This window comes from Polyodon spathula, chromosome 3 (genome assembly GCF_017654505.1).
Source record: "Polyodon spathula isolate WHYD16114869_AA chromosome 3, ASM1765450v1, whole genome shotgun sequence".
In the NCBI taxonomy this organism is placed as follows: Eukaryota; Metazoa; Chordata; class Actinopteri; order Acipenseriformes; family Polyodontidae; genus Polyodon; species Polyodon spathula.
The window spans coordinates 44235449-44379627 of NC_054536.1; the positions used below are offsets into that span (position 1 = coordinate 44235449).

General features: G+C 39.4%; 2 protein-coding genes across 5 annotated transcripts in view; one reads left to right on the forward strand and one right to left on the reverse strand.

The window, feature by feature from the left end:
• The first annotated feature begins 23202 nt into the window (after positions 1 to 23202).
• LOC121313119 (genetic suppressor element 1-like) lies at positions 23203 to 111055 on the forward strand. Of its 4 annotated transcripts, none has more exons than XM_041245302.1 (14): positions 23203 to 23331; positions 62300 to 62503; positions 64433 to 64620; positions 69134 to 69273; positions 69885 to 70070; positions 90915 to 91094; positions 94651 to 94997; positions 97351 to 97615; positions 98572 to 99158; positions 101359 to 101471; positions 101999 to 102245; positions 108964 to 109149; positions 109846 to 109949; positions 110516 to 111055. In XM_041245302.1, the coding sequence occupies exons 1-14, from the start codon at positions 23253 to 23255 to the stop codon at positions 110597 to 110599; spliced, it is 2910 nt and encodes a 969-aa protein (XP_041101236.1). In that variant the 5' UTR covers positions 23203 to 23252; the 3' UTR covers positions 110600 to 111055. The 4 variants fall into 4 exon arrangements, with proteins under 4 accessions (XP_041101236.1, XP_041101238.1, XP_041101237.1 ...); XM_041245304.1 differs by having other exon boundaries at positions 98575 to 99158; XM_041245303.1 differs by having other exon boundaries at positions 90918 to 91094.
• Positions 111056 to 131282: 20227 nt separating this feature from the next.
• LOC121313121 (zinc transporter ZIP6-like) overlaps positions 131283 to 144179 on the reverse strand; it is a 59266-nt gene continuing 46369 nt past the window's right edge. Inside the window, exons 8-11 of the mRNA XM_041245306.1 lie at positions 142418 to 142798; positions 137536 to 137616; positions 136138 to 136328; positions 131283 to 131919 (exon numbers count right to left, since the gene is read on the reverse strand). Of these exons, the coding sequence (XP_041101240.1) occupies positions 131767 to 131919; positions 136138 to 136328; positions 137536 to 137616; positions 142418 to 142798 (806 nt within the window). The 3' untranslated portion in view covers positions 131283 to 131766. The remainder of the gene's footprint in view (positions 131920 to 136137; positions 136329 to 137535; positions 137617 to 142417; positions 142799 to 144179) is intronic.

The following is a 144179-nucleotide window of genomic DNA, read 5'->3' on the forward strand; positions in this document are numbered from 1 at the left end:
TTGTTTTTGTTTGAGTGTGTTCTGGCAAAGGTGAGGTAGCGTTCAAAGGAGGAAAGAGAGCGAGCGAGGAGCCAGAGAAAAATTTAAAAAGTTATAGGTTCCGTAAACCTTTTGTGCTCTGTGAGCAAGTGTCTTTTTTGTTTAAATATTTATTTTATTTTTGTTTAATAAAAACAACGCTGCAAGCGTCTTTTGCCTGCAGCACCTGTTGTTGTTCTGGCATCTTGCCTGACATCACTACTCGGCCATATCCTGTCACAAGCGCCTTTACCTTTGACTAAGAAAGAACCTACGCAATAGTTTGTTGTCAGATTGTAGTTTGGAAGAATGGCTGTAGCATTTGCTCTATTCCTGTTCCAAAGAACTCTGGCAAGGATTTCAACAAGTAGGAGAAGTCTTTGCCACGCTACTGCCATACTGAGTGAACAATAAGGATTTAGAACATTTTACATATGTATATGGTTATTTTTAAACTTTGAGATCATTTGAAAAACTTTGATTTTGGTTAATAAAATGCGAACGTTGCCACATCTTACGAACATGTACTTCATAATGTAGCCTAATATTTAAGCTTTTTTTTTGTTTGCTTGTTTTAAATAATATTTTAAATAATAAGATATCTATTTTACTTTAAATCCAATAGGTAATATGTGTTGCTTTTTATTCAGTATCACTGCGAAACGGCTAAAGGTTCTACACTAATTTATTAATCACTGCAAAAACTTATAATGGAAATGATAAAAGTGTGCAGGCTTCACAGTGTTTCTTTTCCCTGTGAAGAGGACACTGTTTGTTGCACGCAGCTGGATCAGTTTTAGGGTCTCTTCCTCTGTCCCTGTATTTTGTAAAATAATATAAAAATCATTTTGAAATATATTGCTCGCTTATATAATCTCCTAGTTTGTAGTTACCTATCTAGTTAATTAATTAAGTTATTTATAGATAATTAATTCCAGCAATCAATATGTACTTCAAAGATTTTTCATTATACTTTCTAATCATATATTTAAATTGTGATCATAGATTTTAAAAAGATACATTTTATTAGCTAAGTGTCTCAGTAGAACATGCATTTCACAATTAATTTGCTTGTTAAACAACTTAACAATATCTATAATTTCCTGACTGAAGGCATTTGAATGGTTTATTTTCCAGGTATTGCATGAAAGAGAAGGGTTGCTGCATGATTGGGAATGACTGCAAGCTGTCTGTTTTTGCCGAGTACTGCCTTCAATAAACTGTCTATTTGAGAACCCCAGGATTCCCAGTGTCTGTCAGTTCTTGTGTGATGCAGGAGAGAGGGAGGAGCAGGTGCAGAGTAACAGAGGGAAACTAAAAAAATAACAGAATGCAGAGCCTGGGTTCGGGTTGAAACAAGATTGAGCCAGCTACACAAATCCACTGTTTATCAGAGTCGGTGCTATAGTAACCTTAGTGAATCTAAAAATATATCACAGGAAATACCTACTCAAACAATAATATATTATTCATAACATTAACTGACATTTTCGTTTAATTTTCTCAGGGTGCTTATAACTAGTCTGAAATACTGCTGCTATTCTAAAACCTATTCACCCTAAAAGACAAAACAAAGACATGAGTACTACATGCAGCAGAAAGAGGAAAAGGATAAATGTGCACCAACAATAAATCACCAAAAAAAAAAAAAAGCAGCCCAATCACAGAAAGTACAATAACACATCGGGATCTGGGGCAAAACCGACAACCGCTACAGCAGTGCTATCATGTTCCAGTCACTCACACACAGCAGGATAAACCAAAGCACACTGAGCAGTACTATCATTATCCAGTCAATCACACACAGCAGCAGGGTGAGCATTACCATGCGCCACAGGCCAAACCTGTACAACAAGAAGAACATGCCGTTGGGACCTACAGGCAAAACAACACTGCAATTATATACCATTGTTTCACAAACAGACAGGTGGCATTACTGTGAACGAGAACACAAAACAAAGCAGGAGAAAGCACGACTCCCAAGAGCCATAAAAAATGAAATTACAACAGCACACCCATTAAGCTCCTATGTTTCAAAAACAACAGCAAGCAGACTTGTATCTCTATAACCCAGAGGTAAAGCAAAAAGAACAGCAGCACAAAGGTCACCATGAGAATGAAGAGCTAAAGCAACGACAACAGTGGGAATGTTACCTTAAGAATCCAGGACCAAAACAACAACAACAGCTAGAACACTACATCAGGATCCATACCCTCAAAGATAACAACAGCAAGAACAGTCACCCAGAGCAAAAGCGACAACAGCAGTGCGAACATTACCATGACAACACAGAGCCAAGGCGACAACAGAAGCAGGTCATTTACCATGACAACCCAAAGACAAAGTGACAACAGTAGCGTGAAAGTTACTGTGACAACCCAGAGCCAAAGCAACAACAACAACGTTACAGTGATGACTGAGAGCGGAAAAAAAAAAAAAAAAAAAAAAAACATGGCAAAACAAATATATGCCACATACCTTACATGCAACTACTAAAAAAAAAATGTAGCATCAGAACCCACAGAGAAAGAACACCTCATGCAAGGCACATTAAGCTGACAACATTTTCCTTGAGGGAGATATCAGAAGACAAAGCCACAACATTTACTACAGGGTTAAACAAATAACTAACACATACAGAAAGAGAGTTGGAAGGCACTGTCTCCAAAAACAGCAGTACACCACACAATTTGTGAAGAACTTGAAAGACAGGAGTCCTTCTGCAAAACTCAAAACAGCAACATATCTTGTTGAACATTCCAAGTTTCTCTGAAAATGCATACAAGCTTAGTTTAAGAAATGTGTTGCATTACAACACAACATACATGCAAGAACTAAAATAACTATACAGGATAATGTTTCCCAAATGACAAACATGATATGTGGCACAAGTCAAGACACGTTAAACACTGAGGCCTACTTTTGGGAAGCAATGTATAACGCCATTCTTCTATCATTCATACTTATTAATGAAAAAGGACAAGGCCAGACAATACAAGAGTGATGAAGAAGGGCAACAAAAGCAAAAACAAAGAGAAGATCTGTTGAATTGACTCCAACACTTACCTTATTCCTTGTGTATTGAACATCCTTCAAAGCATCGTTTCAACAGACTGAAAACATGCACATGGATTTATGGACAAATCTGATGAATGTGCTAATGAGGCCTTTCATACATTTAACAAAGCTGGCCATCACATTACCTGCTACATGTCTAGGAGCACTTGTAAGTCATCATTTCACTATCTCCAAACACTTGGCTGCCATTTTCCTCATATAAGAAAACTTGTTAAACACTAGGAGTTTTTGTTTCCTCAGAAATGTCTTCATCTAGACAATGTGGGGAAGCTGTAAAAACAGGCCAACAGATATATTGTGAAAAGTGTTTAATTTAAATCATGGGAAAAGATGTATAAACTGTACAATGCATTAGTAAGACCTCATCTTGAATATTGTGTTCTGTTCTGGTCACCTCACTACAAAAAGGATATTTGTGCTCTAGAAAGAGTGCAAAGAAGAGTGACCAGAATTATTCCAGGTTTAAAATGCATGTCATATGCAGACAGGCTAAAAGAATTGAATCTATTCAGTTCTAAACAAAGAAGACTATGCGGCGACCTAATTCAAACATTCTAAATTCTAAAAGGTATTGACAATGTTGACCCAAGGGACTTTTTCGACCTGAAAAAAGAAACAAGGACCAGGGATCACAAATGGAGATTAGACAAAGGGGCATTCAGAACAGAAAATAGGAGGCACTTTTTTACACAGAGAATCGTGAGGATTTGGAACCAACTCCCCAGTAATATTGTTGAAGCTGACACCCTGGCATCCTTCAAGAAGCTGCTTGATGAGATTCTGAGATCAATGAGCTACTAACAACCAAGCCAGCAAGATGGGCCAAATGGCCTCCTCCCATTTGTAAACTTTCATGTGCTGGGGTGGGAAACCGCCCCCCCAAGCCTTGAAGCATTTAAACCCCCCCAAAAAAATCTAAGAGTATCTCAGCAGCCAGTACCACCCTGCTCATGGAATGTGCTGCAGCTTTCCTGCAGGTCCCCTGGATGCCAACATCGTCTTCCGGATGCAAATGCTGCCTCCCTTCCCCCAGAGGTTCCAGGCCTTCCCAGATTTTTTGGAGGAGGTAAGCTCCTCCTGGGACCACCCGGCCTCGGGATCCAGTGTGCTAAAGCAGGCCACACCGCTCGCCTACTTAGAAGGCGTGGAAAAGCTTGGCCTGGCAGAATTCCCCCCAGTAGACTCCACCATCGCAGCCCTGGTAAAGGCCCCACCGGTGGATGGTCTCATTACCCGGCATGCCCGAACCTGTCATGCATATTTACGTTGTATATCTAGGGTTTATGTCACAACTGTGTCCTCGCCAATTACCATTAAAGAAAATACCCATTATAGCTTATAATGTAATTATTAACCTTAATAAACACATTACCTCAATAAGAACTAGCGATTCTGGCTTAATTATCCCTAGATTCATGATGGAAAGAGATTAACAATTATTATTATGTTGTTAAAGTATTTCAAATCAATCATAAATGTGTATTTTTTATAAGACAAATATAAACCTAATCCAAATTAATACATTTATTCATATTCTCAAAGGAAGAAGAATAAAGGTTAGGCTTCATAGTTAAAAACACATTTGCATAAAGAAGAAACAAAAGCATTCAAGGAAAAGTAATGCATTGTTAAATGTTCATAATAAATCCTTGATATGCTCTCATAAAGTTCTGCATTAGTGAAGCAATCTTAATAGTTCATAATGCATTGTTTGGTTGAGTCACGCATTAAGTACGTATGTACAATATTCCAGCATCTACTGTAATTGAATAGACGCACATTATGTATCAATATCATGGCTTCAGTTCAGTTGTAAACACACAATATAAGCTTGATACTTATTCTGTTGGTGCGATGTTTGAAACACAGTCTTCTTAACACAGACGTTTTCTCTCTGCAGAAGTTAGGTGTGCACAGTGCAGTATCTCTGAAGTCTGTACTGTAGGTAAAAACTTTAATTGTTCCAGAGGCAGACCATCTTCTCCAGGACAGCTTTGAAGATTACAGCATTGCATCTTCATTGAAGAACTTCAGAGTTTGATGAGTTGAGAACGATGAGATGTTTAGAAGAAAGACCAAATCCAGTGAGAAGAGCAGAGAGAGCCCAGAGAGTAGAGAGTCGAGTGAGAGAGTGAAAATCCATGATTTGAGTTTAAATAACACAATGTATAGGGGTTCCCTTGTACTGAAAATAAGTCTTTGTCGGTCCTTACATTAGTTTACAGTATTTGATAGAGAGTTGCATGTCACACAAAAAGGGTGTGTTGGAAATGGAATGTATCCACCTATTTTGTTATCAAAGGATTTTACCTTTATCATTTAAACCTATTCAGTATAACTTTCATTGGATAAGCATACAAATTTCAGTTTCATTCTCTATACAAACTTACAATTACAAGCATATAAAACACATCATAATACAATCAAAGGATAACATTTAAAAATAGTTATTAGTTTATAATATTCATTTAAAAGACAATAAACACTTCAGATTTATTGGGAAACTTACATAAAATAACTATTAAACTTGTGTCCACATAATTGTGTCCATAATTAAAATGATTCTTAAAGCATATAAACTAACTTTAACACAAAAATGGAACAACTGCATCGTCACTATAGCTTACTTGATAAGTTTTATGACACCTTAGGAGATTAAACAATCAGATAGCATTTGGAAGGTGAGCTTCAAAGAGTGCCTTATCTAATCAGCTTTAAAGTAACAACCCATTCCCCACAGCATGACACACAGACAAGAGTCTGAATTAAACATCTGGAAAATACTCAAATTCAAATTATTTTAACCATGAATTTCCTTGACAACCCCCCAGTGGAGGGTGACGGAGACACATTTAAAGTAAGCATATGCAGCAGAAGCGCAGGCAACTCGCTTGGCTAATATAGCGAATGTGCTTACTGCGTATTTGGATGGTGTACTGCGTGAGGCCCCGCTCCCTGAGCCTGTGGCCATGGAGCTGAACTTCCTGTCCAGCACAGTGCTGCAAGTCTCCAGTCTCCAAGGACAAGTCCTTGGCTGGAGCCTGGCTAGCTTAGTGGTGGCTCGTAGACAGCTATGGCTGTCTCAAGCCAGGGTCCCTGATGTGGATAAGGCTGTGCTGCTTGATGTGCCTATATCCCCAGGTCTTATGTTTGAGCTAGCTGTGGAGGAGATTTTGCAACGATCCCACCGGGAATGCAAGGCACCCCGCCAAGTGGCCGCATTACTCCCTCCCCGTGCTTCTGCATGGGGTAGGTCGAGCCGCTGGTGAGCTCCCTAGACTCGAACTGTCACACGAACAGTCCCAGTCTCCACAGCTCTGCTGGGTGACCTAAGGCATCGCCTTCAGGGCACATCAGCATGTAACTGAGCCCGGCTGGCAGGCAGAGGGAATGCAGGTCATGGTCTGTCCACAAACCAGCATCAGAGGAGACATGCTCAGGGCCAGTGCCCTAAATACTCGCTCCAATCTGCCCAGCTCCATCCTCGGCAGCCCGAGCAGGGCCCCTGAAGGTTGGCGGCCTCAGACCACCTTTTCGGCCCAACAGCTGCAGTACTGGCGCGCTTGCACCTCAGACACTTGGATGTTTGTCACCGTGCAAAATGGCTATGGGCTTCAGTTTCGCTTGGAACCGCCTCTCTTTTGAGGTATCACAAATTTTTTCGTGACAGAACCTCTGCAAGCTTTGGTACTTCAGAATGAAGTGGCTGCCTTGCTGTGCAAGTGAGCCATTCATCTCTTAGACCCCATCTCCCACAGAGAGGGGTACTACTCGAGATACTTTCTGGTACCCAAGAAAGACGGTATGTCAACCACCAGGGAGGCCTATGGTCCCTGGAGTTGCATTGCATAGCTTTCAAGCTGTTGATATTGGCTCAGAGGAATCTGCTGTGCCTACGGGCGACGCACATTCCTGGAGCGGTGAACTGGGCAGTGGGCCTCCTCTACAGGAACGGCCCACATCCGTCAGAGTGGTGACTCCATCCTCAGATGGTGAAGTGCATTTGGGAACGGTTTGAGAAGGCGCTTCGGCAGAGATGACACATTGCCCCCTGTGGTACTCCCTCCACAGTTTAGGCGGTCCAATCGGCGTAGATGCCCTAGCGCACAAATGGCCCGAAGTGTTTTTTGTATGGTTTCCCGTCTATACCGCTGTGCCCGGCTTTTCTTGAGAAAGTCCGGTTAGAGAACAGTCAGTGGCCCAGGAGAATATGATTTTCGATCCTATGCCAGCTGTTGCATGGCCAGCCCTGGGAGATTCCACTTCGTTTGGATCTCCTCAGTCAGACGAAAGGCTCTCTTTGGCACCTGGAACCAGGCAGGTTAGAGTTATGGGTCTGCTGGCCCCTACAAGGGACCGCTGGTTAGCCCTAGGGCTATCAGATGCAGTTGTGGAAACGATGCAGAGTGCTAGGGCAGACTCCACGAGGTCTTTGTATACCTGCAAGTGGAAATATTTTCAAACTTGGTGTCTGGCTGGGAACCATGACCCCATTACTTGTCCTATGCCAGTCATTTTGCAGTTTCTGCAAGAACTGCTCGATGCTGGAAGACAGTCTTCCACCTTGAAGGTGTATTTAGCGGCTATCTCTGCTTGCCATGCTCCCATAGATTCTTTGTCTCCAGGTGTGCATTTTTTGGCTACCCATTTCCTTAAAGGACTGTTCTCCTCGATTGGAGCCTTAATATTGTACTAGAGGCTCTCACGAAGGCCCCCGTTTGAGCTCTTACGCTCCACAGAGCTGAAGTATCTGTCTATGAAGACAACCTTCCTCTTGGCTATCACCTCTACAAAGCAGATTAGTGACCTACAGGTGCTGTCTGTACACACCTCCTGAAGGCGTATTTGTGAAGATGGCAGTAGGGTGTCGCTGCGTACCAACCCCGCTTTCCTCCCACAGCCTTCCACATCAACCAATCTGTGAAACTGGAGTCTTCTCCATTTACCCCCTCCATTTACTTCTATGGAGGATGAGAGAGAGAGAGATTGAATTTCCTCTGCCCAGTACGGGCATTGAGATGCTACGTGCATAGGACAAGAGCTCTACATCAATCTGACCAACTCTTTGTCTGTCACGGGATATGGACCCTGGAGGTAGTTGTTGAATTCAGGGATGTGGCTGCACAACCTGAAGACATAGTCAACCATCTAAATAAAGACCAGCAGAAGGTGTTTCACCACATTGCCAACACTTTGCAATCACAAATTGAAACAAACATCCACATCCTCCACATGTTTGTGAGAGTCACTGGGGGCACAGATAAGAGTTTTCTCATTCAAAGTGTCACTACATGGGTGACACAAAAACTGGAAAAAGAAGTGGCTGCAGCACCGACTGGAATTGCAGCTTGTAATATCAATGGGATTCACAGACTACTAATGCTCCATTTGGAGCATGGAAAAACATCAATGTTTCATCACCTCTCTGATGAGGTGCGCCAATGCCTTTGTAAATACATGAGAGATGTGATGTTCTTCATTATTGATGAGGTATCTATGATTTTCAATGTCACCTTGTTGTATATCTATCTTCGCCTATGTGAGTTTTTCCAGACTCCCAACAAAGGCTATGGCTGGTTTGGAAAAATCAACATCTTAGTTTCGGGGGATTTGGTGCAGCATCCACATGTGCATGACAAACCAACTTTTGAGCCACTTACTCAAGAGGAATTGTACAAATTGACTGGCTCTACGGGACCTGTGGACCTGTGGAAATTGTTCATGTATGATGAACTCACAATTAATATGCGCCAGAAGAAGGACCGGGTTTATGCCAACCTGATTAATCATGCCAGACTAGGAGCCACCAACCAAACTGATCACATTTTGTTGACTAAATAACTGTACCAGTGAAGGGAGGAGATATTTACAGCTGCAAAAAATAAATTATCCAACACATGAAAGAATTAGATGACAAAGATGGAAGTTCAACCTGTATCATGCCTACAGTAGATACCTGTAACCAGATACAGACCGCTATGCTTGACAGTATGCCTGGGGAGGACATTGATCCATTGGCAAAGGGCACTATGGACTGGCTTCATTCCCTCAAGGAAAATGTGCTGAAAAAAATAAAAGCTTACAAGGCTGACTTCAGTCGTACAGCTAGACTGGAAACTAACATTCAAGTGAAAATAGACTAAGCTGATGCTTCGAAGGAATATCGATATTACTACTGGAGACCATCAATTTTAACAATGGACACATGCATACCACTGAATGCTTGAAGTCAAAGTTTGAAGTCATGGACAGGGCCTACATTGTTCGAGAACAGTTCCCAGTCATTGGTGCTCACCAAACACCATTCATAAATGCCAGGACATGACACTCAAAAGAGTGATGATGGACATTGGTAACTCAATTTTCTCCTGTGGCCAAAGTTTTCTAGCACTTTCCAGAGTTACTTCCTTAAGTGGAGTACTGTGACAGGGTCTTCCTCGGGTCACACGCGTGTGGGTAGCCGCTGTTCAAGCATACAGAGAGACAGAGGTGGTGTTGAAACGCCGGCACAGGCGCGCAGGATTTATTAACAACAAAAAGAAAGTGAAAGTAAAATAAAGGCGGTCATGTGACGTTACCAGCGATGGTAACTCACAGAGGACAAATACAGTAAACCGTACAAAAAGTGCAAAATAAAACACAATACCCCAAACTATAACTCAAAAGGTGCCGTGAAAACGGCAGGCCTTGCAGCAGCTAAACAATTAAATCAATTGTAACAATTAACACAAAATCATACAATCAAACCATAAACCCATTCCCACATATAAACCACACCAACACTAATTTACCACTGTGCAGGGCATACGCTTTGCCACATATCCTCCCGCTCAGAATGGAACCCATAGGGGTCCATTCGACAAAACAAAAAAAACACAAGGGTGGGTGGGAGGGAACATTAGAGCCAGGCGCAACCTCCATACCATCATACCAGACACCAGGCTCCAACGTTAGCATTGCTATAAACAATAAACATGCACACACATACAACCACTAACCACATACCAATAATTAACAACAATACACCCAAAATTATTACCCCCTAAACCCAGTGTCCCTTCACGGGGCTCCTCTCCAGAGGGTTGACCCGCCTCCTTCTGTGACGATCCCCCACAAACGACAGGTCCTCCTTCGCTGACGCTCGGCAGGCAGTTCCTCCCGCTGGCGTCCGGGCAGGCATTCTCTCCTCCTCCCTCGCCAGCTTCCAGGACCGGAACTCCTCCTTCTGCAGCTCTCGGGAACGGACCCTCCTCGGCCTCTCTGGCGTTCGGGCGGGATGTCTCGGCTCCTTCCCAGTGCCTTTAAGGACAGCGGCTCCATCCCTCTCCTTCAGCAGCCCCTCAGGGTTACCTGCGGTCTGCCCTTGTCCCCCCCAAAAAATTTCAGGGGTTTGCTCCTCCTGTCTCTCTGTAGCCATCTAGCCTTGCTTCGGCAGGATGCAGCGGAATCCACTTCCGACACCATATGTGACAGGGTCTTCCTCGAGTCACGCGTGGGTCGCCGCTGTTCAAGCATACAGAGAGACAGAGGTTGGTGTTGAAACGCCGGCACAGGCGCGCAGGATTTATTAACAACAAAAAGAAAGTGAAAGTAAAATAAAGGCGGTCATGTGACGTTACCAGCGATGGTAACGCACAGAGGACAAATACAGTAAACCGTACAAAAAGTGCAAAATAAAACACAATACCCCAAACTATAACTCAAAAGGTGCCGTGAAAACGGCAGGCCTTGCAGCAGCTAAACAATTAAATCAATTAGTAACAATTAACACAAAAACATACAATAAACTAATTAAGTACCAAAACGTCACAAAATAAACCCATTCCCACATATAAACCACACCAACACTAATTTACCACTGTGCAGGGCATGCGAAAACGGTGTAGTACACATTATCAACTTTGACCGCATTTGAAACTCTAGAGTACAGCTGGCTGACAGGTCTTTACTGCCCTCTGTTGAGAAGTTTGAAACAAACCAACATGCACAAGGGATCCATGGTGAAAAATTGTTTATATTTTGTATGTCAAGCCATCATCAATGTTCAGGAACAACTGTACTTGAATGTCTAGACTTCAATAATGCCATAAAAATACACTTACAAAACATATTCCACTGAATGTCTAGATGCCAATAACCCCATAAGAATAAACTTAAAAATCATATTCCACTTAATATCTAGATGCCAATAACCTCATAAAAAGTTTAGAAATTCCAACTCTAGCTGATTTAGAACCAAGGAAAAGTTTATTTATTTGGCGGCTATCTTGGTGGCCATCTTGAATTCTGAGCTTCTGGCCAAGAATATGGCTTGGCAGCAAAGATTTTCGTAATCAGCAAGGTCAAATTACCATAAAAACACTTGTTGCCAGCTTGATAAATGATTTGCCTCTTGCATCACATTTTTTGAGAATGCTGCCTAGACTAATATTTAATGAATGTCACCTGCCTGTGATTTGCAGGCAGGTATATTAAGGGGCAGAAATATTCGTTCAGGGCAGTCTGCAGTCAGTGCGAAGGAAAGAGGCCGTCAGTAACAAAAAGGTACTGTGTGAAACATTTTGTGTGTTGTGTAAAATAGTGTTTTTAAAAATCGGTAAAAGGCTTAGCCGGTCGATTATAGTTAAAAACTTGAACAAAAGTATAGTTTAGCACTCCATGTGGGAGTTAGGTTTTGTTTTGTTTAGTTTTGTTTGTATAAATAAAAGTCTTAAACGCAAGTGCTATTGCAGTTCTGTGCAGGGTCTGCTGTGTGTGTGTATATATATATATATATATATATATATATATATATATATATATATATATATATATATATATATATATTCCATTATTCCATTTGCCTTATCAAGGCGACTTATGACCGTTGCAGGTCAAATACCCGTTTGGCTAATGAAATCCCTCTTACACAGCCTCAGCATATCTGTATGCAATGATTTACCAATATTTCATTATCATCATTTGGTTGACAGTTTACAAGGTGATTTACAAATAACATAGCACCTTAGGCTCCACACTGTCTTCTATCATTTATATTTCTTCACTGGTACCCTGCTCACCTACTTTGGTGTGGTATCGGTTCAAGTCTGGGTTCTTACATTGCAAGAGGTGAACCCTTCTCATCCCAGCCTCAGCATATGTGTATTCAGCTCTGTCTGGCCCATTACTCACACTCACGTATTTGGGTATGTTACCTGTTTATGCCTGGGTTCTCCATAAGCCCCCTTGGCCTTCAGACCTCTTTATATAAGGTAAACCTTTTATATCCCCTGCATCAGTGATGCTACAGGAATTATCCCCTCAAGACTCTGTATTGACATTTGGGAGAGAGTGACCTACTCACAATGTCAGCCTTGGCACATACCCATACTCTGTTCATGCGGCATCCTCCGGACAGTAGTCAGTGATGTCATCTGGACCAGACCCTGCAGGCAGAGAGTATCGCTGCTTGCCTGTGTTTACTCATAGAAAGGCATCCTTTAGATGTTTGCTTATCCTCTGCAGCAGTAGATGTTACATGTAGACTTGATGTATTTCTGGGAAGATGTGCTGGCTTATACCATGTAGCCTCAATGGGCCTCTACTGCCTTATACAAGGAGGAACCTTCAAGGCTTTCCTATCTGTCAGTGATGCTTAAGAAATCACGCATGGTGTCTTCGAGCAAGTCCTCATCTGGGCAGGAGTCAGTGATGTCATCTTGACGGGCGCTGAATGCAGAGAGTACAGTTTGTAGTGGTACCACTGTTTTCGAGTTACCTGATACCGTATATGTGAACAGAAAAAACCTTAATTCCTAAACATACTGGAAGTGAAAGCTAAACAGTTTAGGCAGAAAATCTTTTTTTTTTTCTTTTTTCTCTCGTGCTGTGCAGGGAAGCTTACTAAGTGCCTTCCACAGGGAAAGATGGCAGCGCCCTTCCCAGCACGTTGAAAAGCCGGTATAGCACGAGATAGTGCGCTTCATGAGAAAGTGCGGGCCCTGTACAGTCACGTGAGCAAACATGTCATTGAACAACAGAGTATGCATCCCTTTCATCAACGGAAAGGTGGAAACAAAATGTTAAATCAAAAGCCCTCAATAACATATTAAGTACTATAAATGTATTACATAGTAATTAATCCACTTTATTTTGATGCTATGCATATCCCAATATGACATAAGAAAAGGAAAATACAATATGGTACATGCCTGGAGCACAGCGAGTACACAACTTTCCACTGTTGATGTTTAATGATTATATTAGTGTGAAACTGATAATGCTTTGTTTTTGTGTAGATGTAGTACTTAATAGACTTCACTTCGAGTCAGTGTAAGTAACATTTATTTAAAACACATGTAAAGTGTGTATTATTATGAGTGTGAATGTTGTTTTTTGTAGTTATACTTTGGAAACATGAACATGTTTTGGATCGGATGTCATGAAGGAGGAGATGGACATTATTTATATTACACATGCCCATATCTGCATCTCTTCGTAACCTCTCCTCTTCTCACGTAAAAACTTCATAGCAACCTAACATTAGACTGCTAATGTAGTTTGCCTCATTGTTTGTATTTATTTCATACATGTTATGCTGTCATATGCTATTCAAATTGTATTATTATATTCTGCGGAGGTAGCGTTTGTAAGTTTATATTTGTGTTTCATCGATAAACAATCTCATCTTCATTGCCGGTGTGAGCGGCAGAGTGTGTGCGGCAATCGTGTAAGGACATCAGAAACACTGGCAGTTTCTGGTTTGTTCTGGGATGTTTCTGTGTTATGTGTTGTGTTATTTTATTAGATGCACAATGCCCAGAAAAAGCCAGATTATAGGTGTGCGCAATTGTAGTAAAAAAAAAAAAAAAAAAAGGTAGTGTGAGAAAGCCTTTTTGTGTGTTCTGTTTTTTTTCAAGGTGTGTTACAGGTAAACAGCTTAGCTGTCCTGAGTAAGTTAGGTTCCTGTGTGTAATAGTTAGTGCAAAAGAAAGAGCCAGGAGTTTGTTTTGTTTATTTTTGTTTGGGTTTATTAAAAGTGCGCCTAAGCGCAAGAAACATCAACTTATGTGTCCTGGGTCCTGATTTAAAGGGGCAACGAACCGTGAGAGAGCGCAGTCGTTTCACAATAGCTAGTTGTGTATTTTTCAAATGTTTAATTTTTCATTTGCTTTTATATGTCTGCCATTTCTCTCCGTAACCTTATTTTTCATTTTCTATTTTATTTTTCCTTCTTACACAATCAAGATGGTCATCATAGTAGCAATGTGTGCATGTGAATGTTTGTTTAATTTAAGTTAATATATGTTTTTATTTTAATATTATTAAATATAATTGGGAGAAGATGTATTTTATTTGATCTAAGTATATATTTTTTGTCTAGTATATATCCATTATAGAATTGTGGCAGTGTGGATGCTTCTGATCCTGGAATGGGTGTGTGATGAGATTGTCTTTTGGAGTTAATTTTGGGGATGTGAAGTTGCTGCTGTCTTGGGTTATTCATCTCATGCTCGATCATAGTCCCTTCTGTATATGTTACTTTATTTGTATGGTTTTCTTTTTCCGTTTTTTGTGCTTGTCCAGGGACTGCCAATCAAAATGAACTCATAGCTAAATCTGGGTGCAATACATATTATGACATGGCAAAAATGTTCAAAATTGTATGTATGACTCACTGTCAAATGCATAAATAAATAAATAAAATATTTTCAGCATTTGTGTTCGTTTGTTTTTTCATATGGAAGTTCTATGTTTTTGTTATATGCCTCTGCACCCCTTTGTGCCTTAAATATACAACTTCTATTTTTCAGCTGGCGAAGGGTTCAACTCGAAACAATTTCTGTGAATCATGTGTTTTGTTACATACCTTTCCCAACCATTTAAATATCTAGTACAGTTCCAACGGTTCTTGCTGCCTGGATGACTGAGGAGGAATATATTCTCTATCTTCAGTAAGGCCTTCACAAAATTGTACACTTCATTTAAATGTTAACACATTATCTATACATAATTTTACATATCTCAAATGCATTGTATGCAAATCTTTTACAAATATTAAAAATTACATTTGAAAATAATTCAAATTTGGAATATTGTTTACATGAACTAAAATTCCACAAAAAATAAATAGCTCAATATTCCATATATCTTATTTGGAGTCAGGAGATGAAACTAAGCAAAACATTTTGTCAAGGTCATTTTATAGTTCAACTTATCAAAATAATTGTTAAGGCTACATCATTTTTCTTAGTATTTTAGCAAAAGAATTCATAGTTCCTCAGGTCCTGTTCACGGATAACAGAGCGTGTGATCGCCATGGTAACTGTCACAGGGTAGATCATGACATTTAGCTATTCGGTGCAGGAAGAAGCATTCCTGAAAAAAAATATATATATATATATATATATATATATATATATATATATATATATATATATATATATATATATATATATATATACAGTGCCTATAGAAAGTCTACATCCCCTTTCAAAATTTTCACCTTTTGTTGCCTTATAGCCTGGAATTAAAATGCATTAAAATTGTTTTTTTTTTTTCATTTATCTACACATCCTACCCCACAACATCCAAGTGTAAAAAAATATTCTAGAAATATGTAGAAAATTAATTAAAAATAAAAACTGAAATAGCTTGGTTGGATAAGTGTCCACCCCTCTTGTAATAGCAATCCTAAATTAGCTCAGAGTACAGAGAAGTCCTTGAGGAAAACCTTGTGAGGGAAATTTATGTATTATAATATAATTTCATATTTTTCTTGTATGTGCTGAGTTCTTCATGCATTCTTTCTCTCATCTCCCCTCACCCAACTTAAAATGCAAGCTTCAAAAGAAACTGAGAAAGCAGTCTGCAGATCTGCTAGCCAGGGCCAGGAAGAAATGAACAAGATTGTGTTGATTAGATAAGAAGGTGTGTCTGTTTTTCTAAATGGTCAGACTCTGATAAAAAGGCTGTCTCCAACCCAGGTGCTAAAATGTTTATTGAAATTTATGAATAACTCTAAGTGGGTTAGAGAATGTCTTTGAATTAACTTTGCCAGTCAGCAAACCTTTAAAATGTTTAGATGCGTATACATAGTGTTCCTAAAACTTTCTAAATACAAGAGTGACATTAACATTTTGTTCATAAATTTCAAACTAACAATACCAAACACTATACACATTGTGAAGATTGTTGTATGTCAAATTGTATTTTGATAACTGTCGGTATGATATTAAGGATTGGAAATATTGGTTTTGTGCCTTACAATGACATTTGGCACATACATGGTTAAATCTGTAAAGAATAAGTTACAATTTAAAATGAACAAATAGTACTTTATAACCAAATATAATTTGTGTTACTCAGGCTCTGAGTAGCCATATGTAATAAGGTATGGAGTTATTCATCTTTTTGTGGGCAACATGAACATGAAGGTGTTATAGACAGGAAGGAGCACAGTGGAGTTATTAATAAAAGAGACTTTTCTTAAATTACCTTTTAAGAAGATATTTGATGGACAGCCTTATCCAAGACGTGGACAAGAATTACTTGAAGATCAAGGACACACCTTTTCTAAGGACAACTGCCAATGAGTTTACATTTTGGGTCAATCTCAAATGATTGGCTGGTGTCTCAGAACACCCATCTCATGCCAATTTTAAAAGACTGGAAATCAAATGATTTCTGGGTCTTGATTTTTCCATCCGTTCAGGATCTATTCTGGAGCTATTCTTTGAGGAATCATCTACACAACTGGAAGCTACAGAAGATGCCTTGTTGGAGAAAACTTTCTTCAACTTAAGAACTTTGATCTGCCTTGGAACTAAACTTTGAATTGAACTGCAATCAAAGACAATCTCTGAAGAGAATTAACTGCAAACCGTGGGATTTTAAAAGAAAAACTTCACACATTGTTTTTTGGAATCTAACAATTTGCAACAAAACTCCACGACTCTTAAATCAAGTTTTGCACATTTATGGACTCTTTTTACAGCTGGACTTGCAAAATTTTGAAACAAAAACCTTTCTTCAAGCGCCACAAGGGTAAATATATAATTATTAACCTATCAAGAGTTGCCTATAGCTATTAGATTTAGATTATCTATTATGTGTTGTCTTTGTTTATCCTTGTGTGCTGTATAATAAAACTAGTTAAAAATCATTATTTCTTAAATTGTTTGTGTTTTTTTTTTGTTTAGTACAAGGTGCTCTTTTATAAAGAGTAAGCATTCATGATTTAATCAATTAAAATTAAGCCAGAATTGTTGGAGTAATGTATTTCTGTAGTTTATAGCATAATTGGTGAACTATAGTGACTTCTTTAATAGTAATTTGTGAGGAAACCACATTGTGATATGACCTTAGATGTAAAAACATAAATATACATGACAGCCTGCTGCCCTCTTCAAGAAAACTGAAACTGGGACGGAAGTTCACCTTTCAGCATGACAACAACCCAGAGCACACAGCAAAAGCTACACTGGAGTGGCTAAGGAACAAAAATGTAAATGTCCTTGAGTGTCCCAGACCCTGACCTATATCCAATCGGAAATATGTGGCATAACTTAAAGATTCTTGTTCATCAACGCTCCCCAAGGAACGTGACAGAGCTTGAACAACTTTGTAAAGAAGAATGGTCAAATATTGCCAAATCTAGGTGTGCAAAGTTGGTGGAGACCTATCCCAACAGAGTTACAGCTGTAATTGCTGCCAAAGGTGCTTCCACCAAGTATTAACTCAGGGGGTGGAGACTTATCCAATTATGATCTCTCAATTTTGTATTTTTAATATATAATGTTTTTCTCAGTAAAATCTTTTTTACTCTTAACAGTGTGGAGTATGGTATGTAGATAAGTGGAAAAAAATCTTAATTTAAATGCATGAAACTCTGAGGCACTGACACAAGAACATGTGAAAAAAGTTAAAGGGGGTGTAGACTTTGTATAGGCACTGTATATATAAAAATAAAATAGTATGGAAAATCATTTAACGAGTATATTTCTTGCGAATAACCTGAAAATGTAGGGACCCCTGCAAATTAGGCTATGGCATCACGAAACGTCACAGGGAATTCCCTTTGACTAGCTAGAATTTGCAGTGGATGGAAAACCATTTTTTCGCCCTTATATGGCTACTATTTTTGTAGTAGTTTTATGGAGTAACTTATAAACACGCTCGACAAATGGATGGAAAGCGCACTAGTGAATTTTGCTTACATTTATTTTTCTTGATTTTGTTAATGTGCATTTTGATTAACAAGTTCCCTGTACTTAGTCGTTGAGACAGGAAGTGTCTCATGTGACAATTAAGCTTTTTAACGAAAAATGCATTCATTAACGACCTCAGACTCAATTTCAAAGCATTAATGGATTGATGTAATTAACACATTGCATTTGAAAATCACTTGCTACTAAAGTCCTTGTTACTGTACCATGAGTTTGATACAATAACACTGTTTTCTGAAAATCCTGCTCTTGGCTTCTTCTTGAATGTCTTTGGATGTTGACAGCTGTTCAGCAGCAGTCTTAGTTGCAGGCAGGTCTGTCTCAACTGGTGCTTCACTCTCCACCGGAGGCTCTGTCACTATTGTTTCCCTGGCCTTGTCCGCAACTACTGGTCCCTCTACTATTTTCGTCTTCTTCTGGATTCTTGGTTCTTCTTCTCTCCTTTGGTTTTCTCTGTTCTTTTGCAGGTTGGTTTGCACTGGGTCCTGTCACCCCCTACCTGGCTCTGACCGTTCTCATAATCTGATGCTCCCCGATTATTTCTGCTGCACTTAATGTTTCTTCTGCTCCTTCAATATCAGGTTCTTTATTTTTGGCAGCCTTGCCGAACTCAGAGGCATTCCTAGCACTGCCACACCAGGGTGTCAGCTTCAACAACATTACTGGGGAGTTGATTCCAGACCCTCACAATTCTCTGTGTAAAAAAGTGTCTCCTATTTTCTGTTCTGAATGCCCCTTTTTCTAAACTCCATTTGTGACCCCTGGTCCTTGTTTCTTTTTTCAGGCTGAAAAAGTCCCTTGGGTCGACACTGTCAATACCTTTTAGAATTTTGAATGCTTGAATCAGGTCGCCACGTAGTCTTCTTTGTTCAAGACTGAACAGATTCAATTCTTTTAGCCTGTCTGCATATGACATGCCTTTTAAGCCCGGAATAATTCTGGTCGCTCTTCTTTGCACTCTTTCTAGAGCAGCAATATCTTTTTTATAGCGAGGTGACCAGAACTGAACACAATATTCAAGATGAGGTCTTACTAGTGCATTGTACAGTTTTAACATTACTTCCCTTGATTTAAATTCAACACTTTTCACAATGTATCCGAGCATCTTGTTAGCCTTTTTTATAGCTTCCCCACATTGTCTAGATGAAGACATTTCTGAGTCAACAAAAACTCCTAGGTCTTTTTCATAGATTCCTTCTCCAATTTCAATATCTCCCATATGATATTTATAATGTACATTTTTATTTCCTGCGTGCAGTACCTTACACTTTTCTCTATTAAATGTCATTTGCCATGTGTCTGCCCAGTTCTGAATCTTGTCTAGATCATTTTGAATGACCTTTGCTGCTGCAACAGTGTTTGCCACTCCTCCTACTTTTGTGTCGTCTGCAAATTTAACAAGTTTGCTTACTATACCAGAATCTAAATCATTAATGTAGATTAGGAATAGCAGAGGACCTAATACTGATCCCTGTGGTACACCGCTGGTTACCACACTCCATTCTGAGGTTTTTCCTCTAATCAGTACTTTCTGTTTTCTACATGTTAACCACTCCCTAATCCATGTACATGTGTTTCCTTGAATCCCAACTGCGTTCAGTTTGAGAATTAATCTTTTGTGCGGGACTTTGTCAAAAGCTTTCTGGAAATCTAAATAAACCATGTCATATGCTTTGCAATTATCCATTATCGATGTTGCATCCTCAAAAAAAATCAAGCAAGTTAGTTAGACACGATCTCCCTTTCCTAAAACCATGTTGACTATCTCCCAGTACCCTGTTACCATATAGGTAATTTTCCATTTTGGATCTTATTATAGTTTCCATAAGTTTGCATATAATAGAAGTCAGGCTTACTGGTCTGTAGTTACCTGGTTCAGTTTTGTTTCCCTTTTTGTGGATCGGTATTACGTTTGCAATTTTCCAGTCTGTCGGTACCACCCCTGTGTCAAGAGACTGCTGCATGATCTTGGTTAGCGGTTTGTAAATTACTTCTTTCATTTCTTTGAGTACTACTGGGAGGATCTCATCCGGCCCAGGGGATTTGTTTATTTTAAGAGCTCCTAGTCCCTTTAACACTTCTGCCTCAGTTATGCTAAAGTTATTTAAAACTGGATAGGAACTGGATGACATGTGGGGCATGTTGTCAGTATCTTCCTTTGTAAAAACTTGTGAAAAGTAATCATTTAACATATTTGCTATTTTTTTTTTCTTCCTCTACGATTTTGCCATTTGTATCTCTTAAACATTTAATCTCCTCTTTGAATGTTCTCTTGCTGTTGTAATATTGGAAAAACATTTTGGAATTGGTTTTAGCTCCCTTAGCAATGTTCATTTCTATTTCTCTCTTGGCCTTTCTAACTTCCTTTTTGACTTGCGTTTGCAGTTCTGTGTACTCTTTCTGCGTACTTTCTTTTTGGTCCTTTTTTAATGCTCTGTAAAGTGCCTTTTTTCGCTGAATATTTTTTTAAATTGATCTATTAAACCATTTTGGCAATTTAGTTTTACATTTAGATTTGTCTACTTTAGGGATATAATTGTTTTGCGCCTCTAGTACTACATTTTTGAAGAACAACCATCCTTCTTCTGTGGGTGTTTTCTCTATTTTACTCCAATCTACTTCTGTTAGTCTCTGTTTCATACCTTCATAGTTTGCTTTTCTAAAATTGTAAACCTTAGCTTTAGTCTTTACTTTTGGGGATTTAAAAAACACTTCAAATGAGACCATGTTGTGGTCTGAGTTTGCCAGTGGTTCTCTGACCTCTGTTTTAGTTATTCTATCTTCGTTATTTGAAAAGACTAAATCAAGGCATGCCTCCCCTCTAGTGGGTGCCTTCACAAATTGTGTTAGGAAGCAGTCATTTGTCATTTCCACCATTTCTATTTCATCCTTCGTGCTACCCACCGGGTTTTCCCATTTTATTTGGGGGAAGTTGAAATCCCCCATTAGTATGGCTTCTCCTTTGCTACACACATTTCTAATGTCATTGTATAACAGATTATTTTGCTCACCATCTGAATCTGGCGGTCTATAGCATGCTCCTATTATTATGCCCTTTGAATTTTTGTCTGTTATTCTGACCCATATTGATTCGGTTTTATTTTCTTTGTCCAGGTTTAACAGCTGGGCTTCAAGACTGTTTCTTATGTATAGCGCTACCCCTCCTCCTCTTCTGTCCTGCCTGTCTTTCCTATACAGTGTATACCCACAAATATTATATTCGTCCCCATCACTCTCAGATAACCAAGTTTCTGTAACACCTATCACATCATAGTTACCTGTTAGTGCAGTAGCTTCAAGTTCTAGAATTTTGTTTCTGATACTTCTAGCATTTAGATAAATACATTTAATGGTTGTCTTACCTGAGTTGTTGTTCTTGTTTTGATGTGGTCTCCCTTCTGTTTTTTTGTTGATTTCTCCCCCCTTCCTTTCTTGTTTAAATGCTTCCGAACCTGCTCGAGGATCTTTTCTCCGAGTAGACTAGTTCCCTTGTTATTTAAATGCAGTCCATCCTGTCTATACAGATAGCCCTCATTGTAGAATGTGGTCCAATGATCAAGATAGGTGAAGCCTTCCTGTGTGCACCACGTCTTCAGCCATTCGTTTTGATTAATTATTTCCAGCTGTCCATATGGTCCTTTGCAAGGTGCGGGTAGTATACCAGAAAATACCACAGTTTTGGTTTTCTCTTTTAATTTCCTTCCTAGCTCTCTGAATTTGTTTTGCAGGGATTTTGGTCTGTCTCTTCCAATGTTGTTTGTACCGATGTGGACGACTACTACCGGGTCGTCTCCTGTTCGTTCTAGGAGCCTGTCCACGTTCTCAGTGATGTGCTTGACCGAGGCTCCCGGAAGGCAGCACACTGTTGTAGTAAGGGGGTCCAAACTGCGAATTGAACTTGCTGTGTTTCTCAATATGGAGTCCCCAACAATCATGACCTCCCTTCTTTTTGCTTTTTGGTCACCACTGTCAATAGGGTCCTGGATGTTGTGACCAATCTCCCCACATCTTCTGTACTTCAGCATCACACAGTCACTGGAAAGGCAGTCAATGGAGCCACACTTTCTGCACTGTTTTGGCTGCCATGGATAAAAACAATGTCCTCTGTCTGTTCCAATCATAAAAACATTAGGTAAGTGGTGCAGCACATACTCTTCACCCTCTTCCTTTCACAATCTCACCCGGAACTTCCAGCCTGCCATCCAAAACCCCTCAGTATCCAGCACTGGGTATGGTTCATTCAAAATATCGCCATCGTGTCTGCTTAGCCAGAAGACAATGTCATCAATGTCAACACCTTCATTTCGAAAAAAATACTGACACCATTCTAATCTCAGACTATCAGGGGTCATTGTAATGTTCTAGAAAGAACAGTATGTGAAAAAGAAATTTTTCTCTGACATGTTATAAGAAAATCTGTTTTGAGAACATTACTTAAAACATTGCAATAACATCTTGCATACATAAGTATGACTCTTTGATTCAAATGTAGTTTCCATAAATGTTCTGCATTTCCATTAAATACATAGGTCTCAAATGTGCAGTTTAAAAAAAAAAAAAAAAATGTTATACTGTTTTTGATTTTAAAACATGATCTGTGGTACTACTTTAGGTTAAATAATGTTCTCAGATTCTATGCATAATAATAATAATAAAAAAAGAAAATTGTGATCAAATTCTCATGGTTGTATAAAATGCACTCACATCCTTTAACACTGTTCAGTCTTTATTGAGTAACATTCATTTTGTTATTGTGATTGATATTTTTAGGGTTTGTTGTAGGGTTTTTTTCTATAGAGATTCGTGGTATTCTTTGACAAGCCAATCAGATACAGAAAACCCATTTCCTTATCTTAGTTCACTAAAACTAAAACTCATTCTACAAAGACATGTGTGATTGTGAGAGTAAGCGCACAATGCAGTCGTAGATCAACGTTTCATTTTCAACAATGACATCCAGTTTCACTGCTGAGTACCTCCAAATGAAGTTGAAAGATCTGAGGCAACATCTTCAGAGGACAGCAAGTGGTAAGTTTGATTAGAGTAGCTAATTTATTATCTGAAAGGTATGGTTTCATCCATACTACGAAATGTAATCTCTATATATATATATATATATATATATATATATATATATATATATATATATATATATATATATATATATATATACACACACACATATATATATATATATACTATATATATATATATCTATATATATATATAGTATATATTATCTAGCTCTACAGTTTGGCTACTAGAATTGCAGGTGATTACATTAAAATATATATATATATATATATATATATTATTATATAATATATATATATAATATACTTTTATATATATAATATATATCTCTAATATATATTTATTTGGAGGGCAAACTGGTCTTTGAAAGATCTTTGCTGCTAAACAACAGATGTTTAGTAAAATGATTGCAATTCAGCTACATATGTTGTTCTGCAGTGGAGTGTAATAATCTCATCATAACTATTCTGAAAAGTGTAGGTAGGTATGTTTTAAGTACACTGTGGACTGATGAACTGAAGTATAGTATAGTATTATTCCATGAGTGCTGTCAAAATGTTTGGCTTAGTCCCTTGGTTTGAGCTTTTTCTCTTATCGTTGCTTTAAAGAAAATGAAGGGGAAACTTTGTCTGAATGAAAACCTGGTCCTTTTAACAATACATATTCATAAATAAATCCACAATTTGAAACCATAGGTGAGGTTGGTGATGTCCAGAATACTAAACATAACATTTTCTTTGTAACTTGCACTATTATTAGATTTCACTAGAGTTTGACATTGTAAGTATATCCTTTCATTTCTGCTTTTATGGTTCGCTCTCAATTGTAGATATCATGTCTGAACAAGATGCCCTTCACAGCTCCACTTTCTGGCCTGTGGTTTAAGACTCAGGAAGCAGTCAAAGGATTTAAGCAATGGGGGTTGGGGGTGTGTGTTGTAAACCATTTTATCCCTCATGGCCTGAAACTTCCGTTTTATTCTGAAACCACAGAATAAGAGCGACCAAAGAGCTGTGTAAGATGCAGTAATTATTGTTGCATTTATTTAAGGGTGTAATCATGCTTTTTATGTTTGTCAGCATTTACCAGTGGTTCACCACAACCAATATCCAATTGCAGTATATTAAGATATATTTGTAAATGTAGTGAAAAAAATGTATAATAGCACAAATGATTCTTCTGAGGAAAGCAAAACATGTTCCACAATTCCTCTCGGCTTCACAGAATACATTATATTTAGAACTGCACCCCCATACTCCAGTAATTAAATAACTCCTTTTTTTTTTTTTTTTTTTTTTTAAAACAAAATTAGTTATTTCTTTCTCACTTGGAACATTAACAGCCTTTACATTCCTGTCACCCCCAAAACAAAAAATACATTTCACAGGCAGCTACGTAATCATTCAAATTAAGCGTTTTTATTTATTATAATATCCAGCAATTCAACTTGCAGGATTGTATTTACATTTCAAAGGAAACTTTTATCTAACCCAAATGCACCAAATGTTTTTGTTATACCTGAATTATTTAAAGTTTGAGAAACATATAATCCCAGAGATAAGCAATTCATAGTACAGCGGCACACTTGGAAAGTACCAAAGTAAACATTTAAAATCTGCTAACTGGTAGACAGTCATCTACTGTTGTTAATGACCACTATAAGTGTCCCATTTTACAAATGTTTTAACCAGTGTAACATCACTATTATTACAGATTTATTAAGATTTTCCACTGCTACTAAACTGACACTTAAAATGATATACCATGAGATTTATTTTTCATGCATAACTATAAAAAAAAAAAAAAAAAAGATCAAAAGTTCATCAAAATGGTCTTTCAGACACAATTTTTGCACAGCTCCTCTTTCTAATGCACACAGCAGCTTCTTGGGACCTATTCCTACATTGCATGTTGTTTATGTATTATCAAACAAATACAGAGGAAACACCACAGAATGTGGCCCACTTGAGGTGTAATAACACTGTTTCTTTATCTGTTTTGAAAAGTTGAACAACGATATGATAACTACAGACAGAAGGGGCACTGTGGTTGGAAACATTAAGTGGATGGGCCATTTTCACTGTTTACATAAAAATAAATAAATAAATAAATAAATAAAAACAGGCTGCTGAGGACCGCCAGCATCTAGTCCTGGTCCTTCTGGTGAAGGGAGAGGCAGCTCCTGCTCCTCTCCCTGATGGTGATGGAGGCAGAGGCAGATCCAGCTCCTCTCCTCGTGATGGTGGGGGAAGTGATACCAGCAGGCATTCATCCTCTGCTGGTGGGGGAAGTGATACCAGCAGGCATTCATCCTCTGCTGGTGGGGGAAGTGATACCAGCAGGTATTCATTGCTTACCTGCTGGTATCCTCTGTCCCTCCGTCTGGGCGCTGGACTCTCGTGGTCCCCCCGCCTGGGCGCTGGAGACACTGCTACCTGGGCTGCTGTTCTGTTTATAGCTGTATCCATGTAGCAGAAACCAACTCCACACCTTCCTCCAGGGAGTTTGGGGTGTGTTCCCTCTCATATGCCTCCCATCGCTCCTTGTCCATCAGCCACAGGACCTGGATGGTTATGGGCATGGACTGGGCCTCCAACCCAGCATTGTCTTGGATCCAGTCCCTCAGCCTGATGTCTTCTGGCATTTTTTTGTTTTTGTTTTTTTTGTTTTTTTAACAAGAAACTGTGGTTCCTGCTCTGGTCTGCGTCTAGGAGGAGCTGGTAATCCCACTATGACACCACGTGTCACAAAGATGGCTGTAGTGGGTGACATCAGACCAGAAACAGGAACCAGAAAATAAACAACAGAGAGGTGGAGCTGAACGATTGGTTTCGCTCAGCATTTAATGAATGACCAGAACAGTAAATAAAAACACAAACAAAAACACAGGACACGGCACTTTCGCCAAATTAAAGAGACAAACAAAACGGACTACAAAGACAAACACGGAGAGCTGATATTTTAACTATTTACTATTATTATTATTCTAACCTCCGTCTCCAATCCCATTCTCCACTCACCGAAAACACATCCCCGAGTGAGTGAAAACATGCTGCTTTTATGCAACTGTAGTGAGACTCTATTGCTAATCAATCATTCAATTGGAGTCGCGGTACAACTGCACGTGAATTGTCTTGTCTTGTCTTCAACCTTCCTCGATCCGAGGGTTGGTCGCATTATGTACAAATCTTTGCCACTGAACTCTGTCTTGAGCTTTCCTCGTCACTTCTTCAGTTGTAAGGCCCATCCACGTTCTAATATTGTCCATCCATGTTGTCCTTGGTTTCCCTCGTGTTCGTGAACCAGGTGTTGTACCTTGTAATATCTGTTTCTCCAAGCAGTCTCCTTCCTTCCATGTAATGTGACCATAGTAGACCAGTTTCCTTCTTTTGATGTTGTCCAGTATATTCCTCTGTACGCCCGCTCTGGCCAAAACCCATTCATTTGTTTTTCGGGCAACCCAAGAGACTCTTAAAATCTTCCTGAGTCCTTTCATTTCGAAAGCCTGTAATCTTTTCTCATCTTTCTTCTTGATGGTCCAACTTTCACAACTATATGTTACCACCGGCCATACTAAAGTCTTCAGTAGTCTGATCTTTGTTCCCAGAGAAATGTTGTGACTCTTACATATTTTATTTAGAGTTGTTTCAACACCTTGACCTTTAGCTAGTCTAGCTCTAATTTATTTTGTACATTCAGCATCCTCTGTAATGAGAGACCCAAGATAGGGAAAGGTGTCCACCTGTTCTAGTTTGGAACCTTGAATCAATATTCTGCATGGTGTTCCCCTTAGACTCATTACTTTGGTCTTTTCAACGTTTATCATGAGACTGTATTCAGTGCTGGCTTTGTCTAAACGATCAACCAATTCTTGTAATTCCATTTCTGAATTGGCCAATAGAATGATGGCATTGGCGTACCTGAGGTTTGAGACTCGACGGCCCCCAATCTGAATCCCTCCTGCAAAACCATCAAGTGCTTTACGCATAACCATTGCAGCTAGAATGTTGAATAAATAGGGTGACATGACACAGCCTTGCCTGACACCCTTTTTTACATGAAACCACTCTGATAGTGTTCCTGCTACCCAGATTCTATCTCTCTGCTTTCTATACAACTTCACCATTAAATTGATCAAGTGTGGAGGGTATCCCATATTCATCATGGTTATCCACAACTTGTCATGCAAGACCCAATCAAACGCCTTCTTGAAATCAATGACGCACATGAACAATGATTGTTGATGATCATTAAGCTTTTGCATCAAGACTCTGAGATTAGTGATTTGATCTCTTGTGCCTCTTCCTCGCTGGAATCAATTAATAAAGTGCAATTCCCCGTGCTCATATATTATTACTTTTTACTTGCACATGAAGTGCTGTGCAGTCCTCGTGCCTAAATACAAATATACATTTTAAACACTCGTGTTACACAGACTCGTTTATATCCTGTGTACCAATGACTATACACCAACATTAACACACAACATACAACACAAAATACACAGAGGGGCGGGGCACTTTGCCACAATTCCTATCAAAATTACATCTTGTTCAAGTTATGGTTAGTTGTTTAGATGCACCAAAAAGAACCAAAAAGTAACATACCTTATACACTAAATAACTACATAAATATGTAGGAAGACTGTATACATATATAGATTCAGAGGGACAGTAGTTCATTAAGCCAAGTTGTAATGGATAACTGCCTAGACTCTCTATACAGCAAGGATAGTTTACGTGTTTTCAGGGTATTGGTGCAGCAAAGTAAATCCTTTCCTGTGGTTGTGTTGAACATCCTTAAACCTAAAGCGCTCTTCAATAACATAAAAGTTAATATTACCTGTCATTTCGGTAATACGCTCAGCAACCGTGTTACGAGACATTAGAACATTAAAAAAACTTCAGGGCATAATACATTATAGCTGCTTTAAGCATGCACCTTTTAACAAAGTCACCACTTGAAAAAGGTTTGGCAGCACATGCAATTGCTTTGCTGACATCAGAAAACCCTTCGTTAAGACTCTATAGCTTCTTTCATTTCTACTAAACTTTGCTTTATCGCAGCGTGTCATAGTGATGTTGAACATTATAATTTTTCAGAACTGCAACCATTACACTGCAAATCAAACATATTACCTTGCCGTATTCAGTGAAAAAATTATCTGGCTAACGATTTTGGAATCTTCGGTGTTCCACCATTCACTTCTGTGATGTCTTGTCACAAAGACGGCCGGAGTGGGGGGCGTCTAAACAGAAACAGGAAAATAAACAGAGAGAGAGATGGATTTTGGTGGAGCTGAGCGAATGGCTTCGCTCAACATTTAATGAGTGAACAGAACAGGCAGAAAATAAACATTTGTAGCAAACAAAAAACACAGGACACGGCACATTCGCCAAAACAAGAGAGACAAACAAAACGGACTATCACTAAACAAAGAGTGAGCTTCTATTTAATGATTATTATTATTATTATTATTATTATTATAAGATAAATCCCGTTCTCCACTCACCGAACACACAACCCAGAGTGGGTGAAAACATGCAGCTTTTATGCAGCTGTATCGAGACTCGATTGCTAATCAATCATTCAATTAGAGTTGCGGTATAACTGCACATGAATTAATAAAGTGCAATTCCCTGTGCTCACATATTATTACTTTTTACTTGCAGTCCTCATGACAAAATACAAATATACATTTTAAACACTTGTGTTACACAGACCCGTTTATATCCCATGTACCAATGACTATACACCAACATTAACACACAACACGCAACATACATACACGGGGGGTGAGGGGGGGGGGGGGGGGGGTGTGGGGGGTGGGGGGGGGGGGTGGGGGGGGGGGGGGGGGGGGGGGGGGGGGGGGGGGGGGGGGGGGGGGGGGGGGGGGGGGGGGGGGGGGCTTTGTCACCCTGTGGCAGAGCACAGCTCTGCTCTTTAGAAATTGGCAGGGATGGGGTTAAATTCCCCTACCTGCCTTGGTTCATTGTGTTCAGGTGGCTGGGGTTGATTAGATGATTAGTTTAATTAACGATCAATTAGTGCCCAGCCACCTGACATAAAAGGAGGCCTCTGCTTTTCATTTAGGAGGAGGGAGCTGAGGAAGCAGGTTGGTGTTTTGGTGTTTGTGATTTTTGAATGTTTTGAATCCAGTGAAGGCATTGCCCAGCCTGGAAACCTTTATTTTTGTGAGTGTATTTTTGCTTTATTTGTGTTTAAATTGCTTTGTTTTGGCCCTTGTGCCCTTTCATTTTTGTGTTTATTTATAATAAAATAGTTATTTTTTTGAACTACAGACTGTCTCTGGGCCTTTATCCACTCGCCAGCCTGCCACACACCCATCTCCAACTACTTTTTTGATTTAAACATTTACACAAAGTAAAATAGTTTAAACAAGCCTTTGTTTCGCTATCTTAATCAAAAAATGTATTTGCTGTGCTGCTACATGCGGGTGTGAGGAAACAAATCCTGTGTGCCATTTGATTGGCTATTTTATTGCCTCTGTGGGCTGTGATTGGTGTAATGGGAATGTCACTCATACAATGCAGATTGCACATGTTGAATACATGTGTTATATTAAATAGGCGGGTTGTTTTAAAGAAGAATTCCAAAACTATACAGTACATCAATGCAATTTTATAAACTAATGAACACCTCTGCTTTAGAGTATTAACTATTTATTTTAAACTATGTCACTCAGGTTTAACTGCAACCTATTAAATGACCTGCAATTTACAAAGCTCACAGGGAATTATATTAAATTTCCCACACAGAGGACTGGTTTACAGGATGTGAAAGTGGGCTTCTACCCTGGTTTCTGGCTTCCCCAATGTGACGTGTGCTATTGATTGTACTTGCATAGCACTGTCACCCTAATCCATGGTGCCTGCTCTGCAAGGTGACAATGCCAACAGGGAAGAGAATTGAGGCTACGTCTTATCAATTAATATTTCTCAAGTAAGCAGAACAAAAAGAAAAATATGCCTTTGCACAACACGACTTTTAATGTATGTGCATTAAAGGAGAAAGGAATTTATTTATTTGTTTTACAACATTCAAGGAATACATGTTAAAATTTAAAGGCAATCAGTGCAGTTTCACTTTACGTTGCCTCTGCCCATCCCTGCTGAGCGCTGTGTCTGTGTCTGCGCTTTTGGTTAATGTAAGCCAAAGATGTGCCTGGTCTGCTGGGGCTTTTTATATAAAAGTGGTCACGTGAAGTCTCTAACATTATTCTGTGCATTCAATTGTTGCTCGCAGTAAATTTGCCAAATAGTGTGCACATAAATTAATGTGTTCTCTGTTAGTAAATAGGGCAGTAAATTTAGATTTATCGCGTATGTTAGGCTCACTACTTTATGTGCGTGCTAGCTCAAATTTTAGTGCCCTTTAGTAAATGAGGCCCTTAGTCTCTTAGTAGTTTAATCATTTTTCCTATCTAATATGTGAAGGTACAGCACTATTAAGAAGCCTCCTTCATGCTGGTCAACGTGTATTAAGAGCATTAGTAGGAGTGTCCCTTTCAAAGGAAATATTTAACTCCACATCTTAAATAAAGCAGGGTGGCACAGCATGTGGTAAAGAACATTTTACTTAGTAAATGATCATCTCTGAGACTCATGGGTGCGATATTCTGACTAACCTGGAGGAGAGATATTACTGTGTGTCAGGATATGGGTTATATCTAATATAATATATTATATATATAGATATATATAGATATATTATATATATAATATATATATATTGTATGGTATCTTTAGTACCTTGCAGATTTTCAAAAATAAGTGCATGATAAATTAAAAGATCAACGGCCAAAAAAAGTGCAACTGAAAAGTACCCATTTTACAAGTCCAAGCTGTGTTGGTTAAGGCTTGTTCAAAACTTAAAAACTACAGAAACTATATTTTAGTATTTTTATTTTAGTAAAAAAAGCACATCAGAAATGAAAATTGTGACAACAGCACAACAATAAGGGCTGTTGAACCCCCAGCACAACCCCTAAAAGAATCCACTTGCACTACTGACAACCTGAATAATTACTAATTATCACAAAAGTAGGGGTTTGGCTTTGCTATGGAGCCCACCTCAATGATTAAATGATGTTCCTCTCCTCTGCTGGCTTTCTTTTTCTAGTCACCAGTTGGACTAGCTACTGCCTTGTACATGTTATTGTAAACACCACATAGATTACCACCCTGCCAAGTTATACTTTCACAGTACTTTTTCTTTTTTTTTTAAATTTTTAACTTGTCATTATTTCTTCGTGGTCCTTTTCAAAACTGTAATTCAAGAGTAATTTAAATAATTATTATGCACTGTTTAAGGCTCCAACACAGACAAACCTGTGTTATTGTTAAACAAAATGCCCAGATCCGCCAACTTCATAAAACATCCACCTTTTTTGCACAAAAAACAACAGTGGATGAGGAAACTGGTCATTTTCCTTATTTGCAAAATTAGGTTTTTGCAAAAGGGAACTGAAGCAGATCTTCATTAATTTTAGTTCTCTGTTCCATGAACAACTTTTTTTTTTTTTGGGAGAAATTTACTGGAGTTATCCTCCTCTGCTGACCACCCATATACAGTAATGAGATTCTTTGTTAAATTCTGTGAGAATTAAAAGTAACACTGATAAATATGTTACACCAAACGTTGGTCAGCTTGACTTTGTTTTTGTTTACCTTACAATTGTCAAATCTCTGTTGATAACACAAAGCCAAGCCCCTGCAGATTATTAGCATGTCAGATCTGGAACAGCCTTTCAGCAATAATGACACATCTCAATAGGTATGCATTGGTCATGCTGCAAAATGAATACAACTTGTTCTACAAACTAAAATATTGGCCTTATTGACTGGTGTATATTTATCAAGTTATGCATTGCTTGTGGCCTAATTTGAATAAAACAAGAATTATCCATGTTAGTGCAAACAGTATTATGCTTGGTCAAAGAAAGCACATTGGTAAAGGACAGGAAAGAGGGCCCTGAAGGGTTGGGGGACAATTTCCCTCTTCAGTGCATGACTGAAAGAAATCATGTTTTTAAAATGACAATACATTATCACTGAAACATATGTTTCTTACAAAACTACACATTGTAGATTCGAGTAATGAATTGATGTGTATGGCATGGATAATATATGGAATTATTTTGGTAACTACATTCACTTTAACATTCTGTGCATTCTACTTTAACAGAAGTCAGACCTTTACTGTATGACTAGTTCATTTAGGTTGTTTGCATACTGTACATTATTTGCTTACCATTATATTACTCTACAAGCCTGGAGCAATATCAGGTTAAAAATGACTTTTTCTAGCAAATAATTGCATTTTGTTTCCACATAAGTTTATATTTTATTAATATGGGCAATTATTGTAGGAAACCTTAAACAACTCAGTGATACACTACTACACGTTTAATAAATGTATTTACAACTTTTTTTCAGTTTTTGCCATCGATGATGACTTGCTAAAAGATTTTATCAACTTCCTATATTTTCTAGCACTGGTGGCTTGCTTAATATCCCCCAGCCCCACCACTACCCCTCTACTCACTTAGAAAAAACTTAATATCAATAACAGCAACATACATGGAATGGCAGATTAATAAACACATATTCAGAGAAGAGGTTTCAAGTCTTATAGAACTGTTTTGTAAATCTCCTGTTCAACTATAACTTCCACACTCCACTGTACAGTATAGGCTACAGCTAGCAAAAACCTTTGGAATACTGTACCATTGGGATAATATTCTAACCCTAATGTATTACCCTAAATACCCTGGTAGACTGAAAAGAGGACCACAAAATTACTAGCAATGATCTCACAATGGATTTGTAATTAGAACAAATCATGTACATTTGTCTTCATCCAATACTAGCCATGGCACTCCAATGGAAACAGTTTGTAGTGGTTCTGACCATTATGATACCATTGGTGTGTCAAAATGTCTAAAAATGTCTATTGTTATACATTGCTCTTGCACAACCTTTGCCATCTAGTGCATTGCAGTGTTATTGGGCCCTTTTTAAATTTACCTCGACTCAACAATGTAAGGCTTTTTCTTGTCAGGTAACGACTCCAGGTTCAAAGATGTCAAAGATGCTGCCTGTTAAATTCTGTTCCTGAAAAGGGCTGGCTTATTCAACAGAAAATATTTTAGGGGACCGTTTACATCCTTCCTTTTATCAGTTAGTGTTGCAAGCTGTTTTAATGTCTTCACAGGCTCCTTCCTACATATTCAAGTTCCCCTTTAGAATGGAACCATTTCAAAATCTATTACATTTTTTCAAGCTTATATCAATCACAAAATTCTCCTCAGCATCTTTAAAATGTTTTAGGCATGCTTGCTGTATTGTAAAACCAGCATGATCACAGATGGGGTTCAACAGATATCAGAATGTCCTCTGAAATACCAGCAAAAAACAAATAAATGGATTCTGATGGTGAAACTATTTCCAACAGTTCATTTGAGTTCTCCAATAGCCTATAAAAATGCAGTAGGCTTACGATATATATAAAAACTATAATGTATCCATAATGCCTGTGAGTAAAAGCCACCATATGCCTAATGTTAGCAACTCTAAGCAATGTTGAGGTTAACTCATAGAATCAGATAAACAGGCACAACAAAGTCAGTTGTTAACTCTTGTAAAGTGGGACACTTACCTGTCTGAAAAGCTAATAATACTGTCAGCTTATTAAGAGTAGATACATGCTCTGAAAGGATATGCAATTAATTCCTTACATTTTTTCATTGAGTCATGAGAGGATATATTCATAAAAACAGGGTCGTTAAGGGTCGGACCTACAGGGCCCAGGGTCAGGGCCCTCAGAAACTAGAGGCCTGTCACAGAGACTGCCGAAGTGGGTGGCGTCAACCAGGAAGGAATGAAATACACAAAGACAGACGATGTGAAATGATGATGGCGCTTGCTTGCGCCGGTTTATTGTAAATAAAAGGTTTAAACACGAAAACAGAAACACGGCACTCTACGCCAAAATAAACAGACAAACAAAAACGGACTATACTTAAGAAAAATACGGTGAGCAGATCGACAAACAAACACGGTGAGTTAAATAAACAAGTATCGTGCTGGTCCCACCAGCACGCAATAGCAACTGAAATTGTAACTCTCCTACTCTCTCTCCCATTCTCCACTCACCGAACACCCAACCGCGAGTGGGTGAAAACATATTGTTTTTATGCAGCTGTACCAAGACTCGACTGCTAATCAATCATTCAATTGGAGTCTCGGTACAACTGCACGTGAATTAATAAAGTGCAATTCCCCGTGCTCACATATTATTACTTTTTACTTGCACGTGAAGTGCTGTGCAATCCTTGTGCCTAAATACAAATATACATTTTAAACACACAGACCCGTTTATATCCCGTGTACCAATGACTATACACTAACATTAAACACACAACATAACAGAAAATATACACAGGGGCGGGCATTTCATCACAGGGCCCCATAATTGTGATCTTACATATTTCATTTACAGAGCCTTAGAATGTATGTGTATCAAGTGTACATCACTGTAAGACCATTACATACTGTTCACAGTTTTTATCTAATAACACTTGGCATCCCCCTTCTTTGAAAATGGTTTCAGTGTTTTTGAAACGTAACTTGCCTGTTTTTACTGCAACGCCATGTGCATTAATGTACTACCACTGTACGCTTGCTCACACTCACGTTAAAGACGTATTTTAACTGCTGCTGATATGTTAATTGGTAAATCATGGATTTGGCTACCTACCATCGCTACTCAAGTGAGGGCGGTAACGGAAACAGAAAAAAGAAAAATGTTTAAAAGAAGCAGCTTTAGTACAACAAATTCCAAAAACTTAGCTTGTTTTACAAAAAAACAAAAAAAACAAACAAAAAAAAAAAAAAACCCCAGACAAGCCCCTACAAGACAGCTGTGAAGTGACTAAAAAAAAAAAAAAAAGATGAAGAGCAAGATGGTCCATCTGGAACTGATAAATTACAAGCAGAAGAAAAAAAATGTGGTAGAAATACCTCTTGCTACATTCGAAGCTGCTCAACAAAAGGTAAATTTATCTAGTCTGTGCCCAGGGCCCCGTGAGTTCTTAATCCGACTGTCCTAGATAATCAAATTTAGTTTAAAACTAACTAAAATCGTCCATATTGATATTAATAAAATAATTTGTGCAGACCGGCAACTGCCGCTATGGAATTTATGAATGGTATATATTTGTTCACAACCGAAATCTGTCTCCTTTTGATGAGATCATCTATAAACATTCGCTCAGTTCCGTTGTTAGCTGTTGGGAACATAAACAAATGGAATCTATGACAGCAGTAAGCATCATGTTAACAGCTTGCCTGTATGATACGTGATTTATATACTGTAGGATGCAAACATGTTCAGGTTATTTAAACTACCTTAATCATTGTCAATTTTCCTTTGCTTTGCAGGACATACACAATTCAATGAAAAACACTTGTAAATCAATTATTTAAATTATTATTTCAACTTAGGCAGTGTAAATTTGTGTTTTTATTGTATTTATTTATTGGGCAGAATTTGTTAAATACAGTCAGATAACTTTTTGACAATGTCGTTTTGATGCTGTCATCAGTTTAAACTCCACCACACCCAGCGTTCAATAACTCCAAGTTGTCGACAGCACTTTGCAGTGGTTCACTCTTATGAATAGCAGGCTGATGCTCAGGACAGATGAAAACTTTATGTTAATGAAGTAATTGTTAAGCTTTATTTCAATTCATTTAAAACAAGCCTTCATAGACAAAAATCATTGGGCTTAACGATGCATTTCAATTATCTTTTATGAATAGCAACTGTTGTTAACTAGGCGGCTATGGAGGAAATTCGATCATGTACTCCTGTTTTCTCATTTCGACATGCGTTAACCCGTTATGAATAGACCCCAAGGAGTCTGTCATGAGTACACAACTTTTTCGAAATACTTCAATAACTGTTTTACTTGCACATATTTTGTAGGTTGAGTATTCAGCCACAGCGTTACAAAAAAAGAAGAGTATACTGATATTAAGATGAGTGTAACTGAAAATAGAACTATGCTAGAGACCAGATAGGCCTGCACTTGTTTGCTCCCACACAAGACAGTACAAAGCCTCAAGACTATAACAGAAAATGGTTGCTTGTATTTTTGATGTGGCAATAGGGGTGTTAATGAATTGTTGAGAAACACAGTTGTGAAGGTCCAGAAATAGATTAATTGAGGTCAACATTCAGACCTAACCTAGTGGTTCAAGTTAAGGACTGGGGGCTGTTACCAAGCATTCAAACCTTACTATGTCATGACATAAAAAAAAAATTAAAAAAACGATATGAGAAATTAAAAGTAGACATACAGTAATAATGTCTATGTAATCACTCATTCATTCAGTGCAGTAAACCCCTAATTTTTATTACTAGTGTCCGAAAGCCTCTAGCTAATTCTGTATCAACTACAGTAAAGAGACAGTGGTTATAAACTATTGTTTACTTGTGTTTTTTGGTTTCATATATCATAGTAAAACTGTTCTCTGATAACGTATAATAATTCATTGATGTCTGTTTACTACTGTTCCATATTTTAGCCTTCTGTACATTTTTCTTCAGACGTTCATGGGGTTTCCATGCAAGTTTTTTTTTTTTAACTCGAGACATTTACACGAGAAAAATGTCTCATGTAAAATGCTTTTTTGGTTTCCATTCGCTCAATTTATTTTACCAGAGTAAACTGGGCTTTTCACCTGTTATCATGCAAATGAATGGGAAAGGTGGGGGTTGATGTGTAAATTAGCTATGCGTAAAGTACTTGTGCTGTTTTTGAAGATTACTAGTGAAATTTTGTGAAAATGTGGTTTCCATGCGCAGAGAACTGATACACGAGTGAATGTAGCTGCTGAAATAAAGCAAAATACCTTGTGTCTGGTTGGTTAATCATGTGTTTTACTGTTCTTGTCCAAATTGTTTTTCAAATGTCATTAGTAGTGAATACTGTTTTAAGTAATGTATCTTACGACTCATTAGGTATAAAATGAAACTGACCAACACGTACTGCAGATCACCATGGCTGAAAACCAGCAGAGACGTTATATACAAAAAAAAGAAAAAAGAAAAGGGTATTTTAGGTACTTAAAAAGGTTCAAATCTTATTTCTATGATACAAAGTTATTCAAAGGACGTCATATATATATATATATATATATATATATATATATATATATATATATATATATATATATATATATATATATATACACAGTGCCTACAAAGGTACCATGAAATGTTCCTGTCAGGACAACTGAGGAAATCAGCACTTTTTTTTTTTGAAGTAACAAAAACTCTTATTCACCGCTAAACATGAACTGCTTTTGATGTGTAATGGCTGCAGTATAGGATACTGACCTTAGATTTACAGTTTTGGTGTTGGGAGAGAATTATTCATTGTTTTATTAACAATAACATGATGACCAATCAGAGTGCAGTGTTCTGACAGGAACATCTGGTGGTACCTTTGTAAGGACAACTACGGGGCACGTCTTTAGTGTGTGTATGAGTGCGCGTGCATCTCGAGTGTTGGTGCATGTAGTGGGCGGGTCCCCCAGAGCCTATAAGTAGGAGGGGGGATAGCCATGATGGAGAGCGCATGTGCACTTGAATGGAGAAGTTCGGAGTGAAAGGTGAAAAGAGCACCCAACTGCGAAACAGTGAGATAACCCAGAGCGAGTGAAAGTGTTTTGAGAAAGAGAATAAGTTCGTTTTATATTTATTTTGGTGTGAAAACCGTCCCAAACAGGGATTCGCTGTTCATTTATTTAATTTTAGTTAACAATTATTTTGAATCCTATCTGGCGTCCCTGAATCTATTTTACCTCCATAGCACAAAACGTTACAATACGTTCATTTGCAATTTTATGGGTCAGTTCTGAGAGAACATCACCAACTTGTTGGATGGTGTTGCACTGTTTTGGGTGATCGAGCTGGCTCATGACATCCAGTTCACCAACTATATTTATTAACATGGAGGACAGACATCTTTGGACATAGCTGGGATCAAAAAAGGATGGAAATTAATTAAGTTCATTTAAGCAGCTCACTTGCTCTTTGTATTTAACTTCAGCATCGTTTTTACAGGAAGGGTATTCTCAAACAGCTGCTTTATTACTGTAGCCAAACCTGGGACCTCTCGCACTGAAGCATAGCGCCGATACCGCTGTACAAAACAGCCGGCTCCTTTGCAAGGAACGTATATCGGGCTTGTGCCTTTATATGTGATTATGTCAACTACCAGCCCTGCTGCTGCCTTCCCCTGTGCACGCTTCACTCTCCCCTGCCAGCCTCAAGTCTGCCCCGGACTTGCTCACCAGGCTAAAGTCTGACATGTGCATACTAGGGTACCTGCATCCCACTCTAACATCAATGTAGCGATCCCGGTTCCCGCAGGCAGGCGTATCACACAGGGTGAGGCAATCTACACACAGGTGGAGGGCGGGCGTGAACCCGGGACCTCTCACACTAAAGCATTGCGCCGATACCGCTGTACAAAAGAGCCAGCTCCTTTGCAAGGCGCGTATATCGGGCTTATGTGTTTGTATGGGATTACATCACATACCAGCCCTGCCATTATGGTCAACTACACCACTGCTAACCATAAAATCGCCCTTCAGTCACTACTTTCTGCCATCTTGGAATCCACAGTAACAACTGACCTGCTCCCTTGCAATATTTATAGTTAAGGATAAACACGCTCATTAACATTTACATGTGAAATGTGGGTTTTCATGAGAAACTGGGCATGGATTTTGCCATGGTGTTCCTCATTTACACGAGTAAATGAGATTTACCCTATCCCTGTCTTTGGCCATTTTTTTTTCAGCCACAAACCTGATTTACCAGTTTCTTTAAATTCCTCTGATTTGAGTCGTGTTGTATCTTTATTGCCCATGAAGCAAATTATTCTTATTTTTGTTATAAACAGTGTACACTTTCAAAAATCAGTTTCAGTTAAGATGCCAGATAATAGTGTTCAAAAAGAGGTCTAAAATAAAAAGAAAGCTTACCTGGATGATTGACTGAAATCATTTCAGTTACTGCTTTGTCTGAGCTACTCAAGCTCTGAACAGGTGGAGGGCTGTGTCTCAAAACAGTCATACAGTAATACCACAATTTAACTAAAAGCCATAGTGTTGCAGTCCTCCATGTACAATTTCCTATCTTTCTACAGTAGTATAATTCTTCCCTGTACAAATATTTTATAATTATTGTTGCAGTTGTATCTGCTGTAAAACAAGGTCAGATGTTACCATATATTTGGATAGAACTTGGCTTGACCACCCCGTCAATCTCGGAAAATTATGAACCGTTACCGTACGAGGGAATCACCTTTCAAGACATGGTTAAAATTCAAAAATGAAAGTTTATTACATAAAGTTTCAAATTAAGAGATAACGTCATCAATAACATATATTATAGATATATATATATATATAATATATATATATATATATATATATATATATATATATTCAGAAACATACACTGTACTATTTTATTTGTCACAGGTTTTTTATTATTATTTTAAAAGGAACAACGGCTATTTCTGAGAGGTGGAAGTAACAAAAAGTAAATAATATAATGCAAACTCATCTATTAACAACAACACAGCACACCTTAAATTGAAACTCAATTCACTCAAGGACAAAAAACAGCATACCTTAAACTGAACATAAATGTTCACTAGGTGCGGAAGATCTTTATTTGAGCTGTGTACTTTTTCTCCACAGTTTATTTAAATATATTTTATTTGAACCATGCAAGTACAAAGTGTCAGTCATTCCCCTCAGCCTCGTCCACTTCCATCGAGGAAATCGGGGCTTGCTCCTGCTGTCTGTTGGCACGTTCAGCCAATCACAGCTAACTTTAGTTGGAACCCAAAAGTGACACTCACCAGACGAGTTCTGGATGGGGGCTCCAAGCTTTACAGATGACTGGGATGAAGTTAGTTACTTAATGCATACGGCCCGCCCAGTATTTTCTAAAATTGTATTGTACTGTATCGTTTTGGAAACATTATTTAAAACAACCCGCCTCTATAATATAACATGTGCAGTCTGCATTATATGAGTGACTTCCCATTAAGCCAATCACAGCTTACAAAGGTAGTAAAATAGCCAATCAAATGGCACACAGGATCCGTTTCCTCATGCACATAGCACATATCATTTTGATTAGGGTAGTGAAGTCTTGTTTAAACTATTTATTTTACTTTGTGTCAAATTTAAAATCAGTAGTTGGAGTCACGGAAGTGAAAGGTGGAGGCGGAACACAGAAGATTCCAAACTCGTTAGCCAGATGATTATTTTTTCACTGAATAATTTTAAACACAATACCTCAATAAGAACTAGCAATTCTGGCATAATTATCCCTAGATTCATGATGAAAAGAGATTAACAGTTAATATTATGTAAGTATTTCAAATCAATCATAAATGTGTATTTGTTATAAGAAAAAAAGAAACCTAACAATCCAAATTATTATTACATTTATGCATATTCTCAAAGGAAAAAGAATAAAGGTTAGGCTTCATAGTTAAAAACATGTGTAAAGAAGAAACAAAATAAAACATTCAAGGAAAAGTAATGCATTGTTAAATGTTCATAATGAATCTGTGATGTGCTCTCTGGTCATAGAGTTCTACATTAGTGAAGCAGTCTTAATAGTTCATCATGCATTGTTCGGTTCAGTCATGCATTACATATACATATGCTAACTTCCAAGTGGCTAAGTACGCATGTACAATGTTCCAGCATCCAGTTGAATAGATGCACATTACGTATGGTGATAATTTCAATAGCATGGCTTCAGATCAGTTAAACACACAATATTTGTTTGATACTTATTCTGTTGTTGCAATATTTGAAACAAGGTCTTATTAACACAGTTGTCCTCTCTGTAGATGTTAGTTGTGCAGCAGCGCAGTGCACTACCTCTGTGAAGTGTGTAGGCAAAAGCTTTTGTCGTTCCGGAGGGAGCCCATCTTCTCCAGGACAGCTTTGAAGATTACATCACAGCGTTATGTTGCTTAAGAACTTCGGAGTTTGATGAGTTGAGAGCAATGAGAGAGTGAATCAGAGGGAGCAAATCCAGAGTGAAAGAAAATCCTTGTTTTGAGTTTAAATAACATGATGTTTAGGCATTCCCTTGTACTGTTAACAAGTTCTTGTCGGTTCTTCCATTGGTTAACAGTATTTGATAGATAGTTGCGTGTCACACAAAAAAGGTGTGTTAAAAATGGAATGTATTCACCTATTTCGTTATCAAAGGATTTTACATTCATCATTTAAATCTTCTAGTCAATATAACTTTAGTTACATTCATTAGAGAAGCATATACATTTCAATATCATTCTCTATACAAAATTACAATTACAAGCATATAAAACACATCATAATACAATCAAAGGATAATATTAAAAAAAATAGTTACTAATTTATAATATTAATTTAAAATGCAAGACAGCGAAGGTGCAAGTGATCAGGGCTTAAATAGAAAATAGGTACTAATTGACAGGAAACTGGAAGCCCCTTGCTGCACTCCCCCTGAACTATGCTGGCTAACATTACATTATGACTTACTGAGGTGAATACCATATCAATGCTTATATCAGTTCTAATATAGCGCTGACATGGTTGCTTCACACAGGAGTAAAAAGAATTTTACAGAAGGTCCCGATGTCCTGTAAAAAAAAATCTGAGGACCTCTGAGAAAATTATCTAGAATAAAAAGAAATGGACAGGTTGCATGGGACTTTCACCAATGTTGGTAAAAATTCAAAATACACCCGTTTATGTGGTTATTTTTAGTCCCCTGCGAATCAGGCTTTAATGCACATTGACAGACAACAGTCAGAGGGCATGTACAAAAATGCAAACATGCTGAATATCATTCTGCATCAAGTTAAAAACTTAAAACATGCTTTTATTGGTTGGAGGTTTTACTTATGGTATTTACCAGTATAGTTATGATGGAGCCGATGGGAAAAGTGAAAAAAAAAAAGTCTTCTGCAATTAGAAAATCTGTGGTGAACCATACTCTAACTGCGTCGTGTGTCTGAGTTCCTGTTAAGTGACGCTTTTGTGAACTTCGCAGAGTCTTCTGGGAATTGTAGTTCGGTGTAATGATGTCGTAGCGCTGTTATGGGCAGCCACTGTAATGGTCGGCACTATAATATCCGTCGCCATGATGTCTGCGTGGTTTTGGACTCTCTGTTATGTTATGTAACCCCTTCATTTGTTATTTTTCATTATTATTTTGAATTGGATTTTTAATCATATAGATTTTAAAGCCGAGTGAGCAGATTATAAAATGGATACATGTATTTTGTTTGTTTTAAGTCTGGTTTGGTACACAGTTATATACAAAGTTGAAATTTACATCTATGGTATTCATGCATAATTGCTATACTATTGCTGAGTGTTGCAATCCTACAATGTAATGTAACAAAACGGGCCAATTTCTTTGATACAGCACTAGCAGAAACACTAGATTCCTATCTATATTTGATTTTGTGTTTTAGTTATGGGAGAGTACATCTGAAGAACATTTTGTTAAAGATGTGGTTGCAGGTAGTTTACAAACCTTGACATTTCAATGCGCAGGGAAAACGTTGTAAGGCAAATATTTCGATTGAACATCTTTTTTCTCCTGTATTGAAAAGCTTGTTGCATTCTGAACTGTCTCTGTCATATCACTTTTACTGCCCACTTATGCACACTGATACAAAGACGAACTATAACCTTAAACACAAATGACAGACATAATAAATTAATTTTAAAAACTCGCCATTATTGAATAGGGTAACGACCTTTTCAAAATGCAAAAAATGGGACATCTGCCATTTCTATTTACATTTTTTTTTTTTTTTTACTGTTTCCCCCGAAGAGGAGGGGGGTTGGGGAGTAATGATTAGTTGCAGTGATTGTGAGAGTAAAATGATTAGAAATGGAACCAGCATAAAATACTTGTTAGCTAGTTTTCCCTTTAAGTCTGTATTTTAAATAGGTTTATTTGTAGCTTTTACTGTTGTGGATTATTTGGCTGTCACTGTAGTTGCTGTTCTGTTTCGATTGCCGCACTGTATTTATTTTTAAAAAGGGAACAGGAAAGAATAGAATGCAGCACTGTGACTGAAACACTTTACAGCATGTTGACGCAGAGTCGTTATCGGCATGGATCTGCAACAGCAGTGTATCACACAACAGTGACCTTTACACTGTAATAAAATAAGTCACAAAATGAAACAAGAACTGTAACATTTATAGGTTATATTTAAATGTTTAAACAAGGGGTAGAAGTTGAAGTAATTAGACTTGTTAAATAACATTGATTGTTTACAACTGAAAGTTAAAGTAAATATGTTTAAAGTAAACCAATAACAGTTGCTAAATGTTTTTTTTTTTTTTTTTTTTAATTGAAACTAGTAGGAACTTTTGAATGTACTGAAATGGAATCAACACAAGTTTGTAAGATAGCTTTTCCTGGAGGGAATGTTTAGTAGCAATGCAGTTCCCCCTTCAGGATGAAAGCGAGTAGCTTTTTGTCGGTGCTCACACAGCAAGCGCCCAGTCCTGAGTTTATGTTGAATGTAGTTACTGTATTGTTGGTCCCTGATTAAAGTCGCCTTGTTGAAGACGATACCTGGAATGGTTTTCGATTGTTGAAACCGACATGAAGTCTCCAAAAAGTCTTACACAACTTCAAGTCACGTCGATAAACCTTACACTTGAGAGATCCCTTTTAAATTTTTTCGGTACTTGTTTGTATAAAGTTATTTAATTTGTATTCAGTGAGCTTTACTGACAAACCAGGAAGTGTGTTGAGTTGAACAGGTGGAAAGCAATGTGTACAATGTGTGAGCTGTAGTAATATAATTGTAACATTGGAACATGTCTGCATCCAGCCGAATTATTGATATGTTATTTCTTCACCACATCCAAATCCTAACATTGCAGTCTGTGACGGGGTACACCCAGTCCCTGAGTGCATATGTATTGCTTGTGTATAAAAACTCGCCGTTTTATTGTTATTGTTTGACAGCTTGGAGGGTTTTAAAATGCCCCATCTGGATACAATCGTGAAAATGCGTGGTCAACAGCAAGTGATTATTGACAGAATGGATGTTGAACACGCATAGAGAAACCCTGTGCCAAATGTGGCAGAGAGATAAACTAGGTAACTAATGGCTAGTTTATCCCTCAGCCACAATATAAAACCCCACATCTTTGGCTGAACATGGGTGGTGTGTTCGGGGAGAAAGAACGTGAGTTCTAACTAACGAAAATTGCTACTCATGCTGGCCATGACACCAGTACGATATTTGTTTTATTTAGGGTTTGCTCAGTGTTTGTTTGGTGTTTGTTTGTTTTGGCCACTGTGCCTTTCTGTTTCTGTTAAGTGGTTTGTTTTGTTCAACCTTTTTATTTATTAATAAAACATGCAAAAAACCAAACAAAACAAGTGGAAAAAATGGGACAAGCTGCAACTGTCATTACCCACGTATGTGTGCTACGGATGAAGAAGGGCCATCCATAGAATAGAGAAGAAGTCTGCATCACCCCTAACAGACTGAAAGCCACCAGGGAGATAGAAGGTCAGAACAGCTGGGTTCAGGTAGGCAGAAGCAGGGAAAAAAAGAAACTTCGTCAAACACAACCACCAGAAATCAAAACAACCAACAGATTTGAGTCACTTCAGAATTTTGATGAGCAGAACCAACAACAAGAGAATGAAAGGAACAACATCCAGGACCCCATTGACAGTGGTGACCAGACAGCAAAAAGAAGGGAGGTCATGATTGTTGGGGACTCCATATTGAGAAACACAGCAAGTTCAGTTCGCAGTTTGGACCCCCTTACTACAACAGTGTGCTGCCTTCCGGGAGCCTCGGTCAAGCACATCACTGAAAACGTGGACAGGCTCCTAGAACGAACAGGAGACGACCCGGTAGTAGTCGTCCACATCGGTACAAACAACATTGGAAGAGACAGACCAAAATCCCTGCAAAACAAATTCAGAGAGCTAGGAAGGAAATTAAAAGAGAAAACCAAAACTGTGGTATTTTCTGGTATACTACCCGCACCTTGCAAAGGACCATATGGACAGCTGGAAATAATAAAACAAAACCAATGGTTGAAGACGTGGTGCACACGGGAAGGCTTCACCTGTCTTGATCATTGGACCACTTTCTACAACGAGGACTATCTGTATAGACGGGATGGACTGCATTTAAATAACAAGGGAACTAGTCTACTTGGAGAAAAGATCCTCGAGCAGGTTCGGAAGCATTTAAACTAGAAAGGAAGGGGGGAGAAATCAACAAAAAAACAGAAGGGAGACCGCATCAAAACAAGAACAACAACTCAGGTAAGACAACCATTAAATGTATTTATCTAAATGCTAGAAGTATCAGAAACAAAATTCTAGAACTTGAAGCTACTGCACTAACAGGTAACTATGATGTGATAGGTGTTACAGAAACGTGGTTATCTGAGAGTGATGGGGACGAATATAATATTTGTGGGTATACACTGTATAGGAAAGACAGGCAGGACAGAAGAGGAGGAGGGGTAGCGCTATACATAAGAAACAGTCTTGAAGCCCAGGTGTTAAACCTGGACAAAGAAAATAAAACCGAATCAATATGGGTCAGAATAACAGACAAAAATTCAAAAGGCATAATAATAGGAGCATGCTATAGACCGCCAGATTCAGACGGTGAGCACAATAATCTGTTATACAATGACATTAGAAATGTGTGTAGCAAAGGAGAAGCCATACTAATGGGGGATTTCAACTTCCCCCAAATAAAATGGGAAAACCCGGTGGGTAGCGCGAAGGATGAAATAGAAATGGTGGAAATGACAAATGACTGCTTCCTAACACAATTTGTCAAGGCACCCACTAGAGGGGAGGCATGCCTTGATTTAGTCTTTTCAAATAACGAAGATAGAATAACTAAAACAGAGGTCAGAGAACCACTGGCAAACTCAGACCACAACATGGTCTCATTTGAAGTGTTTTTTAAATCCTCAAAAGTAAAGACTAAAGCTAAGGTTTACAATTTTAGAAAAGCAAACTATGAAGGTATGAAACAGAGACTAACAGAAGTAGATTGGAGTAAAATAGAGAAAACACCCACAGAAGAAGGATGGTTGTTCTTCAAAAATGTAGTACTAGAGGCGCAAAACAATTATATCCCTAAAGTAGACAAATCTAAATGTAAAACTAAATTGCCAAAATGGTTTAATAGATCAATTAAAAAAAATATTCAGCGAAAAAAGGCACTTTACAGAGCATTAAAAAAGGACCAAAAAGAAAGTACACAGAAAGAGTACACAGAACTGCAAATGCAAGTCAAAAAGGAAGTTAGAAAGGCCAAGAGAGAAATAGAAATGAACATTGCTAAGGGAGCTAAAACCAATTCCAAAATGTTTTTCCAATATTACAACAGCAAGAGAACATTCAAAGAGGAGATTAAATGTTTAAGAGATACAAATGGCAAAATCGTAGAGGAAGAAAAAAAAAATAGCAAATATGTTAAATGATTACTTTTCACAAGTTTTTACAAAGGAAGATACGGACAACATGCCCCACATGTCATCCTGTTCCTATCCAGTTTTAAATAACTTTAGCATAACTGAGGCAGAAGTGTTAAAGGGACTAGGAGCTCTTAAAATAAACAAATCCCCTGGGCCGGATGAGATCCTCCCAGTAGTACTCAAAGAAATGAAAGAAGTAATTTACAAACCGCTAACCAAGATCATGCAGCAGTCTCTTGACACAGGGGTGGTACCGACAGACTGGAAAATTGCAAACGTAATACCGATCCACAAAAAGGGAAACAAAACTGAACCAGGTAACTACAGACCAGTAAGCCTGACTTCTATTATATGCAAACTTATGGAAACTATAATAAGATCCAAAATGGAAAATTACCTATATGGTAACAGGGTACTGGGAGACAGTCAACATGGTTTTAGGAAAGGGAGATCGTGTCTAACTAACTTGCTTGATTTTTTTGAGGATGCAACATCGATAATGGATAATTGCAAAGCATATGACATGGTTTATTTAGATTTCCAGAAAGCTTTTGACAAAGTCCCGCACAAAAGATTAATTCTCAAACTGAACGCAGTTGGGATTCAAGGAAACACATGTACATGGATTAGGGAGTGGTTAACATGTAGAAAACAGAAAGTACTGATTAGAGGAAAAACCTCAGAATGGAGTGTGGTAACCAGCGGTGTACCACAGGGATCAGTATTAGGTCCTCTGCTATTCCTAATCTACATTAATGATTTAGATTCTGGTATAGTAAGCAAACTTGTTAAATTTGCAGACGACACAAAAGTAGGAGGAGTGGCAAACACTGTTGCAGCAGCAAAGGTCATTCAAAATGATCTAGACAAGATTCAGAACTGGGCAGACACATGGCAAATGACATTTAATAGAGAAAAGTGTAAGGTACTGCACGCAGGAAATAAAAATGTACATTATAAATATCATATGGGAGATATTGAAATTGAAGAAGGAATCTATGAAAAAGACCTAGGAGTTTTTGTTGACTCAGAAATGTCTTCATCTAGACAATGTGGGGAAGCTATAAAAAAGGCTAACAAGATACTCGGATACATTGTGAAAAGTGTTGAATTTAAATCAAGGGAAGTAATGTTAAAACTGTACAATGCACTTGTAAGACCTCATCTTGAATATTGTGTGCAGTTCTGGTCACCTCGCTATAAAAAAGATATTGCTGCTCTAGAAAGAGTGCAAAGAAGAGCGACCAGAATTATTCCTGGTTTAAAAGGCATGTCATATGCAGACAGGCTAAAAGAATTGAATCTGTTCAGTCTTGAACAAAGAAGACTACGTGGCGACCTAATTCAAGCATTCAAAATTCTAAAAGGTATTGACAGTGTCGACCCAAGGGACTTTTTCAGCCTGAAAAAAGAAACAAGGACCAGGGGTCACAAATGGAGTTTAGAAAAAGGGGCATTCAGAACAGAAAATAGGAGACACTTTTTTACACAGAGAATTGTGAGGGTCTGGAATCAACTCCCCAGTAATGTTGTTGAAGCCGACACCCTGGGATCCTTCAAGAAGCTGCTTGATGAGATTTTGGGATCAATAAGCTACTAACAACCAAACGAGCAAGATGGGCCGAATGGCCTCCTCTCGTTTGTAAACTTTCTTATGTTCTTATGTTCTTACAGTGTTATTACACAGTGTGATAGAAACACGGGTGGTAATAGGGCGTAAAACAAAATCTCTGATTCAAAATGGATCACATATCTGTGACTGGATAGATTTAACCCCATCCCTGCCACTATGTATACCGGTAGGCTTCTACCCTGCTACAGTACATATATGTATTTGTGAAATATAGCAAGGAAGGATAACTTTATTTATCTAAATTCTGTAACAAATGAACCAATAACTTATTTAAAATATATATAGTTCTGTGCAAACAGCCACAACACACAAATCTAAAAATACATCTTAAAAAAAAAAAAAAGATGATTGTGCTGGTTGAAGTAATATGTGTAGAGGGCAGTCCTTTTTTTCCAAACTACATAAAAAGTAAGCAACTGACACAATTTGTTAACTTATTGGCTTGGGTCAGCTCACAAATATACTGTACACAAAATGTAAAATAACTAAATCAATAAATTAAAATAATTATCTTTGCTTGTGAAATATCATCATGCACCTGTTTCAATAGGTTTTTGTGTTACCGTTGATATCCCCACTTAGTGAATATATATATATATATATTATATATATATATATATATATATATATATATATATATATTTGGTTCTATGATAAATGGTAATATGTGATCAAGACGAAATGGTTTTGTGATAAAGATGACAGTTCTCCAATAAATAAGTTGAAACCACCATACATGTTTCACTTACTGCAAGCCAGATCTGAACGAAGGTAATATGCCAGTTCACTCACTATGACATCCATTGCCTCATGGGTGGTTGTATAAGCTACTGAGGATCTTCATTTTGCTACCATGTTTATCAGAGTTATATGCATAATACTATTACTAAAAGGGGTTATAGAGAATTAAATGAGTTCATTAAATCTTACCTATTATGCACTTACATTCTCCATGTAGATCTCATATGTGCTATTTGGAAAGAATTAGTTTGTATGGCTTAACTTCAGGTATTCTGTTACTGCTTCACTTCCTTTCACCTCAGCAGTGTTTTGGGGATCAAAGCATGTCGCAGGCTACAAATTATGTCAGTCATTAGGGTAAGCAGCTGGTTGGTAATGAGAGAAAATAAGGTGTTGAAGGAACAATTTTATTCTCCTGATGAAGTGATCTAGAAAGTGCAAAATACATATTTTACACAACATTTGTTTGAAAAACATTTGAAAACTACATAGTGAATTACCAGGAGAAACTTTCTTTCACATTTTGTTGTGTCAGTGCCTCAGAGTTTCATGCATTTAAATCAGGATTTTTTCCACTTATCTACACACCATACTCCACACTGTTAAGGGGACAAAGTTTTTCACTGATAAAAAAAAAATAAACATATATATTAAAAATACAAAATTGGGATAGGTCTCTACCAACTTTGCACAACTAGATTTGACAATATTTGACCATTCTTCTTTACAAAACTGTTCAAGCTCTGCCAAGTTCCTTGGGGAGCATTGATGGACAGCAATCTTCAAGTCATGCCACAAATTTTCGATTGGATTTAGGTTGGACTCTGACTGGGCCACCATGCTTCACGGTAGGGATGGTGTTCTTTGGGTGATGCGCTGTGTTGGGTTTGCGACAAACATTAACGCTTTGCATTTAGGCAAAAATGTTCCATTTTAGTTTCGTCAGACCACAAAACTTTTTGCCACATGGCTACAGAATCTGAGTGCTTTTTTGCATACTTCAAACAGGATTTAAAGTGGGCTTTCTTGAGTAATGGCTTTCTTCTTGCCACCCTACCATACAGGCCAGATTTGTGTAGTGCTTAGGATATTGTTGTCACATGCACTTTGACCAGTCTTGGCCATAAAAGCCTGTAGCTCTTGCAAAGTTGCTTTTGGCCTCTTGGTAGTCACTTTGATCAGTCTCCTTTTTGCTTGGACATCCAGTTTGGAAAGACGGCCTGATCTAGGTAGGGTCTTGGTGGTGCCATACACCTTCCACATCTTAATAATCGTCTTGACCGTGCTCCAAGGGATAGTCAAGGCTGTTGATATTTTTTTATACCCATCCTCTGATCTTTGCTTTTCAACAACTTTGTCACAGAGTTCTTTTGAAAGCGCCTTGGTGCTCATGGTTGAGTCTTTGCTTTGAAATGCACTACACAACAGAGGGAACCTACAGGAACTGCTGAATTTATCCTGAAAGCATGTGAATCACTACAATTTAACACAGGTGGAGGCCACTTAACTTGTCATGTGATTTTGAAGGTGATTGGTTACATCTGAGCTAATTTAGGATTGCTATTACAAGAGGGGTAGACACTTATCCAACCAAGCTATTTCAATTTTTTATTAATTTTCTACAAATTTCTAGAATATTTTTTTTCACTTGGAAGTTGTGGGGTAGGATGTGTAGCGAAATGGGGAAAAAAACTATTTAATGCATTGTAATTCCAGGCTATAAGGCAACAAAAGTTGCATTGCCTGGAGTCTGTAATACAAGCCTCTCATTTTCAACAATGAAGGAGTTGGGACAAGTCTCAGCAGTAAATTGGGCAGAGAACAACAGTACTTTTTAGAATGGATCACATGTAAGCTACAGTATTAACAATAGATGGAAAAGGCAATCTACCCTGTGACAGCCTTAAGAAGAAAGAGTCAACACACTCTCCATCTGGGCAATCCAACAATCCATCCAGTCTCTTGGCAACTGGATTTTGTAATGAAGAATATTTAATCAAGTCACATCTCATGGTGCTTTCAGCTAATAGAATATCTAAGAATATCTATCTAAGGTCAAGACACCCAAAGTCAGTAGAGGCCTGTGTTCAAATCTGGCTTCCTTTATAAAAGTTTACCATAGTATTTTTGCAGCTTTACCATGATTTTGCCATAGTTTATACTGGTTTGCCATGTTTTTTAAAATCTGTGTGCTTTAAATGCTTATGCTTTACTTTCACTTTGCTTTATTATACTTTGTTATGCTTTTACTATGGTAAACCTTTATAAGAGCTAGGTCACAGGTAAAATGAACTAGTTAGAAACTGAACAGCTAGAAACCAACATAATAAAACCACAACACAAGTGGCATGCATTTGGCATGTCTGTATCGTATTGTGTTTTTCATTTTTAGTATGGATGTATTGCCTGCTCCATATGGCACTCATCATTCATGGTTTGACCACTGTACTGGGTCTATTCAGGAATCCAAATATATATTTAAAAAGAGCAATGGGCATTTGGTAGCTTTGCAGGCAGTCTCAAAAAGAGAGGCAAAGGGTAGGTTTGAAGCTTGCTCATAGACATCTGTGGTAATTAGGGAATTTTTGCTCAGGTAATTTGTAGGAAAATTATGAATTAAGCATCATCTGAATCTGGTAGGGCTATTAACGGCCATTTAAAATGAGCTTTGTTTAAAAAAAGTCTTTAAAATGTGCACTAATTGGCATTTTTAATGCATTCTGTTGGCAATATTAGAAACAATATTGTACAGTGGTCCTAACACAACAGTATGTATTGCAAAAAGTACTTGATTGCATTTATTTAATACCATTGTAATATAGTGAATATCAAAAGAAACATATCACTTATATTTAGATAAAATGCACTAGATGTGATCTAAAAATGCAAACTCTGTTTTAGAGCAGGTGCAGTGACTTTTTATTGTGTTGATTAGCAACTGACATCACAAAGATATTGCTGATCTGTTGATATTGGGTAGGTGTGACTCTTGATCTCTCAGTTCATGGCTTGTCATTGAGAGTGTGTCTGGTTATATCATCTTGCCAGGTTTGAAATGGCTGGCTGTGAGCATCCAAGATGGAGAGCCACAGTATACTGCCCTAGTCCAGCCTCCAACATGCCGATTGCACGAAGGCGCTGCTCTCGTGACAGACGCGGCATATTGTTTTTTTGGGGGTTTTTTGTGATTTTATTCAAGCTTGCAATTCAACAGCTGAAATCACTCCATATCCAGTGTCGAATCAACTGTCTCACTAATCAGGTGATTAAGTGCATATGCCCTTATTATGAATCAAGCGTATCATGGTCAAGGATGAATGACAGTGATTAAAAAAAAAAAAAAACTTTTTGTCAATGTCCATCATTTATATATATCATCTTATTTTTTTTTTTCAAAAACAAATATGTTATAATAGCGATACATTTTTTTTATGCTTGGTATACAGTGTAAAATATATAAAAATGTTACCTCTGTTGTACCATTTACGACTGTCTTTCATGTTTCTGTCCTTCTGTATCTAGCACAGAATCATTCCATTGTCACCATAGGGCCTCAACATTTACAATCATCTGAAGGTAACTCCAAACAATACTGGAAACTATTTGTTCCACCTCGTTAACAGCATAGTTTGATTTCTACATTTTAAAAAACGCAAGCTTCCAAGTGAGATTAAAGGGAAGCAATATGATATTGTAATATAACTTATTTTTTATTTAAAAAAAAAAAAAAGTTCCCATTACTTATTTAAATGTGGTTTTGAAGAAAGTACAATAAATGTCACTTTTCTTTGCAGCAAATCAACAATGTGATGTGAGGAAAAGTTAATTGATGTGTTAGCGTGGGACCTGGACATCTGCCCAGTGTTTACTTCATGGTTTCCCAGGATTCTACTTTTCTTTGCCCTTACTATGAATCAACAGTAACATTATTGTACTAAAGTGCATGTCTTCTAGGGACTTGAGTAGAATGACCTCATTACCTGCTCATCAGGGAGCACTTGTTTCTTTCATGAGGAGAGCTTGGCTGACCTCCAGTGAGTGGCTGTTAGCTACTGACCTTGTAGGGTAGGAGACCCTGAGGTGGAGGTCAAGTTCTTTTGTGCAGTTCAAAGAAAGGTGACTCTGCTTTCTGGGGATGTTCTTGAGTTACATCACAGGATGAAAGAGAGAGAGAGAGAGAGAGAGAGAGAGAGAGAGAGAGAGAGAGAGAGAGAGAGAGAGAGAGAGAGAGAGAGAGAGAGAGAGAGAGAGAGAATGAATGTAAGCAACAGCAGGCTTTCCTGATCAGACAAAGAAAGCTGTACTCAGCTGCTGCACATTCATTGTCAAGATCTAAATGTACTGTCACTTTGCCAGGCAACGCTTGAGGAAAGATTGTGTGGAAGGGCACAACGTATGAAATTTGACCAGGATATCTATAAACAGACCTCTGTAATCTGCAGCCAAAAGGTGCTGCCGGGGTTTATGTTTGAGAGATGTTGTTGAGCTCTACTAGATGAACAGCTCGGAACTATAATGTGTTCCATGGTTACTAACCAGATAAGGGGCATGGCCAAAAGTTTTTTGTATTGCCGTTTTGCATATTAATGCAACTGTGGTGACCATCTTCATTTGTAGCATTCTACTTGGTGCATACCTTTTGATGGTGGTAGAGCAGCAAAGTCTGACAGGCTCTCTTTCAAAACCAGGGGAGGAAACACCTGAAAGATGAAGCAATAAGGATTCTGTGACCAGATTTACAGGGAAGAATCCTTTGCTGAGCTTCAGTTAACTTGACAGTGAATGTCTGGATTTTATTTGTATTTTTAAGTGTGTCTTCAACTAAGGTAATGGAGAAGGACCATCCAGCGTTTTTTAATTTTTCACCTGAACAATAATGTTATATAAACCATGTCTGGATTAAAACCTACAGCATACCTCTTGCAAGGTAAAAAATATTATTATTATTATTATTATTATTATTATTATTATTATTATTATTATTATTATTATTATTATAGTCAGTGTTCTGTTTTTTTTTTTTTTTTTTTGTGGATACTCAATAATCAACTATAATCAACATATTATAATAACAAAGAGACTAAAATGTTTTTTAAAATTTTACAAAAACAGTGTGGTGTAGTCTAGGTGTGTGTATGTATATATATATATATATATATATATATATATATATATATATATATATATATATATATATATGTATGTGTGTGTATATAATAAATATTAGTATAACTATATCACATATATTACATACCCTACAAAGAAGACCTATAATATAAATTATATATATATATATATGTACACCCGTAATATATATATAATATATATATATATATATAATCCGCTAATAACAGGCGATTAATATACCTTTCAGAAAGTCTTCTATTGGATATATAAAAAAAAAATATTTTTTTTGTTCTGAAGGGTGTGGCACATTCTCTTGAAAGTTAGGTACTGGCACATTCACCTGGTAATTAAGTATTCAGTAATGTAATACAAGTAACACTGTTTTATTATGGTTTGTTTTTACAAATAATGATGCTAATTAAATAATAATGATTGAGCTTAATGGTACAGTAGTAAAAGTATGGCTGTTAATAAAGTGCATATATCAGGTACTTTACATCATGAACTTCACATTTTCTTCCTGAAATACTTTATATAATTCTTTTCAGTTTTGTGTCTATTTAATATCACATTTTAATAGAATCACAGGAGCAATCTTGCTTTTCTTAACAGAAATATACATTTTGGCTAAAGTTTCTTACAGTTCAGATTCTATGATTTTTAATATTTAAATGCATTTCCTTGACATTTCATTTTGGCTTTCATTAGGACAGCTATTCATTATGGATTTTATAAAAGCAATAAATATTAGATATTCTACCTAGACCAAACCTAACCATATATAGCAGTTGTATAATATATACCTAAAAAATTTCTTATGTAGAATTAAATCAAATGGATGTGAGAGCATTGCCTTTTCAGACCCAACAAGGGATCATTTTTACTTTTCTTATTCGATTTGCACCTTTATATTCTGCATTTTCGGCTCATGCATTTTTTATTGTACTTAGTGTTCATTACAGCTGGTACTTTATTAGGAGCGTAGTGGAAGCTGTACAGTCACAGAAGTCCCCTGTTGCTTTGCCTTTCAAGAATTAGATTAGATGTGACCCTGTGCAACTCAGAGGGGAATGTGTGAAATTAACTGCAATTTACCCCGTCTGAGAAGCATTCAAATCACAGCTCTTTTCCGAACAGACACTGACAGGTGAATAACAGGATATAAAGTGTAAAACAGATTTTAACTATTATAAAATGGTCTTTACATTTGCTCTCTCCTTGTCTAAGTTCTGATGCATATAGTAACTCATAAAATATCATCAACATGCAAATGCACCTGTTTTCTATGACTAATAATTCAGTACGTGGAGATCTGTAGCAATGTCTGTTACAATATTTAAAATGTTGTATCTGTATAGTTGTAGAATACAAGTGGGTTAAAAAAAGAAGTAACAATTCATCACAATTAACTTTTTATTGTAATTTATACACATTTCAGCATTCAAATTGCCTGTTTAGTGGAATGTTTTGTGAAATTACTGAAATTGTTCTAGAAAATGTTAAGCTACATAGAAAAAAAAACACATTGTTAACAGTCTGAGTGGATACTGTTGGTCATATTTTGAAAGGTTAATCTTACAAAATGCCAAATAAACAGCTAAAAAGTGCATAAAAAAGAGGCCTTGAATTATAGTACTTAGTTGTTGGGTTCTAGTTTTGGCTTAAAAAAATATGTCCCTTTGTTACTTATTGAAAACTGGCAATTAGTAATGGAAGGCTATAGAAAAAACATCTTCAAACATAAAAAAATAAAAACAGATTTGGTTGTAAATTCTTAATTCATGCCTGTTTCAAACTCGTTCACACAAAACTATGTTATGCATAAGCCTAAAACAAATGCTTAGGGATGCATGCTCATGCTGTAGTTTTTTTTCTTTCTTTTCCTGATGTTATAAATTGTTTATTAGCAAGTATGTGAAGGCATATGCATTGTCTGGTAACAGAGTCGTAGATGAAATTAAGATCTGGTTTCTAGACAGTCACATAGACTAAATTTAATGTCTTCTCAGCAGTGTTTCAGAGTGCTTCAGTATAGGGCATATAGTCACAGTTTCAATAGCAATGGCAGTTCAACTATAATTTGACAATGTTCATCTCTGTGTGTTAAAAAAAAAAATAGGACAACTATGGTGTGAGAGCTAATTACTATGAGACAAGATGGCTAGTTTGCTAATTTGTAATGGATCGCTTGTTTTGTGGAATATACTGTAAGGGCCAATATGATTCAGGGTATAATGGTACAGTTATTTTTCAAAGGAAAACCTTGGGGAAAAAATTATGCATGGGATGTACACATTCTCTTTACAGATAATTTGGAAAAGTATCAATCTACTGCACAGTATAAAGATGTATTTTTCTTGATTTACAGTTGTTTTTATATACTGTACTTTACATATTGACAATATTTATATTTTACAACATGTGTGCTTCTAACTGTTGATGTTTCTCATTTGACAAAAGACTGATGTAAGATTACCATATGGCTCCATGTTCATTGTTTGGGACAGTTCATACTTTGTAACTTACACCCCAGTGCATGCTGGTAAGTGTATGTTGTGATAAGTGCAGTCCTGCCTCTCTCAAAGGAAATAAGTAAAAGGTACCTGATACAGGGAAAATATACCAATATGCATTGCGATGGAGGTAAAAAAACTAAAAGAAAAAACTAAACAAAAAAAAAAAAAAAAAACTGAACTGTTCCTAACATTTCTGGTGAACATGGAGCCAAACAGTCTCCCTAGACATACCCTGAAGTTATCAAATAATATTGACCTGTTACTGCAGGGGTATTTGCACAATATCTCAAAATATCTGGTCTGGATTAGTGTGTACAAGGCAGCAAATTCACAATCCAAATCAGGGTAGAATGTATATTTTGAGCACCTGTTTAAGGATTATTGCACTTAATGTGCATATTTTTAAAACAAATTCCCTGTTGTAATAGCTGGCATCATTACTACACTATGTTAGCAGCAAGACATTTTTGTAACACCCTTTAATATATGAGCTTTATCCTGTAGTCCATTTGGAAATGAAAAGTGCAAGTATGCAGACACTGCTGGCTGTTTATTGTTATTGTGTCTGACTCGCAGAAAACAACCATTGACATATTCGTCCTTCTAACACTAGAGACCAGGTGTCCATTTTAATGGACATCACATGTTTGATTGTATTCTGAAATATGCCCAATGTTTTCTATCAATTGCAACCCATTGTACATTTCAGTGGACTGTTATTAACAGTTAAAGTCAATATTGCACCATCTGCTGGCAACTGAGAAAACTACATCGCATAAACGGAATCGAAGTAGCGCGTGTAAGTAAATGTTTTTATGTATTTTTTTTATTTATTTGTTTTGCCAATGAATGTGATTTAAATCGATATTCAGTTGTGATTGTTGTTAGATATCGTACTGTTTATAAATAAAAAACATGTTTACATATGATTTATTTAAAAATCGGTGTCCCTTACAATGTACATTGGGTCTGAAGTTTAAAAAAAAATACTCAGGGTTTACAGCTCTAGAAGTCTTGGAATTTATGGCAGATGGAAATTTGTCTGAAATTGAATATTTGGACAGTAATGAGGAAGGCGATGAAGAAGTCAAAGCAGTTCATACACGTGGTATGTGGAAGTACTGTTTTCTGTGAACTTGTGTAATTATCAAATTATTATCTAAGGCTTGCATTTATCAAAAGAAGAAAAAAAAAAGTGTATATGCTGATGAACTTTCTCGTTGGACTGTCTACCTATTCCAATGTGCAGATTTTGGAAGTCAGCGCACTTGGCGTTGCCCTAACAACGGGATGGAATTCGGGCAATGCCTGCAGTGGGGAAAAAAGGGTCACGGACGATACAATTTCTTACATCCAGACCTAAACATATTTAATAATAATTATGATGTAAAACATAATTCTAGTATTATAATTATGACACTACTGATTTATTTCTTTCTTTTTTGTGAATTATAGGGCATGCAGTGTCTGGGTTGCATACGGTGATGGCACGCCACTGGGTTCTATGATATAAATGTATAAATTGTGTACGTTACAAAAAAAATACTGCAGTAGTATTGCAGTACAAATGCAATATTCTGGATACAGGAATAATAATATAACTAATACCCATTACTGTTGTCTGTTATGTAGGCATATTGTTTTATTTTGGGCAGTTATTTTAGCAGTTGAACTGAATTGATCACTAATTATTAGAAATAATTGTACTAAAAGCATTAGAATTGTTAATGCCATTGTATAATTATATTCTGTTTTCAGTATGCAAATAGTTACTAAAATAAAAATACAGCTCATAAACAATAAATAAAATAAAGAACAACAGGCCTACGTAAAATCAAAAATAAAGGGGTATTAGATATATTTTTACTCTTATGTCCAAGGTATTAACATTTGTACTATAATACTACGGCAGTATTTTCATTCCCTATGTAATAAAATGCATGATATGATGAATTAGAGAGACTGTTCAATTATGTTTCTAAGAACAAGAAAAAAACAGCAACACTGAAGTGTAAGTAATGTTAATACAGTAGTCTTTGTTAATTTCAGAGAAGGACAAAGATGATATCCTGTGGATGCAAGAAGAGATTGAGATTGAAGCACACAGTCCAGAAAGAGACAAAGAAGAGGGAACTCCAGATGCACTGTGGACCAGACAATGAAATACTGGCCAGTATAACCAAAAAAGAAGAAATCAAGTGGCATCACTATCCATTTAGTCCTGTTACAACTGCATGGGACAGTGCGTCTTGTAAATAAAGGCAGTGGTGCTCTTTCCCCTTTAAATACTTCAGAAAGTATGTGCCTGATAAGATGACTAACTTATATGCTGTAGAGAAGCAAACAACAAGTTCCAAGTGCACATCCTTATACGAAATCCAAGTATTGGTCAGCCTGCATTTGGTAATGGGGTTAATGAAGTTCCCTCTTGTGCAGATGTACTGGTAATCCAATATGAATCTAGGCCTTTTCAAGGAGACCCTATCCTGCGAAAGATTTTTTCAACTTCGCTTAAATTTGCATTTTGTCATCAAAATCGAGAAGCCAGAAGAAAACACAGATGCCTTCTTCAAAGTCCGCCCCCTCTATGAGTCTATTCGAAAGCGCTGTCTATCTCTTTCTGTGGAGGAAGATCTCTGCATAGATGAGCAGATGGTGCCCTTCCAATGAACTTCCTCTGCAAAGCAGTGTGTGAAGGGGAAGCCCAACCTATGGGGTGTGAAAATATTTCTCCTCTGTGGCAGAAGTAGCATAGCTTATGATTTCTTGATTTATCAGGGCAGCAAGACAGAGATCTCTCCACAGAACAAGAAGAGATTAGACTGCAGTGGTTTTCCACCTCAGCCAGCAAATTCTCGCTCCTAAAACCACAAGCTATTCTTTGAGAATTACTTCACAACATACAATGTATTAGAAGTGCTGAAAGACAGGCAAATACATGCTGCAGGAACAGCAAAAGTCAGTCGTTTTGCCAATCCACCACTGAAGTCGTATAAGGAGATGTCCAAGAAGGAACAGAGAAACTATGATCAGGTGATGAGTCGCGATGGAAAAATTGTACTAGTGAAGTGGTTTGACAACTGGTCTGTGCTGTTGACTCCCAACTTTGTTGGTGTGATAGATGAAGTTGAGAGATGGAAAAAAAAAAGAAAAGAAATACGTGAAAATCTGGTGTCTAGAGGTTGTGAAGAAGTACAACAAGTCCAAGGGGTGGACAAGATTGACTCAGCGCTTGGTCACTCATGGCTTCAACCTCTCTGTGGTCAACAGCTGGCTGGAGTACAGACAAGATGCAGATAGTTTTGGCATTCCATCCAAAGAAGTCTTTGAAGAAAAGGGAAAGTCTGAGCACTACATGCACACCACGTCTCGAACAAGAGCCAGCGTCGAAGCAAGTACAAGTTGAGAGGAGACCAATTCCAGAGATTCAAGAGGATTTAGTGGATCACATGCCCAACTATGACAGCAAAAAGGAGGCTACACAGTGCAAGAAACCATAATGTGATAAATGCAAAGTACACTTTTGTTTTGTACCCCACAGGAATTGTTTCAAGGCTGCTCACCGCAAATAAAACCCCACCCTGAGGGCATTTGGAAGTTATGATGATTATTATTTATTTATATTATTTTGTTGTTTTTTTTCTTCACAATGAATTATTACAATACTGTACCTGTAATCAATTTAACAAAAAATGGAAAGAGAGAGATTTTACATTTTTTATTGTTTTATTCATGTTTTTAGAATGTTAATGGGAGAATTTCTCAATATGACTATTTGTGTTATGATATTTTACGATTGTTTGCTCCATTTGTCCATAATAATGGACAACAAAAAAAGTAATAAATAAAAGACGACGACACCATTTAGTTTGAGCCTTATTTCTAGTAGCTATAAGAGTAGAAAAAAAAAATACCAAATATATCTCATGTGTGCAACTAAATTCAGGTCTGAAAGGGTTAAGGGCATTAAAGGTCAGACTTTAAAATGTCAATATATTTGGAAAGGGCTAAAAATTCTATGGTACTAGTATGCTGATATATATGTTGCCGAATTCAAAACACAAGCTTGTTACATTTCACAATTAAAACAAGCGTATGAGTAAAAAAAAAAAAAAAAATAATAATAATAATAATAATAATAATAATAATAATAATAATAATAATGATCAATATTTCACAGTCAATCAATCTTTATTTTATATTGCACCATTCAAAGTGAACCACCATCACAAAGCACTTTATAAAACACTGAGGAACAATGCATAATACATTAAATACAGTGAAATACAGGACACAGTACATTAAATACAAACAGTAAAAAACAATGCAGACACTTTAAATACAGGCATACTACATTAAATACAAGGCTAGGGTGTGAATTCTAAACATTGTGGAAGTGTGTGTCATACCAATAAGGTGGAGTGAAACACCTCAAAATAGAAGTTTTGACAAATAGCTAATACCAGATATCAGGCTATTAGAGCTATAAGAACAGTAAAAGCAAGAGAGAACAAATGTACTGGATTTTACATTAAGATGAGGTTACAGTACATAATCAATCTTAGTTATTTGTAATTGTTTACTATTCAAGAAATCATTACTATTAAACTATTTCCTTAAATACTTTAACAGGTCTGTCATGACCATTTTATAGTGCACAGTCCTAACCTGAATCACACTCCGGGGTAACCTGAATCAGACCCCGAGCAATTTGGTGTTGCCTGTTCTGGCGAGTTGCTTCACCGTTCTGTTAAATAAATGTGTATGTCTTGTATTACCGCTGCATTTTGTAACGTGTAGGGGTGGTGTGTTAATTTAGTTTTGATAGTTTATTAACATTATTATTAAAATGAACCTTAAGTAAGACATTATTGTTGCTTCTGCCATTGCAGTCATTACGTTTGTGTATTTCTAAATTTAACAATTCAGTATTTCATATTTATGGAAAAAGTTATTTAGGAACTAGCCACCTGCACCTAAGACAAAGGGTTTTAAAAAAAAGTGTATGGTGACTCATGGCACTACAAAGGAAATGATACAGTATGTTTCTGTACTAAAAGGGGAAATGGTAACATAATGGCAGCCACTGAAGTAATGCAAGTTACCTTGTCCCATGAGTACTATAAGTTGCTGGAGTGGCAGGTAAATATCTGAAGTTTCATGTCAGGGCAAGAATGCAGTGTTCTGGTATTATAATGGTATCCCCAAAGTTTTTTGTGATATTATTTTTTTCTGTAAGGGTGTGTACAGTAGGTTGTGCTTTTGCTAACTGTTCAAATTTGAGTCCACCTTGAATGAAAGATTTGAATCTGTTGTTTTCATTGTAGGTGGGATCCATGAGCCAATGATTTCTCCAGCTCTGAGGAATACTGTAACTGTGAACCCCCTGACCCCTTCTCCACCAAGCCTATCTTCAGTATCCAAGAGAAGCCTATCTGTCCACAGGACACCAGCTGCAGCCTCAGGAACCCATTCAGCTAGTTTCGCAGCCACCTTGAGGAAGCTGGCCAAACAAGCTGAAGAATCACGAGGTAGGGTACACTGGTCTCGCACATTTTGTCTTATTGAAGTAACTGGCCTTATTTGCCACTGTGCTTTAATAAAGCATGATTTATTTAATTTAGCAGGGTAAAAAAATACACTATAATACTTTCTGATTTTAGATTTTATGTCCCATAAACTGGGCTGTTTAATGTAAATAAAGAGACAATTCATCATAACACAATGAATGCAATTTCAGTCCATTGTCTGTTACATTTTTGTGTATCAGCTTAATTTGTAAAATATTTCAATTACTATTTCTTTTTTGTGTGGCAGCACTGAGCAAGAGGTTTTGTGGTTGCAAGGTATACATTTGTCAGCAGTGAAAGGTTTATGCTCTTGCCTTCAGATTTAAACTAGGTTTACTTCTGTGGTGTTTGGCATTGGTAAACAGGTGTTGCATATTCTGGTGAGTGTGTGTTGGGTGGACATTATTTCTGGTGAGGAAATGATGTAACATTTATTTTTAAAGACTGTCAGAGCCTTATTAATATACATAGATTATTAGCTGAGATGAGATTCACCTATTTTCTATGCATCAGAGTTCATTTAAATTTAGTTTAAATGTAGTTAAACCCCAAAACACTTCATCTGTGTATGATGACACAGAATTTTACATGTGACAGGCTCAGCTGAATTAATAGAGAAGTAAACATAGTTTAAATATGAAACCTCTGTGCACCCTTACACAGCTATTGTTAATACAGATTGTTAGTGTAGGCAGGAGTATAAACCTATAACTGATACCAAACACATTTTTTACCACAAAACTCTTCCACAATGCTACCATACCTGAGAAATGCAGTTATTTTTTTTTTTTTTTTTTTTTTTTTTTTTTTTTTTCACAAGGAAGCAGAATGGGGTTAAACAAGCTGTGTGCTTCTAATTCACAACATAAGGGTACAATAGACTTCGTAAATCAAGCTTAGTTCAGTCCCTTTAATGGCACGTAAAATCCATATATTATACAGTAGAACCTATCATATGTGATCATGAAAGATGCAATACCCTCTATTAACTGATGAACCTCTGCTATGTGTCATTTACACGTGCTGCTACCAACTGAAAAGTACAGACAGAAACTGATTAGTGCACATTTTATTATGGGTAAATTTAGCTTGTCCACATGTTGTCACTTTACATAAAACAAACTGCCCAGTTTAACCATGTTCAATAAAAGAAAACAGAAAGTAAGCTATTAATATAATTCTTGTACCATATTGTGCCAACAGCTAAAGCTAGTTTGTGTTTGTGTGGGCATTTTGTTGTTGTTTATTTATTTATCTATTTATTTTATTTATTTTTTTACACCTTTTCTGTCCTGGGATAACACACATGTACAGTGCAAAAATACTGTCATATTACTTTTGCATGGACTGAGAAAGCATGGTAAAAACTGTTTTGGGAATTCTGTTTTGTAACTTGACAAATACTTTGTTTTGCAATCACTTGTGCTGCTTTTCTTTGTCTGACATATGTGCAGTACTGTACTTTGGTGTTTTAGACAACCTGATATACCTGACATTAATTTACAATAAAGAAACTACAATGTAATACTACTCCCTCTGAGATACAATATTTTGATATATCAGATGGACCCCTAGAACCAATTAAATAAGATATTCTGCGGTATCAGAAAATGACTGCAGAACTACAATAAAATATTTCCACCTCTGGGTTCAGTGTCATTTCATAAATCATTCTAGTCTCCGAACTCCTATGAAGTATCCTAAATGTTGGCCTTATTTTCATTTGCTTATTATCCTAGTCCCAGCTATAACCAAAAACCTTTCTATGATGGCAGTGTGACTCTCCCTAAATGGTTACGAACAAAACAGAAAAAAGGAGAGAAAGCAAGTTTATGATGTTTTAAGATAAATATATGCCTAAACTGAAATGTTTATCTTTAATTTATCTAGGATATTCAGACTCTTCCTACAGTGATGATATTTCACCTGCATCCTCAGCAGCAGTGAATCCCAGAACCCCAAGCTGCAGTCCCAGGAAGGCCTCAGCTGGAAGCCAAAGATCTGTAAAGCCAGCTCCTGCGGTAACCATAGCACCCAATGAGGCTGGAGGTGACCTATGGAGGAACGAAGGCAGTCAGGTTTAAACAACTATTTACCTACCTGTATGCCCTTTTTACTCCATATCCTCAAGGACAAAAACAGTGCTACCTTTTGATTAACTTCAACATGTGGGGATTAATTTACAACTCTTTTAATCAGAACTATGCACTAGATACTGTACATATTGCAATTCTAACAATATTAAATTGGATTTAAGAGGGCTGTGTGTCAACTGTTGACCACACGCACCATGTAAGCATCTCAGTTCATATAACTACAGTAGACTGAAGGCGTACCTTATGTCAGAGCGTAATTAATAAAGGACACTTGATATGGTAAAACACATACACTGAGATGGAGTCTAGCGACAGAAATGTAACAAACCTATCTAGCAGTCAAAGTCAAGGTTTAACCCAAGTCCCATTAAGCAAGCAGACTACTTTATATATATATATATATATATATATATATATATATATATATATATATATATATATATATATATATATATATATAATTTCTTTCCTTTTTCGGTGTTAATGAGTGGCGAGTTTTCAAACTAAATTGTTATTTTATGACACAGTCAAGAACCCTTAGCTCAGGGAGAGGTATTTAGAGAGTGCATGCATGCAATTTTTTTGATAGCCAATGTATTTAGGTCTCTGCTGACTTGTCCATATGAGTAACCCCAGACAGTGGTCAGATTCAAATCACATTTTCTGCACACCCAGCATAGATGTGCATCAAAACAGCAAAGAAATGTACTCTTGTCAGCAAGAAATAAGGGATGCTTCAGCACAGCTCTTCATTTTAGATACAGACCAGGTAAGACTTGAATATACTATATCAAACTGAAGACCTAAGTATTAACACTTAACTAGCAATTTACTTCTAATGTACTGTGAACATACTGTATGTGAACAGGACGGCTGCAGTGGTGACGTCAGACCAGAAAGGAACACACACAGGCAGTACTGGCGGGTGAAAATGAGACACTACAGCGCTCAGCTTTTATTAAATAATATAAAGAAAAAAATTGAAACAAAACAAAACTCTTTTTGGAACAAAAAGTAATAATAGCAACTACTACTACTAATAATACTATACAAATAAATCATAAAAATAGCGCACAATATATACATAGGGGCAGGGCTCCCTGTCACAATATACCATGACTATTTTTACTTAAAAAATAAAAAAGCAAAATGCTGTTCCTTGATAGAAAATATATACATGTATGATGGAATCGGGGAAAAATATTGTAAAATACTGTGTTGTGTATATCCTTGATCAATTTATAAAATATTACAAACAGCGCTCCAGATAAGATTTTGGGTCACTGAGTAATTTACTCTTGAAATTTAGACTCTATGGGTTAATTGCAACAAACTTGTGGATTTAGTACAGAGCTGCACACTGAGTTGCGGACTGGCTAGCACAATACTATCTCAGGATCATCCCCATGTCCGTACTAATTTAATACCATTGACCTTTTGTAAGCCATAATTGCCTTGTGCAATGTAATGAGCTGGTAGGTATGCATATTTCTATAGTTTACAGCCATTACTTTTTTCACTACTAACACAGTTTCAATGCTTTTAACCATTGCTGGGGATTGAAGGATGTGCACAGAGCTCTGATCATGTGCCCACCGCCTCTACCCCCAGCCAAGCTCTGAACATTAGTACAGGTAATTTACTTTCCTCTGATAAATTCTAAAATACTAGAGAGTAATTGTGCAGTACGTTATGTTCCACTTCTGCAGGTTAGCAGTCTGCTTTAAATGTATTTGCAATTACCTACTGTAGATGAGGTCTGTAAAGAGATAGTGATGGGCTTTGCATATACAGCATAACCTGTGCACCTAAAGCTTTCTCACTGGTATAGTATTAGGTGTTAGATAATTGTTAAAGGCATTGTCAGTTATATTTGTGCTATACCGTGGGGATATTCTTTCTTTCTTTCTAAACACAGTAAAGGTAACAAAATGCCACAGGTTACTATGCATTTGTGTGCATTTCTGGTTGCTAGGCTTGTATTGAGAATATTTGTTTCTGGTTGTGACTGTACATTTTTATATATGCTTTTGTAAAATGCAAACCCATTATAGTTACAATATACAATTAGCAATAGCTCAGACAGCCTGTATCACATAAACAAGAATAACACACCTTGACAATCATAAAACGGAATTTCTGATGACAGCGGATAAACCTCACTAACATAGGCAATTAATGTGCAGTTTTAGTTCTGCTTTTGCATTATGACATCCTGTAATATAATACCATCCTATATACTCAGCATGTACAGTAGATCACATGAACATATTTATATGTTGTAGAAAGTGGATTCCTGGGTGACTCAATACCAATGATCTCAACGGTTTGAAGTTTTTCTTTTTCACCTTCAGTCAGTGTCTTTCAGTTAGTAACTTGCAAATCTATGCTCTACTGCAGTGGTTCTCAACCTGTGGTCCGTGATTTAGAGATATCTCTAAATGAACAGGGAGTTATTTCAAGATATCTTAAAATGATTTACATATCTCTAAATGAACGAAGTTATTTCAAGATATATTAAATATCTTAAAATGATTTAGATATGTGTTGTTGGTCAACAAGAATAGCTTTAATATTGCTCCTTGTAAATCTCAGAAGCATCTGAAGACCACTGACCGTTTTTGATGACATGCGCAGGAATGTTTCGCTGACCAGCTGTGGTTGCAGCTCCAGTCCTGAAGGAATAGCATGAATAGTTCAATGACGAAAGGCGGCCTTTTTGGAGATCTTGGGAGTCTTGCAGAAAACCAGGATCTGGAGACTGGCAGGTTCTGTCTAGTTAGAAACAGCAGGTCCAGACATGCAGATCAGTGTCTGAAGGCCAGATATGGAAGCGTGGGGTCAGAAAACAGAATTATTGAGTGCAATGAGAACAGTTTCTCCTTAAATTATCAGATTTACTTTAAGAAAGACAGAAAACACCCATTAAGCTGCAGCACGACCTCGCTATGTAGCTAGAGGGAGCAGAAAAGGGCAAATACAATCAGTATAGTATTTTTGCGCTTTAAATGTATGGAATAAGTGATCTGAGATCTGAGAAGTTTAAGGTCTATGTGAATTGCAGCAGGACGCCTCGATAGGTAGCTAGAAGCAGAATCGCCAATTAATAAAATTAATACAATATTTTACCATGTATTGAATACCTGAGATTGAAATTTAAGGTCAAGGTCAAACGGGGGTCAGATGCTGGATCAAGGAACTGGTTTTGGTGGTGATTTACTGACAAAATCTGATAAAACTTTAGATCAGTGATTTTTGGAATAAATGTTCACTTGAAAATTGCCAGATATTGTGCAGTTTGAAAAAACATGCTGTGAATGAACGGTATTGACTGCTGTACTGCCAGAAAGGGAGCTGCAGGTGAAAGCAGCGGTGTCTGAGTGCCTTGCAGGAACGTTTTTCTTTTTTTCTTAGCTTCTCCAGCCCTGCTGCTGTTACTGGGGGATAGTGTGTTGTTTCGTCTTTTCCACTTTTTTTTAGTTTTTCAGTTACTGCATGTTTCGCTAAATTCACTTGTTTGCTGCATGGTGGGCCATTCAAAAAGCAATTGATACCAGCTCGCAGATTTATGAAGCTTGATATGCTGCATTGCACTCCGTCTTTATTCCTTGGGGAAATGACATACAATTCCCTGAGGAGACTGTTCAACTTGTCCTTAGAAAGTACATGAATTGTAATTACCTTTTTCTTGAAGACAGTTTTGTAGAGCACTCACAGCCCATTTAGAAGCCTTTATTGTTTTTTCTTTTTTTTTCGGTCAAGTTTGAGTTTCTGTTCTGGTTTTTATAAAGAAATTTGAATTACTGGTACTTTGTTCGGTTCAGGAAATTCATCTTCTTACCATTCTTCAACAGTTTTTCAATTGAAAAGATAAAAAATTGATTTTGGATCTGATTGTTTTTTAAGTTAGTGGTTTTTGGGGCCTGCATTATTAAGTTAGTGATTGTATTTATGTAAAAAAATATACTGTATATTTCTCAGCCACTGACTTAACTGCTTGCCAATTCCACCTTTTGTAAGCCCTAATTGTCTAGTGTAATAAGCTCTAGTTAGGTACTGTATGCATATACAAGTCAGAGACTGAAAACCACATGAGATATTTCAAGTTAGCTATTTTACAACCATGACACAATTCCTGACTAACACAATTGCTTTTATTCAACTCTCAAAACTGCTCAAAAGATGAATACCAAGGGCATTAATCTGTACTGAACAATGTTCTAGCAACGTTCAATGTAAAATTACTGAAGCTAATTTGTAAAAATGAAATGACAGTACGTTATTTCCACAATGATAAACCCCAAAAAGTCTGAGATTATTATATATATAAAAGCAATAGCAGCAAACCGTAATGAACTTTGTATCTGTGGGTAATGCAGTGGTTATGCATTAGCTTTTCTTCCCATATCAAGCTCAATAGGGTGCACTTTCCTTAATGTGTTGGCCTCTGTAATGAAAGGTGAGAATTGATACATATATGTTTGTATTTCTACAGCAATTTGCAATTAGACCGAGTAGCTATGACCCTCACTCAGCAACCCCACTGCTAAAACAAGAAAAGGCTGCTATGTCTCCAGTCCCTACTCGTTATATACCAAGGAACACTGCAATGGAGTTACCATACTCTTCAGTTGGGTGAGTACCCTTGCATTTCAGTGAATTAATGCATTTCAATGGCATCAACAATGGGCATAACAGAAGTAACACGATCTGTCAGACACCAGTGTGTCAGTGGTATGGAGCTCCTGTTGTGCTACTGCATTAACTTTATAACATTCATAAAAGATAATATTTTAATGGAGCCACTTTCAAGTTTATGGTAACACTTTGTTACTTTTTTTTTTTTTTTACAGTATACCTTAACTCCTGTAATATGATCATTTGAATGCCCATGTGTTTGCTCAAAACCTAAAACTGTTACCCTGCTGAACTTCTAAACCAGCAATTCAATAAAGCTCCAATTTTTTATTTTTCCAAAAAAAGCATAATAGTTTCAGTAATATCTGAGATGACCCTCAGGCATCCAGATCTGTCACAGAATGACCCAGAGTTGATCAATTTATACTCTTTCTGTCTAATATTTATCAGTCAAGCAATGGAAGACTGAGAATCCTATTTCCATATGTAAGTAGTTAAATGTAAAAAACATACAGTATATTAATTTGGCTGATCCAGTTTGAAAAATAAAGCCCATTTTACAATGGCACTGACAATCACAGATAGTGTGAAACCACTTTTTTTCTCAGTTTGCAGAGACCAGTGCAACAGGTAATACCACCAGGAAAGAGACCTGATGGTTATCAAACAGGATTTCATCCAGACCTCAGCAGAGATGCAATTCGACCTTTGCCAACTTATCCTGGCCTTGATACCACCTCCTGCTTCTATCCTGCTTTCTTAGGTTACCTTCCACTGCAGCCCTCCTTGTACAGGTTAGTGTCACAACAAAGCAACCTCCCTCCACTCTGACAGTGTTAACATGAATATGACTTACTGTACAATATTTTAAGGTGCTTCACTGTAGAGCAAAGGTATAACCAGTTGAGGAGGTCTTCTCAGCATTAACCCTTTAAGGACCATGATTATGTAAACATGATCATACTGAAGTCAGTGAAGTGCCATTCTAGGGACGTGATCATGTAAACACAATAAAAACCTGTAGCAAAGTGCCCCGCCCCTGTGTGTATTTTGTGTTATATGTTGTGTGTTAATGTTGGTGTATAGTCATTGGTACGCGGGATATAAACAGGTCTGTGTAACACGAGTGTTTAAAATGTATATTTGTATTTAGGCACAAGGATTGCACAGCACTTCACGTGCAAGTAAAATGTAATAATATGTGAGCACGGGGATTTGCACTTTATTAATTCACGTGCAGTTGTACCACGACTCCAATTGAATGATTGATTAGCAATTGAGTCTCGGTACATCTGCATAAAAGCTACATGTTTTCACTCACTCTGGGTTGTGTGTTTGGTGAGTGGAGAACGGGACTGGAGACAGAGGTAATAATAATAATTGTAGTAATAATAATAGTAGTGAAAAATATCTGCTCATCATGTTTTGTTTAGTGTTAGTCCGTTTTGTTTGTCTGTTTATTTTGGCTACCAATGCCGTGTCCTGTGTTTTTGTTTGTCTTACAACCGTTTATTTTCTGACTGTCTGTTCATTTATTAAATGCTGAGCGAGACCATTTCCTGGTTCCTGTTTCTGGTCTGACGTCCCCCGCTCAGACCGTCTTTGTGACAACACCCCACTTAGTTTCTTCGACTTACTGGACCACCATACTTTGCAGTACAGATTGCAGATGCATATTATTGGATAGGGATGGGATTGAATTCCACTGCCTTCTTTTTTTAGTTTTTTAACGTGTGACGTCACTGAGATGGGCATCTAATTTTTAAAAGGGGAAGATATTTTACGCAGCACGCAAAAACTTGTTTAATGCTAATGAAAAAAAGGGAAAACATTATAAATCCGATGTATTTGGCTTATAATTATATTAGAACATTTATTCTCTCTCGTGTTTTAATATATGTTTTTTTTTTTTTTTTTTTTTTTTTTTTTTTTAATTCAGTGGTTGCCAATTGTTTTTGTTATTTTCTCCCAATTTGAAATGCCCAATTAATATTTAGATTCAGCTCACCCCTACCACCCCTGTGCTTACTCGGGAGGCCGAAGACGAACATAGGCTGTCCTCTGAAATGTGTGCTGTCAGCCTACTGTTTCTTTACACACTGCGGATTCACCACCCAGCCACCTAGGACCTACAGCGTCGGAGGGCAACGCAGCTCCCGGGCAGCTGACAGGCAAGCCTGCAGGCGCCCAGCCAGACTACAGGGGTCGCTGGTGCGCGGTGAGCCGAGGACATCCTTGCTGACCTAAACCCTTCCCTGCCCCCCCCCCCACCCCCCACCACTGATAATGGAATGAAGAACTATTATTTTATTTATAAATATTTTGAGAAAATAAATCGAGAGTAGTGTCCATTATTGCTTATAACCTGGGAATAGACATGTGTTATGTCATTGCAATCACTCAGGTGACGCAATGTCTTGTAATTTTCCCAAACATCAATATTTTTCAACAAAACTTTTAGGAAGTATTGTACGGTCCCTCGGGTCATAGAATAAAAAAAGGGAAATGTTTGTATGGTTTCTGAAGTACAGTACTTTATAATGATCCCCAGAGTGTTCTGAAAATAGGACACCAATTCTAAGACGTTACTGTAAAAAATAGATTTTTTATAGGAAGAGAGTCAACTACAGCCAAAAAAACTCTGGTCCTGGGGGAGCAACCCACTGAAAAACGCTTGGGGTTTTCAATAAGAGAATTGTCTCGCTATATTTCTCAAACTATTAAAACCTCACACAATAAAAATCAAATGGATGCCAAGCGGGTTTTGCTGGCAAAGTTCAATATTAATAAAGATCAAAGATAGGCTGGAAATTTTGTGATCAAATTTCTATTGTGTTTTTATACAAAAAACACAATTTTTGCCATATTTATCCCGGCAGTAGATAATTCTAACATAACTATGTCATAATATGACAACCATTGCCGTACAGGAAGTCTAAGGGGAAGGACTATCTATAAGTACTGTCAATTTCTTGGCCACTGTCAGTCCAGCAAGCCAAATTTTCTGCTGGCGTTCAAGTACTTGAAGTCTTGAATCATCATTAAGTAACAGTACAACTCAATCTAATTTCAAGTCTCTCCCAGTTATGATGGACAGTATAGATGTCACTTGGCCCCAAAAATAACTAACCCCCCAGAGCATGTGTTTTAAGAGAACAGAGGTTAAAAAGTGGGTCTGAGGTGATTCCCACACAATATCTCTTATGAGGCATCCGGTATGTCCTATGGCAGAATTTGAAATAAATTAGCATTGAATATTATGCAAGATCGTATTTCAATCAATTGGCCCATCCTCTGAGGTTTTAGTTTTTTCCCTTATTTTGATAATAGCCAGCAGCTTATAAGAAACTTTTAGCAGATGTAAGTATATCGCAGAGACCAGCCCCCTAGAGGCAGTTCCTGAGACCCAGTCCATTATAGGATGCGTTTTAAGTTTCCGACCGCCAGGGAACCCCATAAGCACGCATAGCAGAGTGCAGTCTAATGGGAGAAACTAATGCTTCCTCGATTTCTCTCCAGAGAACAGCAGACAGTGGATTTATCCATATTTTTAGTGGACTTAATTAAAAAGCCCAGTGGTACAGCTTAAAGTGTGGGATTGCTAGGCCACCGTCCATTTTGGTGCACTATAGTGTATTCAATTTGATTTGTTGGTGTTTGCCATTCCACAGAAATTTCCAAATCAAACCATCAATCTTAGCCCAGAACCCTAAGGGGGGTGGGGGTGGGAATCATAGCACTAATAAAAATGTATTCGAGACAGGACATTCATTTTAACTGTAGCAATTCGGGTTTGCAGAGAGGCGGGCATCACTGTCCACCTCTCCATGTGTCTCTCCACCTCTTTTAGTACTTTGAGATCATTATTTTTGACAATGGATTGAAGGGAGGGTTGTACATCAATGCCCAGATAGGTAAATTGTTTTCTGACCAGAATGATAGAAGTCAGGATGCATTGAGAGGCATCATTGAGAGACATCAGGCCAGATTTTATCTAGTTAATTTTATAACCTGATAAGTCACAGAATTCTGAAAGCTGATAACATTTTAAGGATAGAATTTTGTCGGTTTCCCCTGAGAACATTAAAGGGTTCTGAGTGTGAACCACCAGTTGAGACCACAGCAGATGGATTGGCATACATCGTACGCACCAAATAAATAAAACTGTCACCTAAACCGAAGCTCTCCCATACCCGCTTGTGAATGGGTAACCCCCCCCCCCATAATTATTACTATCATTTTTACTGTTGCTTCATCATGATTTTCATTATAGTTATTGTGTTCTTCATTATTGTGATTGTGCTATTGTTTTTTGGATCAGCAGGGAGGGGGTTAAATTCCTTCTTGCCAAATACAATGGAGAATGTGACTGGAGCCTTAATTGGCTAATTGTTAATTATTGATTAATTGGGCTCCAGCCACAGACTATAAAAGCCAGAAGAAATCCTTTGTCTGGGTGGAGTGGTTTGGTTTTGGAGAGACACAGAGAGTAAGTGTTACCTGCAATAGTGTATATATAGGTACTTGTTTAATTAGATTAATTAGTTCCTGTGTTGTGTTTTGAAACCCTTTTATTTTGTGTTTTGAAGTCTGTATTTTATTTAATAAAACACTGTGCAGCCACATAGTTTTTGCCCCAGATTCCTGCCTTTGTGTACTGTTTTCCTAGAACCTGACGTCACACACATCACCACATCAGCCATCCTGTCACACCGCCATAAAAAGTTCCATTCCGTCAAATGCCTTTTCTACATGATAGGACTACATAGGGAGTATTCAAATCTTTGACTTCATGTACTATATGCAGTAGGTGGTGAATTTTGTCTGCAGCAAGGCACCCCTTCATAAAGCCAAACTGATCAAGGTGAATAAGTTTCCCCATATACTTTTCTAGACATAAAACACAAATTCTAGAATACAGCTTCATGTCTGAGTTAATCAAAGAGATTGGACGATAATTTCCACACTCAATGGGACTGTTCCCTTTTTTAGGAATCAGAGAAATTAGAGCAGTATTATGATTACGATGAAATGCACCTTTCTCGACTGCCGAGTGCATTGTGTCCAGCTGGACTTGGCCGAGTATTTCCCAAAACAACAACAATTCCAGGGGAATGCTGTCAAATCCTGGGGATTTGCCTTTTTTAGCACTCTCCAGTGCTGTTTTTAACTCATCCGTAGAGATGGGTTTGCCTAATTCTGCTGACCCTACCTCAGATAGTTTTGGAAGGATCAGGTTTTGCAAGAAATTAGTGCATGCCACCTTGTATAATGTGCAGTTAGAGTTATAGAAATCAGAAAAAAGCAGAAACTTGCACTAACCTCTTTTGGACCTCAAATTAGTCCCTTTAAGGATGAACTGATAGTTTCAATGGATGCCTGTGGCAACGTGCCCCGCCCATGTGTGTATTATGTGTTATATGTTGTGTGTGTGTGTGCTGGTTCATGTAGCACAAGTGATGTAAAATGTATGTTTGTATTTAGACACAAGGATGGCTGTGATGGAAACATGAGTTCTGGTGATAAATCTTCCTCCCGACCTGTGAGGGCGCTAAAGAACGAGAGGAGAAGTATCTGGAAGGGCTGGCCTGACAGTTCGTTTCCGGGTCAGGGAAGTGGGTCAGCCTGGAAAGAAGCGAGACTCTGTTGTAAGACCGTATTGATTTGAAAGGTAAACGAGAGGCAGCTGCAAGTAATAAGGCAGCTGCAACCGTTTACCTAGATATCGTGCAGGATTACATATAGGGGCCAGGGTAACTCTGATCTTTTCCTTCGTTTGGGTAATGTGAGGAGAGAAGGACTGAGAGAGGAGCTCTCAGAGCGTATTACATGTTGTGTGTTGTCTTTGTTTGTTTATAATTGTCTGTCTTTTTCGCACCACTAGACAGTTAACGCACACCTCCGGAGCTGTTGTCACGTAAAGCACTATCCGGAGCACCATTACACAGAGTACCTGCACGTTTGAATATCACCCAGGACTGGTGACCGTACCTTTGTTTGTGTGTGAGACTGTACTGTGTTCTTCACCATCCCCGCGCTTTACACATTGTTGTGTACTGCCGGGGATTTATTATTTGATGGTCGCCAGACCTGGAAACGGCACAAATAAACACTTGTTCACTGAATCACTGTTGTCTGACAGTGTAAAAAAGTAAAAAAAAAAAGTAAAAGAAAATAACAATTGCTATGACATGCTGGAAGCACCAGTACGGTCTATTTGTTAGGGTCTGTTCATTTTGTTTGTCTACTTAATTTGACGCAAAGTGATGTGTTTTGTCTGTTCAACCTTTTATTTTCTGTGATCATTTAATAAATGCTGAGCACAACCAACTTCACCCACAAATCCAGTCTGTCTGTGTCCATTACTTCCTGATTCTAACGTCACCCACAAGCTAGCCTGTCCCCGTATGGTTTTAGAAGGATAAACAACACCTTTGACTCAGACCAGGGAGTATTGTGTTTTTTAATTATTTTTCTGGAAAGAGTTTTGAAGAGGTGTCACAGGGACGGCCGAAGTGGGCGGCGTCAGAACCAGGAAAGGTAATGAAATATACAAAACACAGGACGGATGAAATGAAATGATGAAGACGCCTGTTGGCGCCGGTTTATTACAAAATAAAAGGTTTACACAAACACGAAAAACACAGGACACGGCACTCTACGCCAAAATAAATAGACAAACGAAAACAGACTACTACTACTAATTTCCTCCGTCTCCAATCCCGTTCTCCGCTCACCGAACACCCAACAAACAGTATGTGCCAACGTGCATCTATATATACTATTGTGCTGGGATTCAATTACCAATTAATTATTCACTTGAATCCCAGCACGTGAATTAATAAAGTGCAATTCCCCGTGCTCACATATTACTACATTTTACTTGCACGTGAAGTGCTGTGCAATCCTCGTGCCTAAATACACATATACATTTTTAAACACTCGTGTTACACAGACCCGTTTATATCCCGTGTACCAATGTCTATACACCAACATTTAAACACACCACACGCAACACATAACAGATAATATACACAGGGGCGGGCACTTTGTTACATATACCCCCTCCTGTGCAAAGCACACATGGCCTCAATGGCCACCTCCCCCCTTAAAAGCCCAAAAGTCCCGCCCAAAGTCCTTGGCCAGGACCAGAGGCTTCCAGGGGCCCACAGGTCGTAATGCTGTCAGCAGGGTAGCATTCTCCTGCCAGGGTAGTCCTAGCAGCGGAAAGGCTGCTTGGGGTGTGGTCTCCTGACCTTCCCCCTCCTTCGGCGCCGGCAGCTCCCCTTGGTGGGGCTTCAACCACCGTTCTTCCTGCAGGGAAGAAACTGCAGAGGGAGCAGGTCTCCGGACCTCCCCCACGATCTCCGGCGGAGAAACTGCTGCTGGGGTTGGCGGTCTCCAGACCTCCTCCCCCTTCTCCGGCAGCGAAACTGCTGCTGGGGTTGGCGGTCTCCAGACCTCCTCCCCCTCCTCCGGCAGCGAAACTGCTGCTGGGGTTGGCGGTCTCCAGACCTCCTCCCCCTTCTCCGGCAGCGAAACTGCTGCTGGGGTTGGCGGTCTCCAGACCTCCTCCCCCTTCTCCGGCAGCGAAACTGCTGCTGGGGTTGGCGGTCTCCAGACCTCCTCCCCCTTCTCCGGCAGCGAAACTGCTGCTGGGGTTGGCGGTCTCCAGACCTCCTCCCCCTTCTCCGGCAGCGAAACTGCTGCTGGGGTTGGCGGTCTCCAGACCTCCTCCCCCTTCTTCATGGCCGGCAGCTCCCCTTCGTGGGGTTCCGGCCACAGTACTTCCGGCTGTGATGCGGAGCGGCGGGCAACCCCAGGCGATGCAGAGCGGCGGGCAACCCCAGGCGATGCAGAGCGGCGGGCAACCCCAGGCGATGCAGAGCGGCGGGCAACCCCAGGCGATGCAGAGCGGCGGGCAACCCCAGGCGATGCAGAGGCATCCTTGGGCGAAGCGAGGCTGGCATCCTTGGGCGAAGCGAGGCTGGCATCCTTGGGCGAAGCGAGGCTGGCATCCTTGGGCGAAGCGAGGCTGGCATCCTTGGGCGAAGCGAGGCTGGCAGTCAGGACAAGCTGGGGTGCGGGTGTTGGCCCTCTTTTCGGCCACTGCAGCCGGGAGGTTCTTCCCCGTGCTTCCCTCAGCAGCCTATGCAAGGGCTGCTGAGGACCGCCAGCATCTAGTCCTGGTCCTTCTGGTGCAGGGAGAGGCAGCTCCTGCTCCTCTCCCCCTGATGGAGGTGGAGGCAGAGGAAGCTCCAGCTCCTCTCCTCGTGATGGTGGGGGAAGTGATACCAGCAGGCATTCACCCTCTGCTGGTGGGGGAAGTGATACCAGCAGGCATTCACCCTCTGCTGGTGGGGGAAGTGATACCAGCAGGCATTCACCCTCTGCTGGTGGACAGGGACCCAGCAGGCATTCACCCTCTGCTGGTGGACAGGGACCCAGCAGGCATTCACCCTCTGCTGGTGGGGGAAGTGATACCAGCAGGCATTCACCCTCTGCTGGTGGGGGAAGTGATACCAGCAGGCATTCACCCTCTGCTGGTGGACAGGGACCCAGCAGGCATTCACCCTCTGCTGGTGGACAGGGACCCAGCAGGCATTCACCCTCTGCTGGTGGCGGAGGCAGAGGCAGCTCCTGCTGCTCTGCTCCTGCCGGTGGAGGTGGCGGAGGCAGAGGCAGCTCCTGCTGCTCTCCCCCTGCCGGTGGAGGTGGCGGAGGCAGAGGCAGCTCCTGCTGCTCTCCCCCTGCCGGTGGAGGTGGCGGAGGCAGAGGCAGCTCCTGCTGCTCTCCCCCTGCCGGTGGAGGTGGCGGAGGCAGAGGCAGCTCCTGCTGCTCTCCCCCTGCCGGTGGAGGTGGCGGAGGCAGAGGCAGCTCCTGCTGCTCTCCCCCTGCCGGTGGAGGTGGCGGAGGCAGAGGCAGCTCCTGCTGCTCTGCGCCTGCCGGTGGAGGTAGGAGCGGCGTGTAGTCTCCTGGTGGTGGAGGTGGGAGCGGTGTGTAGTCTCCCCTTGATACAGGGGACTGGTGCGGCTCTCCCTCACTTGCAGGGGACTGGTGCGGCTCTTCCTCCCTTGCAGGAGACTGGTGCGGCTGTGGAGACAGCGGTGGGACCTCTGCCTTCCTCTTCCCCTTTCCCCTTCTCTGCCACCTCCTCACCTTCCTCTCCTGCGGCAGTTCCTCCTCTCCTTCCTGGTAGGGGCAGCGCACCACCGGGTGCCCAAACTCCCCACAGGCAAGGCACCAGCCCTGGTCCTCCAGACCACCGAGGAACTCCTCCAGGTCCTGGCAGCCATCTCTCCAGTCCCAGCCTTCCATGTTTTATTTTTTTTTGTTGTTGCTGTGTTTTTTTTTTTTTTTTTTTTTTTTTTTTGACAAAACACCTCTCCTGGTCTGACGCTTGGAGGCGCTGTTATCCCACGCAGGACACCACGTGTCACAGGGACGGCCGAAGTGGGCGGCGTCAGAACCAGGAAAGGTAATGAAATATACAAAACACAGGACGGATGAAATGAAATGATGAAGACGCCTGTTGGCGCCGGTTTATTACAAAATAAAAGGTTTACACAAACACGAAAAACACAGGACACGGCACTCTACGCCAAAATAAATAGACAAACGAAAACAGACTACTACTACTAATTTCCTCCGTCTCCAATCCCGTTCTCCGCTCACCGAACACCCAACAAACAGTATGTGCCAACGTGCATCTATATATACTATTGTGCTGGGATTCAATTACCAATTAATTATTCACTTGAATCCCAGCACGTGAATTAATAAAGTGCAATTCCCCGTGCTCACATATTACTACATTTTACTTGCACGTGAAGTGCTGTGCAATCCTCGTGCCTAAATACACATATACATTTTTAAACACTCGTGTTACACAGACCCGTTTATATCCCGTGTACCAATGTCTATACACCAACATTTAAACACACCACACGCAACACATAACAGATAATATACACAGGGGCGGGCACTTTGTTACAAGAGGAAAGAAATGTTTTTTTTTTTTCTGAAAAAATAAATAAAAAAATGTAAAAAGCTGGGTCTGGGGAGACCGCCGCAATGGCCTGGAGGACCTCCTCGGTGGCCTCGAGGACCAAAGCTGGTGCTGTGTCTGTGGGAAGTTCAGGTACATGGTGGCTATCTGCCCCTTCCAAGAGGAGGAGGAGGAACTGGCCCAGGAGAGGAAAGTGAGGAAAGAAGCAGGAAAGGATGGCTGCAGCAGCAGCAACAGCAACCGTAGCAACAGCAGGTGGAGGTCAGGGATTACAGCTGGGAGGCCTTTTTAAGGAACCTCGAGGTGGAGTTGTGCCCCGGCTGTGGGGCATATGGGCACATGAAGAGGAGGAACTAGCGCCCAAGTGGAAGAAGCCTGAGCATCCAGCGCCCAGACGGCGGGAGCATGAGCATCCAAAGCCCAAGAGGGAGATGTTCCCTCCTCCACCATCAGAGGAAGATTACCTGCGGCTCCCTCCTCTGCCAACATGGGAGGACTACCTACCGCTCCTACCTCCAGCACCAGGAGGAGACTACCTTCTGCTCCCAGCTTCACTGCCACGAGACTATCCGTTGCTCCCACCTTCGTCTCCAGGAGACTACCTGCTGCTCCCACCTTCGCCACCAGGGGAAGACTGCTTGCCACTCCCACCTCCACCACCAGAGAGAGAGCAGCAGGAACTGCCTCTGCCTCCACCACCCAGAGGAGAGGAGATGGAACTGCCTCTACCTCCACCATCCAAGGGAGACGGGCTACTGTTCCCACCTCTACCGCCATGGGAGGACTATCTACCGCTCCCGCCTCCACCGCCCACGGATGCCTGCTCTGCATCACCTGGGGTTGCCTGCTGCTCTGCATCACCTGGGGAGGCCAACTTTGCTCCGCCTGGGGTCGCTGCCAGCCCTGCTTTTCCACTGGAAATACTGTGGCCGGAGCCCCACAAGGTCGAGCTGCCAGCTAGGAAGAAGGGGGGAGAGGTCAGGAGATCACCCCCACCTGCTGCCTGGTTTGTCTTAGCTGGAGGAGCCAGCCGGTGCACAGTGGTTTGGGAGGCCATGTGTGCTACACAGAAGGGAAAAGGTATGTGGCAATGTGCTCTGCCCATGTGTGTATTATGTGTTATATGTTGTGTGTGTGTGTATTGGTTCACACAATTGACAGCATTTTTCCAGATCATTAATTTAAGTCCTGATTTTTTTTACACGAGAAGCAAAAGAAGTATTGTCGCTTATGAAGCCTTTTGTGTCCTCCCACACCATAGCTGGGTTGTTCACTGAGCTCCTGTTAATTAAAAAAAAAAATCCACTAGGTTAATTATAAACTGGGCAACAAGCTTTGGGTTTTGGGGTAAGTTACATTAAATTAACAGTGTGTTGATTTTTGCATGTAGGGCGGAATTGAAAAAAAGCCAGATCCACATTTTTCATGTGTAAAAAATCTTAGTGTGTTTATTTTGACTGTTTAAACCTCTCACATTCCAGGATATAGTTGATAACTTAATCATTATAAAAAACTATCCCAGGAATTGTACAAAAAAATGTCCCTGGAGGACAGAATTCCTACACAATGGGAGACACCAAGCAATCAAGTGATCGAAAGTGGATTGTCTACATTCAGTACATTTAACTTATGTTAACACTAGGAAAATGAAGCATATTCTGTGGGTTAAACAATTTTGACAGCAAGGAAAATAGAAAAATCCTCAAAAAATTAAATATAACCTTGAAATTCACATAAAAGAAGGGGTTGGGGTAGGAGCTCTAGTTCTCTTCGACCATTGCATGCAGGGCTGGATTAACCCATCACAGGGCCCTAGGCAAACATACACTTCTGGGCCCCTATCTTCTTATATGAATAAGTAAGAAATAACCCACGACAGGGTGTGCGGTAAGACAATTCTTACCGCACGCCCTGGGTGCGTTATGAGGCACGAGGCCGCAGGCCAAATGCCTTCAACCACCCAGGAAGTGCGTTAAGAATTGTCTTGCCACACACCCTGGAGTGGGTTATTTAGCTTATAAAATGGCAAAAAAAAAAAAAAAAATTACACTGGCTTTTTTAAGGAAAAAAAAAAGAAATATATTATATATCCTTCCTTAAAGACTGTTTGACTGTAAACATATATTTTGTACTTTTTTTTTTTAATTTGCCATAAACATTACATTGAACATTGCCATTGATAGTAACATTTTTCAAGATGAAATGACATTTGTGAATTGAAAGCAGACTGATTTCCCACTTCTGAGGGAAGATTCAAGGAACAGCCAAACACTGCACTGCACTGGCACTGAAGGGAGGGGCCTCCGAGTGGTTTTATTTATTTGTAAGAAATGATCCTACTCAAGGCTTTGCGGTCTTCAAGAGAAGCGGAGCAATAATTTCTGAGGCTGTTTTCACACCAATGCCGGTAACCGGCATAATGTCCCTAGATTGTAAACCAGCATTAGATGACATGTGGACTAAACAACTTCCATGTCAGTTTGTGCAGTGCTGCAGTGATCCGCGGCGGCGAGCACAATAGAATTATATGCTGAACCCGACCTTGTTTAAAAGCCCAACGGTTGTGTCACCAGAGAGCAGTATAGATCTTAATTTTGTTTTTAAGTGAGACTTGCATGGTGATTTCTCAGGTGGCTTTTAATAGTGTTATTGCTACTGCTTACCTCAGAGTTTTCTTTGTTCTGTTCTATGGCTAAATAAATACCACAGTGCAGTATATTTGCCAATGTTTCTGTAATTTTTAGTAACAGAGATGAAAAAAACAGATTGTTGAGTGACTTAAATGTTGTTTCAGTTGTATGTAACATTTTTACCTACAGAAACACTGTTTAGATAATTGTTACTATTAAGGCATAGTAATATTAATAGATCAGGTAAGTAAGTTGGTCTATGATGTCATAACCGAGCAGTAAAAAAAAAAAGGTATAATTTTTGTTTAAGCTATTACACATGGTTTTGATCAGAAACATTCAATTATGTATAGTAGTTATAACGATAATGTCATGCACTGCTCTGAACTGAACGACCGACCGAATCTGACAAACAGTTCAATTGATGGCGAATTCAAAATAAATTCGGACAAATCTGAAGCCTACATCAAATCCCATAGCAGAGCAATAATCACCATTCACGATTTACTGAATACAAATACAAAACTTCAAAAATGGACAAGAGTATCATGTTGTTAGTTATCCCAATAGGAAATTTTATATATATATATATATATATATATATATATATATATATATATATATATATATATATATATATATATATATATATATACAGTGGCTTGCGAAAGTATTGACCCCCCTTGGCATTTTTCCTATTTTGTTGCCTTACAACCTGGAATTAAAATGGATTTTTATTTGGATTTCATGTAGTGGACAAAATAGTCCAAATTGGTGAAGTGAAATGAAAAAAATAACTTGTTTCAAAAAATTCTAAAAAATAAATAACGGAAAAGTGGTGCGTGCATATGTATTCACCCCCTTTGCTATTAAGCCTCTAAATAAGATCTGGTGCAACCAATTACCTTCAGAAGTCACATAATTAGTTAAATAAAGTCCACCTGTGTGCAATCTAAGTGTCACATGATCTGTCACATGATCTCAGTATATATACACCTGTTCTGAAAGACCCCAGAGTCTGCAACACCACTAAGCAAGGGGCACCACCAAGCAAGCGGCACCTTGAAGACCAAGGAGCTCTCCAAACAGGTCAGGGACAAAGTTGTGGAGAAGTACAGATCAGGGTTGGGTTATAAAAAAATATCCAAAACTTTGAACATCCCACGGAGCACCATTAAAGCCATTATTAAAAAATGGAAAGAATATGGCACCACAACAAACCTGGCAAGAGAGGGCCGCCCACCAAAACTCATGGACCAGGCAAGGAGGGCATTAATCAGAGAGGCAACAAAGAGACCAAAGATAACCCTGAAGGAGCTGCAAAGCTCCACAGTGGAGATTGGAGTATCTGTCCATAGGACCACTTTAAGCCGCACACTCCACAGAGCTGGGCCAGAAAAAAGCCATTGCTTAAAGAAAAAAATAAGCAAACACGTTTGGTGTTCTCCAAAAGGCATGTGGGAGACTCCCCAAACATATGGAGGAAGGTACTCTGGTCAGATGAGACTAAAATTGAGCTTTTTGGCCATCAAGGAAAACGCTATGTCTAGCGCAAACCCAACACCTCTCATCACCCCGAGAACACCATCCCCACAGTGAAGCATGGTGGTGGCAGCATCATGCTGTGGGGATGTTTTTCATCGGCAGGGACTGGGAAACTGGTCAGAATTGAAGGAATGATGGATGGCGCTAAATACAGGGAAATTCTAGAGGGAAACCTGTTTCAGTCTTCCAGAGATTTGAGACTGGGACGGAGGTTCACCTTCCAGCAGGAAAATGACCCTAAGCATACTGCTAAAGCAACACTCGAGTGGTTTAAGGAGAAACATTTAAATGTCTTGGAATGGCCTAGTCAAAGCCCAAACCTCAATCCAATTGAGAATCTGTGGTATGACTTAAAGATTGCTGTACACCAGCGGAACCCATCCAACTTGAAGGAGCTGGAGCAGTTTTGCCTTGAAGAATGGGCAAAAATCCCAGTGGCTAGATGTGCCAAGCTTATAGATACATACCCCAAGAGACTTGCAGCTGTAATTGCTGCAAAAGGTGGCTCTACAAAGTATTGACTTGGGGGGGGGGGGGGTGAATACTTATGCACACTCAAGTTTTCTGTTTTTTTGTCTTATTACTTGTTTGTTTCACAATAAAAAATATTTTGCATCTTCAAAGTGGTAGGCATGTTGTGTAAATCAAATGATACAAACCCCCAAAAAATCCATTTTAATTCCAGGTTGTAAGGCAACAAAATAGGAAAAATGCCAAGGGGGGTCAATACTTTCGCAAGCCACTGTATGTATATATATATATATATATATATATATATATATATATATATATATATATATATATATATATATATATAATTATATATTATGAGGGTGCTCTTACTGGCAATTTTTTTTAAATGACATCATTTAAAAAACAAATATAAACAATATATAAAAATACATCATAAAATATCTAATTTTGTGTACTGACATTTCTTTAGGTCTTATTTACTTCTTCTGGTCATACATGGACACATTTGCAGATTGGATCATTTGTTTCATTGGTCTGAAGCTGGTTTGTTTAACAGCAGTCTTGATGGTCAGAATTCCATTCAGAATGTCTGTAGACAATTGATTTCTTACGTCTGTTTTTACAAGGTTCATCTAAGAAAAAAACGTGTTCTAATTCTGCAGTATGGTGTGGCAAAGTCATCATATTAATGGCAACCTTGGCAAGTGTAGGAAACTTGTCTCTCCACTAGGTATATACAAGAGATCAGTTTTGTGCCATGTGTCTCCCGAGCTCGCTATGCTTTGTTTACTTGGTTGAAGAATGCCTATACTAATTTCAGCAGGGTTGTTAATTGGGAATAAGGTGTAGGTATATGTCATTCGAGCAGATTGGGAAAGCCGCAAGCAATACAAAATACTATATACCATATTTGTGTAGATTCAAAATAAGACTTATTTATTTATTTACATTTTAGTGTTAAAATGTAACTTTTTTTTCTGACTGGCCTTAATGGACAGTTGACAATCTGAAGCCAAATGCAGTTTAACATGGCTTACTTCTTTCTCAATCGCCAATACAGCAAAGGCAGTGAGCTTTCCTTGCTCTACTGTTGATCGGAGCTGGTTTTTGACACGCTTTGTTAAAGGAAATGCTCTTTATCCAGGGTTTGTGATAAGGTTTTTCTGTGGTTCGGGGCTTTCAGCACTGATTTATAAAAAAAATTCGAATGCCCCCCTTTGCTGCTTGCATTCTTTTTCTTCCCGTTTCCTGTGTTTATGCCTTGCTGATCCCAAAGCAGGCATCGTTTGCTGTACTCAAAATCAAACTTGCTCACCTGGAATTTACTTGTGTGCCGTGCTAAAGTGAACAAGACAGTAAATTCCGGCTCAGTCAGTTTGATTGTGTGAGCACAAGTGAGATGCACTGCCTCGATTCAAATGTCAGTGAGTTCTTCCAGTTTGCGCGCAATTCTGTATCTGTTTAGAGTATGCGCCAGTAACTGGAATTATCCTAGTCAGGCCGTCACCCGAGCTAACTTGACTTGCCCTCATTCCCAGCTGGTAATTAATTCCAGCTTTTGGGCCCTAAGCTGGTGCCTATTTTGCCTTTGCATTAATCCGGCACTGATTGCTTGTGTAGGTCACGTGACCATCCCAGGATAGACATTTTAATTATATGACAAAATCTCATCAAGACTTTTTAGTTAAACAATCTGTGAACACCTATACTTTTATACTTTACCTTAATGTCAACAAGACACGCAGTCAGGTGCTCCAAATTGAGTGTACTTCACTAGCAGTTGTTTTTAATATAGTACAGAGATGAGGTGATAAACTGTGAACATAATACAAGCATTTCATGTCTCTCCCAACCTGTGACTTGGTGTCTGAAATATGCCCCAAATCAACGTTCGGAATATTTTTTACATGTCAGCTTAATTTTCATACCTTGCATTACAAAAGCAAAACATTTACTCTGACAAGTTGAATAAGCTATAGATCCAAGTAGTGCTAATGATGTTCAAGAACATGCCTTTATTCCAATCACAGCTCACTGCTCATTATTAGGCTGGAATGGGAGTTTCCAGGTCTTTTATTCCATCCCTTCATGAAGGGTGTTTGCAATATTAGTTACTTAAAGTTCAAAATAAACCACAGTGGTTATCATTTTAGGCTGTGAGCACACTAGGTCCGTTTAGAGGGTTTGATCCACACACTGCACTGTTCGGTACGTTTTGTGTGAAGTGTGAACAGCAAAGTCGGTTTTAGAAACAAACTGTATCTACCTAAAGAGGTGGTCTCGGTTCATTTAGAAAACAAACCGAATTTGATTGGCTTGCTAAACCTCACTGTGAACAAATGCTGGACTCTAACCTTCTGCACATAAGAAACAAATGATTTAAGGTAATCTGACTCTGAAGTAAACATTTTGTGCATAATTTAGTTAATATTCTGAGGAAACAAGTAGAGCAAAAGAACAAAGTGTCTCTGGGAACTTGTGACAGGGTACTCTCCCCTAGTGCATATTATGTATATATTATGTATGTTACCCGACTCTGGTCACTCTGAGCTACCACAGCAAAACAAGCAATATTTAGAACTTATTTACTTGTCTGAGAAGCTGATGTTGACTTGGGGTTTACAGTAGTATGCATACAAGAAGATCCTGGTTCCCAGTGGTTGGTGTTGAGCTGACTGGTATTGCCCTATTCTTTATGCAGATATCTTTAAGAATGAATAACAACAACTATGGTGCGGTGCCTCCACCTGGATAATACTGTACACTTTAAACCAATGTGCCACTTTAGTATCTCCCAGGAAATTGAAATAGCTGCAACCTTTTCTTCTGTTACAGCAGTAATATGCAGCAATATATTTAAACAGTTAAATACACACGCAACTCCAATGAAACACAAGTTGATCGAACATGAGGGGAAAAAAAATAATAGACCCAACTTAATGTCAAAGAGCACTATTGCATTTAATACTTAAATATCTGGTAGTGTTCTTAAATATTATCAGCACCCTTAAATGTTTAAATGCATTTGTTTAGACTAGTTTTCATTCTCAAAATCAACATTTTGAAATAACCCTAGAAAATAATACCTTCATAAATGACAACTGGTTTCGGTTTCTTTCTTTTTTTTTTTTATACCAGTTCAAAACTCTATAATGTGAGTACTGCAGTAACCTAAGGAAAATAAGACACGTTCCACTCTTATTTTTAATAGCTTCTATAAACCCAGATTTCCTAAATTAAACAATAACATACATACATAACAGAACACATTACATACCATATATCATTCAAAAAGAAAACAAAAGCAAGTCCAATGCAATGCAGACTCGTGTAAACTTTGTTCCTTTTGTTCTATATGGAGCTTGCAAAACTCACTGGGGCCCATACTGTCATTTTATTATTTATTTTCCATTGGTGCACGTTAACATTAACCAATTGCTTTCACCCACCTCGTGGTGTGTTCTTTTTCAGTCATGAGGAGGACTTTTTATTTTATTTATTTATTTGCTACTCACAAAATCTCCTTCGTAGATAGGAGCAGACAGAAGACACGGTGTTCCGAAAAAATAAAAAAAATGCACAGGCAGGTTGCAGGAAAACGTCAGTCCGATGCCTTCAGCACACACACGCCTCTTTAGAGTATGCGCCAGTAACTGGAATTATCCTAGTCAGGCCGTCATCTGAGCTAACTTGACTTGCCCTCATTCCCAGCTGGTAATTAATTCCATTTAAGCCAGACACAAAGTTAGTCTTAATAAAATTAACCGGCATTTGCAATTCTAACTCATACTGTTGAAGCTACAGTGGTTTGCGAAAGTATTGACCCCCCTTGGCATTTTTCCTATTTTGTTGCCTTACAACCTGGAATTAAAATGGATTTTTATTTGGATTTCATGTAATGGACATACACAAAATAGTCCAAATTGGTGAAGTGAAATGAAAAAAATAACTTGTTTCAAAAAATTCTAAAAAATAAATAACGGAAAAGTGGTGCGTGCATATGTATTCAACCCCTTTGCTATTAAGCCTCTAAATAAGATCTGGTGCAACCAATTACCTTCAGAAGTCACATAATTAGTTAAATAAAGTCCACCTGTGTGCAATCTAAGTGTCACATGATCTGTCACATGATCTCAGTATATATGCACCTGTTTTGAAAGGTCCCAGAGTCTGCAACACCACTAAGCAAGGGACACCACCAAGCAAGCGGCACCATGAAGACCAAAGAGCTCTCCAAACAGGTCAGGGACAAAGTTTGGTGTTCGCCAAAAGGCATGTGGGAGACTGCTCCACAGTGATGCATGGTGGTGGCAGCATCATGCTGTGGGGATGTTTTTCATCGGCAGGGACTGGGAAACTGGTCAGAATTGAAGGAATGATGGATGGCGCTAAATACATGGAAATTCTTGAGGGAAACTTGTTTCAGTCTTCCAGAGATTTGAGACTTGGATGGAGGTTCACCTTCCAGCAGGACAATGACCCTAAGCATACTGCTAAAGCAACACTCGAGTGGTTTAAGGGGAAACATTTAAATGTCTTGGAATGGCCTAGTCAAAGCCCAGATCTCAATCCAATTTAGAATCTATGGTATGACTTAAAGATTGCTGTACACCAGCGGAACCCATCCAACTTGAAGGAGCTGTAGCAGTTTTGCCTTGAAGAATGGGCAAAAATCCCAGTGGCTAGATGTGCCAAGCTTATAGATTCATACCCCAAGAGACTTGCAGCTGTAATTGCTGCAAAAGGTGGCTCTACAAAGTATTGACTTTGGGGGGGGGTGAATAGTTATGCACGCTCAAGTTTTCTGTTTTTATGTCTTATTTCTTGTTTGTTTCACAATAAAAAATATTTTGCATCTTCAAAGTGGTAGGCATGTTGTATAAATCAAATGATACAAACCCCCAGAAAATCCATTTTAATTCCAGGTTGTAAGGCAACAAAATAGTCAAACGAAAAATGCCAAGGGGGGTCAATACTTTTGCAAGCCACTGTATACTGTGTTGAAACGCAAATGTCTTTTTTTATTTTTCCTTAACGCACTGAATAGTCTTCATAAAACCAGGAGCCATCTGCGTAGTATCCTTGTTTTTTTTTTTTTTTTTTTTTTTCTTCCTTCACAGCAACAACGTCCACCCAACGCAAAACCAAGAGAAAAAAAAGTCCAAGCCCCATTCTGGGCGGACCTTATCCTTATAACGGCGTCTGTCAACGGTGGGATGTGCAGGCAATTCTCCTTCCTGATTGGCACTCTGAATTGATTGGCACTCTACAGTGTAAAGTTCAATCCCTTTGGGCGCGAAATTGCATTATGGGGCGAATAGTTTTTCTAATGCAGTCAATAATAATAGTGGCCAACAATCGCTGATTTTTAAAGGGGCCTACACACACACACAGAGAGAGAGAGAGAGAGAGAGAGAGAGAGAGAGAGAGAGAGAGAGAGAGAGAGAGAGAGACATTATATGCAGGGGGACAAAATCGTCCATCATTATTTGTTATTGTTTGAGACCGGCGAAATTCGTAAATATAGCTGGCGTAGATAAAACCTGTAGGAATGTGGCTGGAGCCTTAATAATTTTTTAATGAGTTAATTAAGGCTCCAGCCACAGAATATAAAAGACCTACTACAGGCTCATCTCACAAAAAAACAGATATAGAAAGAGTGAGAGTGAGAGTGAGAGTGACCGGAGATAAACGTAAAAGGTACTCGTTATTTAAATCTGTTTTGTTTGGCCAAAGTGTCATTTTCTTTGTGTTTTATGTAAAGTTTTTTGCTTATATATTTACTTTTTGTTTATTTAATAAAACACTGAGCTCCAGTTCGCTCAGTTTCAACCCTATATACCTTTTGTTATTGTTTAATTTCCTGCTCTGATGTCACCACTGAAGCCCTCACTGTCACAGAACTACATTAGGGTTACCAGACATCCTGGGAAATCTGTGACAATCCCAATTTTCAGCTTTAATTTTGTGTCCCAGTTGGAAACAAAAATTGTTAAATTCCCTCGTTTTGCTATTGTATTCACATTTATTTTAAAAATAAATGTATTGGTGTGCTTAGCAAGTTAACAACAAAGTAATTTTATTAGGTTGTGTTAGCACCATTCAGAATAATCCATTTTATGGATTATGTGTTTTATAATTCTGATTATGTGTATATCACATGTTTCAGTGGTAATAGCTTATCTGTTTTTCTATAATCTGGCTTTTTGTACATTTAACATGTTTCGATTAGATGACAATAAAAAAAAAACTGGTTGTTATCATCTGCAATAAATATACCCAACGTTTAATTTTTTTTATTATGATTATGTTATTATACACTGTTTTTTCAACTGCTTCAGAGTTCAACGGTGCCAGTGAATTGAAGAATATAAAAATAAAGTGTGGAAAATAAAAGTAAAGAATCACTGTGGAAATCTGGTACCAACATATACAGTGCGGGAAAATGAAGCTCTGATAAAAAATTGTGTTACACTGAAATCCAGACCTAACTGGAAAACAAATAGTAAAATATATTCAGTATTTTCACAGATTACTTTGTTTAATGCATACAGTAGGAGAATTGTGCAGTTTTGCATAACTGAATATTGCACTATTCTCCTAATTTAGGCATTAAACAAATGTATTGCTCCCCCCAGTTCCCGTGCTTTATTCCACAGTAATATGTAAGAATCTAAAACGTGTGATTAGAAATGGAGCAATACATCAATCTCAAGATACCTTGCAGGATATTGTAAACTTCCGGCTGACTAAACTGAATAAAGGAACTGGGTGCACTTGCAAACTTCGATGTGAACACAAACAGACTTGGCCCTGAAAGAAAACGGAAAAGGACCAACAAAACAAACTTTAGCTTGCATCCAAATGAACTTGATCCCTTTGCTCATAGATAAGTGTGAACAGCAAGCACATTGATACATTTTGAAACAGACCCAGTGTGAATGCAGTCTAATTTTATACTTTGTCAATTGTTATTTCAGCAGATATGATGACCCATATTTTCTATCCATTCGGACACCTTTTCTACACCTTCATGAAACAACTACCTTCTCTCCACTTCAAACCTCCACACTTCCCTTTTCCAAGGACCTCTTAGAGTCAACAAGTGTCATGCCCACAGGTTTGCAACAAGGACATCAGCCAGGCCATGCTGATGAGAGGTTTGTTGGCATACTTCAGTTTAGCTGTTACACCATGTTCTTCACTACTACTCTTTCAGTGTCTTCAAAAGGGGATTATCCCCTTTTAAAGAATAACTGCTTTACATAAAATGTATCTTTCCAGACTCCATTACGGAACAATCACCAAAGTTTACAAGAAACATTACCATTGCTTTACCTTTGCTGTGTCCGATGTTGTCCATATTGCAGCGTTTATATTTTTAAACATGTTGCAGGCTCTTTTTAAATTTTTATTCAGATATCATAGGTCATAAATAAACTAGGCAATACATTTCTCTGCTTTTACTCAGGAGTGTTCACCAGCATAAAAAAAAGTCTTCTAAAGATTGCAGTGTAGGCCAGATCACACTCCCTCCTGCAACAATGCTGGCTTTCTGTTCCCACAACTCCCCCCCTCCCCCCCCCCCCCCCCTTTTTTTCAAACAACCATAACAGGAATATGCTTACCTTTTAATTGTAAAATGTACCTTTTAATTTTAAAATGTGCCTTTTAAATTTTATTAATCTCAACACTGAAATTACATTTTTAAAATAAATGCTCTGGTTGTAAACTGAGATTTGTATAACTTTTCGTTAATGTCTATTTAAACACAGCTGTGGTTTTGGTATGACAAGGTGTACATTAAAAGTTCACTTTTGATGCAATGTCTGTCATCCTTGAGCACATTTTTAAGGTTAGAAGGATCATTCTGTTGATAGGTATTGTTTTGCACTGCACAGGGCAACTAATGCAACAGCGGGGTAAAACTGCAAAACTGTAAACCGTCCTCCCTTTAGGTTTTGCATTATCAAGTGTATACAGAGGTATATTTTCTGCACAAAAGGCTTTGGAAAAGTTTATTTCTCATGTAAAAATGTTCCCCCTGCTTTTGTGAAATTGTTTGGGACATTGCTCTGCTAGTTTCTTAAAACTTACTTTCGCAGCTTTACTTTTTTTTTGTAGTTCTGTGTAAGTGTTCACCTTTATTTGACATTTGCTAATCACTTTAACTTTGCACTGCCAGCAATTCAGAAGACATGTACCTCTCACTTCCTCATGGGTTCCATGAAATCCGTGACCACGTTGATATCCATAACTGCAACAAATAGTAGACTATTATACTTAATTCAAGTTCCAGCCTGAGGTTGATATATAGGTAGTGGACAAAAAATGGAAACACCAATGTAATGTCACTTAATAGGGCGTTGGGCAATCACGTGGGGTCAGTACGGACGGTATGCACCATGGCATAGAGTCTACCAGCCTCTGGAATTCTGCAGGAGGGATGCAGCACCATTCTTCCACGAGAAAGTCAATCAACACGCCTGAATGATGGAGGAGGACAACGCTGTATCAGGCGTTGTTCCTGAATATCCTATATATGCTCGATTGGCTTCAGATCTGGTGACTGAGAAGGCCATGACATATAGATAACAGCAGTGTCTGTGGATGGGGGCATTGTCATCCTGGAAGACATCCCTCCCCCCCTGGCAGGAAACAAATGCTGCAACATGGGGCTAAGATGATCACTCAGTACTGTAGGACATATTCCCTGAATATGATAATACATGAACGTGTATTAGAAATGTAACTGGATTCATTAATGAAACTGTGTGTCTTGAGAAACAGGGCAAACTGTTGTGTCTTGAAAAGGGGGCCTCTGATTTTCAGACATACTGAACTATGTGACCTATTGATTAGAGGACTGGTGCCTGAACTGGATTAGGCTGAGCGAACAGTTGAATTATGTACAAATAATTCACACGTGCAACAACAATCAGTTTGATGCAAGGAAGACAAAACTAGTGATGTCCCAGTGGAAAAAGACATTAAAACATCAAAGGACTGGGAGTTTAAAGAGGCAAGATACACAAATGGCCTCATGAAAGTAGCTAATCATCAGAGTGAAAAAGACTATAAAAATCAAAGCGGAATTAATTATTTTGCGGTCCACATCGAATGCTAAACAAGGTGCTGTCACTCTGCTATGCAAAGCTGCAACTCTGGGACTCTACCTAAAAATGGAATCAAGGTGGGACCTGAAACGGACCCAAGATGAAGAAGCAAGCTGCAAATGAGTCAACGACCACAAGCAACGAGACTGAGGCTCGGCTAGAAGACTGCCGTAAAACTTACAGTGACTGTCATCAGACAAACCAGTCTGGGTCTACTATACACCTAAAACCACAATATCTGAAAGAAACTGTGCCTAACTAACTGCATAGCTAAAAAATTAAATGAAGAGGACAGAGCAGACGGGAGCTGTTATGGATCCTATACTGAGGACTGAAGACTTTGTTGCAGCTGTTTGTTGATTCTGTCGAGAATTGAAAGTTTTTTTTACAGAGTTTGATCCAAAGTGGGATTGAAGACTTTGTTGCGGAGAGGAGAGTTTTATACTGGACACTTCAACAGATTGAGTTTCCAAACCATTATATTTGTGCAACCCCATGCTCACATATTAGATACTTTAAATGCACATGAAGTGAAGTGCAATCCTGTGCCAAATACAACTATATATTTTAAATCACTCATGCTACACAGACCCATTTATATCCCGTGCACCAATAACTACACACCAACATTAACACACCACATGAAACATATACCCACAAATACACACAGGGGCGGGGCACATTGCCACATATCCGGCCCAATGGCTCACCTCTCCTTTTAGATAACCTCATAACCTTATTTAATACTTGCATGAAGTTTCCATTGTGTAGTTCACATCCTCCTAGGTAAAGTAGTAAGGACTTTTTTAAGGCAACAAGACTGGGTTTCTCAGTGGAGCAGTGGTACGACTAAACAGCTGGGAAACCAAACTAAAGCTCTTGTTTTTATGTGGTCTGGAACAAAGTGGACTAGGAGAAGTTTCTTATTGTCTAGTTCCTATGGGAATTGACATGTCCTGAAGCACTGTTTCCTTTGTGTCTGTATGAATTTAAATTAATCCTAAAACAAGTGCTTATAACATTTTAAAGGAAATAAAACTTACCATATCACTCCTAGTTTATATTAGGTCTTACTTATATCTTCCTATAAAATGTAACTTTTGTTTGGTACAGAACATGTCAGGTTCAATTCAGGTGGATGAGGACTTTATGTTTGTTCATTTTAGTTATTATTAATGTTATCTTATGTATTATGATTTGTTTGATTCAGGGTATCTTTATTTAGTCTCTGTGTTTTCTTAATTTCAATGGCCTGTCCTTATTACCTACTTTGTTTGAAATCTTTAATTTTTTCTAAATATCTTTACCATTTACTAGGATTCTAGTCATCATTCAAAGACCTTTGAGGGTCCACACAGTCTGGATCATTAAAGTTTGCCAAGAAGCCCTAACAACCTAATGTTATACACCTGTAAAATGCAACACCACACAATCCCATTAACACAGACCCAGATAATGCTGCAAGGCCAGGTATCTCAGGTACACTTTTATACCCAAACTAATCCATCCAGGTTCAGTGGCTCTGTAATACTTTGGTGGTGGGATTTGATAAGCAAAAATATTGCTTAAATCTCTTAAAATGTGATTTTTGTATGAACAGGAAGAACAAAGATGTTCCAAGTAGTAGAGCCAGGTGCTGTAAACAAGAAAGAGCTCATCGTGTTACCCCAGGCAGTATAAGAGACCAAGATCCACCAACAGAGGAGAGTAGGAGACTCCGAGAGGCAGCTTGGGAGAGAAACTGTAGCAGAAGGACTGAATTAAAGCAGAAAAAGAACCAAGATGTGAACAGCCCACCACTACATCCAAAGCACTATTTTAACAGACAAGACAGCAGCAAGCTTGAAAGGAATCCTTATTTTCCCTTATTTGGACATAGCACTCAGCCTCTTCACAAAATGGGTCATGAAAAAGGATCATGGAAAGACCTTTCATCTTCTCTTCCAGGTAGGTTGCACATTAAGCAATAAGATGATAACTTAGTGGCAAGGTTCCACGCAATTCTCTCTCCATTGTTGTGAGAATGTGACGTAGCATGCACATATCATGCACATTCCTCACGCTATAGGAAGTGAGCGACCAAAACATGGTTCGGCTTAAAAGGGTAGGTAAATCACCTTCTTATGCTAAAAAGCCACGCAAATTGACCAAAAAGTAAATTTTCTTTGCAGGAAACAAGTCTGATAGCCATAACATACGTTCACTAGACTTCAGCAGGGAAGATCCCATTTGTGATCTTTTTTGCCTGTTTCAAATTATTGCCATTTGACTCAGGAAATGATTATATTTTATAGTTTAGTTGTTTTATAAGCAAGATTATACAAAAATACTGAAGCTACTACACAATAAAAAACATATATCTTGTAAATAAATAAATAATGAAGCCCTTTTCAAATCACAGAAAGATATTTTCTTCATCCTTTACATTTATTCTGTCCCTTGGTAATAAGATACAATTTCTTGTACACTAGCTTTAAGTAGCATCTATTATGGGTACCTACCAAGGGCAAAAAGAGTCACGTTTGTACCCCAAAATGTATTTAATTAGCATAGCTGGGAGTTGGAGCCAATGGTCTCCTGTTTATTGCTGCAGGCTACAGAGAGCACCAGGGTTGAGTGACTAAATATAGTTGAAGTTAAATTTCTTATACATAATGCACTGTGCAAGATTTGCTTTAGAAAAATGAAAATATATTTAAAAAAAAACTGTTGGTTCCACAAATTTGTTAAAATTAGTCAACTACGGGGCTTATCAGCTTGCTACAAGACTCACGGAACAAAGTTCCAGAAAGTTACAAAATTGCCTGGGTGGGTTAGCATCTACTGAAAACTGTTAAACTCATATAGTATACTGGATCCCCAATAACAACAACAGCAACAGAACATATAACCATGTTCTACTGGCGAGAGCTTTGCACTGTCCCTGTGGAATTCAGATTCAGGTATTTATTATTATTATTATTATTATTATTATTATTATTATTATTATTATTATTATTATTATTATTATTATTATATAGTGGGAAATGTAAGCGAGTAGGTTAGCCTATTGTAGATATATTACTAGTATTTTGAAAATGTACTGGATTAAACATTTTGACTGGATACATTTATGTAATTACCTTAAGTGCTGGATTTTAGCTCAGTTCGTAGGATCAGAATTGCTGAAGCTATAGATCTGTAGGAAGATTGTGCATATTATTTGTGTGTGTGTGTTAATAATAGGTTATATATACAGTCCAAAAATATTTAGAAAATAATACATGATAGTGCTTTCTTAGGGGATAGTGTTTAGTGTGTTTTTTTTTTTTTTTTTTTTTTTTTTTTTGTGGAAGGCTGTGTCTGGGTTTTTTTTTGGTTTCCTTTGCTTTTTTAGTATATTTTTAGTGACCAAATGAGGCAGGCTGCATTTAGGTTCTTCAACACATCTTAAATAGTTTGTGGAAACCCAATTTAAGAAAGCTGTACGATATCAGTAGTCATGCAAGGCCAAACTGGAGCTCAGACAAAACAGTTAAATACACTCTGCCTGTTTTAATATTAATTAGGTTGTTTGCATTTGGAAGGAGAATTTTTCTCCCTGAAAGAAAACTAGATGGAAACCGAAAGGTACTACCAAAATAGTATGAGAAATAGGAGAGACTTATTTACATTTTTCCATGGCAACCCTGCCAATGTGTACAGTCTCTTTAGCCGGGAAACTTAAAAAATCATATGACCTGGTTTATATAAACTGCAAGTATGAAACTACTACCTCATAGGTGTCTGATATATGAATCATTGCTGTAGCGGCAGCTTTATAAAATCACTTACACAAACAAGTTGTTCTTCTTGTATGATACTCACAATCCAATTGATCTAAAAAAAAAATCACAGAATACAGCTGTTACCAATAATAAAACAAAATTCTCATTATGTTAATTGTGCATTGTCTGGAAACCAAAAAGTCCACGATATGGCGACTATCTTAGGTCATAGGTCAAAATGAACTGTACCAGAGTTTCCTAAACTGAAATTTGTAGTTGCCAGCTGAATTTGTTTTTGAGATTGTAGCAGTTGAAGTTCCATACCTTTGTTACATATAATTAGAATTATACCACCACATCAAGAATTACCAGACATTACACTGCAGTTTGTCCAAAAAGTCTTCAGATCAGGCTCATTACTGACAGTGTGTAATTATTTTGCACAATGATTCAATAGTTTTCATCAATACTTTTCATGTTGAGAGAGAACATTAATATTTTTATTCATGCCACAGGATAACCTGACCCTTGCTGTTTTTGGGTTTGATTTTCAGAGGTGCCAAATTATATTTCATTTGGGAGAATACAGAGAAATTCAGAAACTAAGAATACTGTTGGCCCTGTTTCATTTTCACCAAACAGGCTTCAGTGTTTAAGCCCCTCATCTTCCTCTCCACACATTGATAAAGCAAACCTAAACAGGCGGCTGTTAGAAAGAGAGGCAGCTCTCATCACCATGAGAGAGACTCAAAATCATCTTCAAAATAACTTCAACAAAAAGGCTAACAACTTCATTGGCAAGAAAACTGGTGACACAAGGTAAGGTCAACTTAAAGATAAAGATTCAATAAAATGAGTCATTTTTTTAAAAAAAACAATTAACATTATTAACCATTAAGTTCACTGGGCCATTTTCAAAGACAATGTAATGGCATCACAATGCCAATGGTTCTATGTGAAGTGGGAATAATAGCATGGAGGCAGCTAGTATGAGCCATTGGTAGGATGGTACCATTCACATGACATGCCAATGGTATCACAATAGTATTAAGCTGTACACCCTGATAATCCATTTATAAAGGACCATATTGCATTGTGTTGTTGTTGCTGGTATGTTGTAGTTTCCTCAATCAGGGTTAAAACTTTAGGTCTTCCATATCCAAATTGTACACTACACTTTATAGCAACTGTATCTGCCTCATCCAGTACTTCTGTATGAGATCACAGCAAACACATAGATAACAATTCAAACACATCAAGAAATATGTGTGCATACAGAAACAACCTCATTCTTCTACAAGAAATAACAGTATGGTGTAGAAAATAATTCAACCATGTATGTCCCCAGAAATGCCACTCATACCATTTATGTGCTTGATAATAAAAAATGGCAATGCAGTTTATTTGATTGAATAGTGTAAGTCCAACTGACGCATTCTCCAAAACACATTGTATGTCACAACATGTTATCACATATACTCAGGCCTTTTATTACAAACAGTATACCACTTGTTTAAGTTATATAAAGTAATCTATATTAAAGAAAAACAATATTTGACAACATTTAAATCAAGCTTTTCAGAGGATTAGTATTGTATATATGTACTTTATTAATGTCTTAATCTTTCACATTCTACTGTAATACAGGGATGTGTCACGTCCGGAAGTTTGATTTCATGTCATAGAACATTGAAAATATTGTCTATAAGCAGTTTTGTTTTTTTATTTATTTGTCTTTGTTTCTAAATAGTGTGCTTTATACTGTATATTTTTAGCAGACCTCCTAAAGACAGAGAAGACGGGGCACATCTAAGCAGCACAGAACCATTAAATAATTTTTCACCTGCCACATGTTCAAAAAAATTCTTCAGGGAGATGTCAACAGAGCCACAGGATTCCTCAGGGGCACTGGACTTCAGGCAACAAAGCAAATATGAAAACAGGGCCACAGACAAAACAAAACACTCACTGAAGATATGCACATCAGAGCTACAAAGACCTTATAGGGACAAAAGTATATCATTGGAACATAATGTTTCAGGGATGGGTTCTATGCCAGATTTATTAACTCAGATCCCTTATTATCTTAGAGTAGCTTATAACAACTCTAAGCAGGAAAGCACTGGGAGTAATAGCACCCTCCAAGACTCCCAGGAACAATGTTTGGATTTATCCATCACTTCACCTGCAGGAAATATGAAGCTCAGAAAAATTACAAGCTCTCAGGTTCAAAACACATCTTTGCCAAACAGCATGGACCCAGACAGTCAAAGAACTAATACTGATGCTCTGCTGATACAGAGGTCTGTTGTCAGCAACCTAAATATCTTAGAAAGGAAATTAAAACAGGCCAAGAAAAGAGGTAAGATGTTTTCAGAGCATTAAATTATAGGGGTATTTTAAGTAACACAGTAGTATTATAAATAATTATCTATATATTTCCTACCTATAAAATTAACTTCATAAGAACATAAGGAAATGTACTAACGAGAGGAGGTGATTCTGCCCATTTAAGCTCTTCCAGTATCTAGCAGCTGATTGATCTCAAAACATGTTTTAGCAACTTTTTAATTACATTTTTTTATGTAATTAAGTTAAGTTGCTAAAATATTTGAGAGTAGTTTATTAAAAAAAAAAAAAAAAAAAAAAAAAAAAAAAAAACTGTAAATGGGCATCATAACCCTTGTTCCCTGAAATTAAAATTTAACCATTACCGAATGGGTGTTTACCTCCTGAAGACCCAAATCCTGAATATTGTTTACCAAAGATTGTAGAACTGGAATGCTGCAAGGCTAAGCAGAAGGCTGCCCTGTGCATTACCATTAGGAACCCCAGTAACAAGTAGCTAGGGTGAAAAAATTGAGGGAGAAACTGACCTTTATGCCTGTGTTGTAAGGGTCGACTGAGAAGCTGCCCTTAACACCCGAGTTCCAAAACCAGGGTTTTGAGGATCCATGACATTTAGCCTGTAGTAAAGATATCGGTAGTAGCCTGTACTGCTGCATTGCATATGTCCATGACAGATGCACCCTGGAATAAGGCAATGAGCTTTTCTGGAGGGGGCAAGTTGGTCAGCTCATAGGCAGTCTTGACCGTTTCTGCTATGTACTTGGACAACCGCTGCGTAGACAGGGCTTGACCACGGGACTTTGCCCCATAGCAAACAACTTAGACAGAGGTGGAACACTGTCGATAGGCAGTCGCCATTCAATGCAGGAGACCCAATGGACAAGTCTGGGAAGCTGCTGCCATCTGACTCAGAAGTTTCTGGAATGTATTTACCATTAGTACTCTGTTGAGCAGAAGAGCTCCAAACAGGCAGCTATTCTTTGCATTCTGCTGGAGGTGAGGCAGGTGGCACCAAGCTTTCCCACAGCAATTCAGGGAGAACAGTTCCCTGGTGGGAAACAGAGATTCAGAGATATGGGGTAAGGACGCAGCCACCACTCTGAGTGGTGGGAAATTGTGCTGTGCAACAGTGAGGTACATAGAACATTACATAGAATTGGGGGATAACCTCTTCTCAAGAGTGCACTTGTAGAGTGAGGCACAAAATTTGCAGAAGCCTCTTGGCATGCTCTGGCCCCAGGCAGAAAGAGCACCTGTCTTTTTGTCCTCCATAGATTTGTCTTGCATGTCTCACAGGGATGAAACCTAGGCATGATGCAAAGAACAAGCAATGCAATGTACAGTATACAGTTGTTGCCTAATCTGCTTGTATATATTAACCGGGCAGGTCAAGACCGAGTGGGACTGGTTCAGTTACCTCGGAATTGGGTCAGTAACGGGTTGGAACCGGGTCAGTTCAGTACTGGGTTGGTATACAGTATTGCTGGTTCGGTGACTTTAGCACCAGGTTGGAACCGGAATGGCGCCGAGTCAGTTCGTTACCGGTTGAGTGGCTTTAGGTATGGTACCAGGTTGGGAGCGGAAGCAGGTCAGTCACATCGGGTCCACCTGGTTGCAGTTACAGCGGATGGCAATGTACAGACAATGTACGGTAAAATCCACTGGCAAAACCACTCAGTCAGTACCAACACAAGACTAAAAAAAAAAATTCCCTTATGATTTATGATGCTGGGTCCCAGGGAAGGCGTAACTCGAGCCACTGGCTTCACGCAGAACGCAACAAGTAACAGGTTGGTGTGCACACAAATATGCGAAAATAAAGAATCTATTTCAGCGATTTGCTTAATATCACATTAAAAATGTGTAAAAGCACATAAAATCTGAAATATATACAGATATAAGCAACATTTGTACTTATCTGAGTCTTGAAAAGAAGAATGACGCTGAGATCTGTGCACGCAGTCCTTTTGATCCCTTGGGGGTGGGGTCATGACTGTCACAGGCTCAAAGAGAAGCTTTGGTATACATAGTAAGGATTTGGGTCTTTAGGAGCTAAACCCCCATTCGTAACTGGTTACATTTTATACTTGAAAGGGAACCCACAGCTACCATTATAAATCCCTTACATAAATTCCTACAATTGTTGTTTTTTTTTTTGTTTTTGTTTTTTAAACAGTGCTCTTAAAGTCATGTAAATATTTTGCCTCGTTTAGATCTGCCCTTTAACTGTGACTTTTCTGCTTATGGAACCTGTAAGAGAAGGATGAGTACATTGGGGAGCAAACTTATAGCTCAGCCACCTGTCAAACTGGACAACTCACCTGCGGTAAGAGGAGATTTTCTGTGTTATATCTCTGGAAGGAAAGCAGCAACATTCAGTTATTTTGTCACTTCTCACACTTCCTGAAGAAAATAAACTTTGACATATATAGGAAACAACTGCCAAATTATAAGCTTCAACTGTCTAATCTGTTGTTATATCTCATTCACAAAGATGAGAGTCATATACAGTGTCTTTGGCAATATTTGACTAAATCAAACCACTCAAAGGTTTATAAAAATTTAACTGTAAGAGCAACTTGTTACCAGATGTATTTTTTTCAGTCACTTTTAAAAAATCTGAAGACTAAATGCAACACTGTTGCCTCAATATAGGTATTTCATAGCAATGTATTTCTTGCCTTTTCTGGAGAAAGTGTTGTAGGGTAGCACTCTGTTGTACCTAATGTACTTGGAGGTAAGGCATGATTCCGAAAGTTGAAACTTCTGTTTTTTAAAAAGGCATCAGAATTTAATGGAAATTAAATAATTATGTAAAATTGGGTGCTTTATTTCTTCTTCTTATTATTTTAGGAAGTGGTATTTCTTGACCTGCTTGGTCTTACCACTAAAAAGGAAGGAGTGAAGCAGCAGAGGAAAGGTAGGCGGTTGCTAGATGACTCCAGTCCAGATGTACCCCCTTTACAGAAGAGTAGACCAACCTTGTTTTCTGCTGCCAAGTCAAACAGTCAGGAAAAAAATGGAGCCATGGACACAGATGAAAAGAAACAGTTTCTTGCACACCTTGAATTAAAGCCCCTCGTTCCTTTTCAAAGAGAAGGTAAAAATCATTATATTTCATTTTAGTAAAAGCTAAATCCAATTTGTATAGTGCCATAAAAGAGAACGGTTCTCCAAACACTCTGGAGAGGATTTGAGGCCCCCTGTTTAATTCTATACCAAAGCATTATCTTTTCGAAATGGACACTAAGTGGCCTACTTTATAACATATTAAATAGTATTCCATTTGCATAAAGTATTTAGTTGTAAAACTGTGAATGGTTAAAGATTATTTGAATAGTGTAAGCCTTTTGAAACACGGCAGAGCAGCACACATGGTATTAGGAAGGTCCTCAGTACTTTTGCTAATATATCATTAGACCATTAGACAACTATTCACGATGCTACCCCAACTGCAGATGTCTGACATGCTAGCAATCACTTTCAAGTTGAATGTTTGTATGAATACTAGAACATGATAACCTGACTCTATAATATTGTGTTCCACATATATGGCATATATGTTGCTTAGCCTTGAAAAACATCTAAGTAAAAATGTGTAATACTTTATATTTAGGAAAGCATGGTGCGACTAAATGTCAAATGAAAGGTGTGAATGCTTTTATAATAAAAGAAAAACAAAACAAAAAAATGAAAATGTTAGGATTTGAAATTGTAGCATAAATATGTGGCACAGATTTACTTATCTGTCTTTGCTTGAGTACAACCTTTGCAAAGACTTTTTCTTAAAAGATCCCATAATTTTGAGTAAATGTACTTCTCAGTATGGTTTCAATTATATAACTTATTTAATTCAGAAAGAGTACAGTTAAAAATGGAAATATTGTAAAATGGTAAAAAAAAAAAAAAAAAGCATGGCCCTGCCAAAGCTATACTTTTTAAAGGAATGGTGCCACCATGGTTTGATTTAATGCAGGTGATAAAATAAATAAATAAATAAATAAATAAATAAATAAATAAAAATTTGATTAAAAATAAAAATGGTTGGGAGGGTAAAACATTAAGTGATGTGAGAACCTGCAACACTTCTGGATCTATATTAATGATCTCTTTAAATATTGTGAGATATCTATAAATCATTTGCAGATATCTTTAAATGAATATGAGATATAAGTAAATAAACCATTTTGGAGTTATCAATTTCATTTTGAGGTATCTATAATGAAATAAAGAATGATTTACAGATGTTTAAATGATGTTTTGCTAGCATGGTATGCCAAACTGTCGAAATAACTTCCCACTCATTTAGAGATATCGCTAAATCATTTTAAGATCTCTTGAAATAACTTCATGTTCATTTAGAGCTATCTCGAAATAACTTCCTGTTTATTTAAAGATATCTCCAAAAGATTTAGAACTACAGCAAACTAACTTCCTGTTAAAATGCTGTGTGTTTTGAATGGGCTTCATGTCCATTTATTGATATGTCTAAATGAGCAGGAAGTTATTTAGAGATCTCTAAATGAACAGGAAGTTATTTAACATTAGAACTGCCGTGGTTATACTCATACCTAAAACCGCTGCCGGCTGTCATTAATTATTAAAATAAAAGACAAACTATCAGATACAACTCAAACATTTTATTCAAACACGTCATATTATTCAAGCACGTCATACTAGGTGGGCAGGATTATAACCTCCATATTTTCGTGATCCTGCATTTCAAACGGCATCAGGGTATTTAACCTTTTGCGGTCCTATGTCAGACCAGGTCCAACATTACAATTTTCCCTTTCCAGTCCAATGTCAGAACTTGTCCGACATCATCAAAAAATCTTTCAATGGCCGAGTGAGACTGATAGGAGCCAAATGAAACTGAAAAAAGGGTGTATCTCCCCATGCACTACAGAGATAACATGGACATAACAAAGGAGATAGCTGCTTCTGCATTCAGCGCTCAAAGAATATCACAGACATTTGCAGAGCTTTTTGTAGATGTTATAGTAATAAAATAATGACTTGGATCGCATTATTAAGGAGTTTGGTGATAGAACAAATGATCAGGAGAGGATTTATCAGTATGCACATCTGTAAAGAGGTATGTGAAAAACACAGCGAACAAGGGGTGGGGCTTGGCTGTAGATAGAGTACTGAGTGTCCTTTTGCGATTCAATGCCTTTTATACCTGTTTTGCTCTGAAAAAAAATTATTTAAAACTGCGCGTGTAAAATAAACAGCGCATGTGAAAATAAATTGGACCTGACGCGCACGGCAAGCTCTGAATAAATGGACTGTATTTAGGAAAACTCAAAAATGGACAACCACATAACTTTCAGACACACAGAGTAATTTAAATTTGAAAACCTCAAACCGTCAAAATGACTGTCGTGGCGGTTCTAGTATTAAAAATATTTCTAAATGATTTAGAGATATCTTTAAATGATGTTGGATGTGTCAGAGGTGATGACATCCCTTCTGGTGATGCTTTGCAGTGCTACACCTAGGAGTAGATGAGCAGGCTGTCTCCACAAAGAAAGAACCTTTAGATAGTGACAAGACACTGTTACTAGGTGGTCACGGTTCAACGCGGTCTGAAAAACCCTGCTGTTGAACAAGGCTTGGAGAGGGCACATGTGCACGAGACCTAAAGTAAGCTTCTTGGAAGCTGCTACCATAAAGCCCAGAAGTCTCTGGAATGTCACTACTGTAAGCACTCTGTTTAGCTGAAAAATATTTAAACAGATGGCTATTCTACACACACTGTCGTCCAACAGAATGGACAGCATGGACCTTGAGTCCAAGCACACTCCCAGATAGGTGTGAGCTGGCTGTTTGCAGGATTGACCGACAGGCTTAAATGATGAAGGTGGCCTGTGACAAGTTCTGTGTGGGCCTGCCTGTTCCAGTCCAGGTAACTGAGCAGTCTGATGCATCTGAGTTTCAGTGGGTCAAGTATAGCTTCCATGCACTTCAAAAAGACACAAGGAGCTAGAGAGGCCAAATGGCAGTACACGGAACTCGTATGCTGTTACTTGAAAAGCAAACCCCAGGTACCTCCTGTGCCCTGGTCTCATGAGGAAACGGAAATACACATTTCTGAGGTCCACCATGGTGAACCAGTCACCTGGTCTGATTGACTACAAGAGCTTTTGCATGGTCAAGATTTTGAACCTCTGTCAACTCAGATACAGGTTGACCTGTCTGAGGTCACGGATTGGTCTGAGGCCACCATACCACTTGGGCACCAGGAAGTACCTGGAGGAGAACTTCCATCAAGTGAAGAAGTTGTACTGTGCAAATAGCCTGTTTTTGCAGCAGATGTCACCTCCTGATTCAATACCGCAGTGTCCATGACTAATGTTGTAGCCACACTTCGAAAGGGATGGGGACAGTGCCTGAACTGCAGAGTTATCTGAGCAGTAGTAAGCACCAAGATGTCTGTGGTGCACTGACACCAATAGACCAGGTGGCTCCCTGAAAAGGAGCCCTGGGCTTTGCTCAGTAAACTGCTAGCACTGCTACTTGGCTTGTGGCTTAGCCTGAGGCGCGGGCCATCTACGGCAGGTATGCCTCGGTGTAATGGGGGAGTAAAACAGCGGTGCTTTATCACATCAGGCACTCATGCTGGGAAAGCCAAAGCTGCCATCTTGCAGCTACCAAAGCAGCAAGATTTCTGCCCACATCCTGCCCATTCAGTTTGGATACAGAGCAGGTTTTTATTCACCAAACGCAGTTCCTCTAGCTGCTGTGCTGAGGGACTATGACCTCACAGAAACAGCCTTCAATAAACAGGCCTGGTAGACTACCAGTATACTGTTATAATTACCCAGCCTTGTAGTGAATGCATCAGATGAGTAAGCCCGCTTCATGAATGACTTCTGGAGACCCGACACTGTTTGTTAGGCAGGTAGCGTCCTTGGTCAGGAGTGCTGGTTTAGGCGCCTGCACAGAGAGGCCATTGCAGTGTCTACGTGAGGAAACTGTGCCAACCCCCATTTCTCAGCGTCATGCAGGCTGCACTGGGGGGGGGGGGGCAGGGGACATGGGAGAGGGAGCAGACATCCTCGGAAATTGACTATTTTCTTGTCTCATCTGTAGGCCAGGGCACTTGCAATTTTGCAGTGGCTCTCTTGATCAATAGCAGAAGTTCTTCCGACACGGAGAATTTACCTGCAGATCTAGACAAGATTCAGAACTGGGCAGACACATGGCAAATGACATTTAATAGAGAAAAGTGTAAGGTACTGCACGCAGGAAATAAAAATGTACATTATAAATATCATATGGGAGATACTGAAATTGGAGAAGGAATCTATGACTTTGACGTTGACTCAGAAATGTCTTCATCTGGACAATGTGGGGAAGCTATAAAAAAGGCTAACAAGATGCTCGGATATATTGTGAAAAGTGTTGAATTTAAATCAAGGGAAGTAATGTTAAAACTGTACAATGCACTAGTAAGACCTCATCTTGAATATTATGTGCAGTTCTATTCACTTCGCTATAAATAAGATACGTGGCGACCTAATTCAAGCATTCAAAATTCTAAAAGGTATTGACGGTGTAGACCCAAGGGACTTTTTCAGCCTGAAAAAAGAAACAAGGACCAGGGGTCACAAATGGAGATTAGACAAAGGGGCATTCAGAACAGAAAATAGGAGGCACTTTTTACACAGAGAATTGTGAGGATCTGGAATCAACTCCCCAGTAAAGTTGTTGAAGCTGACACCCTGGGATCCTTCAAGAAGCTGCTTGATGAGATTCTGGGATCAATAAGCTACCAACAACCAAACGAGCGAGATGGGCTGAATGGCCTCCTCTCGTTTGTAAACTTTCTTTTGTTCTTATGTTCTTATAATGCGCTGTCTGACTTTACCTCCTCAGAGGGGATCTCCGGTTAGCCCACCACCTCAGAGGTGACAATTGACAGCATATCATCCTGCTGCCAGTGTGTGCTAATAGCCCCTTGTTGCTCCAAGGGAACAGTGGGGACAGGCTAAGCAGCGTGCTCACACAGCAGCTCTGCGAGCACTGGACCCTAATGGGAAACAGATGCCCAGAGTTTGTCCAGCTGTTTGGAGTCCACCAATTCTTTGCACTGGTGACTTTCTATTCCTTGGAGAAGAAGGAGAAGGAGAGGCAGAGGAAGATGAGAGAAACAGTAGGTGGCTTCCTATGTGGGCTGTTGCCCAGGGCAGTTCTCCTGCTCTCCCTTGGCACAGAGCCATCTGGAGAGGATGCAGCCACCTCTTTAACAATCGATGGGGGAGAGCGTCCAAGTGGAATGGACATGGAATACTGAGTGATCTATACAGCTGTGAGATACATGTTTTTCCAGCGTGCACTTAAAAAAAAAAAACTTGCACAAAATTTGCAGAAGCTGCGTTCAGCGAGTGCCTGTTTGGCATGCTCTGGGCCCAGGCAGGAAAAGCACCTGCCATTCTTATCCTCAACTGGGAGACTTGCCTTACATATGTCACAGGGATAAAACCCAGGAATGATGCAAGCAGCAACGCAGTGTACAGTACTGTAAAAACTGCTGCCTCACTCTGCTCAAGCAGCAACACCTCTGTACAGTAATATAACAAGGAGGACGTAGTGTTCAGTACTGTAAAAACTGTAACAGGGTAGGCCAAGACCCAAACCAAGTCCCCTGGTACTGGACCAGGGATGGTACTACAGAATGGGTCGGTGATTTTGCACAGAGTTGGAACAGTATGGTATGGTAGTTTGAACCGGTACCGGTATTGTGTCTAAGTGGAGGTTCGGTATGGCATGGCACAGTATCGGTACAGTATCGGTCAGTACAGTATCCTTGGTATGGTACGTGAACTGGAACGGTACCGGGATGGTAACCGGTCGGTTCGGTGACTTGCACATTTTAGGTATGGTATGGTAACTGTGCGGTAACCTCGGTCCATGTTCGGTACAGGGTCGGGAACGGAGTGGGTCGGTGACCTACAGGTCTACTCGGTTTACTTTACCACAAGAAGCTGTATACAAGGATACCCACCTATATAGCTTCTGGCAAACCCAAACAGTCAGAATGCATACAAGACTTTAGAGCCCTAATAGCCTTCTTAATGGTGCTGCAAGCAGTCACCAAGACGGCAACAAGATACAGTAGGAGAGACTGCAAGCAATCTGCGCCAAAGCTTGTATATCAGTCAATGCACAGCTGCTGAGCCTATGTTTCTGCAAAAAATAAATAAATAAATAATACACAACAGAAAGAACTTTATCTCAGAAAACAGTAATCACACAATTACAGTTCAAAACGAAAAGTTTAATTTTAACTATATCCTGAGCTAAGCAGCCTGTGAGAGCCTACTCAGGTTGCTTGGTCCATGGGAAGGGGCGATAGGAGCCACAGGCTTCACACAGGGCACAAGGCTGCTGCGGGACATAACAAACACCTCCCTGTGTGCAAAAATTACATGTAATTAGTAAACTAATACAACGCCCACAAATTATTACATTTAATAGTGTAATACAGAATAGTGAGTATATATGCAGATAGAAGTAACAGGCACTTATCTGTCTGGCTTTGCCGTCAGGTTCAGTCCTCTGAAAGGAAGAATGATGCTGGTGTCTGTTTGTGCAGTCTTCTTATGCCCTCGGCGGGTGGGAATGACTGCGTCACAGGCACTGGTGCGCAGCTTTGTTACATCTATTCAGGTTTCGGGGACTTTAGGAGGTAAACACCCATTTTGTAATGGTTACATTTTGTACTTCAAAGGGAACTACTGATAAAATGGTACAAAATTGGTTATTTTATCAGCACTGTTATTTCTCTCTATTTGTTTGTATTTTGACAGTGAGTTATTCAGAATACAATACCAATTCTCAATTGTCAGCCAAGATGCAGACAGGGCAGACAAAGAGTTCTGATCAGTCTGAAGAGGACCAAAGTGAGGGCATTGCCAGTGAGGATGAAATGGTGTGGCAGACAAAATGGCATGGCATTGCCTCTGTGTTCGAAACCTACCAAGAGTACATTGAAGGTAAGTTTTTCCATTCCACCTCCTTGCAGAGTTCTGGATGGAAAGCTAAGACATGCATGGTACTTGGATAAATAACAAATGATAATTGTATGTTTGAGAGCGAGATACTTGCATTCAAGGGCTTCTTTTTAAAGTTAGCATACTAAAGTTTTAGCTTGAATGGTTTCTACTGAATGCATAAGCAAAATACTTAAAGTCCATGATTCCTTGCACAGACTCTACAAGGCAGTATGATTTGAGTAGTTGTAATGGAAGGATAAAAGGCCATACACAGTCTTTGGGTGTACATGTGTGAAACACCATGATTCCCAAACAATATCTTATCAAATGTTTCTTGGGCTGTAGTACAGTATAATTTGGGCTGTATGTTTTTCACAGTAAAAAAAAAAAAAAAAAAAAAAAAAAAAAATGCTTATTTCACGGTCTCAAAATTTAAAGATATCCATCATTAAACATAATATGCATCAAAGCAGAAAAAAATTGCATTGTCACATTCAAAATGGATAATTTTCTCAAATATTTTCTAAATATTTTTACACAGTTCTTTCAGAAATGGAAATTTTCAAAGGGAACTACATATTACATGGCAATGGGTACATTTAACAGAAATTGTCAAATTTGTGTTAATAGTGAAAAAAATACAGCCTTAAGTACAGTTAAGCCATTCTTTATACAAGCTTACATTTTTTTCAACAGAGAAAGACTTGGAGGAAAGTGTTCTTCAAGAGCAACTGAGATACCTAAAAGAAAAAAATGATGAACTGAATTGCATTGCACATAACCTCAGCTCATATATGCAGGTATCAGAGAAGTATCAGACAATTAACTGGCACAGAACTACAAGGCACAAGATCGCTGTCCTTTTGTTAGTTTTTTCCGAACCTTTTTCCAAGAAAGAGTCTTTTCTAAAAATGTGTTAGAATTATAAAAAAAGGAATAAGAATTCATAGTAATTTATATTCCAAGTGAAAATATTTGTTTAACGATTCAAGATGTGCAACCCTGCTTGCAATCACAGGCATTTTTTTTTTTTTTTTTTTTATGCTAAGATAAAGATTTATTATTAAAAGTTTAGCTTCACATGATCATTTTGATTGATAACCACTTGCAGAGTCCTTGAAAGCATTAAATAAATTTCATAAAACTAATGGCCAAATTAGAAAGTACAATACATTTTTAAAAGATGGTTACATTAGATATGAAAAGGACTGGTATTGATTTTCCAAGACTAATGTAATGTTTTATTTATTATTATTATTATTATTATTATTATTATTATTATTATTATTATTATTATTATTATTATATGATGGAACATGCTAATACATCCAATCAGACTAATCATGTGTTTGTGTTAATGCTGCAGGGGCTGGAGGCAAATAAACAGAATTTGGAAACTGAGCGAAAACACCACCAGGATGCTCTTGACTGCCTGAAAAAGTCAGTGTAACAGAAGAAAGAACCATTATAAGGGAGGAAAGGCAAAATGTTGTACATTTTATACATCTGCACTTGAAGAGCATTACAAAGGCAGTTCTGTTGTATCTATTGTATTGTTTTAAACAGATACCAAAATATCCACTGTATTGTTCAATGTACTTAGTTATGCAGATCAAAAGTATTAATACCATTTATGCAATTGCAAGAATTACCTTTTATATCTAACTAACATTTGCAAATTAAGCAAACAATTTTTAGAAATGTATTTTTTTAAATCCTCAGCTTCATTGTGATTTAACTAGAAGGGTGATAAACAAGTTAAACATTGCCCTACTCACCCAAAATGGATGATTTGCAGTAATCTTTTTGTCAGATTTTCCAGATTCAGGTTCCCACTTCTCTCTTTTGAATACAGTGGCTCTCAGAAGTATTCACCCCCCTTGGACTTTTCCACATTTTATTGTGTTACAACACGGAATCAAAATGGATTTAATTAGGAGTTTTTGTCACTGATCAACACAAAAAAAGTCCATAATGTCAAAGTGAAAAATAAAATCTACAAATTGTTCTAAATTAATTACAAATACAAAACATAAAATAATTGATTGCATAAGTATTCACCCCCTTGAGTCAATATTTGGTAGATGCATCTTTGGCAGCAATTATAGCCATAAGTCTATTTGGATAAGTCTCTACCAGCTTTGCACATCTGGACACTACAATTTTTGCCCATTCTTCTTTGCAAAATTGCTCAAGCTCCATCAAGTTGGATGGGACCTTTGGTGAACAGCAATTTTCAACTCTTTCCACATATTTTCAGTTGGATTAAGGTACAGGCTTTGACTGGGCCAGTCCAGGACATTGACCTTTTTGTTTTTAAGCCTCTCAAGTGTGGCTTTGGCTGTATGTTTGGGGTCATTGTCCTGCTTAAAGATAAATCTTCCCCCTAGTCCCAGGTCTCTTGCAGACTTCAGCAGGTTTTGCTCCAGGATTTCTTTGTACTTTGTTGCATCCATTTTGCCCTCTATCTTCACAAGCTTTCCAGGCCCTGATGCAGAGAAGCATCCCCATAGCATGATGCTGCCACCACCATGCTTCACGGTAGGGATGGTGTTTTCAGGTTGATGTGCAGTGTTAGGCTTGAGCCAAACATAGTGCTTAGCTTTGAGGCCAGAAAGCTCTATTTTGGTCTCATCAGACCATAGAATCTTCTTCCACTTGGTCTCAGAGTCTCCCACATGACTTCTGGCAAACTCTAGCTGAGATTTGATGTGAGTTTTTTTCAACAATGGCTTTTTGTTTGCCACTCTCCCATTAAGGCCAGTTTTATGAAGCACCCGGGCTATTGTTGCCATATGCACAGTGTCTCCCAGCTCAGCCGTGGAAGACTGTAACTCTTTTAGAGTTGCCATAGGCCTCTTGGTGGCCTCCCTGACTAGTGCACAAAAACTCAGTTCTTGAGGTTGGCCTGTTCTACACAGATTCACAGTTGTACCATAATCTCTCCATTTCTTAATAATGAACTTTACTGTGCTTCGGGGGATATTCAATGCCTTGGAAATGTTCTTATATCCTACCACTGACTGGTGCTTTTAAAGAACCTTATTCCAGATTTGCTTTGAATGTTCCCTTGTCTTCATTATGTAGTTTTTGTTAGGAAATGTACTAACCAACTATGGGACCTCCCAGAGACAAGTGTATTTAATCTGAAATCATGTGAAATACCTTAATTGCACATAGGTGGACTCCAACTAATTATGTGACTTCTAAAGACAATTGGTTAAACCAGAGCTTATTTATGTGTCATAGCAAAGGGGGTGAATACTTATGCAATCAATTATTTTCTGTTTTATATTTGTAATTAATTTAGAACAATTTGTAGATTTTATTTTTCACTTTGACATTAAGGACTTTTTCTTCGTAGATCAGTGGCAAAAACTCCTAATTAAATCCATTTTGGTTCCATGTTGTAACACAATAAAATGTGGAAAAGTCCAAGGGGGTGAATACCTTTGAGAGCCACTGTATATATAGTTCATATGGATCTCAAGCAGCTGAATGGCCAATGTTTCTCTTTGAAGAACAGAAATCACACTTAACATCTGTAACAGAACAATCACCATGCTATTTGCAAAACAGGGGAGATTCAGTTCCCTAGATATTTTCTTTATTAAGAATTTATAAATTGCCTGAGATACACTGACATTTACACTGAGCTGTGACTCAGAGTTTTATGTTTGTAAAATCAGATTCTCTAAGCTTTGTTGAATTATATTTTTGGGTGAAATTAAAGAGAACTTAGTTTGGGTATTCGGTAATGTACCGCATTTACTTTAACTAATGAATTCTTCTTGTTTAGATTTACTTTCATATTGTTTTACATTTCAGACATCAGATCCTGGAGACTTCTTAAATCACAAATGTTTAAAGCACCTTCAATGAGGCTTCAATATTGCTCTCAAACGTGTCTTATCTCCCAGTACAGCTGGTACAAATGTATTCTTTATCCTTACTCCTTGTAACAATCCAATCTTTGTGTACAGTGTGCTACATCAGTGGGAAATACCACAAATGTGAATCTGCTAATTATATACGACGTGAATTCAAACAAGAAGAATTCATTAAATTAGGATAACTCAGAGTGACATGATAGCCACAGAGGAAAATGCAGTGAAACCAAATACGTTTATTTACCAAAACACAAAATAAAAAGGCACGAAGGCCAAACAAAAGGTACAACACAAAACAAAGGTTTCCAAACAAAACTATTGTTTGCAGTAGAGTGTAATTGATTTGTAAAAACTTTTGTACCTTTCTGATTATTCTAAAGGTAATATAATCAAGCAAAAACTCAAATTTTGTGACATTTTGTTACTTTTTTTTTTATTTGTCTGATATATATATATATATATATATATATATATATATATATATATATACACACACACACACACACACACATACACATATATATATATATATACACACACACACACACACACACACACACACACACACACACACACATATATATATATATATATATATATATATATATATATATATATATAAAACATATTTTCTGTTCAAAAATGTAGTACTGTTGTCTTTGTATTGGGTTTTGGACTTGCACTGCTTTGTTACTTGTTTTAAGCAAACAAAGTCACTTTATTTCAATTTGAACAGCCTGACAGCCGCAGATTAAATGGACTGCAAAGGGTTACAGTCCCACATGTCTCTGTTAAAGTTCTAGGCAGAGGCTTCCACTGACCCACAAAGGCCAACATGGGCAGTGGTGGACCAGCAACCCTGGATAGTGGCCAGCAGGCGACCACAGGCGATGGCAGACAGGAGACAACCCCGGGTGGTGGCATGCAGGCGGCATCCCTGGGCAGTGGTGCTGCCGGTTCCTCTGGTAGCAGTGGAAAGGCTGGCGATTCATCCGGCAGTGGGAAAAAGCTGCCGGTTCCTCCAACAATCGCCCCCCCCCCCCAAAAAAATTAATAAATCGGGGGGTGAGCCTGTAACCCCTCCCATTTTCCGGCTCTGGAGACGGCGGCTCCTCTTCTTCCGGCTCTGGAGACTGCGTCGGCTCCTCCCCTTCTGGCTCTGGAGACTGCAGTGTCAGCTCCTCCCCTTCCAGCTCTGGAGACTGTAGTGTCGGCTCTACCCCCTCTGGCTCATGAGATGGCAGCTCCACTCACTCTGGCTCGCGGGATGGCAGATCCACCCACTCCAATATCTGGAATGATAGTGTCGCTGCCATATCTTCAGCCAGGTAACGGAGCACCATGGTTGTACTTTCATGAAGGGATGCCGGGTGATGTTGTCTCTCCCAGACCTCTCGTTGCTCCCCATCTTGACACCATAGTGCGTTGATAGCCAGTGGGAGGTCACTGAATAGGTCCCTCTCCGCATCCATCAGCCAGTCCCAGATTTCTCGGGACAAGGATGAACCCAGTGGCCCTGGAGCTACAGGTTTTGCTGCTGATGCCTGGGGTGGCAGCTGATCCTCTTCCTGTGCCGGCTTATAGGAGTATCACGCCCAGTTGTGCCCATCCTCCTTGGAGCGATCACACCAGTCAGCCTGTGGCTCCTCTGGATAGGCTCGTGAGTGGGGGTCCTCCTTCCCACACCAGGAACACCATGGGAACAAGCTGACTGGCTCCTCCAGTTGTTGCTGTTGCAGCTTCTGCAGCTGCCTGCTCTTCTTGCGCATTTGTTTTTTTTTCAAAAAGCTAAACAAAAAAAAAAAAAAATCATTTCTGGGTGGAGTGCTTTGCCACTTCTAACACCACTTGTGATAAGATAGCTGCAGAGGGAAGATAATAAAATCTATTTAACACAAAGTAAAAAGACACGAGGGCCGTACAAAAGGTATAACACCAAACAAAAGGTTTCCAAACAAAACACCAATTTTGGATAAACAGAAAAAAAACACCCAAATTCTTACCTCAGACACTTATTCCACTCACCACACACTCCTCCTTTTATATAGGTGCCTGAAGAAAACTGGATAATTCACACACATTCCAAATGCAAACTTGTTCACTCACAGAATCACACACCAAACTCACCCACATTTACTACACCCTGTCACACTCAGTTACAATGTTATACATTTGCTTGCTGTTGCAAGGCATAATAAATCCTGATAGACTGAACTTTGGATAAATCTCATGAAAATTAGACGCATTTGCTCTGATTGGATAGTGATCATGGCATGTCATTTCATTTTTATTTGTCGTTTGTGATTTTGGACATTTTGTGCTGCTACAGTACCTGGTAGTAGCTTCAGAAAACTATGACCAAGGCCTTAAAAAAAATCATTTATTGATTAGCTGATTAAACAACAATATGAATACTAAATGTATTTAAAACCAATTTAAATGCCTTGTAAATAAGCATTTGTATGATGTGGAGAGAGAACAAATGGTAGAATGTGTTCTGTTTTAATCACACTGCCAAGGCAGCCAAAGCGACACTGGAATGGCTTAAAAAATGAAAGTGAATGTTCTAGAGTGGCCCAGTCAAAGTCCGAACTTGAATCTAATTGAGAATCTGTGGCAAGACTTGAAGATTGCTGTCCACCAACGATCCCCATCTAACTTGACAGAGCTTGAACAATTTTGCCAAGAAGAATGGGCAAATATTGCACGATTCCGATATGCAAACCTGGTAGAGACTTACCCAACAAAAGACTCACAGCTGTAATTGCTGCCAAAGGTGGTTCTACCAAGTATTGACTCAGGGGGTGAATACTTATCTAACCATGATATTTCATTTGTTTTTTTAGTGTTGAGTAGATTGTGTAAATCAAATTTAAATGCATCAAGATTTTAGGTTGTAACATAACAAACATAAAGTTATTATCATAACCCTGGTTCCCTGAAATAGAAATGTTTCCATTACACATGGGTTAACCTATTACACCCAATTCCACTGAACACTTCTACCAAAGCCACGTCTACGCCTGCGACAACAGCACGTCTGTCTCCACCCCCACAGGAGACAAGTTACTTGCAAAACGGCGCAGAGTGCCATAAACTTTCTTCAGCCTACTGCATAGAATGTACGCAACAACCAAAGAATTGTAATGGGTAATGGATACATTTCTATTTCAGGGAACCAGGGTTATGATAATAACCTTACATTCCCTTTCAAGTACGAAATGTATTCCATTACACATGGGTAGGTATACCTAAAGCCGTCGCAAGGACATGACCTGCAGAACGGCCAATTTTGAAAGACCGATGGATTGTCGTACTAATAAGACACAGTAACGTCTACAGAATGCATAATTATGTCATGAATGTGCTTCTGAATACGGCCGAGACTCACTGTCAGCACTCTGGTTCCAAAAGCAGGGTTATGAGGATCCAGGACATTAAGCCTGTAGAACCTTGTGATTTGGTGAGGAGTGGTCCACAGCACTGAATCGCAGATGTCAGAGACCGATGCACCCTGAAAAAATGCTCAAGAGGTAGCAAGACCCTGGTGGAATGACCATTGACCTTCTCTGGAGAAAGCAAGTTAGCTTGCTCGTAAGCAATATTAACCGTCTCCACTATTCCATTGGACAGTCTCTGTTTTGATAAAGCTTGACCTTGGTTCTTAGCTCCAAAACATATAAATAGTTGCTCAGACTGTTGCCAAGTTTTTGTCCTGTCAATGCTAGTGCCCTGACTGGGCAAAGTGAATGGAGGAGGATGGAAAGCCTCCAATTCCACAGACTGATTGACATGGAAGGTCAATAAACATTTAGGCAGAAAAATCAGATTTGTACAGAGCTTGACTACATAAAACAAGCAAGCCTTTGCCACTGAAAAATCCTGAAACTCACTAACAAGTCTAGCAGATGTAGTAGAGGGTAAAAATGTTGCCTTCAAAGACAGGTATTTAAGCACCACATTTAACCGCCAATGAGGCACTTTGTTCTTCAAAAGGAGGCCGAAGCCAGCGTGCTCCTTTTAGAAATTGACCAGCCAGAAAATAAGCCCCTGGGGACACAGAGTCAATTTTAACATGACAAGCCGAGATGGCTGCCAAGTAAACTTTCAGAGTCGAGGGGGACTTACCCTCATCAAAGAGGTCCTGCAAAAACTGTAGAGTGACTGGCATGGAGCAAGTCGTGGGATCAATGTGCTGTGCCAAAGACCAAATTTGAAACCCCAATTGTATCTACACTGAGAGTGCATCAAAGCAGCTCTCGCATTTTGTAGAGTTGATATGACTCTCTCCGATAAGCCTAACTGGCTGAACCGGAGCTGTTCAGGGGCCAGACCCAGAGCTGTAGGCTCGATGGGTCAGAGTGTAATAACATCCCCTGCGCCTGGCTGAGCAGGTCAAGATGCATGGGCAATTGTCAAGGCTGGTGGCGCAAGAGCTGCACCAGCGTGGAGAACCATGTTCTCCTGGGCCAATACAGGGCCACTAAAAGCACCCTGGCTCTTCCTGTCTGATCTTTTCCAGGCACATCAGAAACAATGTGTGCAAGGACGTCGACTATTAACGGACCACCGGTCTCCTGGATTGGGGTACCAGAGGGGACAATGGCCGGATTGAAGGGAGGCAAAGAGGTCGACCTCTGCTATCCCAAACCTGTCCCAAATCAGGCTCATCACCTCCGGGTGGAGCCTCCACTTTGAGCCACACAAAACTCCGCTTTATAGGAGGTCTGCGGCATGGTTTTCTGCTCCTGGCAGATGTATCATTGTCAGGAAGAGCAGGTGCTCGTAAGCCCACAAGAAGATTCTGTGGGCTAACTGATGGAGATGGGGAGAGCACAACCACCCTGGTGGTTGATTTAGTTGTGTTGTCCGTCCTGACCAAAACGTGTCTCCCCTGCACCTCCTGGAAGAAACTCTGCAAGGCCAAAAAGACTGCTTGCAGCTTCAGGACATTTATGTGTAGCTCCACCCAAAGGGGCTACCACACACCTTGCTCTCCTCATCCGTTCCACACTGCGCCCCAGCCTGAACTGGAGGCATCTGGGGTGATCACCTCTCGCTTGGTGATACTACACAATGGCACACCTAGACACAGGTGAGCCGGCTGTTTCCACCACGAGAGGGCCTCCATACAGTATCGAGACACCGACAGACGGCGATGTGGTTGCAAGGGGAATTGACTCACCTTATGATTGAACCATGCTTGAAGAGGACGCATACGGAGAAGACACACTAGAAGGGTCAGCCTCTTGAAGGTGACGACTTCCTGTGACACACCAGACTGAAACGGCCTGAGGCACGCGTGGAGCCTCTGGATTCTCTCCTCTGACAAGATTGGCTATCATGCTGCTTGAGTTCAAGCAGGTTCCCAGGTAAATAATAGTCTAAGACAGTACCAGCTGGCTCGTTGACATGTTCACCATCAGACCGGTCACCAGTTCTGTGTGGACTACTACCTGTGCTGGTGACTGGGCACATATGAGCCAGTCGTCCAGGTAGGTGAGCACTCTGATGCCTTGTAGCCTCAGAGGGGCCAGGAAAATCTCTATGCACTTCGAAAAGGTGCGAGGAGCTAGAGAGAGGCCAAACGGCAGAACACGGAACTTGTAAACGGTCCCTTGAAATGAAAACCGTAGATATTTTCTGTGGCCGGGTCTTTCAGGTCCACCGTAGTGAACCAGTTGCCCGGTCTGAGTGACCGCAACAGCTGTTTTATTGTCAGTATCTTGAACTTCCTGCACCTCAAGAACACATTGAGCTGTCTGAGGTCGAGAATGGGCCGTAGGCCACCGTCCCTTTGGCACCAGGAAATACCTGGAATAAAACCAGGACTCCTCTTGGGGTCCTGGATGGGCTACCTGAAGAGTCCACTTTTGTAACAGGGTCCTCACCTGATTGGGACACCTTCAGGGAAAACATTGTCCCAGGTCGGAGAACCCTTGTAACCACTCCTGAAAAGCCGAGCTTGTATTGTAGTCCCACCCAGCTGTCTGAGGACTTTGCTTGATTGCCAGTATTTCAGGTGGCTCCTTGAATAAGGGCCCTGGTCCTGTGGCAGCAACCCCCTAGGGCTACTGCTGAGCCGCTGCTGAGTTCGCCTTTGCTCTTTGTACAAAAGGTGGTCGCGGTGTTGGAGTCGGTGCCCCTTCTGTGAACCTGTCTGCCCTTCTGGTGGGGAGCCCCCAATCTGCAGGCACTGTAGGCCCCTGAGTCTGGGGGTATTGATCCCTAGCGTGCCAAGGTGCCATTTGCTTCCTGGTTTGAGGGCCTTCCTGGGCAGCAAACAAACTAGCTCTTTGGTGGATTCGAGTGCCTTTTTGGGAGCTCAGCAAAAGGTACGAGCTCACGGAAAACCGGGAGCGGGGGTTCAAACTAAACCGGGTCGTTAGCAAAAGGTCATCCACCGCTGGACCGAACGTATGGCCCAGCGTGACCGGGGCATCCAAAAGTGAGGTCTTGTCCCCATCAGGCACTTGTGCCTGGGAGAGCCAAAGCTACCATCGAGCAGCTATCAATGTTGCGAGGCCTTGGACGAGAGACTGCCCATTATGTTTGGACAGCTGCAGCAGGTGGTCAGTGACCAGACACAGCTCCTCCAGCGTCCGCTGGGGGGCCTGCGATTCACTGACAAGTTCTGCTCAAGCGTTGACTGGTAAGCCATCAGGATGCTTGTGTAGTTACCGAGCCGGGTAGCTACAGCTTCTGCCACGTAGACCTTTTTTAACATTGTCTCCATGACCTTGCACTGCTTGTTTGGGCAAGACACATCCTTGGAAGGGACTGCCAGATACTTGCCCTGTAACAGGGAGGCAATGGATGCCGCAACAGGAGGAAAATTTGCCAAGCCCCAACCCTTCCGTGTTGTGTACCTGATATAACAGGGCAGCAGCCCTGGGGACAGCCGGAGCCGTTGATGGGTGTCCCCAAGTTCATTGAACCTCATGCAGAAAACCAGGTGGACAGGGGGCATCAAGCTCCTCTTAGGAGGAGCTGAGGGCCTGTCAAAAGTGGAGCGCTTGGGCTCAGACTCCTCAGGCCACGGCACTTCTAGTGCTGTGGTGACTCTTTTCAATAAGGCTATTTCAATAAGGCGTGCCTTTGTCAGTGCTTACCACGTGCGATCCATTTGGCCTTAATAGCTGGGTCACTCTGGGAATGGTGGCGACTATCCTTCTTACGCCTTGGGGTGGGGTGGGGGGGAAAGGATGAGGTCAATGATGAAGACCACGAGGGACTTCTGCCTCTGCGTTGTCGTTTCCCTTCTGCCGCCGGTGGTGTCACCCGCCGTGGTGAGGAATGCACATCTCTCTGATAGGAGTTAGAGGGAGCAGGTTCTGCAAATCGTTTGCTCCAGCGCTCAGCCGATTGTCTGGAAAGCAGTGCACAGAACTCACACATGGAGTGATTGTGTAAATCCTGCTCCGCAAGCTCAGCATGCTCAGCACCATGACACCGGACACATTCCTCGTGCTTATCCTCTGAAGAGATAGGCTTCTTGCAGGTTGTGCAAGCATGGAAGCCAGGCATTGTTACAGCAAGACATGGTATAAAAAAACAATATAATGCTACAGTGCACATACACGGTACGGTACGGTATACACACTACGGTACGGTGCACAGTACGGTACACGGGGCACAGTACATTGCATGGTATGTTTCATGGTATGTTGCATGTACGGTGCACGGAGGCACGGTGCACGGATGCACAGTACATAATAATTTGCACTGTGTGGTACGGTGCAGTGCGGTGCACATAAGCACAGTACGGTACGGTGTGGTACAGTATACGGGGCATAGTACTTTGCACGGTACAGTACGGTGTACAGTTGGTACTGGCAGGGCTAAAAGCAAACCTTGCATGACCAAGGCAGCAATACAGGGATGCAATGCAAGAACTTGAGAGCGCCTGCTTACAGTTTTTCTCCCACTGACAAGCCTTCACAAAACGGTACCGAAGCTGCCCTCTATTGTGGTATGGGCAGCAGAGCAAAACTCTGTAACCCAAGAGCTAACACAGTGCCCGACCAGGAGAGCAGGCTTGTAAGCAGTAAACAGTAAGACACGCCACAGTACCTGGAATAAAAGGGGAAAAACACAAATACAGAAATTTCAACTGCAATATATTTAACAACGTAGTTAACAACGTATGGTTGTAAAAAACAAGAATAATAAAACTTTAATGGGAGTGAAGGTAGAAAAGAAATATTAATGTAAATAATACTGTGTTACCATATGAGAGTACAAGGAAGGGCAAACCTGCTGCTGCCGCAAGCCAGCACTCACGGTAAAAAACAGAAAATAATTATTTAAGAATTTTTTTGCTTCAACGACTTATCCCGGAGGGACAAAACAAGCAGAAATAAAATAGACAGGCTTCTCTGACTGCTTCTGGCTGGAGATAGCAATGCTTCACTCTCTCATACGGAGCTCACTCTGTGCTGTGGAAAGACTGAAAAAGAGGTGGCGCTGGGCGCCGTTTTACACATAGCTTGTCTCCTGTGGGGATGGAGACAGGCATGCTGATGTCGTGGGCGTAGACACGGCTTTGGTAGAAGTGTTCAGTGGAATCAGGTGTAATAGGTTAACCCATGTGTAATGGAATTCATTTTGTACTTGAAAGGGAACTGTGAAAACATCCAAGGGGGGGTGAAAACTTACTATAGGCATGGCGAGTAGGAGGATGTGGAGATAGTGGCATCCCCATACCTACCCGTGGTAAAAGCTGCCACTATCTGGCTTCTGTGGGTGCCCCTAGGGAATAGCTGATGCAGTGGGAGTCTGGCAGAGTGCGATTCTAAGAAGGCAAGAGGCATCTTTGATTGTTTCTCATATGTAACACTATGTCTCGGATTATGGCAGTTCTTTCTTCTGTGAGGTAAACTCTTCCTGATATTGTATTGAACTGTGCTCCCAGGAAGATTACAGACTGTGTTCCAAAGCCTTCACTCTGGAAGGAGCTCTTACCAGCCAATTGTTTATATATGGATAGACGTGGATGCCCATGCCCCAAAAATGTACAGTTACCACTGCCATTACCTTGGTAAAGACTGGGGGCTGTGGGGATCCCAAAAGGAAGGACTGTGAACTTGAATTGGCAGTTTTTGATAGAAAATCTGAGATATTTTCTGTATTCCTTGTGTATAGGCAGGTGGAAGTAGGCATCTTTGAGATCTATGGAAATCAACCAGTTCCCTGGTTGAACTGTCTTTATAATAATGGCTAAATATATCATCTTCAATTTTTCTGAAAGAATGAAACTGTTCAGGTTTCTGAGGTCTAGAATGGACCTGAATTTCACGTTTTTCCTTTGTATCAAGAAGTACCTTGAGTAATGGCCCTGGGTCTGTGAAGATAAGGGGACCTCTTCTATGGCATGGGAATGCAACATATTTTATATTTCCTCCTGCAGACAGATACCGCTTGGACTTGACCAGTCTAAAACCGTCTGAATGATGCCTATTGCTGGTGGTAAAACTTGGAATGGAATCCTGTAACCCTGCTGAATAAGCCCCAGGACCCAGGGATCTGATGTAATTCTTTCCCAGCTGGTTAAAGCTGGGACACCCTTCCTCCTGTTGGCAATGGATGCAGTTGGGGGGAAAAGGGGAATTGCTGGAAGGTTGAGAAAAATGTCAGGATGAGAGTCTACCTCCCTCTTTATAATAGCCACGTCCTGTTCTACGTGGTCTGAAATCTTGGCCACGTTGAAAGCGGCCCTGCCCGTTGAACCAGGGTCGGTGACTGGTTTCTGAATGACCTTTACCTGTTAAAAAAAACCCTGTTGCATGGTTCATCTCTCCCTGTAGTAGAGGAAGATCTAATTGCCTGCGTAGCCTCTTTCGTGTCACGGAATCCTTAAGGTTGGTGCTAAAAGATCATCCTGAAAGGGTAGCTCCAATATTTTTGTATGGGTGTCTGCTGATACAGAAGATGCCTTCATTTGAATGCATCGCTTTGCAGAGATGACATTAGCCACGGCTATGGCGTTTGTATCAGTGGTATCACATGCAGCTTGCAGTTTAAGTTTGGCAGTGTTCTTTCCTTCTGCTAGCTGCATGGCAACCTCTAGATTTTCAGGTGTAGGCAATTGTAAAATTGTAGAGAGCTGGTTCCATAGCATTTAGCTGCACGGAATGGATGTGAAAATTACAGATCCACATGATGCATGTGGAGGCAAAGTAATCTTTTTTTTTTAGAATGATCAATTTTTTTTTTTATCAGACCCAATAAAAGAAACGGATCTAGACGACATACTTGCAGTTGGTATAGCCATGACGGTATCCAACTTAGGTTGTTTGAAAAGGTGGTTTTTATGATTCACTGGCACTGTAGAACTGACCTACTCTGAGCAAGCGTGGTGCAGAAGCAACAGGTTTTTGCCAAATAGCCTCAACAGGGCTCATGGAAGGGGAACCCCTCAAAGGTTTTTCTATCCCTTGCATCCAAGATGCTAAGTCATCCTGATCTGCACAGGTCTGGGTTTGTACTTTGAAAGAGGATGAAATGATTCTCAGTACAGCATCTGCATCTGTGTATGTAGGAGAGGGACTGCCTGTATAATCACAAATGTCATCCTCTGGCAGAATCGATAACGTCATCCTCTCCTAGGGTGGTGGTATCTGGAAAGTATCGCTCCTGTGAACTTCATGGTGTAGCGGTATCCGTTGTTGTATGAGTTATAGGCTGCAAAAGTTGAGCTTGTTTAGACTGCTCATATTCTTTTGACCATTGAAAGAAAAAAATCTTTAGGCATAGGAAGCTGTGAAGGGGGTGGTTGAGCCTTGGCTGCTAGAGCTTCCGTAATGGCGGTAGCTGATTTCGCCAGTACGTCTCTCTCTCGGCTGCTGTGGGAATGAGTTGACTTTCTCATTCTTTTCCTGGGAGGAGAAACCCCCGGTTTCCACTCTGCTGTTTTCTGAGGCTCCCTGCTCTTTTAGAGGTAGAGTGTGTTGAACAACCTTTATTGGAACGGTGAACCACCAAAGGGGAAGGAACTTCCTTGAAAATAGACGTAACAGACATGTCTACACACATTAAACATAAATTTGTGTTAGACGAAGGGGAAAGTGAGGAACCATACTTACAAAAGATCGAAGGCATAGAGGCAAAAAGAGAAAAAAAAAACTAGTCAAAAATAACAAAAGTGCAATGCATGTAGTCCTTACCCAAGCATACACAGGAGAAATTTGGACAACCTGACGTGGATATGAGGTGGGATTTTATGGAGGAGCACGTAATTAGCATCAATAAGGATTATAAAAAGGACCTCTGGGAAAGAGATCTGGTTCTTTCTTCTGATCCCAAGTGACATGGAGACCGGAAAGTTCACGCTATGTGGAGTTCATCAGACAAGGTAAGAATTTTTATTTTTATACGTCACCTTTCATAGTGGACTACCATTACAAAGCACTTTACAAGATACGAGACTAGGGTGTGTGAACCATGCATCAGTTGCAGTCACTTACAACAACGTCTCAAACGAAAGACGGAGCACAAGGAGGTTAAGTGACTTGCTAAGGGTCATACAATAAGTTAGTGGGTGAGCTGGAATTTAAACTGGGGACCTCCTGGTTACAAGCCTGTTTCTTTAATGATTGGACAGCTGCAAAACCAGAGCAAATCTTTGACTTTTCCATTGGTTAAACTCACACAAGACCTTCAACATTATATGTCCTTCCTCCTCTCACTTATGATTAGCCTGCCGCAGTGAAATTACAGATCTTCCATCTATTGGTTGATTTTATTTTATTTTATATATATATATATATATAGACACACACACACACACACACAGCTCTGGAAAAAATTAAGAGACCACTGCAAAATTATCAGTTTCTCTGGTTTTACTATTTATAGGTATGTGTTTGGATAAAATGAACATTTTTGTTTTATTCTATAAACTACTGACAACATTCCTCCCAAATTCCAAATAAAAATATCGTCATTTAGGCATTTATTTGCAGAAAATAACAACTGGTCAAAATAACAAAAAAGATGCAGTATTTGGTGGAATAACCCTGATTTTCAAGCACAGCTTTCATGCGTCTTGGCATGCTCTCCACCAGTCTTTCACATTGATGTTGGCGCAAAAATTCAAGCAGCTCAGCTTTGTTTGATGGTTTGTGACCATCCATCTTCCTCTTGATCACATTCCAGAGGTTTTCAATGGGGTTCAGGTCTGGAGATTGGGCTGGCCATGACAGGATATTGATCTGGTGGTCCTCCATCCACACCTTGATTGACCTGGCTGTGTGGCATGGAGCATTGTCCTGCTGGAAAAACCAATCCTCAGAGTTGGGGAACATTGTTAAAGCAGAAGGAAGCAAGTTTTCTTCCAGGACAACCTTGTACTTGGCTTGATTCATGCCAAAGCTGCCCGATTCCAGCCTTGCTGAAGCACCCCCAGATCATCACCGATCCTCCACCACATTTCACAGTGGGTGCGAGACAATGTGGCTTGTAGGCCTCTCCAGGTCTCCGTCTAACCAGTAGATGACCAGGTGTTGGGCAAAGCTGAAAATTGGACTCATCTGGGGGTGCTTCAGCAAGGCTGGAATCGGGCAGATTTGTCTTTGCGAAGGGCGCATGAATCAAGCCAATCTGATCAAGAGGAAGATGAATGGTCACAAGCCATCAAACAAAGCAGAGCTGCTGGAATTTTTGCGCCAGGAGTGGCATAAAGTCACCCAATATCAATGTGAAAGACTGTTGGAGAGCATGCCAAGACGCATGAAAGCTGTGCTTAAAAACACTATGTAACACAATTTTTGTTCCTGGGTAGTAAGTGTTATTTCCTAATTGCTTATGCCTCTAAAGTATAGAAAATGGCTATTATTCCCCACAAACTTTGCTTTTGTGACCAGGACAGTGATATTTTGAAATTTACCTATTTTCCAATGAGAAAACAGGTGAATTTTCGTTCACAAAAAGTCAGAAAAAAACAACATATGAATCCAAATTAACATGTATTTATACTAAAGTAATACAAAAATGACTACAAAAGATTTAGAAGTGAGTAGTTTTTCGGGATTTACGATTATACTGTAAATCACTTTCACGAATCAGCCCCCAAATGTAGTCTCTCATCATGTTCTCGTTTTACTGTCCTTGGTAGCAGCGTTCAAAGTCCAGTATATCCTGGTGGAAGTGCTCGCCTTGCTCCTCCAAGTACGCTCCCATGTTCTCCTTGAATTTATCAAGATGAGCATCAAGGATATGGACTTTGAGGGACATCCTACAGCCCATTGTGCCGTAGTTCTTCACCAGAGTCTCAACCAGCTCCACATAGTTTTCGGCCTTGTGATTGCCCAGGAAGCCCCAAACCACTGCGACAAAGCTGTTCCAAGCCGCTTTCTCCTTACTAGTGAGCTGCTTGGGGAATTCATTGCACTCCAGAATCTTCTTTATCTGTGGTCCGACGAAGACACCGGCTTTGATCTTTGCCTCAGACAGCTTAGGGAAGAAGTCTTGAAGGTACTTGAAGCCTGCCGACTCTTTATCTAGAGCTCTGACAAATTGTTTCATAAGGCCCAATTTGATGTGCAGTGGTGGCATCAGCACCTTCCGGGGGTCCACCAGTGGCTCCCACTTGACGTTGTTCCTCCCCACAGAGAACTCGGTCCGCTGTGGCCAGTCCCACCTGTGGTAGTGTGCCTTGGTGTCCCTGCTGTACCAAAGGCAAATATAGCAGGGAAACTTGGTAAAACCGCCTTGGAGACTGTAACAAAGTGCCCGCCCCTGTGTATATTATCTGTTATGTGTTGCGTGTGGTGTGTTTAAATGTTGGTGTATAGACATTGGTACACGGGATATAAACGGGTCTGTGTAACACGAGTGTTTAAAATGTATATTTGTATTTAGGCACGAGGATTGCACAGCACTTCACGTGCAAGTAAAATGTAGTAATATGTGAGCACGGGGAATTGCACTTTATTAATTCACGTGCTGGGATTCAAGTGAATAATTAATTGGTAATTGAATCCCAGCACAATAGTATATATAGATGCACGTTGTCACATACTGGTGGTTGGGTGTTCGGTGAGTGGAGAACGGGATTGGAGACGGAGGAAAATTAGTAGTAATAATAATAATAATAATAATAATAATAATAATAATAATAAGAGAAAGTATCCGCTCACCGTGTTTGTCAGTGTCTGTCCGTGCACCGTTTTGTTAAGTTTAGTCTGTTTTTGTTTGTCTATTTATTTTGGCGTAGAGTGCCGTGTCCTGTGTTTTTCGTGTTTGTTTAAACCTTTTATTTTGTATTAAACCGGCGCCAACAGGCGTCTTCATCATTTCATTTCATCCGTCCTGTGTTTTGTCCACCACCTCCACCAGCAGGAGCAGAGCAGCAGCCGCAGGATTCTTCCTCTGCCCAGACACTCCGCCCAACCCCACGGACGCTCCATCCCCACCCTCCACCGGTATTTCATTACTTTTCCTGGTTCTGACGCCGCCCACTTCGGCCGTCTCTGTGACAGACCCATCAGGAATGCCACCATTTTGAAGTCTCCTATGACCTCCCAGCCGTACTCATCATACTTCAAGGCGTCCAGTAGTGCCTCAGACGAAAGAAAAAGGTCCTTTTTAGTTAAGCTGGTGAGAGAAGGCAGGAGGTGCCCACCGCTTTCTCCACAGTATCCCCGGCACCAGTCTCCTGCATCAGGAGCTGGAAGAGCCGCCTCCACCTCCCCTGCAAGTGAGGGAGAGCCGCACCAGTCCCCTATATCAAGGGGAGACTACACACCGTGGCACATCCACCGCACAGAGACTAACATCTTTCTCACGCCTCCCATCTCCACCTGCGGGTGAATGGCCTGCACCATGGCACTACTTCTGATCCTCTCGACCAACCCCAGATAGCAGCAGGACTGCGCCTCTGCCTCCGCCCACCACCGGCATGAGGCAGGATCAGCTGAGCTGCCTCTGCCTCCGGCCACCTCCACCCGGCAGGGGAGAGCAGCAGAGCTGCCCTCTGCCCCACCCACCAGTCAGAGGGTAAAGGCAGGCAGGATGCAGGCCGTTCTGCAAACAGCCAATCCTTAATGTCCTTGCATAGGCAGCAGAGGGTGAGTGCCTCCTGGACCTCCCTGGCCGGCTGCAGAGGCAGGAGCTGCCTGCTGGTATCAACCACCTCCACCGGCAGAGGGTTGAATCCTGGCTGGTATGCCTCTGCCTCCGCACAAGGAGAGATTGGAGCTATCCCTCTGCCTCCACCTCCATCAGGGAAGAGACAGGAGCTGGCTCTCCCACAACGGGTAAGCCAGGCTAATAGAGACGGTCCATTCAGCAGCTACCTGGTAGTCTGCTTAGCGAAGCACGGGAAGAACCTCCCGCTGCACTTGCTCGAAAAGAGGTCCAACACCCGCATCCAGCTTGTCCTGACTGTCGCCAGCCTCGCTTCGCCCAGGATGGCCCAGCCTCCGCATTCGCCCAAGGATGCAGCCCTCTGCTTCTCTCTAAGTCGGCCTGCCTCCCGCATCTCGCCGTGGGTTGCCCGCCGCTCTCCAGCAAGGTCTTGATGCTGTTGTAATCCTCTTTGAGGTGCACCGAGTGAGCCAGGGGAAGAGACGGGTACTTGTTACCATTATGGAGCAGCACGGCTTTGAGGCTCCTGGATGAGCTGTCAATGAAGAGGCGCCACTCATTCTGGTTACAGGCGATTCCGATTGCCTCGAACAGACTGGTCACATTGTGGCAGAAGCAGAGCCCATCTTGACGGGTGAAGAAGCTGGAAAAAGGTTGGTGACGCTTCCTCTGATCTGCGACTTGCACACTTTCATCCAACAAGTTCCACTGCTTGAGCCTAGACGTCAAAAGCTCGGCATTGGACTTGGTGAGACCAAGATCTCTAATCAAGTCGTTGAGGTCTTTTTGGTTGGGGTAGTATGGGTTTCTCTCCTCAGCTCCACCTCTGAAATTGTCATATGGATCTACAACGTCTTCCTCGCTCTCTGACTTGCTGTTCTCTTCTAAAGACGGCTGCTCTCTCTCCGGAGGAGTGGGTACGGGGAGCTCATGGCAGTGTGGCACCGGGGCGATGGATGAAGGAAGGTCCGGATGCGTGATAGCAGGTGCATTCTTGCCAGTCCGACGTTTGGAAGGGTCCACCATGCAGAAGTAGCAGTTGCTTGAGTGGTCAGTGGGTTCCCGCCAAATTCTTGGGATAGCGAACTTCATGGCTCTCTTTTCCCCTCTGTACCATCCTACAAAAATACATTTATTTCACCCATGACTAATGTGTAAGAGATTCTCGCAACATTTTTCATATATATTTTTTCAATAACATTAAAAATTGTAAAACATTTTAAAATTAAAAACTTTTACAATTTTAAAAATTAACAAATTTTATGACATAAAGTTCCGAGCAACAATTGTCCATCTTACCTTCCAGAGTTTTTTTGCAGTGCTCGCAGGTGAAATGAGGTGCCCAGGGTTTGTCTTGATCCCCGACAGGCATGCCGAAATATGCCTTGTAGGCCTCACACATCTTAGCAGATGATTCCACGGAGTACTTTTTCGCTCTTGTCTTGATAAATTGACCGCAGACATAGCAAAATGTGTCTGCTGGATGTTTGCAGCCTCTTGATGCCATCTCACAAAAATGCAGATATGTATCCACTTAAGCAGCTGGAACTAAACTGAACTGGTGGGCTTAAGGCCCCAGTATTTATACTACTATTTATATTTCTAGAAAGTTCTAGAAGTTACTCCAAGTTTACTCAGCACTGAATCTATCTGGAATGTTCTGGAAAATAGGTAAATTTCAAAATATCACTGTCCTGGTCACAAAAGCAAAGTTTGTGGGGAATAATAGCCATTTTCTATACTTTTGAGGCATAAGCAATTAGGAAATAACACTTACTACCCAGGAACCAAAAAAAATAAATAAATTAAAAAATTGTTACACGGTGAAATCAGGGTTATTCCACCAAATATTGATTTCTGAACTCTTCTTAAGTTAAAACATTAGTATTGTGTTGTTTAAAAATGAATATAAACTTGTTTTCTTTGCATTATTCGAGGTCTGACAACACTGCATCTTTTTTGTTATTTTGACCAGTTGTCATTTTCTGCAAATAAATGCTCTAAATGACAATATTTTTATTTGGAATTTGGGAGAAATGTTGTCAGTAGTTTATAGAATAAAACAAAAATGTTCATTTTACCCAAACACATACCTATAAATAGTAAAACCAGAGAAACTGATAATTTTGCAGTGGTCTCTTAATTTTTTCCAGAGCTGTGTGTGTGTATATATATATATATATATATATATATATATATATATATATATATATATATATATATATATAAAAAAATAATTTAAAATGAATCTTCGATCAACTCTTTAATTGATTAATCTGTCCTACTAATCTGTTAATCGAAGCAGCCCTAGTAATAGACAAATCATTACCTAAACAGGTTTCACATCCCTATTACAATTTGGGATCGATTTATCATTTGTAATTGTCTGTAAATTAGTTAGTTAGTAAAAACTAATTATTGTGGTAGTTTTGATAAGGGTATTGTGTGTGATTTAAAAAAAATACATAGTCATATTTGAAATAAATTGATTGGGAAACTAATGATGATGGGAATTAAGCCATTATTAGTAGTGTTATACTAACTCTTAAGTATACAGTACTAACTAACTAATTTTTTTCATGTAGGCTGTATTTCAAACGAGAAGTTAAGAAAAAAAAGGCATCATAGCACACATATAGATGCATAGTTAGGTAGATCAAATACAAAGACGGATGAAACCACAGCATGAAATTTGAACTTGGAAAACTGTTTATAAGGCTACTTAACAGAGCCTCACATCTTGCACAAGTTTAGATATTTAAGGCAAACCCAAGTGATAATAATAATAATAATTTTCTTTACTGTAGTAGGCTTACATGTTGTTATATGCTACAACATAGCGTTGACCTTATGTTAGGTATTGTAACAATGTAATTGTGCCAAGGTAGCGTCACTAGGCTGGCTACCGGCAGGAATTAATTTCAGACAGAAAGCTTTGAGGCCACCGAAAAAGTCCAGTCCACTGGGTTTGGGATGTGTCAGGGTTCCAGCAGATCCAATTACCCATTTGTATTTTTTTTATTTTATTACATTTTTTAAACTACAGTCCTGCTCTAGGTCACAAGGGACACTATCTCACTTCCGACACCACAGGTGACAGGGTAACATCATAGCCAGGCTGGCTACCAGCAGGAATTAGACCCAGAGACAGAATGCTGCAGTTTAAGCTCATGCGCGTTTATTAAACACAAAAACAAACAAAACACCACACGAGAGGAAACATAAAAGGTTTAAACAAAAGAACACACTTCTAGGCTGAGCATTAGCCTTCACTACCACGTTGCAAAACAACAACAAAAAAACACAGCACAAACACTCAAGTAACACAATGTATAACTGCTTGTGAAACAAGTCTACTGGTGAGTATTAACTAATACATTACACCACCCAACATACATTTAAAAGCAAAGAGCAAATTTCATTATAACACAGTAGAGAAAGTAATATGAATACGAAGACTATTCTGCAGTATTTTTAACAATATGAAAATAGTCACTTTACAGTTAGCAACACAAAAGACAATACAAAAATCCCTTATAAAAAAGGCATTCAAGGTAGAAATAAATATAATCATCAGAAGTTCTACTGTTATTGGCTTGTGTAACAATGGCTTTGGAGTAACAGGACTAAATGTACTGCATCACAGTTTAATGTCCAACAAAATTTTGTCTTCAAATATGGCAATGACAAGCATGATGCTGAACCCCAGTAGAATTCCAGCATTCTGCAACAGGAAGTAGCCACAGTGGCTAAAGCCATGATCGCCAGCATCATTATGCAGCATTTCAGGCACCTGCAAGTTAATAAATTAATATCAGACGGGACTAAAAGCACATTTTCATCAAAATTTAGCACACACGCACGCACACGCACACGCACACGCACACACACACACACACACACACACACACACACACACACACACACACACACACACGCACGCACACGCACACGCACACGCACACCACACACACACACACAGTGCAGTATGTCAATAGCTACTGCTCTTTTTTCAGGTTAGAAACACTTTGTGGCTTCACTAATTTCCATTACCTGATCTAATTACACCAATTAACCTTGAATAAACTGTATTTTACACTACTTCAAGATTCAGTTTTAACTGGAAGGATCCTCGCTGCTGCACAAATTTCCCCTTAAACAACAAGAAAATGAATGTTGTAATTTGAAACATTTTGTTATGGGAGAGCAGGGGCCTGTTGGAAGCTTTATTTCAGGAACATAATTTATCAATAAATAAATTAATATTTGATAGTTGTTTCTGTTTTTATCGTGTATGCACTGCTGAATAGAAAGCATGTTGCAATCTTGCCACGTGTGTATTAAGTCTTGTTTAAATATGTACTAGTGGTTCCCAACCCTGGTCTCGGGACCCCTTGTGTCTGCTGGTTTTCATTCCAACTGAGCTCTCAATTACTTAACTATACCCTTAATTTAACTGACAATTTGCTTAATTAGCCCTTTTGCAGAGTTCAAGTTACTTATAAAATGTTATAGCATTTGTTTAAGAGTTGAAAACAATTAAGCAAATTATCGGTTCAATTAAATGAGAAGTGATTTATAAAGATAAAATTAATTTCCAATTTAAATAATTAAAATAGTGGATAAAATATTAAACTACTTATGTATTGTAGTTTTAGTATTAAAAAAGCAAAATGTAAAAATGAAATAAAACACCAGCAATTAATCACAGCATTGACCAACATTTTATCTATCCAATATGATGTGGAAATGTAGAAACAGTTTACCCCAAAATACGTAAACATTAGGTTATCATAACCCTGGTTCCCTGAAATGGAAATGTATCCATTACCAAATGTGTATTTACATCCTAAGACCAAAATTCTGAATATTGTGCACCAAAGCTGCTCTTTGAGCCTATGATGTAGTCAAAAGAACTGTGCTCACAGATCTCAGCTTAATTTTTCCTTCAAGCCTGCTGTAATCATGACAATGACCTTAAAGGTTAAAGGTTACATTTCTATTTCAGGGAACCAGGGTTATGACAATAACCCAACGTACCCTTTCAAGTACGAAATGTAACCATTACTGAATGGTCAGCATACCCAAGCTGTCACAAGGTCAATATTGCTACATGACTGGAATGCTACAAGGCTATGAATTGGCAGTGAGCTTTTCTGGCAGGGGCAAGTTGGCCAGCTCATAGGCAAACCTGACCGTGTCTGCTACCAACTTGGACAGCCGATGCTTAGACAGGGCTTGACTATGGGACTTCGTCCCATAGCAGATAGTTTAGACTGCCTCCAACTTTTCGTCCTGTCAACATAGTACGCCAGGGCCACACTGGGCAGAGCGTATGCCGACGCTCTTTGTCCAGCTGGAAAGGTGGATGGAAAGCCTCCAATTCCAGACTGGTTAACATAGAATGCCGCAATTGTCTTCGGCAAAAAAAGGCAGGATTGCTTTGGTACATAACCTTTGTCCTGGCCTCTAAAAATTAAGCAGGCTTTCACTATCAAGAATGCCGGCATCTCACTCACCCGCTTTGCGGAGGTGAACGCGAGCAAGAAAGCTGCTTTAAATGATAAAAATATCAGTTCAGCTGAATGCAGGGGCTCAAATGGAGGCATTAAGCACCACGTTTAGCCTCCAGCAAGGAACAATGTTCTTTATAGGCAGCCGAAGCCGCTGAGCCCCTTTCAAAAACTGTTCCGCCAGGAAGTGAGTTCCTGGGGAGACCAAGTCAATCTTGACATGGCAAGCTGAAACAGCTGCCACATAGACCTGGGGATTTCCCCTCGTCAAACAGGTCCTACAAAAATTGCAGTATTATGGCCATTGGACAAGTTGTGGGGTCGAACCCATGAGGCAGTCACCATTTCTGAAAGACGTCCACACGTGGACGCTACTCTAGAATTTTTTAGGGCGTCAATAACCCTGTTGGACAGACCCAGATGACTCAAATGCAGCTGTTCAAGGGCCAGGCTCAGGAGCTGCATCAGTGTTGAAAACCAATCTCCTGGGCCAATAAGGGGCTACTTGGAGCACCTTGGCTTGGTCTTGCCTAATTTTCTTCAGACACAGCAGGAGCAGGGCGAGTGGTGGGAAGGCGTATAACAGATGCCTCGACCACTGGTGTGCCAAGGCATCTGTTGCCAGTGGGTCCCCACCTCCTAGTATAGAGAACAAGAGAGGACAGTGGGTTTATTCCTGAGAGGCAAAAAGATCTATCTCAGCTCTCCAAAAACCTCTCCCGATGAGGCTCACCACCTCGATGTGAAGCTTCCACTGAGCTGCTGGGGTCTACCCTTCAGAGGAGGTCCGTCACCTAGTTTGTCACCCCGGGCACGGAGAGGAGGTTCTGGTGCATCCAGAGCAAAAGCTTGCGAGCCACATGATGGAGACTGGCCAACGTAAGGCCGCCCTAATGTTGATGTAAGCCACAACTGTTGTGTTGTCTGTACAGACAAGCACATGTCTCCCTCGAACTTCCAGCAAAAAATTCTGCAAGGCCTAGTAAACTGCCTGTAGCTGTAAAACTGCAGCTGTTGATGTGGAGACCCTGCCAACTGGGGGTTCCACACACCTTGCACACCCTGGTCATTGCACACAGCACTCCAGCCCAGGCTGGATGTGTCTGTGGTGACTACCTCCCTTCTGATAACACTGCCCAGTGCTACGCCTAGGCGTAGATAGGCCGTCTGTTTCTACCAAGACAGTGCCTTTAGACAGTGGTAGAACATTGTCACGGTTCAACCAGGCCTGCAGAGGGTGAAGGAGACCCAGTAGAAGGGTCTGAGAAGCTGCTACCATCAGGCCCAGAAGTTTCAAACCGTTATTAAGCTCTATTGAGCCCTGGAGTCAAAGCAGAAATAAATAATTGTAAACATCTATTTCTTGTAAAACTTTTTTTCCTGATCCACAAAAGCAAAAAAATATTTTTCCTAAAATTCTTAGTTTGAGAAATTTCTAGAAATTATACATTTCCATTAGGTATGTAAACTTTTGACTACAACTGTATGATGCTGGATCCCTGGCTTCACACGGGATGTAACAAGCAATAGGCTGTAGTGCTCACAACACGCGTAAATAGTAAAAACTATTACAGCTATTAGTTAAATATCACATATTTTGTGTAAATATATTTTGTCAGTCTTGAAAAGAAAAATGGTACTTAGGTCTGTAAGCACAGTGTCTTTGTGCCCTCGAGGATGGGCCACGACTGCGTCACAGGCTCGCGGGGCAGCTTTGGTAGACAATATTCAGGTTTTGGGTCTTTGGGAGGTAAATACCAATACTGTAATGGTTACATTTCGTACTTGAAAAGGGAACTACTAGATACCAAGGCAAAGCTAGGCAACTGCTTCAGTAAATGCATTCATCACATGTGTTAAATGAAAGTGCTGACTTTGTAAGTATTTAGCATTTAATGTATTATATTGAAGTGAAAGATTTGATTCATGAATTGATTAAAACTTGTGCCATTAAATCAATCGATTTATGTTTTAAATGAAGATTGTTACATTAAAAGCCCATGTTGAATATATCAGCTCAATATGTACCATTATAATAAATAAATAAATAAATAAATAAATAAATAAATAAATAAATAAATTGGAAAAAAGTCAAACAATGTGATATTTTAACCTAATGCTACATGAACAAACTGGAATGTTTACATGTACAAAAAAGGCCAAACTATGGAATAATGTTAACAGACACCACTGAATTATTTTTACAGGGGTTATGGACATGATTATTGGGTGCAAAAGCCCAAATTAAAATTCATTGGAAGTTATTATATATAGTACATAATACACTGAACAAAAATATAAACACAATATGTAAAGTGTTGGTCCCATGTTTCATGAGCTGAAATAAAAGATCCCAGAAATTTTCCATTATGGTATGGGCAGGCATAAGCTACGTAACTATGTAACATGTTTTTCAAATTGCATCTGCTCCCACTCATTGGGCTGTTCTGGGGGTAAGTCATGTAGAAAACTGCCTTGTCAGATAAATATGTACTTACCATATCCACCAGAGCCACATACATAAACAACCCAGCTGTTAAGGCAAATATCCACATAGATATATTTTCAGCATAATGGCCGATGAGTATCCCAGTTATCATGCCCAGGTATGCCATCATTGCTGAAAGCATGTTGTACAGAATGGCCTGCTTTACTGTCATGCCAGCTTTGAGGAGCACAGCAAAATCCCCTGAAATAAAAATAAAAAATAATAATAATAATAATAATAATGTTTTAATAGTGACTTTGGTTTCACCTGGAAACACACAATTTTGAAAGCAAAACAATTAATTGGGAATACTTTAATTAAATAGGGTGAGGTACACTGTATTCCACTGTTTTTGAGACTCAAACTATATAATCCCTGGTCTTTTTTTTGTCTTCTAACCAAGTACTACAGAAAAAACAAATATTTAACTGTGGTCCACATATATGAACTAGATCTGGTGAATAAGGTGTCTTGTATACGGGATATATCTTCTTTATCCTTCATGATATGGAACTTTACTGTATATTCACTGGTAACACAAGCAGTGTAATGGGGTATTATTTTAATGTGAGATACTAACAGCACAGTACTTTCCAACATCTTGCGCAGGGTAAGGGAAGATGCCAGTTCCTATGGCTCCCATACAAGTACTAACTAGGCCTAACCTGGATCAGCTTTTTGGATCTTAACTTAATTTCTAGTAAATTCTGGATGTAATACCTACAGCCACTGGAGAACATAAAACAAATGCAGTCCAAGTTGTACGTGTGTACATGAGCATATAAACTACAGATTTATAACAAACTTATTTATTTATTTTTTAAATAATGGAAGAGGAATGTATTCTCTTTACTATAGTATTATATCCAGAATTTACTAGAAATTAAGTTAAGATCCAAAAAGCTGAAAGTTTTATGTTATATCCTCATCCTACCCCTTTCTATTGATATTGAATGAATCTTAGTTGATCTTTAAAATGCACCGGAATGGCCTCAATTTCAATATGACAACGACCTCACTTTCAAGAAGGGAACTGCCCTCTGAAAGCTGGCCAAATCACCGTTTTGATTTGCAGACTTTTTTTTTTTTTTTGCAACCCTGCTCAGTCTAAATATAAATGAGAATGTTCATGAGCCACTAAACCTTAAATATGATGATCCAGCAGAATTTGATTTGTTAGGACCTACTTTAAAGCAGTTGATATTCTTCAACAAGTTCAGACCTGTGGGGTGCTCTAGGGAAGGGGCAGAATAGTATGTCTTTCTTTTCTTATGCCACTTCCAATTACCAGCACCTACCATTAGTTTATTTTTGAGGATCAAGGTATATATAAAAAAAAAAAAAAACTTGCAAACTAATTTTTTGACAGTATATTTCTATACTATTATGGTATCAGGGATGGCCTTACCCAGCTCATGAGGCAACTCATGACAGAAAACCGCAACAGATGTGCTCAGTCCACTTGATATCCCTTCTGTGAAAGCAGCCCCTGCAATTTGAATAATATTGAAAGATTCAACACCCCAAATCAAATGCTGGAGAAAATTCATTCTCCCATTACATTTACATTCCAAAGTGTCATAGCACCCTTAAACAAAACTTGAAATAAATAACTTTTTGTGAAACTATAAATATCAATGCAAGATCCTTTTCAGATAAACGTGTAATAAAAATGCAGTTGGATATTTCTATTTTTGTTTCCCTTTTAAATGTTTAAAAACCTGCACAGCCTGGGGGTCGCGTGATGATGTCAGAGTGAGCAGACATGAGTTGGGAAAGGTCCTGTAACCCATGAGCGGAGGCAGACTCGGGAATAGTCAAAAAAATAAAGAAGGTACAGGCTTCATTACAGGCTATGATATAGGCAGTGGCTGAAGACGTTACTGTCATAAAAACTAGCATAGAAACTGTACAAAATAACATTTCTAACCCGTGTTCAAGAATGGCGACGGCAGAGGACCGCATATCAAGGATCGAACGCAAAATGGAGGCCATAGAAAATATGGTCACAATGACAGAGAAACAGCAGAAAAAGCTATGGGACAAGTTGCAGGACTTAGAAAATCAAAGTCGACGTCAAAATTAAGGATTATCGGTGTACCCAAGAGAGCAGAGGAGGGAAACAAGAACAGATCGGCCTTCATAGTGAAAATGTTAAAGGCCATTTTCGACATGCAGGGGGAACCTGATATGGAAACAGCGAGAGCACATCAAATGTTTGTCTATAAGCACAGCTCCCAGGCTTTGGAGAATAACTAGAAGTAAACAAAGGAGACATTTTAAAATCACATTAAGTTCAAGTTAAAATGTGAAATGTTGTTGAAATCTTGAAAGGCTATTTCTGATATATGCCAATAAGAAAACATGTACTAGCAGGGCAGGACTATAGAGGTACAGATACCGGGAGAAAACATTAATACCAATAATAATGTTACCCAAACTAGCAGTAGGACAGGAATTGTTGTTGGAGTCTGAGTTTAAAGTTTAATATTAGGATTTATTTTTTTCATGATTACTTGCTTACTTAAAACAGACTTGGAATGAGGTCAGGAGCTTGAATACTCTGACAGAACCAGTGTACACAAGTTGTTTTTGTTCTTCTGTCTTGTTATATTTGAGTTACTGGTTGGAGAATAATGGTATACATTTTTATAGATGTGGGGCAATAACTACAACATATCTTTCTGGATAAATCAACACCAGGAAATACTAAGAATCCCAGTAACTGTAAAGCTCTGGCAGAACAAAGCAGAGAGCTCAGCCTGATAGATATATGGCGATTAATACATTCCACAGAAAGGGATTATATATTCTATTTCTCAATGCACAAAGTGTCATCTAGAATTGACCTTTTATCTCCAAAACTAACAGTTAACAGATTGCCTACCTGTAGGCAGAATGTAGAGTGAAAGCTCTGACAATAGGACAGTGTTAAGGTCATGTGATTGCTCTGCAGGCAGATGTAAACAGTGTGTTCAGTATTAATAAAATTTCAATATGTCAAATCTGTTACCAAAGAATAAGTTTTGCAAAGTATAAAGAACAAAAAAGGTAGCTACAGGAGTTTGAATGCATTTGTACTGTGGGCTCAGTTCTGAGGTGCTAGAATGTTTTTTTTTTTCTTTTGTAGAAATGTTTTCATAATAACTTTTGTACTTGATAACACTGATTTAAAAATTCAGCTGATGACTATGATGAATACGTTTTTGTCACTAAGTAGCTATTAACATTTAAAATGTTGAACTCTAGATTATAAGAACTTATTTTCCAAGACTGAATTACCTAAACTTAATGTAAAACAAAGCAATTTTTTTAAACAAAAAAATAACAGAAGGGGAGATTACAGAGGCAATAGAATCAACGTCAACAGGGAAGGGGCCATGGGAAGACGGTCTGCCTAGAGACATGCTTACCCCAGTCCTGTGCGTGATTTACAATGAAGCATGGGATAGAGGGATATTACCTACTTGCATGACCAGTGCAATAATAACTCTTGTAACAAAACCTGGAAGAGATATTACAGAATGCTGAAGCTACAGGGCGATTTCTCTACTTGAAATATTATAATTTTGCCTTCTCTAAGTCAAATAGCTTATTTGAGAAAGACAGGGAATGAAAGACTAGATTAAAGACTATGGAAAAATCCTAAAATTAAGATGGAAGGTAAAAGTGTGAATTGGGGAAGTTGGCAAAAAAGGGGTATACATTATATTAAAGACTTATACACAGAAGGACATTTTGACACATCTGAATTAATACAAAATAAGGTTCTGGAGGTACTTGCAGCTACATCACTGCCTAAGGGGTTTGTTGTGGAGTGGTCTGAAAATGCCACAGGCTTCATCAGTAGTTAAAGTTTAAAATCAGTGTATGCATAAGTCCCATGAGCTTCTGGAATACACTACTGGTCAAAAGCTTTAGAATACCCCCATTTTTTCAGTTTTTATTGAAATTTAAGCAGTAAATAGTCAAATAACCTGAAATGGTAAAAAGGTAAGCGGTAAACTGCCAGAGGTTAAAAAAAAAGTTTCGGTTAACAAAAACTGAAAAATAATGTACATTTCAGTTATACAAAAAGGCCTTTTTCAGGGAACAAGTAATGGGTTAACAACTTACAGCTGTTCTGCTGCAATGGAAGTAAATTAAGTCTTGAAAGTTGATGCTAACAATTCCTACAGGTGTCCCAACTTTTGTTGATTACTTACAAACCCTCTGTCTGTATAAAAGCAGTGTTGGAACAGACTGTGTTACTACACCCTCTTAAGCATTATTTGGACAGTATTGTACTGCAGGAAGTAGTATATTGCTATCATAATGGCCAGAAAAAGGCAATTAACAAAGGAAGACAGACAGACCATTATAACCCTTAAAAGTGTAGGTCTTTCCTTTAGAGAAATTGCAAAGAAAGCCAAGGTGTCAGTGAGTACAGTTTCCTACACCATCAAAAGGCACTTGGAAACTGGAGGAAACTCTGACAGGAAGAGGTCTGGCAGACCCAAAGCCACAACAGAATCAGAAGACAAGTTTCTGAGAGTCAACAGCTTGTGTGATAGGCAGCTCACAGGACAACAGCTTCAAGCACAGCTTAACACTGGTCATAGTAAGCAAGTCTCAGTTTCAACTGTGAAGAGAAGACTTCGAGCTGCAGATTTGACAGGTCGAGTGGCAGTAAGAAAGCCATTGCTAAGATGGCAAAATAAGAAAAAGAGGCTTGCCTGGGCCATGAAGCACCGCCAGTGGACTACTGAAGACTGGAAGAAGGTCTTATGGACCGATGAATCAAAATTTGAAATCTTCGGTTCATCACGCAGGGTTTTTGTACCCCGTCGAGTAGGCGAAAGGATGGTTCTTCGGTGTGTGACACCAACTGAAACATGGAGGAGGAAGCGTGATGGTCTGGGGCTCTCTTGCTGGCAACTTGCACAGAGTGAGTGGCACCCTGAACCAAAACGGCTACCACAGCATTTTGCAGCGCCATGCAATACCCTCTGGTATACGCCTAGTTGGTCAGGGGTTCATCCTACAGCAAGATAATGACCCAAAACATACCTCCAGGCTATGTCAGACCTTAGAAGAAAAGAACAAGATGGTAGACTTCAAATCATGGAATGGCCAGCACAGTCTCCAGACTAAAACCCCATCGAGCTGGTTTGGGATGAACTGGGCAGATGGGTGAAAGCAAAGCAACCTATAAGTGCAACACATTTGTGGGAACTTCTGCAACAGTGTTGGGAAGAACTTTCCGAACAATATTTGATTTCCATTGTAGAAAGAATGCCACGAGTGTGTTCTGCTGTTATATCTGCAAAAGGTGGCTACTTTGAGTCAAAAATTTAGACTAAATTTGGTTAAACAAAATGATTCCATGATTTCTTTTTTATCTGCAATTGTTTATTTGTTCCATGCTTTAATTTCAGAGTACAGCGAGACATTAAACTGCGTAAATTTCAATAAAAACTAGAAAAATGGAGGTGTTCTAAAACTTGACCGGTAGTGTATATTCATCTGACTGGAGTCAAAATAGCGTGGGAGCGGGACCTGGGTATTACATCAGGAGTTAGGAGGACTGGGAAAATCTCCTTGCTAATATGAATAGACCCATGAAAGAAACACATCTTAAATTAATACAGTTTAAAATACTTCAGTTTGTACTGGACTCCAACAAAAATGCATAGAGTGGGACTGATGGACTCGCCACCGTGTTGGAGATGTACACAGAGCGTTGGACATATGGTACATCTGGCAGTCTTTTGAAGGAAGGATGAAGGGTAAAATATTTAATTGGATTGTGCTGGCAGTTGAAACAGCTAAAATAGTTATTCTGCATCACTGGAAAGATCAAACCCTAATAACATATGAGGAAAGGTACAATACCTTAGCTGAGACAGCATCCTATGAAAGACTGACACAAAATACAAAACAGAATGCAGGTGTTTGAAAAGGTGTGGAATCCCTTTTTAGCCGGAGTGCACAGGGTACAGAAACCATTCAGAACCTTGAAGCAGTAAAGGTTAGATTACTAGGTACTTATGTTCTTGTACCAGTCTAGCCAGTTCAAGTTCAATATAGGACTCATTACTGGTAAACTGTAAAATGTACACAGTGCTGTTCCATTCCATTTGATGTATATGTGTACAACAACAAAAAAAAAAAAAAACACTGGTAAAGGTAGTTCATCGTTTCTGGGAAAAAAAAAAAAAAGTTATCAAGAACTAGATGAGAAAGTGGACTAATTCATCTCTGGTTACCAAGAATTACATAGGATGGAAAATGCAGTTTGGAAAGGTTACCTATGGCCAGACCGTCACTGAAATTGTGCAGCCCATCCCCCATGATCACCATCCAGGCCAGGGTGGCTATGCCTGCCCCTTTGAACTGCTCCCGGGAGTAGTGGTGGCTGTGGCTGTGGGGGTGGTGGTTCTGGGAATGGTGGTGGTGCAGGATGTGGTGATAGTCGTGGTGGTGATGATGCAGATCGTCCGCCTGGCCAATGGTGTCGTGGAAGTGAGAGTGGCACTTGTTCTCACAGCCTTGGGCTGTGTACTCGTTATAGCCATCCTGGGCCAGCACAGGGGTCAACATAACCTCCTCTTCTTCTGGGGTATCTGGTGGCTGCTGAGGGGCAAACTGGGACAGGTCTTTCATATTGCTCTCTATTGTACCCTCTAGATCTAAAAGGAGAGCAGAATTCAAGAGAGAGGTCTCATTCATTCAGGCCAAGTAAGCACATTCTCAGAGACTTTGTATACATTGCAATAAAACAAGTAGAGATACACCGTCATGCACTACAAATACCAAGTACCCCTTTAAGACACACTGCATGTACAGTAAGCATCTTGTCCCGGAGGAAAAAATTATATTTATTAGATGCATCAAAGTTAATCTAAATGCAGATACAGCTGATGGGTGAAAACATAAACCTTTGGATGTTGTCTGTAGAGCTGGGTTATTAAATCTACTGTATATTGCAAAGGTGGCATAGAAGATAATTGCACTTTGTTTCAGGACAAATCCACAACAAAAAAGTACAATATTTGTAGTAGCACATTAGCCCCTAATCGGAAGGTCTGTCCTATAACTTTGAGGATAGCAGCCACATGCTCAGACAGTTCCTAAATAAATACACAACATAACACAGCCAACTGTAGACACTGAGGAGAACAACATGCCTCAATAATGCATTGCTTTGCCAGAACATTGCCCTTCTTCATTGCCAGCACAATACAATATTATGTGAGTTATATAGAGGCCTTAATTATTTTTAAAGTCCAGCAAATGCATAGTTTTTGTTATGCTGTAGTCTAGCTCAGTGGTTCTCGGTGGACCACACAATAAACAGTACAGCTGACTGAAAAAATCACCATAAAAAAATCACTATAACACTAAGAATAGCCATAAACTTACCTTTATCTTAATGCGATGGGTGGGCCTGTTTCTGTGAGCAGTTATTTTAAAATTGGAGTTTTAAAAGAACGGTTATAGATACTTTTCATTAACACTAATTTACTGAGAGGGGAAAAAAATCTAACTGTTTTATTTGTTTTAATTGTTAATTACAGCAGCATTACAGAAGTTAATTAATAACCTGTGAAGTTACAATACATCCATGAGGTAGCACCACGGTTGGAGCTACGAATCTCTGTTCAGAATTTTTTTACTCTGCAGTTAAATATGAATGGCAGAGCTTATTTTTGCCGAAGCACAGCTCAATTAATACATTATCAATACACAACATGTTAAACTCACAATAAATTTACACATTGTTGTCAGAGATCTTTTAAAGTTTTTAAAAAATAGTGACATTCCTTCGTCAGATTTGATCTTTTCAGAGACATGACAGTAGACAAATGGCTAGAATTACAAGAAGCAAAACCACTTATGAAATCGAAGAAAACAAAATGCTTGGGCAGCAGCTGCTGTTTTTATTGATTTGATTGGGCAGCTGGTGTTTTTATTGATTTGATTAGGCAGCTGGTGTTTTTATTGATTTGATTGATTAGGCAGCTGGTGTTTTTATTGATTTGATTGGGCAGCTGGTGTTTTTATTGATTT

Excerpts from the sequence above, each read along its gene's own strand:
- LOC121313119 (XM_041245302.1), top strand. The coding sequence starts at position 23,253 with ATGACATCCAGTTTCACTGCTGAGTACCTCCAAATGAAGTTGAAAGAT. Across the intron at positions 64,621-69,133 it reads GGAGGAACGAAGGCAGTCAG|CAATTTGCAATTAGACCGAG; the intron begins GTTTAAACAACT and ends GTATTTCTACAG. Across the intron at positions 109,950-110,515 it reads ACCTCAGCTCATATATGCAG|GGGCTGGAGGCAAATAAACA; the intron begins GTATCAGAGAAG and ends TTAATGCTGCAG.